Raw genomic sequence first — 121,896 nt, 5'->3', positions numbered from 1 at the left:
AGCCGGGAGAAGAAGTGGCAGAAGAAACTCCAGCAACGCTTCTGTCTAGCATGATCGGGGATTGTATTGTAGATTGTAGCAACTTCGAGTGGCGACAATGATGGTGTTTAATGGAATCAGGCGTTACCTTGCGGAAGTCCATCCTAAGTAAGATAAGGACCAATATTTAGCCACTTCCGCACATGCAGTGGTAGTCGTGCAACAAAGTGCACTGCCCGCCAGCTCGCTGATAAATGCGTATGCGGCCAAACACAGAGTCTTGTATTGTTGGTAAAACCAAACGTTTTGAGCTGCCACCCGATGTAATTTGGTTAATTTGATGTACAAACGCGCCTGTGCAACTAGGCATGCTGATCTTAAATATTTAATCAGGCGTTATTTGGCACTAATCGGTGTAACATGACTCCTGAAGATGCCCCGTGGAGGGGTGAAATACGTGTTGAGTGATTTGACGGTGGCAGTTGTGTAATTCGCATTGTTTGCCGCATGCGCATTTATCAGCGGGCTGGCGGGCGGTGCACTTTGTTGCACGACTACCACTGCATGTACGGAAGTGGCTAAATATTGGTCCTTATCTTACTTACATTGATGGTGTGGAGTGTACTTAGCTTGTATTATAGTCATCGCGTTATCCTGAAACCCGATTACGTCACATCGTCTCAGGATGGTGCGGCGTGTGAATGCACCTGGTGTGATCGTCTTTTGGACAAACTACCTTGTTAAGATCATCAGAAATCGCTGGATGTAGTCCACATTCAACCAGTCCTATTCTTTTTGGATGGTCTCCGTTTTTGGTGACCTCCCGTTCCTTCATCATTTTCTGGGAAAAGAACTTTGATTCACTATATTTTTTAGTATTGAGTATATCTACGAGTAAGCTATAGCTAGAAATGCTAGTCACCGAGATATAACAGAGTCGGGGAGAATTCGATTAATACAACGCACACGAGATATTGCAGAACGTAGTGCTCAAGTACATAAGAAAGTGACTGTAGTATGCGAAGAAGTGGTAGCCATTGCCTAATGTGAGCGGAGAAACGAAGACGGCGCTATTGACAAGACGCACACGATAGTTAAGACCAGACGGTTTTATGATTGTCTACCAACCCCGAACTGATTATACCGTACGAGGAAATACTGGTCACCGTCTGATATGAGCGATGTAAGAGGGGAGGGGGGAGGGGGGGGGGCAAAAGACGCACAAATAGCTTATCACAACCACGTGAGCGATGGCCTTGGGATATTTTTTTGATGGGATATGAGACATCTATTGTCTTATGGTTCCCATTTTTGGGGACTTCTCGTTCTCCTATAATTTCTTGGAATCGAAATTCCTGCCGATTTTGATTTCATTAAGTTTTTCAATATAGTTTTATTTATTTTTATTCTTTCTTCCGTCACAATATCTGGTATTCTATCTTCTACCTTCCTTCACAATTTCTTTTATTCTTATTGCTTTTATTTACATACCTTCTATATATCGGCTTCTATCCTTCGCTACATTTTTTGCAATTATACATTCTTTATACATTTTCTTTCGAAATTCGAATTGGTTTTTTTCGTTCTTATTTTAAATCCATGCTTGTCCCGACTTGAATGATGGTTTAACTCTATACAGCATTTCACTTTTGGTATTAAAAAAGGTAATGTACGAACAGACAATTATTCTACCATAAATTAATTCAAAGCTTGGTTTATTATCTGTGTCAGATAACTGACCGTATATGCAAATTTAGACATTTGTTTTTAGATTATTTTAATCTATTCGAAGTACACCAATACCTCACTCTGCGTCGTGGTTACGTTCTAAAAAAACACGACGCAAATTGAAACACCGCAAAGTGAATTAAGATTTTCTATAGCAGACCATGTAAAGATCATGTAGGTTCCAGGGTTACGAAAATACTTTTTTTTCTAAACAAAATTGAACAAAGTAAAAATTTAAAAAACAAAAATAATATAACTCTGACAATAAATAAATTGGAAAAATATTTACCTTTTTTGTAAACAGAAACAACACGTAAAAATTTATTTAAATTTATTATTCTCTTTTAAAAAAAGCACAAAACACTACGCAATTGAAACTGAACTCTAAAATTACCAAAAAGAAAGTGAAAATAAAACTGTAAACTGTGTTCAAATTGCGTTGTTTTAATTTAGAAAGAAAATCCCCGAGTTTAGATGGCACGGCGCAATTAGAAACAAAAGTGTAGCCATCTTTTCGAAAAAAAGAAGAAAATATAAAAAAAAAATAAAGACTCGAACCCATAACAACGCAACCTCGAAAATCTAACGACGCACAGTGAAAATTAGTATTAATTAAGCAACTACGCAACTTCGAAAAAAATGCAAAATGAAACGACGCAATGCGAGGTTTTATTTATAAGTGTGGTATGAATATTATTGCGCAGTTACAATAAATTTCTGTTTTACCCACATTGACTAAGACAGTGTTGACGCCTGGCGACTGGAGGTTGTAGTTCCAAAGAGTTATCATACTAGATATCATCTTAACTTATCTATTCTTTTATATTTTAGTGGCCCCTGCTATTGGGGACGTCTCGTTCCACCTCCTATTTTATTGGGAACCGGAACCGGAATCATTCTGTTCTTTATTCCATAATTCAACTTATTTTTCTTTTCCGCTCTAATATCCTTTCATCTATCCTCAATTACTGCAGTTTAGTTTATTTATACAATTTATATATATGTATATATATAAATTTACATATTTCATTTATTTCTATTATAATTAGATCTAAAATACATTTTTGTATTGCACTGTTTATCTTATTATTTTAAGTTATCTATTAGAACAATATTTAATAATAAACTACAGTATTTGATTCATTATAATCATATCAGTCAATCTATCTATCTAATATATCACTTGATTAAAAAGAAAATATTTAATACATCTAATCCTTTGAAATATAATTGACACTAAGCCGCCGTGGTTGAATACTATAAATACAAAAAAAAAATTAAATTAAAATATTAAATAAAATTTATAAATTAATGAGAACACGCAAATTTGTGCGTACATTTAAGAAATTTTTACCATTTTCCTCAATATTAAATTGTTTACGTTGTACGAGCGATGTACCTCGCTGACTGCTACTTCAGATGAACAATTCTCTTTATTACTTTAGTGGCCTTGGTTATAATTTCTAATTCGATCTCACAGTGAAGCTTCTGGTATAGCCTTCTTCACTACTCTCTAGCCAATTATTTTGAATTTATACATTTTTGTATAAAGATGAATAAATAAAAAATAAAGAATAAATAGAAGTACATAAGCGTTGACTAAATTCCACAGATTATATTTAAGAATTTGTTTTTCTAAATATATGGAGTAAGTCAAAAAACGGGTGTTATAAATAACAGTTATAATTTATAGCACTGCTATTTATTCTAATATTCTTATCGTAATAAATTTATAACTTGAAATATTTATTTTTAACTTTATTGATTAAAACAGAAAATAATAGAGGGAAACTCAATGCGAAATGAAACTGAGAATATGGCAGTTGAAAAAATCGTGTACATTCTATAAAATAATTTTTATAAATGTAGCATTTAATAATTCGCATAGCTAATATTTATTCCGTATCGGTGTCAGCGAAACGTAGAAACCAGTAGACGATGATTTGTCTAATGGAGTACTGGTTTTATTTAAAGAATCGATTTAATTTAAAAAAAAAAGATTTATTTTTTTACGTCCGAACAATCACCTTGACGGCCAGTGCGCGCGAACATTTGTTTGCGGACAGTCACTCGTCAACGCGTTCATTATAAAATGGCGGACGAATATAAATGGCGGGAAAATGTAAATATTTATTTCAAAATATTTGTGATTTATTTTATTTATTACAACAATAATAATTAACAAATTTAAAGTGAAATATCATGAATGATTTAGTAAATATGATAAAACGATGAAGTGTAATTTAAAGAAATACTTTGAAAGTGTTCATTTTGTTTCATTTCTCTTGTTTATGTGCGTTGAAAGTGTGAAACATGAAAGGAAATTGAATAATCCTAGTGACGAATTAAAAAATGGTAACAATTATGTTGAAAATGTACCCTCTATAGAGAAGAGCAGAAGTTTCTTTTTTGGTACGTTGAAATTTAAATATTTATATTTTTTTCTAAACATTTGTTACACAACAATAATTATTTTATATATATTTAACAAATACTTCATAGATCTAAGTGTTCGCATATATTATATTTACTATAATTTATTGTACACTAGAATACATTTAAATAATTTCATAATCATAAATAAAAGGTCTTATCACACAAGGCAATCACATATAAACAGCCATATATTTAGATTCTCTGATGATCTCAAAGATCTGTCATGTGTATCTTGAAGAAATTGAAACCTTGATTTGAGATAAGAGGGAGTGAGTGGATTGAAAAGAGTATTATTGAGTAGATAAATGATGTGAGCATTCCGGCGAAGCCTTATTTGTAACCAATTGAGCTTATCGCGAAATTCCGAAACATGATCATATTTACGGAGTTCAAATATGAAACGAATACAGAAGTTTTGAAGGCGCTTAAATTAGTTGACATAAATATCTCAGGATGTTTTAGATCTTCCTTTTTTTAGTTTTAAATCTATAATTAAAAGTATATTATTAAATAAATCATATTATAGCATTCAAGAGTTTTTAGTGGATCGAAATGTATGGAATTTAGTTTGTTGACTCATGTACATGATTAATATTATAATACACGCATGAAATATCGTTAAATTTAATTTAAAAATGCAATTGTTGAGTTTCTGGCCTGTATTCTGAGCCAGTGGTGGCGTACTGTTTATGTTAAAATAAACGATTAAAAAGCGTATACAAATGCCTACTTGAATAAAGATGTTTTTAATTTTATATTTAAGGTAGGATTTCCATGTATAAGGTGGAAGACGATATTGTTAAAGACAAGAAGAAGTCTCTGAATATAGGCCGCATCCAACCGGTCAACCTAATAGCTATCTCCAGCTATCTCCATCTCTAGTTGAGTTCAATTACCGTGTTGAATACTATATATATATATATATAAATTTATATATATATATATATATATATATATATATATATATATATATATATATATATATATATATATATATATATAGAAACAATGACGCCGATGAATGTTTTTTCACTGCTTGGCTGTGTCCAAGTGCCAACCACGTCTATATGCTGAATACTATATAATATTAAAATTACCGCTTTGTACTATATGTACACACACACACACACGCACATATATATATATACAAATATATATATACATATATATATATATATATATATATATATATATATATATATATATATATATATATATATATATAAAATAACATTTTTTAAAAATTTTGTGTACCTATCTGTATGTTGCGGCTAATCTCTGAAATGGCTGGATCGATTTTGGCGGAGCTTATACTGGCAGATAGCTGATATAAGTAGTAATTTAATCTACTTTTTATTTTAGATTTTTTTATCATATAATGATATAATGAAGTCACTCAAAAGACGGCGCGAGCCACGTGAAACGGACGAAGTATAGTTAGTTATTAATATATCTGTTATATTAATTAGATATACAATCTCAAAATATTAGCTGAATTATAATCTGTTACAAAGATAAAGATAAAATTCGTTTATCCAACATCAGGAACTTTTAATAGAATTCTCATTGATATGTTAATTTTAAAACAAAACCTTTTATTATAATAAACGATAGGTGAGTCTATTCATTTATTATGCGACAATCTTCTTTATGGCCGCCATTGTATTTAATTATAAGAAAAATATTCCGATTATCGTTTACCGCTATTAAATTTTTTCCATAATTTTAATGAAGTTCATTAAAATAGTCATTTATAATGTTTAGCAGTTTTATATGATTCAAATATTTTTTACTGTCTTTGACGTATTCTCGGTATATACTGGCCTGAGAGAGTCTCCAACGTAGATCTCTGAAAACGCTGCGGTGAGATGCCGATCGGCCAGCAGATCAAACCCAAGTGGAACTGGATAGGCTACACGCTCCAAATTGACCCTGATCACATACCGAGGCAAGCTCTAGAATGGAATCCTCAAGGAAAGCGAAGACGTGGCCGCCCAAAGCAAGCCTAGCGGACGATCACTGCAGAAGTGAAGGCAGTTGGAATGACGTGGAGCGAAGTAAAGCGCGAGGCTCAAGACCGCTCGGGATGGCGACGTACTGTGGACGCTCTCTGCCTTATCTTGGAGACATAGGAATAAATTATATGCTCTCAAGTAGTTTTATCTGCAATTCACTGATTTACGTTTTTTAATCATTTATAGTTATTATGACAAAAGAAGAGAGTCGTAAGGCCAAATTTAAAGTTATCGTACTGCATGCATTGAATTTCGTGTATTTGAAATTTTGCTAGCCGATTTAGACTTTGTACAGCTTCATAGAAGCTGAGTTCGAGGCAACAGGAGGTCCGTGGACTAAAAATGTACGTTGGGTGATCGTACCCCAGTTACAACGAAGACGCACATATGAGGAGGAACTATACCCGTGTAGGTGTATAGTGTAGTGAATGAGGTGTAGTGTAAGTTTTGCGAAGCGAGGACTACTCGGCGGTCGGGAGAGACACGGGCCTCTCCGGGCCGCCCTCGCTTGACCGCGGGTTAGGCGGACGCGGCTGCCGAGTCATGTGTATATGAGTGATAACTGTTCTGTTCAGGGCTCGATGTGAGGCGCATATCGTAACGTCTAAACGGGGAGCCAAATTTTTTCAAAGTTTTTCAAACTTACGAGAATAACGCCTTCTTATCTGAAAAGAGTACAGATGTGCTTTAAATAAAAAGAAATATATGTATTACGTAATCAGCGGTGCGTCGAAAAGGGGAATCCCACAGATATATAATCCTTTATATATGTACATCGAGCGCAAGAGAGCGCACAACAATACATGTCGACTTTTACGAAACTCTATTTGAATGCGAGAAAATAATAACTTGTGGCAGTAAAAGGTTTGCAGCGACGAATAGAAGACTATAATTAATTTTAAAATATAGTTATCCGAAGTTTTAAAACGCTTTTACACTTATAATTAGTCAAGGTATAATAGGTGGCGGAAAAGTAATGTCATAATGTAAACATGTTTTAATTTTTACAAATAGCGCCAAATGTCACTGTGCTTTGACATTTATGATAAATGTATATAGAGAATTAGTTGTCAATAAACGACAGGAAAGTAATGTCGCTTTCTTGAGTTAAATTAACAGGATTACATTTTTAGCAAGTTTTTATTTGTAGTCAACAATATATTCACCTTCGTGATCAACCTGTTGACAACTAGTTTACAAAATGTCGGAACGGTAAAAATCAATTGGTTTTTTTGTAAAATATATCGATAGAAACGTCATTACTTTCCGATCCTCCTATATATATCTAGAGTCAAAAATAAAATAGATTTAAAATTAAATAGATAATAAGTTGATTTTCAATAAGAGTTGTATTAAAAGTTTCAACAAACACACATTGTGACATTAATTTTGCACCACCTGTTATATTATAAATGTAAAAGTTAAAACATTTTTATTTGAAACTGTACAGATGCAATTGCACGCGACTGTACTTAATGAAATCAAGTTTCAACAAGCAGACTCCTTGACGTGCTGCTTACCTCGTTAGAGTCATTCGCGGTTAGATTTTTTTTTCACTGGAACATATCTGTTACATTTAGAACGCGTTTAGATTAAATCCGGTTTTTGTTTGAGGTATTTCGCTAGTTTTTTCCGTATAACATCTAATTAGAAATATATATTCAAATTTATTCATGTTTAAAATCTTTATTTCACATATCTTAAGTATATTGCAACGGTAAATACTGTTTTTATATATGCTTACCTAGTAATTATAACTGTGATATTCAGTGTGATAGGAACGTATGGTGATATTACATCCACGTTTTTATCTTCTTCGGCTTAACGTTCTTTTGAACCTAAAGCCTTTTGATAACCTTCTCAAGTTCATCTGTCTTTATTTAATATCTTTTTGATATTTTTAGATTTATTATAACATAGGAGACATCGTGTAAGTCTGTCTGTGTATAAGAGTAGCTAATGTTATGAAGCTAAAAGAAAGGTATAACAAGCCAATATATATATTTATATGAATGTTATCATCAATATTATCATTTTATTAGCTATATGACGTTCACAGCTGGACATACGCCTTCCCCAGAGACTTCTGATAAGATTTTTACTTAGCAAGATCATACGTTTACCTTGTTAGTGAAAGTTCTTTTTGTTTGCTGGTCTGTGGTGCCCACTTATGGGCTTTAGTCCCAAAATTTACTCTTCAGATATTGCTATTGCTAATCCTGTTTGCTATTTAGTTTACTTACGTTTGTCTTCAGCTATTTAAGATTTATTCTCTTTCTAATGTTATTATAGCATGACCTTTTTTCGTAGTGTTAGATAAAACTACATACAGATCCGTGATGTGGTCAATTAAAGGCTCAATAAGAAAGTTTCAGTCACCCAGAGAGCAATGGAGAGGGCTATGCATGGTTTCGCTTCGAAATAGAATCAGAAATAACATCGGCAGAAGAACAAAGAACAGCGACTTAGCTCTTTTGCTTAGTGTTCGTCTGAAGTGGCAGTGGGCGGAGCTCATTTCTTGTCTGAAGTGGCAGCAGGCGGAGCTCGTTGCTCGTCGGAAGTGGCAGCGAGTGGAGCTCATTCCTTGTCTGAAGTGGCAGTAGGCGGAGATCATTGCTAGTATGAAGTGGCAGTGAGCGGAGCACATTGCTCGTCTTAAGTGGCAGTGAGCAGAGCACATCATTCGTGCAACCTATAGCCATTGCGCCGGAAGGTTTCGAGTGACGACTACGAGCCGGTAGACGGCGTGGGCAGGTCCCCCACTAGGTGGACATAGTTGACCACAGGACCATATGTCTTGCAGTGTACGTTCCTCAGCTGAAAAGAAGAAGATAAACCGTAAAAATAATCATGAGCATTTTAGTGTTAAGTCAATTTCATAAAACAATATGATGTAACAATTAAGAATTGTCTGTGTTTGTTCGGTATAGACGAACAGGGACTTTGATTTTGACAAAATTTTTCAGTATTGTTTTTTTATTTATCTTTACTTCGTCACCATGTCCTCCATTCTATCTTCTTCCTTCACATTTTATTTCATTCTAATTGCTTTTATTTACATACCTTCTATGCATCGCCTTCCATCTTTCGCGACATTTTTTACAAAATTGGATTTTTACGTGAGATATAATACATTATATTATGCAGATTAAATGTGGAGAGGAAGAAATAATATAACTTATGTAAATATATTTTTTTATTTACATAAAACGGCTTATTTCTCCGTTTATGATTAGGAAGCAAGTCTTATATGGGTAGGGTGAATGTAATTTTTTTTCTTTTTGTAATTTCGGATTTGTGATCTACCATAATAAAACAGAATAGTCTTTTTAAAAAGGCTATCACTATAAAACGTTCCTCTTACCACAAAATTTTTCGATCGCTAACCGATTATTTACGAATTTCAACTCTTGTAATTTCCCTGCGCGTAAGTATACGTTGCTGCTATAGTACGCGCGTACGATTCAACAATCGAATAACACGGTCATTGTCACCGCAACATCCGCGAAAGTCGTGAATCTACCGTTAAATTCGTATAACGAATGCGAGGGAAGATGTCGCTTATAAAATAAACACAAGGCACGGAAGAAAAACCACGAGCGTCCCGATCACAGACAACTGCGATAAAAGTACGCGATGAGGTAATGCGCATCTCTGATACATTCATAGGGTTGTCACACGCAAGACAATCGTTAAATATTTATTTAATACTCTTTGTATATATTTGTGGACTCTGTGTTTGGCGCTAATCGGTGTAACATAACTCCCGAAGATGCCCCGTGGAAGGGTGAAACACGTGTTGAGTGGTTTAACGGTGGTAGTTGTGTAATAAGCATTGTTTGCCGCATACGCATTTATCAGCGGACTGGCGGGCGGTGCACTTTGTTGCACGACTACCACTGCATGTGCGGAAGTGGCTAAATATTAGTCCTTTTCTTACTTAGGATGGACTTCCGCAAGGTATTCCAAGGATTCCATTAAATATCTTTGTATATGTTTGAAAAGGTATATATAATTGCATATAAATATCCACAGCGTGACTTCGGTCTCTTCCAGACACTTCCAATCCTCATTGGAGCGTTACTCTTTTGGACCAAAAATCTGAAATGGCTTGTCAGTTGCTTCCCGTATGCTGTGACTTCCTGGCGACCTCGGCTATTTCGTCGATTTACCTAGTCGAGGAATCGTCGCTATGACTAGTGGCAGTAGCGACTATCTGTTGCAATTAAATATATCAAATGGGGTCGTTTAAATGAAATAATACAAACAGAAAAATAAGATAAGTAGTTTTTGGAAGCCCTAAAAATATCCTTTATCGGGGTCACGTGTTATTTATGTAATATATTTTCATATTGTACTCGGCCTGTGCGGCTAAGTTATAAAGTTATAATAACTTTCATTTGGTTGTCTTAAACACATTATTTGTACTGAATAAATCTTCGGGAAAGTAATTTGTTTATTGTTTCTTCATATAGTATTTCTTAATTGAAGATTGACCGTCTGTTTTGCATACTGCAGTTACTTTATGCACTATTTTATATTTAATGGAATCAAACTTTTACGTACGATTTCGTAACGTTACGTAAAATAAGTACAGTACCCGGCGAAAATATTGCACATCGACCTTTGGAAAGAGACAATCGGCTAATTTCAGCTTCGTAGAGCGCTATTTTTGTCGCACGAAATACAAACAGTCCGGTATCTATTAGGAGCTGTTACAACAAGTATCATTTGCTTCTTTTGATAATTATTTTTATTGTTTGTATAAAATACACCAATTTTTTTTATAAGTGTTGCCTTTAGATTGGCGAAATTAGATAAATATAAATAAATAAATACAAATCAATTTATTTAACACATAATACAGTTGAAATACAATACATAATACTGTGATCATAGAGTAAGGTGAATTTGTATATAAAATGAAAATGTTTAATTTATTCATCCAAATTAATTTAATCCCCTTCTAAGTAATCTTCGTTCCGATAAAACGCATTTATGGCAACACCTTTTTAGTCTTCAAAACTGTCAACAGCCTTCGAACTTTCTTCGATTAAGTTTTTATCTCCTCTATCATGTCGCGTCTATGCAATTTGAGTTTGCTGAGTAACTAGAAGTCGCATAGAGTCAAATCAGGCGAATACGATAACTGCGGAATGAAATTAGTCAAGTTTTTGAGCAATTCTGGCATCAATCAAGACTTGGTCGACTAAAACACGTGTAACTCGAAAATTATTAAACGTTTTGACAAACAGGCGCTTGGCATATGTTATGTACAATCCTACCAACATAGAAAAGAAATTTCACCTGCCTTCATAATGCCCGCGAGTTTTAAACAACAATTTCACCTTACTTTCTGATCACAGTTTATATGCCTAGGACAAAACTATCGACGCATAATTGCATATAAATCATTGGTTTTTAAATATGCTTCTATGCGAATGCACGTTGTTTTCTTATAAAAACCCGCAGGAATAACCTAGCTAAAATTGTGCCTTTTTGCTCTATTGTTTAACGGTAACTAAAAAATTTTAATTTAAAATTCGAATTATGTCACCGGACATCTTGTACATACATATATCCAGTACAAAACTATAATCAGAAATAGTGAAACTTGAATCAAACATATCCATTCTCACCGATGCATTTGTGTAATAAAGATCGTATTTTATTTACAAAGAAAATATGGTCGACGTTAGTAATTGCATTACAGTTCGAATGGTCGCATAAAGGGTCGACCATTAAAGGTGTGTATACATTTGGTAGGGCACGCCGGAACCTGTATCCATGGATTGTGGTCAATAGGTCCAGCGGGTTTTCCTCGTTCTTGCTCTCAAGCACCGACGTACTGATTGCCTACTTCGATAAGCTCGGGATGAACTTGATACGGTAGAAGTTTTCCTAGAACTTACATTGTATATAACTATCTCTATCTTACTACTTGACTTAAAATGTAGAGAAAAATATAAAATATTTCCACCCACAGAAGTAGTTAACAATTTACTTGAAAATATTTTAAAACATCCAATTAATATTTAGATAGAAACTAAGACATAAAAAATATTCATTTTTAACTCCATCTGTGGGTAAAATTTCAAAATAGTGACATGCAACCGAAGGTTTTTTAAGATTTTCCGTAGTAATAAAGCCATAACCAAGTAATTGCAACATTTAATGGAATCAGGCGTTACCTTGCGGAAGTCCATCCTAAGTAAAGGATCAATATTAAGTGGTTTAACGGTGACAGTTGTGTAATTCGCATTGTTTGCCGCATACGCATTTATCAGCGGGCTGGCGGGCGGTGCACTTTGTTGCACGACTACCACTGCAAGTGGTAGTGGCTAAATATTGGTCCTTTACTTACTTAAGTCAAAGCAATGTCTGAACACAAAGGTCTTTGACTAATGTGTGTTACCGGTGATGACTTACGGATCCCAGATGTGGTCACTTAAAGGACCTATAAGGATCAAGGTCACCCAGAAAGCAATGGCCCCTCCATTGTTGTGTTCGGTTTCACCCAAAACTCTATACAGCCCACTACAAATTCAAATAGTTTCTTATTATAATCATTCATAAAATCCTTTGTAGTTTGATAAAAATTTTAATGACGTTATGTTCTGAACCACGAGCTGGTGGACACGACGTGGGTGACACACTAAGCTCAAGATCAACCAGAGAGAAATAGAGACGGTTATATTCGGTTTCACTGAGAGATCGAAGCACATTCGCTGAGATCCGCAGAAGAACCAAAATCACCGACGTAGTTTGAAAAGTTGCTTGTCTGAAGGCGGGACACCCACTTGGTCAGACGACATAGTTAACCCTTAAATGCATGACTTTTATTTATATTTTTAAAAAATATTTATCTTGCAGATAAGTACACTAAAATGCAATGTAAAATATAAAAAAATATGTATATTATATTTTTTATTCCTTTAAAAAAAAACCTTATATTGCAAATATACAACACTGTACATTTATTTTTAAGTGTAGTAATCATTTTACGTTTAAATGGCATGTTGAAATTTTACATCATTACACATTTAACCCTTAATAGCCTGATTTACGAAAGTGATTTTTTTTAATATTACTGTGTTTGCTTGAGGGTCTAGATGAAGGGAAAAATAGATTTTTTTTTAATTTCGTTGGAAAGAATATTATACAATAGTAACATTCGTACAGCTAATCCATAAAAAAAACTAATAGTAATGTGAACATTCGGTTTAAAAGATTGGTATCAAAATTGAAACTCTAGGCTATTAAGGGTTAAGATCACAGGAAGTTGTTAGATGCTGGTAGCACAGAACCGGTCATCGCAGCGACCTTAGGGCTTAGTTTTATGCCAGCAGTGGGCGTGTACCAGCTAAAACAAAAGAATCACAATAACGAGAATAAAATAAAGAGTTGTTTTATTGTTTTTTTTAATGGTCCCCGCTGTTGGGGACCTCTCGTTCCCCTGTCTCGTGTGGGACAGGGACTTTTTATTTCTAGTAATTTATTCATTTTTTTTATTATTATCATTCTTCTCTTTCATGTATCATCTTATCTGTCGTACTGTTTCTTTCATTCTACAAATTTCCCAGTCTTTCTCTTTCATTTCATTAGCCATACATCCATCCTCAACCACTACATTCTAGGTTTTCTTACTTTTTTATTTTGCAACATTACATTTATTGCTCAAATATTTAACACATATTTTCTTTATAATTATCATCTTATATTATACAGTTTATTGCACTATTTTTGGTTCTACTGTATTTCTTTTATTTCTATGTTTTAGTGTTTGTTTTATTTTTATCTATTGCATTTATCACCACCTTCCTGCAGTAGCTGAGGAAGCATTCTCTCTCCCCTTCGTCTTGCATGATGGCCGAGATACTCCTTTCCTCTATCTTTTTGCCCATCCGGCATTCGGAATCTGCGCGCAGTCTTCCGAACGCCGGACTGTTTTAGTGTTGTATAAACCAAATATGGAACCCCAAAAGTATGTATCCACCCACGTGTACTACAACGGTCATATGTAACTGTTTCGCGCCTTCTACGTCGTATCCTTATTCGATGCGTTTGACACAAAAGTGTAATTTAAATACACATTCGCATTATGATTTCCCATCGGCAATAAAATGTTTATTTCGCACGCAATGCAGGTGTCTTCCATATATGGTTACAGGACGATCAAGTGAAAATTATTTTACGACATCCACGATACCGGTGAGAAAGTTAATAGGAATTTTCATGAAATATTTACGACGCATTTAAATTATTTATTTATTGACACTATATTACTTATTCAAATATATACAATTGTTTCGGCTTATAAACGCCCACTACAACGCTTAGGCCTCACCCAAAGATATCTAAAGGAGGCTTTATCATAATCTCAGTGTAGTATTATGGTACGCAGAAGATGCTGTTGCCCATCCTGTAAAAACGTGTTTGTAAGCAGTAGAAATCCTATATAATTAGTGAACTATATCCAGCGGTAGACGACATGTAGCTGAAATGATGAAAAAGCACATTTTAGTATTTTTTTATATAGTTGTAATAGAATAGGCGTTTGTCTTCCATCTCACCTGATGGAAAGTGTAGATGAAGACGAAGTTGGTACACGCCCATTCAAAAGAAACCTGTTCGCTCTACTCTTAAAGGCTCCAGAGTTCAACTCATCAGGAAAAATAGACCCAGACAGGTCGTTCCAAATCTTGGCGACTCTCACCAAAAATGAGCTGTCAAATCATTTAGTTCTTTTGGGTATGTCAACAACGTATGGATGAAACTTTTGCCTGCGCCTAGTAGTCCGATAAAGGAATGTGGATGGCTCATCAGTTCGAAAAGAGCCTTCATTGTTGTCTTTCAGCAGAAAATTAACATTACAGTCTTACCTAACATACAGAATATTTTATTCCAGTAATTAAATATATCAGATTGTTCATATAGGAAATAATATATCTCAACTATAACAATCCTTTATCATTACCTTTTTCTTTAGTGTTATAAAAAAAAAAGTTATTGCTGGATTTAAAAATTACAAAGAATATTCTTATGGTATATCCACTCTAAATGAAGTTTTAAAAGATTTTCTTCGATTCCTGTCTATTTCAATGTATATATATTCTCCACTGGGCTTCTTTCGCTTGTTCTTCTCAGATCTGAGACACTTATCATTCGAACAGGTGATAATTAAAGTTGAAGCCAGAAATAGATGCAATTCATTGTTATTTTTGAATTTAAATTCGAATTCTAAATTTGAAAAGACCTTAAAAACTAACTCCGCGAATATAACATAGATAGCATTGCACTTTCGATCATTCGCTTTGTAACTAATACGCACCGGAGTAGACAGTAAAAACACACGCACTTGTATAATCATCGTTCTCGAATCTTTTACTTTTGTTTTACATCCATCGCTACGACCGTCTATTGTAAAGCAATAATTGCCTTCACTTAAGTGTAACAAAAGGCTTTCTTAACGTATTCTATGTGGACTTTAAAAATAATTGTTGGTAGGCGTAAAGGAAGTAAAACTTTTAGATAATACTAGCTGATTCTGCAAACGTTGTTTTGCAAAAAAAATAAAGTTTTTAATTAACAAAAAAAAAGGATTGATCGTAGAAAGGTGAAATTTTAGGGTTGTATGTATTTTTGTATGCTGTATCATAAAAAAATAAAAACAAAAATTTTATCTGAAAATATGTATAACAAAAAAAAAATAAGGGTATAAATATGCAAAAATCTTTAACGTAATGAAAGCTAACTATTTTTTATAAATTCCACGCGGACGAAGTCACGGGCACAGTTAGTATTTAATAAAATTTAAATATTTATTATATGAATGTATTTTTATCATTGATTTATAAAATTATGGCGCTTATATCCTTATAGCTGGTATATAAAGGTGTCCCATAAATCAATGTCAAGCCGTAACCGAGAGAAGCATATAAAAAATCTAATTACATTTTTAACACGCTCTGAATGGTTGCAGTATGAATTCTTCAGTCATTTACATAAGTGTTACGCACTTTAGTATGAAAGTGAAAGTGAAAAAAGATAAAAAGATAGCGGCATGCTAGAAAATCACAGAGTATATTATAATTCATTACCTCAAATATGAATTCATTTACTTTCATAAATAAAAACATATTTTAAAATACGTGACATATCTTCTTTTTTAATTTACTCTTTGTTCCTAGTCACCACCTATCTATCACCAGATTACAGTTTGACGTTGATTTATGGGACAACTTGTCAAATGAAATATATATTTATTCTTTCGCATTGGCTTCATAATGTCCGAAATAAATAAATAAAATCGCAAGAAATCCTTTAAGTTATAAGTATGATAGGTATGATGAATAAATATATACATTAAAAACTGCGAACGCTATTCAATACCGTTATTTGCGATTCCCTGTCTACTTATTCAACTATTAAGCAGTAATTGCACTGGTCGGACAAGTTACATCAAGTTGCAGTAGCACAGTAACAATGATAAGTGACCTGAGAGAGTTACTTAGCGACAGTCAACGTCGACCAGTTCTAACTGGGTTTTACCGACTTTGCGGTTGAAGCGATTAACTTAGTTATTTCTAGATAGCACTTTAACAAGTTTACATTGTAGAATGTGAAAATGTGAACGAAAGAAACCATTTCGAACGGTTGTTTAGAATCATTCTATATTCAAATTTAAATACTGTCTTGTACATGGCAACAAAAAAAATATCTTAAAATTTATTTAGACTTTAAATTTAGTTAGCACTAACATAATATTATTATTATATCAATATAGAATATATATGTATACTAGCTGATCCCGCAAACGTTGTTTTGCAAAGAAATAATGTTTTTAATTTACAAATAAAAAATAAGGGATGATCATAGAGGGGTGAAAATTTAGGGTTGTATGTGTTTTTGTATGCTGTATCATAAAAAAATTAAAACAAAAAATTTCGTCAAGAAATTAAAAAAAAATATTTAGGGGTGGACCACCCTTATCACTAAGGGGTATAGAAAATAGATAGTAGCCGATTCTCAGACCTAATGAATACGCATATGAAATTTGGAAAAATCGGTCAAGCCGTTTCGGAGGAGTTCAAGTTTAAGATTTATAATACAAATTTCTACGTAAAGGGTCATAAAACTATACAATAATATATAGGAAATGTACAATTAACTTTAAATTTTATTTATTTATTTTCAGGTGAGACTATTTCATAATTTTATATATTCACCTCTACGTCTTACGTCTATATCTAATCACCCTGTATATATGTGAAGGCAAGATTGAAACTATACATTTTCAAAATATCTCTTTCGTGTCGATAGTTATATATATATAGTAAGAAAAACCTTTTTTATTATAACTTAATTATTTTATTTATTATCTGTAAAACCATTGATTTTTTTGTACTGTTTGACAGTACCGTGCATTATTCAAACTTACTGTACCCGGCGGTAAATATTGCACATCGACCTTTGGAAAGAGACAATCGGCCAATTACGTAGAGCATTATCTTTGTCCTACACTACCTATGTGACGTTTTTACAGTCGTGTGACAGAGATAACGCTCTAAGAAGCCGAAATTATACGATTGTCTCTTTCGTAAGGTCGATGTGCAATATTTATCGCCTTGTAATGTACGCTCTTAAAGCCTTTACACATAACATATATATATGTATGTATATTACATACGTATGGATGTCTAAATTTATTCTCATAATTTTCCAGATAAGTGTCATTGCATTTCGACTTAATCCCGTCAGATTCTCGTGTATTTGTGTCTAGAATTTCCGTTCTAGATTTCTCCTAAAGACTTTAATTGTGTGAACTTACATTTAGAATAAATATATTAAATTGCTTAACATAAATACGTCCATACATAGATGCAAGTCTTTTAAACGGTCACAATGGAAATCTATGGGAGAGGAAGTCTGTCTACACTTACGACTAAAATATTCGAAATTCAAAATATCTTTATTCAATTAGACATTTACATACGCTTTTGAATGGTCAATAATTTTAACACTAATCGTAATATGATACCACCGGCTTGGAACGTTGATATGTTGATAAGAGACGGCTTAAAACTCAACAGTTTATATATATATATATATATATATATATATATATATATATATATATATATATATATATATATATATATATACACAGATATATATATCATATGTACATTATAATATAAATCATGTAAAAGAAATAATGATAATAGGTTTATACTTCTAATATGAGGATTCCGGCAATCTTTTTGCGACAACTTTGCCAATGCTGTCTTCGGTTCAGTCGCGACCTACATACTCGTATAACTTGAGAGGCACGCTTCTCAATAAATCTTTTAAATCTTTAATAGGTGTTGCTATCGTTAACAGTTTTAGTGACAGTGCTAAAACCTTATTGGGGTCCAAATTACGGATATGAGGATGTACTTCCTCGTACAAATGCGTCCAGTACCATCTTCTGGCTTTACGGCTTCGTCTACTATTTGACCACAATTGGACTACAGACTGCAATCTCGACTAAATAATGTTGGTTACAAAGCACGAGTTACAGAACCCTCTAAACAATAACCACTGAACCCTAGGATCAGGAACACGCGTAACCTTGAAGTTATTTATAATTTGTATACGGTTCTCGATAATTCTAACCGAGTACTATCTCGAACTTACTAGAACCTTATTCGTAGTATAAATAGGTATACTCCCCATGTCGACAGTTCAGTGTTGTTTTTCGAGTTATAATATTAAGATCTACGATCAGTGATACAAATTGACTATTTGGTAAGTTATTTAAACAGTGATTTCTTAAACGACACGATTGACATAACGCACACGAGATATTTAAAAACAAATATTTTGACGCTTATGTTCCCGAGGAAGTAACTCTAGTAGATTTCACCCTGGATTTTAATCAATTACTAATAAATGAAGAACGACACGATTGACATAACGCACACGAGATATTTAAAAACAAATATGTTGATGCTTATGTTCCCGAGGAAGTGACTCTATTAGATTTCACCCTGGTTTTTAATCAATTACTAATAAATGAAGAACGACACGGTTGACATAACGCACACGAGATTTAAAAACAAATATGTTGACGCTTGTTCCCGAGGAAGTAACTCTAGTAGATTTCACCCAGGATTTTGATCAATAAGTCAACATTTCAGCCATTGGACGCCCACAGTTGGATATAGGCTTAACCTATTTCCAATAGTACCGGTTGGTAGCGGTCTACATCCGGCGTCATTAACAAGGGCTTTGACGTCACTCCTCGTTTATATAACACTAGCTAATCCCGCAAACGTTGTTTTGCAAAAAAAAAATTAAAGTTTTTATTTAACAAATAAAAATAAGGGTTGATCGTAAAGGCGTGAAAATTTAGGGTTGTATGTATTTTTGTATGCTGTATCATAATAAAATTAAAACCAAAAAAATTGTCTAAAAAATTAAAAAAAATAATTTAGGGGTGGACCACCCTTAACACTTAGGGGTGTGGAAAATAGATAGTAGCCGATTCTCAGACCTACTGAATAAGCATATAAAATTTAGTATTTGTAATATGAGGATTCCGGCAATCTTTTTGCGACAACTTTGCCAATGCTGCCTTGAGTTTAGTCGCGACCTACATATAACTTGAGAGGCACGCTTCTACTAAATCTTTAATAGGTGTTGCTGTCGTTAACAGTTTTAGTGACAGTGCTAAAACCTTATTGGGGTCCAAATTACGGATATGAGGATGTACTTCCTCGTACAAATGCGTCTAGAACTATCTTCGGGCTTTACGGCTTCGTCTACTATTTGACCATAATTGGACTACAGACTGCAATCTTGACTAAATAATATTGTTACAAAGCACGAGTTACAGAACCCTCTAAACAATAACCACTGAATCAGGAACATGCGTGACCTTGAAGTTATAATTTGTGTACGGTTCTCGAAAATTCTAATCGAGTACTATCTCGAACTTACTAGAACCTTATTCGTAGTATAAATAGGTATACTCCCCATGTCGACAGTTCAGTGTTGTTTTTCGAGTTATAATATTAAGATCTACGATCAGTGATACAAATTGACTATTTGGTAAGTTATTTAAACAGTGATTTCTTAAGCGATTTGAAAGCGCAGTTTGGACTAAGCGAAAGTATACTTTATGTTAAAGTAGGGTGAACATTTGATTTGTGAATAAAGGGCGGCTTGTGAATCAGTGGTGTTTCATTTCGAGTCTGAACCCACAGTACGTAACAATATATATGATGACTTGTTCTCACATTTTGTGATCCAACTTGGATTAAAGAACCATACATTTATTGTACAAATATAAACATACAGACATCCATACGTATAATTACTAAGTCATTTGTTTAGATAAGAATGAATTTTCTTGACAAATAACAAAGCTAATTTAAAATTCGTAACATTTTGCTTAAACACGTCATTTAAAAGCCCTCCAGCTGAGGGCGGGAGGACTCTTACGTCTGCAATTAAATGACGGTAGAAATAAAGTTGGCCGTTAACGCAAATGGTAGCTTTCAAGTTACTTTTACGGTTAAGTAGACGGCGGGTGGCAACCCTAACGGATACGAGTGGCTCCCATTCGCCGACGAACAACGTGATTACAGCCAGGGTTGTCGAAAACTCGTTTGCATACAAATTTTAAAAGCCTCTCCCTAAGCCGGAATTGGCCGGTTAAGGAAATTGAAACACGTTTAAACGTTCCGTTCAACTTCGGTTATTTAACTAATAATAAAAATGAATATTTGTTCTGGCGTAAAAATCAGGGAGGAGTCAATAGCCCCCCTGATAAGCGGAATAGATAAAAACTCATTCATAGCCATCTGCAAAACAATTGCAAAATGTGCCATTGAAAGGAACAAAACGCAAACACAATAAATAAATAGAAAATAGATAAAAAAAAGGATAAAATAGAACCAAAGTGATACATAAAACTGTGATAGAGAATAATTATAGGATAAGTAATAATAATGTAAAATAAAAATGTACAATAAAAAAAAAATGTAAAATGAAAAATGTAATAACAAAAGAGGAAAGAATGAAAGATTGAACAGAGCAAAAGAGAAAGATAGAAGAACTGTAGCATGAAAGATAGATAATAGACCGAAAGAGACAATAAAGTACGAAAGAAGAGAAAGAAAATAAAAAACTATGTGAAAAAATAAATTGCAAATAAAGTCCCTGTCCCACCATAAATAGGGGTATTTAAAATTAAAAAAAAATGAATATTTGTTAACTAAAACGTTTTGCCAACCTAGCTGTCTTAAAACGTAATCTTTATATAGCGTCTATTGGTCCACGTTTATTGAATTAGTCAATTGTTTATCGATACTAATGACTTTAACTTATGGGATGTCGTCTTATGATATCTGCAATGAAACTAGGATAGTTGTTGACTTGTACTCGTATAATCTAGTATATAAAATTCTCGTGTCACGGTGTTCGAACTTGAACTCCTCTGAAACGGCTTGACCGACTTTTACCAAATTTTATATGCGTATTCAGTAGGTCTGAGAATCGGCTACTATCTATTTTCCGTACCCCTAAGTGTTAAGGGTGGTCCACCCCTAAATGATTTTTTTTATTTTTTAGACAATTTTTTGGTTTTAGGGTTGTATGTATTTTTTTATGATACAACATACAAAAATACATACAACCCTAAATTTTCACCCCTCTACGATCAACCCTTATTTTTATTTGTTAAATAAAAACTTTAATTTTTTTTTGCAAAACATCGTTTGCGGGATTAGCTGGTGTTATATAAACAAGGAGTGACGTTAAAGCCCTTGTTAAAGACGCCGGATGCAGACCGCTACCAACCAATACTATTGGAAATAGGTTAAGCCTTGTTCAGCTCAGTTCAGCTGTGGGCGTCCAATGGCTGAAATGTTGACTAATTGATCACAATGCTGGGTGAAATCTACTAGAGTCACTTCCTCGGGAACATAAGCATCAACATATTTGTTTTTAAATATCTCGTGTGCGTTATGTCAATCGAGTCGTTCTTCATTTATTAGTAATTGATCAAAATCCAGGGTGAAATCTAATAGAGTCACTTCCTCGGGAACATAAGCATCAACATATTTGTTTTTAAATATCTCGTGTGAGTTATCTCATCCGTGTCGTTCTTCATTTATTAGTAATTGATCAAAATCCTGGGTGAAATACACTAGAGTCACTTCCTCGGGAACATAAGCGTCAAGATATTTGTTTTTAAATATCTCATGTGCGTTATGTCAATCGTGTCGTTCTTCATTTATTAGTACGCAAAAGACTCTGCTGCCCATACTCTGTAAATTTGTTTGTGAGCAGTGGCAATTCTATATAATTAATGCGCAAAGTGTTAATTATTTAAGATTGTATAATTGGAATCAAATTGACGACCTACTATCTCAAGTCTCAGTATTCTACCGTTGGACTACCACTGCTCGTTTCTTTAGAGTAGAGTCCCCCAAAACTTTTTTGTGTCGTAGACCCCTTGCCATGGTTTTCCGTGTTGGGTAGACCCCCTACTTACCTGGTATTGATTTCCTGTAAATTTCTAACTGTAGTGAAATTTAGTGTTAAAACTTAAAGTAAAAACACATGTTAATTTATACATTTATTAATTGAATTTAAATTAAAACTACTCAAAATAATTTTTAACTTCATAAGTACTTTTATAAATAATGTAAATGTTTTTAAGATAGTATGATGTAAGTAAATAGATACTATAAGTGTATGTGTTGAGATCCACTATCGTGGACTCCCATTTTCATTTCATGAACCCCCAAATTTTTGCAGACGTAGACCCCTTTGCAGGTTGTCATAGACCCCTAGGGGTCGATATAGACCATTTTTGGGAATCACTGATTTAGAGGTTTTTTTTTCTATGGGCCTCGCTGTTGGGGACCTCTCCTTCCACCCCCTATTTAATTGGGAACAGGGTTTTGTATTTCTTAATATTTTTTTCACTTGAATTTTTATTTTCGTTCTCGTCTTTCATATCAATCTACAATTTATTTCTCCATCTCATCGTTCCTTTCTCAATCATTCCATTCCTTTCGTACATACTCAAACACTTCAGTTATCCATTTCTATCACAGTTTTAATTGGTTTAATTATTTTCTCGTGTACATCAATTTTATCACGGATTTATTTAACAATTTTTTTTAATATCAATGAATCTATTTTAATAACTTTACAAGGTTTGTATCCACCTATGTTTTGTTCCTGTCTATTGCGTATTGTGCAACTTTCCTAAAGAATTTGAGGAAGCACTCTCTTTCATCCTTTTCCTTTATTTAGAGGTTACCTCTTCGTAAAATTGTTTATTTTTTTTAGTATACAATAAATAGCTAAATAAATGAAACAATATTTTCTTTACTTTCTTACAGAGTTGTTAGTTGTTTTGCTATAAATTACATTAATATATTACCACTTTCTCCTTTCATACAATTTAAATTTTAAAGATCTATGTATTAGTGTGTTCCAACCCTAATAATAAACGTGTTAGTATCTACTTGTATTTGTCAAATAGTAGCAGCGAATGAGGGTTTAATCAAGTTCAACATTAAAATTTCGTTTGATCAATTAATCTACACTGTGGTTTTGGTGAGATGAGGTAATTACTGATGCAATGAACGCGGTAAGCCAAATTGAAAATGAATATTAACAACGAACGCGCATTAAAAATTGATGCGTTATCCCAATGAAAATGCACGCGTAACATGAGCGAATTTTTTTTAAATATTTATACTATAGTGCTATCGAAAATAGGAAAATATATCGCCTTAGGTACAGAGGTTGTTTCACAATGCATTTAGACTGCGTTTCCTCTCCCTCATTGAAAAAATACCACACGAGCACAGGCAGGTATTAGAAAGAATACCCACTCGGCTGTGACCAGGTTCAATAGGCCGTGGAATGTTAAAAAATTAAAATAGAACAAGAAAGAAATATTCTACTAAAATATATATTTGTGCCAAATGCAATCTATTTTAGGTATAGACAACACGCACACATAGAACTAAAATAATAAAAGATTAAATAAATAGTGTTTTATAAAGATAGATTAAGTAATATAAGGTAAACGAAACATAAGCGGGAAGGTTTTTACAATAATGTGTAAAGCAGGCAATACCAATGTAAAAATAAAAATAGGTTGACAAATGGAGTAGACTAGAATAGACTGAGATAACAATGTAAATGAATGAGAGTAGATCCAAGAATCTGGAATAAGAATTAGTAGTAATGTAAACAAAAATCAAACGGAAAATATTTATTCTATGTTATAAAAAGTCTGATATTTGACGGTAGAGGTGAGAAGATATGAAAAAAAAACAACGAAGCGGGAGTCAAGGTAAACGAGCAAGAGTCACAGAAAGAGAAAGACAACTATACCTTTCGATGAATCATCACTATCATGTCAGCCGATAGACACTCATTGCAAGATAAAGCTATCCCCAAAAATCATCACCATATTAACTGATAGATGGTTATGGCAAGGCATAGGCTTTCCCCAAATATCATCACCATCTTAACTGATAGATGATCACTGCAAGACATAGGCTTCCTCCAAAGATCATCGCACATATTAACTGATAGAAGGTCACTGCAAGGCATAGGCCTCCCCCAAAGATCATCACCATATTAACTGATAGATACTTACTGCAAGACATATTACCTATACCCATACCTATACCTCTCACCAGATCATCATACTAACCGATGGATGCTCACTGAAGGACGAAGGCTTTCCCCTAAAACCGTCACAATCACCGGTCTTGCTTTGCCCACATGCCCAGTGACTTCCTGCGATCTTAATTATGTCAATGCACCTGGAGGGGGACTTACCCACGCCGTGATTATCAGCTCATGGTCGCTACTCCAGAACCTGGCTTCCTTAACGACCGTCGATCTCAAGATCTTCTCCGAATCTCCTAATTTCTAATTCGATCTTGCGGCACTTCTAGCATAACTCTCTCCTTTTATTCTTGATTGACCTTGAGCATTCTTGTATATAGTACAGATATATATATATATATATATATATATATATATATATATATATATATATAAATATATATATATATATATATATATATATAATAGCACAGATAACATAAATAACTTTTTATTATCTGTAATCCGTTTATTATTTTACTTAAATGTTCGCTGTTTTACATAAAATAATAAAAAGAAATTTATAGAAAACGATAATAGAAAACTAGAAAATTTTCCATCGGACATTGTAGTCGTTTTTTACTTACAACTTATGTTAGATAGATGAAGCCACATTTGTTGGAGCGACGTTCGCGGCTGGCCGCAAACCGATGTCGGAATATACAGGCATTTTACGACGGAATGAAAATTTAAAAAATTATATATATTCCGCATAACAATGGTCATATTATGTATCTATATACAGGATGATTGTATTTAAGTGTAAAAGCTTTGAAGGTAAGGTAATAAAGGAGAGTTACAAATATACCTTATCTAAAAATTAATCATTTTAGAAATAATAAACAAAGTATTAATAACAGTAAGAAATTTTTCAAAATTAATACTCAATATTAAAATTAATTATTGTTTAATATCTGTCCCTGTACAATGTACTGCCAGAAGTTATTAGCCAGTGGCATTAGAAAAGAAAAAAATAAAAGATAAAATATATTTATTCAACATTGAAACTTTTAACAGAATTTTTATTGATCGACAAGTGTTATAGTTGTTGAAAAGAAGCAGGAAGAAACTTCACAACAACACATCTTTTAATAATTTTATTACACAAATTTATACATATACACTTTATCAGATATAGCCTAAATGAAATAAAAATAATCAAGCGACATCATCGTCGAGGATTCCTATCATTTTTATATTTATTGGTAAATAAATGTAACTTAATCTAGTGTGATTAGAATTAGGCGTAAAACCTTTAAATGTTTTTGCTGACAAATGAGCATAGACTTACACTCTTCAAATTTTTATATATATTTGTACACATATATGATTGGTTATTAATTTTTTTGGCTTTAATATTTGTTCATGTTTAATTAAAAATGTATTTCGAACTAAAACTTGTAAAAACTATTTTAAATTCTAATACAGGTAGAGATTGAACTACTAAAATTGCTATATTGTATAGTATTGAAACAAAAAACTGTTTGAAGTTCTTTTAAAATTCGAAGCGCGTATATAGCCTTCGTAGTTTTATTTAAAGTTGAAGCATACATAGTAGAGCTCGGCTTAATAAGTTTATACATGATTGTAACTTAAGTCATTCTTCTAATAACGTAAATATGTCACCACTAAGTTAAGCATAGGAGTTACATTAATTACCACATTTTTTTTTCAACAAGACGCACGGATCCATAATACATATACACAGTTGAAATCTTTTTAAACCGCAATAAGCCTTTTGGTCCTCTCATATCCCTTATCATATTGAGGAAATGGACTTCTTTATTTTAAATATTTTTTTAGGTTTCTACTTTCTCATCTTTTCTCTTTCGTTCTTCAGATTTTCTTTCAATTCATTTACACTCCATTCACATCTCACCTCTCTTTCTGCGCCACATCCTTTTGCTATATCACAGTACAGTTTGAATTTTAATTTTTATTTCAGAACACTTTTGTTATATTATTTCTAAGTAAGAAAAGAACCAAAATATAGACACTTCCGCCCATGCAGTGGTAGTCGTGCAACAAAGTGCACCGCCCGCCAGCCCGCTGATAAATGCGTATGCGGCAAACAATGCGAATTACACAACTGCCACCGAGTCTCGACTCTGTGTTTGGCACTAATCGGTGTAACATAACGCCTGAAGATGCCCCGTGAAGGGTTCAAACACGTGTTGAGTGATTTAACGGTTAACCTATTGTTGATTATAAATAAAAACTTGGTAAAAATTTTAACATTTAGATACCATGGGATCGGAACGCAGATCTGTTTAGAAGAATCGAACAAAAACTCAACAGTTGCTTTTTCTAATGGATTCAAGCGTTATTTTGCGGAAGTCCATCCTAAGTAAGAAAAGGACCAATATATAGCTACTTCCGCCAATGCAGTAGTAGTCATGCAATAAAGTGCACCGCCCGCCAGCCCGCTTATAAATGCGTATACGGCAAACAATGCGAATTACACAACTGCCACCGTGCCACTCAACACGTGTTTCACCCCTCCACGGAGCATCTTCAGGAGTAATGTTACACCGATTAGTGCTAAACACAGAGTTATATTATTTCTATTATTACTCTTATTTTTACCTGACCTATGTTGCATGTTTATTTACTACCTCCATTATAATTGTTCGGCAATACCTCAAAATGATGTGGCGACACTATTTGTTTCGCATCAGGGAGATGGTGCCACTCTTCACCCTTCTTATCTAACTCTATCTCACAATCTGCTCTTGCAAATATTCAACCTGCACTAAGAGTTTTTTTAGGTCCACTTTTTTGGTTACCTCTTGTACTCCTCCTATCGTTGGGTATTTTATTTAGTCGCTCACTTTTCTGTTATTTATCACGTTCTATGATTTCTTATCACATTTATTTCCCTTTCTTACATCGCCATTCGTACTTTTCTTTCCTCCAAAATACTACTTTTTAACATTGTAATTTGAACTATTATATTAATTTACATTCCAGGTTTATTTATTTGGTCATATTCTTATTTCGTTTCTATATCGCATAATCTAACAATTTCTATATCATTTTAATCTTAAACAATTAGGACTTTTTCTTCCATGTCTAGCCTACCGGCCCGTGGTTGCAACTCAGTAACAAATTACAATTTAAAATTCAATGATATTTAAACAATAAAAATACTTCAATAACAACTTTCTAATGAATTACGCCTTGTAATGCATTTTAATGAACTCGGACAATCCTCCATAGATCAGATTGGAGAGGATAGCTCGGTGAAAGTAAGTTAACAGTACAACGTCTAAGCACTTTTTGCAGATTTCGAACTAAAAAGAAAAAGAGCAACAATACGAACGCTGTTTTTTCATAAGGGTTCCGTACGTGATAAATAGTTTATTCATCAAATTATTTTTACTAATTTCACTAAGATTAGAATCTAAGACAGATTAAATACTAGCGAAAAACCTTGTTAATGAGTCAACAAACCTAGTTACTGTAGTTGTTTTATTATAGTACTGTAGTTATTTTATTATAGTAGTTACAATATTTAATTGTACGCACTATAATAAAGTACATACTATAAAAGCAAGATCTGACACTCTCCATCCCTTAGCGCTAAGAGTGAAAGAAAATATAAAAAATCGCGAGAGAAAGGGACATGTATAAAAAATAATTCAGGATCAGTTGATTAAGATCGCGGCTCTTAAAGCAAAACGTAATCAAAATACGTCAAGCGACATAACAGTCGAGAGAAGCTCGAAGAATGAAACAAGAGAGTGAGACGGCTTCGGTGATGAATATTTGACGACACAGTTCTGATCCAAAAGCTCAAGGTGCATGGGGGATTCTCAGAGTATCTACACAGGTTTAAGCTCAACGAGTGTCGTGTACCTTTGACCCACTAGTGGACCAGACTGTTCTGCATGTAATAATTTGCTGTCCCATATTTAGTAGACAAAGAGCAGAGTGTGAAATGGAGATGAGTATGAGAAGGAGGATGGAGAGTGGCAGAATTTCATCCCTGACAGGCGATGCCAATAGCCGCCATGTGTAAAAACTGTGGTGAAGAATAGGAAGTAATGAAAGGTAGGTTCGTAAATAAAATATGAAGCATATGTCAGAGAAAATTCATCAAAAAATAATTCATAAAAATAAACAATAAACCCTTAATTAATAAGTTAATAAGGAAAACAAAGTTCCTATTTTAAATATGACAAGGAAAAGGATATAAAAAATATTCAAGCAGGAATATTACATAGAAATTTATTTCAACGGATAAACTCATGCTTTTATTTAAAAATAACATTTCGAAACAGGACGAACGGAACCCTAATCTGTTCGGAAAAAGCTGTTGCTGACAGAAAAAGACTACAACAGTGCAAAGGTTTTTGTGTTGTCTTTTTAATAGTAAAAACTTCTCTAGTACCGTCAGGGCTGTCACTGTGGTATAAATTTAAATAGATAAATATTATTATTTTATTTTTTTGAGGTTACAGAAAAAAACCTCTTCGAAATTTTATGATGCTTTCGACATCGTATTTGATGTCATTGGGCAATGGTGACTAATGGCTACCAGGTTTCATGTTTTCAGCTCACAGACGCTCACTGCAAGGCCTATTTAAATATATCTATGGAGCATATAACTTTCTACATGGGCCCCATTTTTAGATACCGCCCGTTCCACTGTCATTTTCTGGAATACAATTTTTGATGTCACCAAGTTTTTCTGTATAGTTTTATTTATATATTTTCTTTCGTCCGTCAACATATTTAGCATTCTATCTTCTTACTTCCCTCACATTTTGTGTTTTTCTTATTGGTTTAATTAAGATACCTTCTATGTATAGTCTTCCATCCTCCGTCATATTTCATGCAATACTACATTTTTTTATACATCTTATCTCATGTCCTTACTTACATTTTCTTTTACAAATCTCATTTGATTTTTTTAGAGCATTTATTTACAATTATTATTTTTGAATATGTCCTCTTTCTATATTCTTTATCACTGTCATTTTTATGTACTTGTTTATTTCTTTGCCTGTCCTTAACTTGGTGGAGGGGGGGGGGGCAGGAATATCATAATCGCCAAGTTTGGTAGACGGGTAGGCGATTGCAGTGTGGTATTATTATACGTAAAAGACGTTGCTGCCCATCTTATGTTAATTTGTTTGTGAGGTGTGGCAATCCTTAATAATTAATGCACGATGTGTGGATTATGTAAGATTGTATCTCAGGAATTGAATCCAGGACTTTGCGAGTCCCAGTCCTCTACCGCAGGTCTACCACTGCTAAGCTGATGGGTTTATATCTTGTCTAATTGTACACTACCATAAAAAGATAGAGTATTTAGTATATATATATATATATATATATATATATATATATATATATATATATATATATAGTATAAGAGTATATAGTCCTCTCAAAAGCCCGTGGAGTGTTTATTAAATAGTCCAATGCAGCTCAGATGGTGTGATCACGTTTCTATACAGTAAGCCATTATTGATAAAACATATCGATTGTAAATCGTATTTACTTGTATTTAAAAATCAAACATTTTTATCTAAGTAGTGACAACCCTATATTCACTTTCCGTATATTACAACTTGTTAAGTTGACCGTTAACAAGTTAAAAAAAAGCAAACATGTCCGCGCGTGTGAGTGATCGAGTGAACTTAGCTTGATGTGCGGTCCCATTAAGTTTCGGTTTTCTGAGATTCGTTTACTTATCTTTCACTTGATATCTAAGTATTCGTCACTTAACCAACTGAGGAAATATGCATGTTTCACACTCTTTAGTAGTCTTACTAACTTTATATATACAGAATGATTATTTATAGGTGTAAGTTAGTGAATATATTGCTCATTTGCCGTCTATTAATGGTACACACTATTTAAAAAGCAATGATTTAAAAATTAATAATATAGTAAGAAAAGCCTTTTTAAAAATCTTTATAACTATATATTCAAGTTTTATATAGTTTTCCATCCCTGCAGACTTAGAGCAATCGAAATTTATAGGTCATATTCCAATAGAAAAATAATGTAACATATTGCAGTGTTTATTTTATACAGGGTAATAGGGCTCATGTTCGAATTTTCTCATTTGTGTTACTTATTATTATGATTCTAATTTTCAGAATCAGTCAACTCGGTAGATAATGGAATTTTCCGTGATTTTTTCTGTGACATTTTAATAACGGTGTAGCTATCCTTAAAAATCCAATAACGATTTCTTGTTATATTTTTTTAACTTTCTTTATATTAGTTTCAAAATACGCATTTCCAAAGACATGTTTTCGACTGAAGACGCGTTCAATAAGAAAATTAATTGCACCCTAAGAAAAATCAATTCAATGACAATGCAATATAAGGAACGACATCCATTATGCCACTTAACTCCGGCACTGGTGCACATGGGGCGTCCGGTGGATGCCAGCTAACTCCGGCGCTGTTACCGAAAGGGTTAAACCAGAGTTCCCCAAACTTTTTTGTGTCGTAGACCCCTTGCCATGTTTTTCCGTGTTGGGTAGACCCCCTACTTACCTGATATTGATTTCCTGTAAATTTCTAACTGTAGTGAAGTTTAGTGTTAAAAACTTAAAGTAAAAACACATGATAATTTATACATTTATTAATTGAATTTAAATTAAAACTACTCAAAATAAAATTTTGTATCTGTTATGTAAAATATACGTAAGATTAAAAAAAAACATAAAATAACATAAGCAATAAGTCAATATTTTCAGTGAGAAGGATGAACCTGATGCTTTAATAATAAATTATAGACATTTGGCGTCAATTTTGTATGGGTTAATCTTAAATCTCCTAATGATGTTCAGTCCTAAATTTTTACTTCATAGGTACTTTTATAAATAATGTAAATGTTTTGATATTATAAGATAGTATGATGTAAGTAAATAGGTACTATTAGTGTATGTGTTGAGATCCACTATCGTGGACACCCATTTTCATTTCATGGACCCCCAAATTTTTTTTGTTGACGTAGACCCCTTGTAGGTTGTCATAGACCCCTAGGGGTCGATATAGACCACTTTGGGAATCACCGGGTTAAACCGATGAAGGTGCTTTGAGAATCCTCCGTGCCCCGTGAACATCTGGACCAGTGCCTATATATGTAATCATATATAAATATATATCATACATAAATGATATTTTAGCAACAAAATAAGGTTGTTTCCAACGTCATAATTATATAAGAAGCCAGTCGGTATCGAAACACGTCCGTGCGCTTCTATCGACAATTTAGCAAAGTGCCCCACTTCCTACCCATAACGGGCATAACGTCGGTTATCTTCACGGAATGTAACGTCGAACGTCGCTTCAGAATTCTCGCTTCGCGGCAGAGTGGCACCTCCTCTGGAGGAAGCGTGTTCTCTATTTTCCGCCATATTTTTCTGCTTAGCACCATAGAGTAAACGATTTCAGAGAGTACAAAATTTTAATACTATTTTAAAGTTAAAGTTTTTTCAAATTTACATTGATAAGTCAGAAACGATAAAGTAAGTGGTATACTTACCTGGCAGAAGAATTATTATGATATACAGAGTGGCTGGTTTAAAACTTTTAAACTTCTTATCGTACACATTTCTCATCAAAAAGATTTAAAGGTTTTACTTCTATTTCCAATTACCAAATATGTTACTATCATATCTTCTAGCAGTACAAAGTATAGAAGGACAAATAGTAAACAATAATTAGTATTTCGAATTTTGAAAATCCTCTTTTACTATACTATCATTAAGTTATTTACCAAAAATTAATCCACTGAAAACTCTGACTTTTGGATAGGGTATATCATACAGTAATTGACAGCAAATGAACTACAAATATATACTCTTTTAATATTTTACACCTATAACCAAACATCCTCTATATTAATCTACAAATTTATTTTAAACACTCTGTTCGAAACTAACCTGTGTGCCTGAAGGAGACAGTCTCACTGTACCTACATTGTTACCCATTTACGGCAAAGTCGTGAGTTCCTTTAAAAGGTTTATCTTCAATACTGTAGGTATTGCAGAACAGCGTTGGTTTTCAAGTACATTCAGTACATCTGTACTGAACGCACTCGAATTTCTGCAAATATTTCTGACACCTTTTCAAGATATTTATATATACAAAAAATTACATAATTATGGCTATATTATTGATGTTACATTTATCTATATACAGGATGATTGGTTATAGATTTTAAGATTTTATTGTACATCTCATTTTCAATTAATGTGTAGTACAACTTATCTGAAATAAATTGTTTCAAAAATATTAAATAACGTAATTACACAGTAAGAAAAATCATTTTTGACTCTGAAAATTGACAGTTTATTCGAGGTTTGTAGACACGTAAATAATGTATGTATATCACTGTGGGTGCATGTTGACATAAATGGACACTAAAAACTAAGTGCTTGCCCCTCGACGAGCCGCGTCCTTTTCTGTTTTTCTTTAGTTTTCTATATGCATAGTATAATCTTATTTTGGATTCTTGGTGACCATTGAACAATTCCAACTAAGCGACACTTGGCAGTTCTATCAACAAGCAGCTTTACCGTATCATGTACAAGCAAGTTTTGTTAACAGTGAAAAAAAGGCATTACGAAACACGATACAATAATTGTAACAGCTAATTATTGTTACAGGTGGAATACTCTCATTGGGCAAGGTGCTGAACTTCTTTCCGGTGGGAGGTGAGAGAGAGTGCCAGCCGGAGGGTCACACTCTCGCGCGTGCTGGCATCTGCCTGAACCCTTACGATTGTCGCCAACGCGACGGCAAATCAGCAGGAGACTGCGCTCACGGTCTCGGCGTTTGCTGCGTATGTAAGTATCTTCTTTTAATTTCTAGAAGTTCCGAGAAACATCTACAACTTTCTTATTACTCATGGACTCGGAATCTTCGACGGTCTATATTCATCAGCTGCCATTGCATCTTCTAAACTGTATTCGGAGCCTTCCACGGTTTCTACGGTCATGAACAGCTGGTCGCTTGGTTAATAATATTTTTAACGGTATCTGTGGTCTGTATTTGCGGAGCGGTTGTGCAAATTACGCAGTATGAAATAATATGTAGTGTCTGTTTGCAACAGAAAAAAGAGAATAGTAAGATAGGAATCTAAGGACCGAGGAATTATATATGAGTATTAATTCTGGTCCTCAATCTTAAGACCGGCGCCGATCTTGATCCTCCTTGTAACATCGCCTCGCGGAAGTCCAACCTAAGCAAGAAAAGGACCAATATTTAGCCACTTACGCACATGCAGTGGTAGTCGTGCAATGAAATGCACCGCCCGCCAGCCCGCTGATAATTGCGTATGCGGCAAACAATGCGAATCACACAACTAACACCGCCAAATTACTCAACACGTGTTTCACCCCTCCACGGGGCATCTTCAGGAGTTATGTTACACCGATTAGTGCCAAACACAGAGTCTGTGATTGTCTGTTGCACAGTAAAATCACACGCGGCGCGGATGCGGTTAGTAACAAAGTCGAAACAATAATGGTAGGCGGAAGAAAGTTTGGTCAGTTTTTAATTTAAGCGTCAATCTTGCTACTTCACAGCACAGCTTGTTCACTGGGCGTTTTTACATGTGAGTAGGAAAAGGATAGGAATATATGGTAAGGATAAACTGACAGCTACATAGTTATTTAATAAACTTCGAGTGCGAAACATGAATGCGATAAAGTAAATGTGTTGATACTTAGAAAAATTATAAATATAATACATATCACTGCGTAAACAGAAGCCAATGCTTAATAGGTTACCCAGAATCACTCATGGTTTCCTGTACTCATGATCTCAATCTTTTTCTAAGTAGTGTACTTTATCTCCGACGGTTTGGTTTTATATTAGCTTCTTCTAATTTATATATACCCAAAGTGTATTCCGAATCTATCTATATCTTTGACTATAATAAGCAAATATAATCACATCATTAATAAACTTTAACAGTACATGAAATAGATAACTATTTTTTTAAAAGTAATCGTTGCTACTTGAAAGATAAATCCATAAATGAATTGATCACACAGTTACGTGTTTTATTAATTTGTTCATTTTTTAAAATAAATACATTTAAAAAACTTTTAAGTTAAACGATTTTTTGATACCCATATTGTGGTGGTTGTGGAAAAATATGTACCTAGTCCGCCATATTGGAACGGCGTCCATCTTGAATTTTAAATTTTGACATAATCATCGTGTTTTACTAGTGTAGCCCTTTCATTTGATACCCATATTGAGGGGGTTAAGGAAAAATATGTAATCCGTCATTTTGTATCGGCGGCCATCTTAGATTTATAATGTTATTGATTTTATTATATTGTATTGTCATCTAAATTAAATGTGTGTACCAAATTTCAGATCAATCTGACAACGGGAAGGTGCTTAAATTTCAATTTCTAATTTTGACCCAAATAAATAAACAAATAAATTCCGTACGAGTCGAACTAAATAAAACCGTTTAATAAATTAATACTATTATTAACTACAGTTAATTAACATTGTAAACACAATAATAATCTAGAATAATTGTAAAAGAAACAAAAACAGTTGAACGACCCGATAAACTGGTACAAGATCGTGAAAGTTCATACATATAGTCTATTCTTCCATTGTCACTTCAGATATTAGACAATGAAACATTTCAGACGACCATACATCTGTAGCTTCCAACTTTCTTATACTTTCAAATACCACCACTGTACTTTCAAACGGATTTATTTGACTTTTTATATTCCATTCATCATAATCTTGGCGGTTTTAGCTTTCTATAGCTGGAGGCGTGCAAATAAATGCCTGTATTTGTTGCTTTGCAATAATACTAATCGGCAGAATTCTGTTGTCTTTTCTTATGCTGGTGTTCTATCTCTGTTTTACTTTTTGTGCTCTGTCTTCTTGCAGCTGTACAACTTTCTTTTCATCGTTCCATCTTTTCGTCTTTTCTTCCCTTTGTCTTTCCTTTCTTTCTTATCTCCTCCTACGTTTTATTTCCTTTATGCCCATTATTTCTTTCTTAATAAATATCCAAATTTTTTACCAGCCGATATTTTTTCCTTTGTCGTTAATAAATAAATTTTCAATTGTTGCCTATTTTACATCTCACTAATTTAAGAACACTTTAAATTAAGTAATGATTTTTAAAAATTCTTCCGTTTAAGTTATTCTTCAGTTATAAGCTAATTTAAAATCTGCCTTTTTTTGGATTCAGCTAGTCTTTTTGGATAAATACAGAATATCCTGCTTCTGATATGTCCCCATAAAATCACATAGAGCGGCAAATCCATACTCGATGTGCCACAAGCACTGACGCGGGTTCTTTAATAATTTATAACTTAGATTAATTAGCGGATATATCGATATGACGGTTTTGAAAACTATCTCCATTCTTTTATCGGACTACTAGGCGCAGGCAAAAGTTTCATCCATACGTTGTTGACATACCCTAAAGTTGAACTAAATTGTTTGACAGCTCGTTCTGGTGAGAGCCGCTAAGATTTGGAACGACCTGCTCGGGTCTATTTTTCCTGATGAGTTAAACTCTGGAGCCTTTAAGAGTAGAGTTAACAGGTTTCTTTTGGATGGGCGTGTAACACCTTCGTCTTCATCTACACTTCCATCAGGTGAGATGGAAGACAAACGCCCATTCCATTATAACTACAAAAAAAAGATGGCGGTTGACACATGTCTCGACTCCGTGTGCGGCGATATCGTGGCACATACTGTCTTGACCAATCACGGGCCGTTTTTTTCTTAGTAAATGTTTAAAAAGAAGATTGTTTTTACGATTTGGAGAGATTAAAACCTAACAGATAAATCGTATTCTGATTGTCAAAAATATAAACCTGTGATACCTCAGTAATGATGTTGAGGGTGAATGGAGATGTTTGAAAGATATGTCAAAAATGTAAAAAGTATTTAAATTTGTGAAGGAAGAAAGATGGAGAATAGAAGAAGAAATTGTGAAGCATGGATGGAGAAAATAAAATAAAAGAGAAAAAAAATAATTTCAGTAAGAAAAGGACCTATATTTAGTCACTTCCGCACATGCAGTGGTAGTCGTGCAACAAAGTGCACCGCCCGCCAGACCGCTGATAAATGCGTATGCGGCAAACAATGCGAATCACACAACCGCCACCGCCAAATTACTCAACGCGTGTTTCACCCCTCCACGGGGCATCTACAGGAGTTATGTTACACCGATTAGTGCCAAACACAGAGAAAAGCCTCAGTAAACCTAGTCCCTATTATATATGTAGTAGTAGACGAGAATTCCTCAAAAATGGGTGTCGTCAAAAAAAAACAAAACACGAAAAATCATGTCTCACCATAAAACAAGGAAAAAAAGTAATTTAGTTATTGACATTATAATTCATGAATTTAATTTATTTCAGCTAGTATGGTTACCATCCCATCTCAGAGGTTCAATTTAAATTCTAACCAACGCAATTCTACCATAACGGTATTGTAACCACACGTTTAATGCCTTTCGGGACTTCACGGACGTCCCTCCGCGGTTTTCTACAGACGTATAATCTGTAAGAGAGATTTATTTTTAGACACGGGTTGGATCGCGTGGGTATGCGTTCAATGAGGCAATACTTGGCGGGTTCAGATTGTAAATTCGCTGTTAATTAGTGAAGCGAAGCAATGTACTGTGATCTGAAACGTGTTTAAAAATAAACATAGTATATAACCCATTGCTGGTATTTTTTTACAAATCCGTTTTTAGTGTGCGGCCGCCTGCTCACTTACCACGAACAGCGTGGGCGAGCCGAGGTTGGATCCGGATTCTTCCTCGGCTCGCTTGTAGTCCACGCTACCTTCCCAAGCCACAAGGACACATAACACATCCTTTGCAACTAGTAGGCTTCGTACCAACTTTATTTTTCTAGTCTGTAAGTTTCTAAGTTCACTGACCCTTCCGCTCCGTGAACTCAGTTTAGATAAAGCTGTAAAAGCCTTAGGGCTAACAGCACTTACTTCTCTAATGGATTCAGGCGTTACTTTGCGGAAGTCCAACCTAAGTAAGAAAATGACTTATATATAGCTACTTCCGCTATGTATCAGTAGTAGTGCAATAAAGTGCTCCAACACCAATTACTGCCACCGATTAGTGCCAAACACTAGTGTCACTTGGTGTTTGGCACTAACCGGTGTAACATTACTCCTGAGAATGCTCCGTGGAGGGGTGAAACACGTGTTGAGTGATTTAACGGTGGTAGTTGTGTAATTCGAATTGTTTGCTGAACGCGCATTTATCAGCGGGCTGGCGGGCGGTGCACTTTATTGCACGACTACTGCTATATAGCGGATATAGCTATATATTAGTCCTTTTCTTATTTAGCATTTACTTCAACAAAGAAAATGCTAATGAATGGTATTTTTAAACTGTTTACGTATTAATGATATATAAAACTTTCTCTATACGTTTCTTTATGCCTTAAGAGCAGAACCTGAATAGGAAGCCTACCACGGTACCTTCAATTAAGCGTTGATTGATTATAAATTTCGCAATTATAATTATTAGATCCTATGTTGTAGATTACTGGCTTAGATTGCAAATTACATCGCCATAACACGAGCAGTTAATTGCACTTTGACATCGCTTCAATTAATGCAAGCCGCTGCTGTATAGCTTTAGATATACCTGTGGTTTTGTCCGAAATTCTACCCGTGTAATATTTTGTACAGAGTAACAATATAGATAGAAGAGTGGTAGATGTGTCATGATAATTTTAAACTTAGGAGATATATTTCTAGACACAGGTTTCCCTTAAAGATTTCATGTCGGTTTTGGAAGCGACTTGCAAAATTTTAAGGTAATTAGTGGGAAAGACTTGTGACATTTGTGTGTGTGCGTGTGCTTTTGCGATTGTGTCTGTATGTGCGAGTGCGTCTGTACGTGCCTGTGCGTGTGTGTTGGCAATAGTACCAACCAAAAATGTTTTAGTTAAGATCTTATCTATGGTTTGGCGAATGTGTAAAATATGTTTTTATCTGTGCTCTCTCTCTCTCTCTCTACTCCCTACCGTTACCGAGCACATGTGTTTTCGCTTCCTTGTAAAATTAATTCTTAATAAATTAATTCATTCTCTGGACCAAGACCTTTTAATTAAATACAGTTCACTAAAGTCAAACCCAATCTTATACAGTGTGTGTGTTTGTGATTGTGTGCGTTTGCGAGTGCGTGTGCATATGCGAGGGCGTGTAAAGTTGATACACGAGAAAACTTTTTCAAAAAGTTACTGGAGTCCTTCACACCATGTAGAAGACAAACATTTAGAGGGTTTTATTGAGTCCAAAGTGAATTAAGGATATCTAGAATATTAAGAAAAACTACCAATTAAACCAAAAAAAAAATAAGCAATATCTATAAAACAAAACAAATAGATGCTGTAATAAAAACCAAATATTACTAGTGATGTAGATGATAGAAAAAAGGAAGATAGGAATATATGAATGAAAGAAAATGCGAAGGGTGTAAGAGAAAGTGAAAAAGAAAGTGAAGAAAGAAAAAAGAAAGATTAATATACACAAAACTAAAAAAATCAATTCGAAATTGTAATGCCTCCGCTCCATACAAAGTAGGAACAACGTGTGGCGCCCAAAAACGGAGGTCCCAAAACAATTTAACCAAAAAGGACTTGTGATTGTTACTGGTTTTTTTTATGGCTCCCGTTATTGGGAGCCTCTCGTACCCCCTATCTGGGGTGGGACAGGGACTTTTTGTTTACATTTATTTTATTTTTTCACATACATTTTTTTTTACTTTCTTTCTCTTCTTTCATACTTCATATTATCTTTCGTTCATTTCTTCCTTTCCACAATTCCACTATCTTTCTCTTTAGCTCTGTATCGCCTTTCATTCATTCCTCTGATTGTTACTGGTTACACGATCGTATCAATTTTCACAAAGAAGGCAGTGCGGGTGAAAAGTGTTTACGTCTATAAATTACAAAATGCCGTGCACGTAATATTGATAACTGACCTTAATCACGTCAGAAGGCTATCGACTGTTCACAGATGCGACGGCGGGTATTTATTCATAATTTGTTCATACAAACACTAGTTATCTCTCCGGGGTGTACACGGGAAATGATATAATTTTTAATATATATGTATTTTGACTCGAGATAGGCCTTAAATTGGAATAATTTGAAATATTTCTAGAGTAATGTTATTCAAAATAGTTACAGATGAATGTCTTTGACCAACGTGTGTTGTCGGTGATGATATAAAGGTGGTCACTTACGACGGACCTCCTAAAGGCTCCTGGCTCAAGGTCACCAAGATGTCCGATGTTGCTCGAAGAATTGCTCGTCTGAAATGGCAGTGAGCGGGGACATATCACCCGCCGTTGGGACCCAAAAGTTCTTGAATATGTCTTGCAGTTTAAAAATGGAACTATAGTCTACCTGGTTCAAATTTAACAATTAATTTCATAAAACAGTTCACGATATTTCGTGTAGTTGTGATGTTGTTTTAAGAATAAACAGTAGATCGGAAGATGGAAAGCGGTTTGGCTTTTGTGTTACGCGGGTCGAGCCGGATTAACGATAGGTCGAGTACAGGGTGATGCTTTCGGACGACTATTAGAGAAGATTCGATGGTATACGCATATATAGAATACCTTTGACCATACAATTTTTTTGCCTTTCGACGAAACATGAAGACTGTTGGAATGGGGCGACTAGCAACAAAAGTAATAAGTATCGTCCAGCTGATTGGCAAGTTGAAATAGCAGTGGAAAATATTAAATATATATATATGGCGGCGCAAAAGTAATGTCATAATATGAAAGTGCCTTAATTTTTACAAATGGCGCCAAACTTCACTGTGCTTTGACGTATATATATATATATATATATATATATATATATATATATTTCATCAGTGTCATGGGAGAGACAGGGTATTCTGCAATCTTTAATAACATTATTCACTTCCTTATTTTTATTTCTGCACTATTTTTTTAATCTTCACAAGATACGAGGGCCAAACTGAAAGTTTTTAGAACTGGCAACTTAAAAGCATTATATTAAAAAAATAAGTTTAAATTTTGAAAATAGAAATCTTTACCAATAATATTGAGTATACATTTCATTCATTTGTCATTTGTTTTACGATTTGGCGGCAAATTGAAAATTGTCTGTGCACGTCAGAATGAATTTAAGCCGAGAAATTTTCGTGCAATGATTTTTTATGACTTTCGATGTCATATAAGTCAACAAGAAAGTTATGATAGACTTCGATTGGCTTTTCGCGATGAAGCCCCATCTCGTGCCACAGTTTACAACTGGTTTAATGAATTCAAACGTGGTCGAACTAATCTCACCGATGATTTGCGTGAGGGACGGCCTTCTACAGCGACGACTGAAGACAATATCAGTGTTGTGCGGCGTATGATAGAGACTGACAAAAGAGTGACCTATCAGCAGATTCGGACAAGTCTAGGCATAGGTATGAGTCAAGTGCACAAAATCCTCCATGAACATTTAGCGGTCAGGAAGCTTTGTGCCCGCTGGATACCGCATAATTTGACCGAGGCTCAAAAACTCCGCCGTGTTGATTGGTGCCGAGAAATGATCCAAAAATTTAACGGAGGTGACTCAAATGCTGTGTTCGACATACTAACGGGTGACGAAAGCTGGATTTACTGTTATGATCCGGAAACCAAAAGACAGTCTGCTCAGTGGGTGTTTCCTTCCGAAGAGTTGCCAACTAAAGTGAAGAGAGGTCGAAGTGTTGGAAAAAAGATGGTGGCCTCGTTCTTCGGAAAGACAGGTCATTACGCGACTGTTGTCTTAGAGGATCAGAAAACGGTTAATGCAGAGTGGTACACTAACAACTGTTTGCCACTTGTCTTGGAAAAAGTTCGAGAGAAACGACCTCGCAGCAGGATCCTCCTTCATCACGACAATGCCTCGTCGCACACCGCCAGGCAAACGATCGACTATTTGGCGACCTCAGACGTGGAATTACTGGGTCACCCGCCGTATAGCCCCGACCTCGCACCCTGCGATTTTTATTTATTCCCGAAAATAAAAGAAAAACTTCGAGGAAAACATTTTATGGACGCCGAAGAAGCAGTGGCTGCGTTTCAAAACGCCGTCGAAGAGACCCCTAAGGCCGAGTGGGCAAGGTGCTTTTCTCAATGGTTCCATCGAATGCAGCGATGTATTGATGTAAATGGACGCTATTTTGAAAAGTTATAATAAAACTAATAACTTGCTAGAATGCTTAGTTTTTGATTTTCTAAGAACTTTCAGTTTGACCCTCGTATCTCTACTTTTCTTCAGACACACTTGATTCATGATTGACTTCATTACATGATCATTTTTTCTCATATTCATTTTCCGTCTTTACATCATCTGTCTTCCTTCCGTTCGCTGAAATATCACAGGTGGTGTGAACTAATATCAGTTTTATTGGTTTATTTATCTACTACAGTTTTTCGTATCACATTATTTATTTTTACTTCTTACAAGGTTTATATTTTACTGTCTATCTTTTTATTCGTTTTGCTTACTCCTACTGGATACAATACTGATACATTATGTTTTCTTTTAATGCTCTCCTCAAATACCGCTAAACAAAATCTAAGGAAGATTGGTCTGTTTTTCCTTATTTATACTAAAAGTAAAGCTATACAATAATTTCTTTATGTAACTAAATTTCAAGTATAAAAAGATAGACAGACAGGCGAACCAAAGTTGTATATATATATCGCGAATCGCGGAAACCGGTCGGGAGTCGTGTGACAGCATCTTCTTCATTATAACGGTGCGGGGAATAACCTGTGAGTTGGATTGCGTGTCATTAAAATTGAATGTTGCGTGCGGCCCTGCCGGTAGCTCAGGGTCGCCACATTATTAATATACGCATAAGCTCAAATATATTAGACTTTAAAATTATTTTACTTTTTGTTGTTGTAGCAACTCTATTATTATATGGTTGGCATAATTTAAAAAAAAAACTTTGATGTTTCAAATTGAATATTATTCCTATGCGAATACTACCAGTCAGAGATAGTCTAGTTCTTTGATAGTCTAAACCATAGTTAAAAAATTATAAATTCTCACATGCCGAAATGGAATACGTATCTATACAAATAACAGGTTGTCAAATATCTCCCTTCCGCTTTTTTGCTCTTTATTCAATGCTTTATAAAAAGTGTTACAGTGATCGGATTTAGTTCAAATATGCGCCGTTTTGTTCGATAATCTGTTTCCATCTAGACGGCAACTTCATAATACCTCCCTCGTAGAAGCCCCCCTCCTTATTTGCGAAGAACTCGGCCAGCCACTTTTCACAAACCTCTTTTGAGTTCAACTTTACACCACCAAGGGCGTTCGCCATGGACAGGAACAGGTGGTAATCACTTGGCGCTATGTCCGGGCTATATGGTGGATGTGATAAAACCTCCCATCCGAGCTCCCGTAGCTTCTGACGAGTCATCAACGAAGTGTGTGGTCTGGCGTTGTCCTGGTGGAACACTACACCCTTCCTATTGGCCAATTCTGGACGCTTCTGGTCGATCGCCTGCTTCAAGCGGTCCAGTTGTTCGCAGTAGATGGTAGAATTAAGCGTCTGGCCATATGGGAGCAGCTCATAGTGGATGATTCCCTTCCAATCCCACCAAACACACAGCAAAACCTTCCTGGCCGTCAATCCCGGCTTGGCCACTGTTTGGGACGATTCACCCATTCCCATTCCATTTTTCGTCGCCAGTCACCATCCGCTTCAAGAATGGGTCGAGTTCGTTCCGTTTCAGCAGCATATCGCAGGCGTTGATTCGGTCCAGAAGGTTTTTTGCGTCAAATCATGCGGCACCCAAACATCAAGCTTTTTTTTGTATCCAGCCTTCTGCAGATGGTTTAAAATGGTTTGGTGACTAACTCCCATCTCCTGGGCAATGTCACGAGATGCCACATGCCGGTCTAACTCGATGTAGTCCATGATTTGATCGGTATTTGTCGACACAGGTCTTCCGCCGGCTGGCTTATCCATTGTGTCGTTTTCGCCGGCTCTGAATCGTCGAAACCATTCCTCCGCGGTTCGAAGTGATTGAGTACCATCCCCCAAAACACCATTAATCTCACGGAACGTTTCTCTAGCGGATTTGCCTTTAACGAAGGAAAAATTTAAAATAGCGCGAATTTCGGCGTTAGTGAACTCCATGTTTACACGTCTATAACTGTTGAACGCAATATCCAAACTAATCATGCATAGCGTCGTTTTGTAGGTTATGTCAAGACCTTTCAAATTATGTATAGTATTGCCAGAAGCGAGCTCTGTAGCACTTTGTACATAGCCGCGAAATTCAAAAGACAAAAAGGCGGAAGGGAGATATTTGACAACCTTTTAAATAAAATCGGTCTATGTGTAATATCAAAATAACCGTTTTTAATACTCATATGAATTTAAACATGGTACATATACAAAAAATATTTTTTTTTGTTTTTGTTCGTACGTCTGTTTGTGACAGCTATTTTTATTTTAGATATATTCAAGGAAAAAAAAACTAAATAAACTGTATATTTTCTTGTCAAATTCCATGCGGACGAAGTCGCAGACACAGCTAGTTTAAAATGAATGCAATAAGTAATTATGTCTTTTAATAAAATTTTAAGATTAAAAATTTAAAATATTTCTTTTCTTTTTGTACAAAATTTGGATATTTCTCAGTAGTTCGTAAATATGTTTATTTAAAATACATCGGAGTTTAGATTTAACTACACATGCGCACGCACAGGCGTAAGCACACGAATGCAAACACACACACACATCCGCAAAAAAAACAAACTAGTGCTTACGCACTTAAAGAACTGTTAGGTTACACCAAGTTTTTCTCCAACTCCCGTGACCTAACTTTGTCGGAGGCAGCTAAACAAAGTGTATAAGACTAGTCAAGAAGAATACCTAAATCAGTGATAAATTTAAAGAAAATAGTATGGCAAACAAAGATATAAAAATAAAGCAAAACAGAACAAAATGTAAACCTGTGGTAGTCTGATGGGAAGACGACGAAAGTGATGTGACGAATGAGAGGATTAAAAAAATATGAAAAGAACAAAATAAATTATGAAGAATGAAAGGCGAATGAATGAATGACATTGAGAATGAAAAAATGATGTGATCGCAAACAATATGATTAAAAAAATATATTTCTTAAAAATAGTCCTTGTGTACTCTGGACAGTGTAAGTACTAGAGGCCCCAAAAACAGAAACCATTAAAAATTAACCTTCTAGAAAGATTCTAGGTTCCTCAACGCCCTGTAGTAGATCCTAAATTAATTTCATAATCTTTTAATGTATTTATACAGTAAAAGGTTTTTATAGATAAAATGTTACGCAGTAACTTAAAATTTTTCAGGAAACATGGCGCAAAAAAATGATTGGATTCTAATTTTCTGTTACAAAATAAGTATTTTTTTTATACGAGATATTAATACTCTTTATTGACACTGTACATAGATATGTCGAGAGTCTGACTCTGTTTGGCACTAATCAGTGTAACATAACTCCTGATGCCCCGTGGAGGGGTGAAACACGTGTTGAGTGATTTGACGGTGGCAGTTGTGTGATTCGCATTATTTGCCACATACGCATTTATCAGCGGGCTGGCGGGCGGTGCAATTTGTTGCACGACTACCACTGCATATGCGAAAGTGGCTAAATATTAGTCCTTTTCTTACATAGATATATCCATTTTATGGAAATTTGTTTGCGATCAGCAGCGATGCTATGTAATTCATCTTCAGTGTACATTATATTTCAGGAATTGAACCAGCGACCTACAATCTCAAGTCTCAATATTCTACCGCTGGGATACTACTCCTTATGTACATTTAAAAAAATTGTATTGAATTATGTATTATTTTTAAGTTTCTAAGCACGAGTAACAAACCAGTGGTAGAAGACTGAAACTTGCGATAGTAGTTCGCGGGTTCAATTCTGGGGATAGTTTTATATAATTCAAATTTTGTGCATTAATTATATAGGATTGACCTTCTCATATATAATCCAGAAGATAGGCAGCAGAGTCCTTTGCGTACCATAATACGCTGCGATCAGCAACCTGCCAACCAAGTGTGTTGATTATGGTGTATCCCATAGATATCTTAGGGAGTACCCTATGCCTTGCAGTGGACGTCTAAGAGCTGATACATTGATAAAATGACCGACCTGACAAATCGCCTCTTAACCCTTTTCTTGATAATGTATCTGTAGAGATACATCAGAATTAAAAATAAATAGTGGCATCAATTTTGAAAGCAAAGTAATCATTTGTATGTGAATGTTTAAGTAATTTCTTAATTTTCGAACGCTTATTCAGTTTTTTCTGTTGGGTCTTAAAAGTCAAGTGGTATGAATATTAATGTAATATTAAAAAAAATCTACCAAGTTAAGGTTTAAACATGATATTAGTCAGTAAACCTTCAAGTTATAGGAAATTTAATTTCAAATATCAACCTGAAAAGTCTACGCGGCGAAAATTAAAAAGCTTTATTTAATTAAAAACATGGCGTCCAAATGTCGTTCTTCCGACTTGGTACGTTCACGAAAAATAAGACTTGAATTACTTGAATTATTTAAAGAAAAAATTATGAGAAATGAGAAAAGATGTGACTCGGAAGACACAGGCTTCGTTATTGATTTCTTTTAAAGGTACCAATTACTGCTGATTGATTATTGAAATTAATCTTATTTAAAGGCAGAGCGATTTATGAACTCGTTTCCTATAAACACAGGCTTTGTCTAATTTAGGAACCTCTAGGAACTTTTATATTAGAGGGATCAGAAAGTGATATCGCTTTCTTAAGTTAAATTTACACGACTACATTTAACACCATTATACCTATTTTTATTTTTTTTACAATGTCTCATTTTAGCAGTAAGTATAATGATGTTTATTATGTACAGTTGTAATTTTCCTGAATAATTAAATACGTGAACATAATGTGAACGTGTTTATTTATTTTAATTTACCCCAACTTAAAGCCACCACTGATAGAAAAATTGGTGAATTTTATACAAATAATAAAAATATTTATTAATCGAAGCAAATGATACTTGTTGTAACAGCTCTTATTAGATACCGGACTAATTGTATTTCGTGCGACACAGATAACGCTATACGAAGCCGAAATTAGCCGATTGTCTCTTTCCAAAGGTCGATGTGCAATATTTGTCGCCGAGCACTGTACTGGGGGTATCGTTCGGTCGTATTTAAATAAATTAACAGATAAGAATCAAGGAGGACGAAATATGTTCAATTACTATATAATATATATACATAAATAATATTTTATTAATTTTCTTACATTAATTTATATAAATTTGTTTTGTTGGCTCTGAGAAGTTATTAATTTTATTGTTAATTAAGAGCATTGCGTCCTTAAACCTTTATTCATTCATTCTTGATACAACTGAGCGGTGATATGACAGTAAATATCAAACTATAGTGCGAGGCACGCCTATTAGTGCCATCTAGCGGCCTCGCATGAAGTTGAAGCTTTTTTTTAATGAGACCTCCGCTATTTGGACCTCTCCTTCTACCCCTATTTTGTTGGGAACAGGGTTTTTTATTTCGTAATAATTTTTCACATGAATATTTTATTTTCGTCCTCATCTTCCATAGTTAACAATATCTCTTTTTGTTCCTTCTATCATTCCATAATTCCATCTTTCTTTCTCAATCATTTCATTCCTTTCATCCATCCTCAAACACTTCAGTTGTATTTTCTATTGCAGTATCACAGCTTTATTTAATTTATATATTTGTCTCATGTACATCAATTTGTTTCACAGATTTTTACATTTTCATTTTAATTTCAATAAATCTATCTTAATAAGATTAAATATATAATAAGTCTTACAATATTTAATGTTTAACTATGTTTTATTCCTATTAATTACGTATTGTGCAACTTTTCTAAAGAATTTGAGGACGGACTCTCGAAGTTGAAGCTTCCCAATTATTCCAATTTATTGTATTATTATTTTGTTTTTGCTTATGTATAAACGATTGCTGCCTAGTAACCTATACAGGTTGATAAGTATTAGTACTAAGTGCTTTCAAGATGTTATAACGATACGAAAATCAATTGTTTTGGAAATAATAAATTACTTGATACTTGAGAATTATATGACAATATAGTAACTTAATAATTATATTACAGTAAGAAAGAGTCATTCCAATAGAAAAATAATGTAATATAATTAACAGTGATAAATTTTATCAGCTCTAAAACTTTTACACCTATTACTAATCACCCTGTGTAATAAATAATAATACAAATTGTTCAATCATTTCAATTGGCTGCAGTCGAAGTGACCTGTGGTGGCGTGGTTCAGAACAACCTGACATACTTCATGTCGCCGGGATTCCCCGAGCTTTGGCACGGCGAGGGTGACTGCGATATCACTGTGGAGAAGACCCACGCCGGCATCATGCAGCTGAGGATTGACTTCGTGCATTTCACCATAGTGAGTATCTTATACTTACAATATCTCTTGTTATACAAGGTGTTTTAAACTTGCATCCACCGTCTATCGACGACTTGAACAAGGTCCTCTGTTCATCTTATGGACATCCTTGCTCCGCTTTGTGTCTTGTTATCATTACTCCAGTGATATTGTAGGATATAATTGTGACATTTGAATCCAGATCTTGTGTTCGAATTTTAAAGTATCTATATTATACAACAGTTAGTTATAAGAGGTGGCGCAAAAGTAATGTCATAATGGAAACGCGTCTTAATTTTTACAAATGGCATTAAATATCACTGTGCCTTGGCATATATGTATATTTATATATATATATATATATATATAAGTGTGTGTGTGCGCGTGTGTGTGTGCGTGTGCGTGTGTGTGTGTATACCTATTTTATTCTAACTCACTAATTCTCTATCTACTTTCCATGATGACATGACTTTTGCACCACCTTTTAGCTATAAAAGCCATAAAAAGGTGTTTTCTGTGATTTAGTGAATAGTATTCCCTATCCTAAATGTTTAAAAATAGTAAACAACGTAATAGTAATATGATATTGTAATCGGTTATTGTGTAATTACATTATTATTGGCCTGTTACATTCAAATATAAATAAATAAACAATAATAAATAAATTAGTAAGTCTTATACTAAATATAGACTCGATGTAATTAATGTCCAATCTCCATGTAGTGCCAATTCAATTATTTGTCGTAGTTGCTACGCTCGAAGTTTTAGACAATAATGTGTATACTTGGGACAAACCATCTAGTTTATTTAAATAATATGTATACTTGGGACAAACCATCTAGTTTATATAAATAATATGTATACTTGGGACAAACCATCTAGTTTATTTAAATAATATGTATACTTGGGACAAACCATCTAGTTTATATAAATAATATGTATACTGGGGACAAACCATCTAGTTTATTTAAATAATATGTATACTTGGGACAAACGATCCAGCTTGGTAAGTCCAATTTAAAAAAGAGATCACCCGCCAATCCAAATCGTATAGGCAGCGTTCGGGAAGCTCCGAAACATGACTTCCAAAATACCGTAATATCTGAAGACCTTTGCCCAACTTGGTTTGCCAATGATGACATATGGATCTAAGACCTGGCCGCTTACTATGGAATGTGCAAAGTTGTCTAACCAGATAGAGAGAGAACTCTGAAGAATTTTCCTTGACTGACCCGACACCTTTTACTACCTAACCAAACATGAAATGATTCTATTAGTACTAGGGATATTTATTTAAGTTAAATTACAATTTTTTGATATAATATAATACCACCTATCTCTTATAACATACGCATCTGAGATGTGGTTACTTATAATGAACGTTGTAAGAAGACTTAAGATCACCAAAATAGCAACGGAGAGTGGTATGCTCACTGTGAATCGCTCGACACATTGCAGAAAGATTCTCTAGTGCTGATCACGGGCCGGTAGTTGCGGCGGAGGTACCCCTCCACTAGGTTTTTTTTAATAATTCTAATTTGTATCGCCAGTGTTTATTTTTACAATTTTTTTTCTTTACTTTTTTTTTGTTGGCAGAAATTAGTTTGTTAACAAGTAGCTAAATTACATCAAACTATTTAAATATCTCGGCGGTTGGGATTCGTCCCGGATCCACCGTCATATTCATCCATCTTGTACAGTTAGTCTGGGCATGGTTAAACTTTAACTCCGAAATAAAACCTTAGATTTCACATTAAGAAGGCTTTAATTAAATTCCGATTGTGAATTACACAAAACAATGTAAATTAACGCGGATTAAATCAGATTTAGGTAGAACGTAAGCAATCCGTCATGCGCCATATTGAATCATAAACATGGGCAGGACACATTGCAGAAAGATTCTCTAGTGCTGATCACGGGCCGATAGATGTGGCCTAGCTATCCCCTGCACTAGCTTTTTTTATTAATTCTAATTTGTATCGCCAGTGTTTTTTTAAAATTTTTTTTTCGCTTTTACTAAACGCAAAAAGTTGGGAGTGAGTTGCTGCTATTTGATTCGGATCTTTCTTCTCCCAGCTGCGAGGCACGAAACCGTTTTATAATTATTTACAATTTTTTTTACACAATTTTCTCTTATGGGTAAATACAGGTGAAATTTATACATACTAACAATAAAATTTGAAAGTTTTACTCAATTATACATTACTTGGTATATTATTTTATTTCAAGTCGCTGCCCAAGCGCTACATACCGTTAAATGACTTGAGGTTTAGGACAATGCGCGTTCAGAGGGTAGGCTTATACCTTGTAGTGAGCGACTATCTGAAAAGAGGAACAATAAATTAACGTATTTCATACAAAGGCTTCTTTACTGTTTTTTATAAATGCGTCTTACGATCAAGGATAATCGCAAAAAGTAAAGTAATGCAAGACTTGTAATGTAATTATTTAATAATGATTACGTCGAAGAAAGAAATCATGTTAATTAAATAAAGTTCGCCGTGCTCGGAATTAGCTAAATGCAATAAAGAACGTAGCGGAGTGGATTTTAAGAGGACTTGGCGGAATCCAATCCGGAGTATCGCGGATTTGAAACGTAAGCGCTCGGGTTGCTGAATTAATTGAATATTTTTTTATTTTAGTCGCCACTCGCCGAATTGCTGTTTATAATATCTTTTAAAGGCATATAGCTTAGCGGTAGACAAGTGAAATTTGCGATAGTAGGTTCTGAGTTTGTTTTCCTGTAAACAATCTTAACACGTTCACTGCGGGCCCAATTTTGAAGAATTTTCAGCTGGTGCGGCTGAGGTCGAATCAGCCTCAAGCTGAACTTCCTAGTAGTGCGGTTGAGGCCTTTTCTGCATCATGTTCATCAATATTTTTTTACAATATTGAGTCAATGCTTCGCAGACATAAAGAAAGCTATATTTGTCTTTGTCATATCTCATACGGTTGATTGTAAACAGCCGCCGCACTAGAGAGAAAACACGAGTTTTACGCGCCGCACCAGTGCAAAGTTTACCATGAGGCTGAATCGACCTCAAGCCGCAGTGTACGTGTTAAATAATTCACACTTGAATTAATTATATAAGAATGCCACTGTTTATGAACAAGTGTCCAGAGAATGGGCAGCAGCTTCCTCTGTGTATCATAATATCACACTTCGATCACCAACCCAATCGATATCTTTGAGAGAGACCAATACCTTGCAGTTGGCGTCTATGGGTTGAAAATACGATATATATTTTAAAAGCTTTCATTTTGTCTCATTTCTATATAAATTCTGAAACTCTGTAGTTTCGGCCGACGTCGATAGATGGCGCTAGTTGTTCGTAAAAGGCACCGTGCGGTTGAATCAACATAAATAAAGAAGCTTTTATATTTGATACTTCTATAATGAATATTACTATATACATTTTTATTATTTGCCGCTAAAACAGTTTTTTTAGTATATTACACAATATTAATTAATTAGTTTTGTTGGTAGAAAGTAGTTTGTTAATAAGTAGCTAAATTATATCAAACTATTTAAATATGTCGGCGGTTGGGATTCGAATCGGATCCACCGTCAGATTCATCCATCTTGTACAGTTAGTCTGGGCATGGTTAAACTTTAACTCCGAAATAAAACCTTAAATTTCATATTAAGAAGGCTTTCATTAAATTTCGATAATAAATTATACAAAACAATGTAAATTAACGCGGATTAAATCAGATTTAGGTAGAACGTAAGCGATCCGTCATCACCGACCGTCATGCGCCATGTTGAATCATGAACTGTCTAAAATCAACATGGCTGCGCGGTGATTTTGACATTTCACTTCGTTGTCAGTTTCACTCTCGTCCATTTCCGGAAGGAACATTCCATCCTCTTGTACTACTACTGTATATTTTAAGCGATATTTGATTTTTCAAAATTGAAATTGAACTATTTTTACAATTGTCTAATTTTGAAAGTGGTGTAAGTACATTTACAGCACATTAATATGTGTTATCGTAGTCTAATTAGCCAAAAACAAATCTATATAAACAAATTAAATGTTAATAAAACAATAGAAACAATGCCAGGCCTCATATAATGTGCCTGTATTTTTAAATCAACAAATATAGTAAGTAACCTTTAATTTTCTCGAAACAAAATAAAATGGACTTACACCACTTTCAAAATAAACGGTCCAAATAGCGCCACCGACTAGAAATCAAATAAATAAAATTTAATTGTCTGTTTGTAATATTAAAATAATCATTTTTTACTTCATTAATATGAATATATATAACATAAAATTTGTATCTGTTTATTTTTGCTTTTTGCATTTATTTGCCTTTGTTTAACTTTTATATAACTTTTCAAATTGTTTAATTCTATGCCCAAAGTTTTATGGGTAGGAAAATATCAAAAATCTCCACTAATTTACTTCTAAAACCATCGTTTTGGATTAGTCGGCAGTTGATGACTTTAACAAGGCCTATCTATTTTGTGGGCGGGTTTTCTACACTTCATTTATTGCTCCCTGGTCTCCACTATAGAACCTTAAATCTCCATATGTTGCTCATTGCCACTTAAAATTGCCAATTCATCTAGCTATCTCATAGTACGTATTATGGAATGATAAATTATTTTTTTAATTTTGTCAAGGGTCAGCCGAACAGAACGACTGGCGAGTGTGACGAAGATGCTATGATCATCGGTGAAGGCGCTACCAACTTCACCATCTGCGGACAGAATCATGGACAGCATAGTGAGTAACTTAAATGCACGATTTTAGTATTAAAGAGCCTGGGATCTTCTTTCCACTGATATGGTCTCTTAGATCACTACGAATTTTTAACCCACATACCTTTGCTTATATTGAAGGATGAAATTACTGTATTAGAACTTAATTTGGTTTTCGTTTCTATCGAATGGACCTCTTAGGGTGTTCAACTTTTGACATATATGCTGATATTTATTGCATGGGAGTATTTTGTGAGAAGTCTTGAATAAAGCTAGTATTCTTACGATTGCGTTGTAATAATAATGTTATGTTTGACATTGGATGTTGATCGCCTCCAACCATGCCCTATTGGAAATCAATATACATCTATGTTCAGCATTGGACGCTCTTTTGCTGAATGATGAACTTCCAGTATTTAGATGTATATTTCTCACAATTGACATATATGAAAAGTAATTTCCTAGTAAATATGTATAGGTGTGATGACAATAATTAAATTGTGTTTGGCACTAATCGGTGTAACATAACTCCTGAAGATTCCCCGTGGAGGGGTGAATGATTTGACACGTGTTGAGTGATTTGACGGTGGCAGTTGTGATTCGCATTGTTTGCCGCATACGCATTTATCAGCGAGCTGGCGGCCGGTGCACTTTATTGCACGACTACCACTGCATGTGCGGAAGTGGCTAAATATTGGTCCTTTTCTTATTTAGGATGGACTTCCGCAAGGTAACGCCTAATTCTATTAAATAATAATTAAATTGACAGTTACTAAATAGCGCCTTTAAATTTAGAAACAAATATAGATAACCTTATTAGCTAAAAAACGACGTATTGCGGATAATATTCTTAAATGTACATTTAGCAATTGTTGTCTAATTATCTGTTTTCATTATTAACTTTCTATTGACCAATACCAACCAACCAGATAGGTGTTACTTGACTGTAAAGAAAAAAAATTTAAGCCTTTTAATATATTTATATACCTTGTAGTTTTTTCTAAATCATCCTTGGCCCCTGTTTTTAGGGACATCTGGTTCCCCCCATACTATGGTAAAGCACTATTTTATATATAAGCACTTTTATACAATTAATAATTTTTACTTAATATTATTATTGTCATGCTCCTGTCTTCCTTCTTAACATCTTCTATTATTTTCTCTGTTTTATTTCAAAATATGTTAATTCTTTTTCTTATCTCTCCTAAGGTTTATACCTTGTAGTTTTTTTTTATCATCACATTTTAGGTCCGCTCGTTCTCCCTTATCATGGTAAAACACTATTTATATAATTAGTAACTTTCACTTAATATTATTATTGTCATACTCCTGTCTAATCCTTCTTAGCATCTTCTATTATTTTATCTTTAGCGATCAATTGAAGGTATATTCGCGACAATAATATATATTTCTTATGGCTCCATCCTTTTGGAACCTCCTGTACTCCTCTACCATGTGTAACAACGTAATCTTCTATTTTCATTCCAATTACTTACATTTTACTTAACGTCTTCCGGTCGTTCTCTTTTCTATACTTAGAATTCTCTTTCATTCCTTCCCATTGTTTTTTATATATACATCGCCTCACTATGATCGCCGATTCTTTGTTTCTATTTATTCATTTGATTACTTTAGTTTTACATATATTAATATTTAAAATTTTTATTCTATTTATTACTTCTTGACAACTAAAATAGGATATTGTATAGCATCTCTTAATTATTCTTGTTTATGTAGTACCTTTTCGTACCACGTAAATAAATAAATAAATTGTATGTACATATCTATATGTAAGTATACTTGTTGTATGTTTGTGTATATATGTATGTATGTACACCCTAAACTGCCCTCTCCTTCATGTCTCTAATCTCCATCCAAAGGTTGTTTGGTAGAGATCATCTCGAGCGATAAGACCGCCTCTTATACCATATGAACTGCTTTTTATTCTCTATTAATTGTCTACAGTGAATAAAAGTTTTAATAAATAAATAAATTACTGGCTATATCAGATTGAATTTCCTCTTGTTATAGTGTATATTAGTTTTTTTTACTCTGTTTCACTCATCATTTACAATGCCTCTCTTTCTTCCTTCTTTTACCCTTCATATTCAAGCATCCCCTCCTATATCTCGTCAAATTTCTTGTTACATTACTTTGTAACGCTTCAAAATGGTTTATATTTGTTGCAGTATATTACAACCTTCCGTCGGGAAGTGTAAGTCGGGAGGCAGATGAACTACCCACGACGATGTCGACGCGCGTGAGGTTCCGAACACGTGGTACAGACACACCTCGGTTATGGATGTTAAGGCTTGCGCAGCAGCCACTAGCTCACGCCGCCCCGCATGACTGCCTTCAACACTACACTGATACCAATGGTACGTTACCTAAGACATATACACATATACATACATATATATCTAATATATAAAATTCTCGTGTCACGGTGTGCGTGATTGAACTCCTCCGAAACGACTCGACCGATTTTCGTGAATATCAGCGCGCATATCGGCCAAGATGGAGAATCGGACAACATCTATTTTTCATCCCCCTAAATGTTAAGGGTGATCCAACCCATCTTTTTCTAATTTTTAGACAAAAAAAATTGTTTTTATTTTTTTATGATACAGCATACAAAAATACGTACAATCATAAATTTTCATCCCTCTACGATCAACCCTTACTTTTTATTTTTTAATGTATATATCCTATATATATATGTATATATATATATATATATATATATATATATATATATATATTTATGTAGGACCGTAAGAGCATGTGTGAATAGGAACGTCAGATGGTGCGAGCGAGAGGTGTAAGAGAGGAAGGGAGAGAGACGAGAGTTGAACGACGAACGAGTGTGCGCAGTTTGGATTAGGATTTCTTTTTAAAAATAAATGTTTGTGCCCCACGAAACACTTTAAAATTAAATTCCCGCATCCCAATTACCACATATATGGTATAAGAGATCCTTGATCAACTGACGAAAGACTGTTGTTTAGTAGTGTTGTGTAGAAGTGATAGAAAGGTTAAAAGAAATGTTATATTTTTCAATGTAACACATGTGAGATAAAGACTTTATTGTTAAAGGAACAGATGTATATCACGGTGTGTTAACAAAGACCGCTCTGTACCGGGCTGCATTCAATTGCCAGGTTGATCTGGCCTCGTGTACCGCGAGCATTTAATACCTTTAACGGCCACACATCACAGCAGTCTGTGTTATTCGTAAAATTATATCTAAATTTAACCACGAAAGACTACAATTTGCTGATAAAAGACGAAAGCTTGGAGAAGAAAATGTTTTAAAAAAAATGCGCTTGCGCATTGAGCGGTGCACTTCATCGCACGACTACTGCTACATAACAGAAGTAGCTATATATTACTCCTTATATTATTTATATTCGTGTATTTAGAAAGTTGTACTTCCAGGTACAATAAAAACCTTCAATTACGCTGTCAACGGTCGACATCTGGCTTCACATGACTACCGAGCCTGTATAAGGAGGAATGCAGGTTACTGTTCCATCAGGTACTGGCCATGCGACCCTCGCTCCTTCAGGATTGGACCCTCGTCAGATGCTCCTGCGGTCATTGACCAGACTGGTGAGTTGAATATCTGTATCAGATCAAATTTTTACTAATAATAACAAAGAGCTTCCGGAACTACTGTTCCGTGGTGTAGGTATAAAACGTGAAGGGAGTATTGACTACTCCGTTTTTTTTGGACACCTCCTCACCGCGATTTCCCAAAGTGCTGCAAAATTTTAGCAGTGGTATAATTGGATACAGCCTTTAGTCTTTTTTATGTCGATTTTGTATTTTAAAACCATTGGTACACGTGTGGTACATATTGTTATAGACATTATTTTGTTTTACAAATATACCATTGGAATTATAATGAATTTGAAAGTGAAATTAAAAAAGGAAAATTCTATGCTGGAATGTATTTTAAATCTTTGGGTGCACAAGAGGTACACTTTGTTACTTCCAAGTTACTTTGTTGAATTCCAAGTTATTTTATTACACAAACATGTAATACTATTTGACGCATCTTTGGTTTTATAGCGAAATACACAGAGTCCCGCTAAATTTTATATTTTAAAACTTTAAGTCTAGAAGTGTGAAGATTAAGTTTAAACATAAAAACTTTCTGAAAATTATTAGTATACATAAATTTGTAGTCATTGTTTGAGCCCATAGACGCTCATTGCAAAGCGAAGGCTTTCCCAAAAGATATCTTTGGAGATATACTATAATCGCCACGCTTGGAAAGCGGGTTGGCGATTGTAAGGACGCTGCGGCTCATCCTCTGGAAACTTGTTTGTGCGGTGATGATTATGTATTAATGCACAAAGTGTGATATAATAAGATTTTTTTTTCGAAAATCGAACTGGCAACCTACTATCGTAAGTCTTAGTCTTCTACCGCTGGACTGCCACAGCTCGAAATACATTTATTATATATCTATGTATCTAGAGATTTTAATTCTGTAGTTTATGTGAAAAAACATAAGTATTGTTTTTTTTTATTTTTGTTTCTATACAACCTTTTTCATTTGCAAAAAAAAAACTTAAAAATTCCAGATTTGGTTAATCTTTTCATAACATAGCTTATTTAATTTAACTTTAAATATACGGGACCATATCAATTATCCGATGAACAGATATTCCTCAGATGGGAGACATGCCAGTCGAACCTGCCTTGGACGACACCATCGAAGGATCTGGTGCGGAACCCCAAGTTACATCCTCCACACCCGCGCCTAGTCTTGTGTCCAGGGTAAGAATTTATTCATTGAAACCTATATATAGCGACAACAGTGTAGCAAATAACAAAGCTAGCGCTGTCTTTTTCAAGTTCCTTTGTTTATAAAATTGAATTTAAAATTCGAATTCTGTCACCGGACATCCTGTACAATAATATTTTTTAATAATTCTACCAACTAATAAGCTTCTAGCAGTTTGCATACAGGCCGTTTCCAAATGTACCTATTGAAAATATATCTACAATGCTTTTGTCCAGCACTGGACAACTGAAATGATGATAAAGTGTGTACAAATGTAAATATGTATAGGTGCGATGACAATAATTAAATTGACAGTTACTAAATATAACCTTTAAGTTTAGAAACAAATATAGACAACCTTATTAGCGAAAGAACGATGTATTGTGGAAAATATTCTTAAATGTACATTTAGCAATCGTTGTCTAATTCTCTGTTACCACTATTAACCTTCTATTGACCAATAAATACATGTTACTTGACTGTAATGAAAAAAATTTTAACCTTTTAATATATTTATATACCTTGTAGTTTTTTTCTAAATCATCGTTGGCACCTGTTTTTAGAGACCTCTGATTCTTCCCATACTATGGTAAAACATTATTTATACAATTAATAACATTCACTTAATATTATTAATGTGAGGATTCTGTTACATCCTTTTTAATATCTTCTATTATTTTCTCTTTTTTTATTTCAAAATATGTTAATCCCTTTTCTTATCTCTCCTTTCGTATATCGCCTCATTTCCATCGCCTTCGTTCGTTTATTTTTGCTTTTTACATTTATTTCACTTAGTTTAAGTTTTATATCATTTTTTGTCCTTATTATCTATTTTTAGTTGACTTTTAAAATTATCACAGTAAATATTCAATTTTGTATTTTTTTTACAATTGTTTCAATTATACCATTTATTTGTCGACTTTTATTGTAGGTGCTATGAACTTCCTAGATCTGGCGATTTACATTTTTTGCTCACAAGTGAGGCGATGTACCCTGATCTTTTCTTGCAACCATACCCTGTAGTTAGAGACTAACATGAATAAACCTATAGATCTGGAGATTTATGTGGCCGTCTTGGATATGGGGTCAGAGGCGAGGTCGAACCTGGGCCCGTTGGTCGCCGTACGTCCAGCATCTGGGAGCCATCGGCACGCGGTACTACGGTTACGGGAGCTACGGCATCGGCCTGCAGGGTCACGGGCGTCTACGTTGCACTGACAGGGTCACCATACCCTGCGAGAGTGAATACTTTGTTGCGGTTGGTTCCTATTTGTTTTTACTCATACACTCTTCGTCATTATCATTCCTGAAGTTCACTGCTGGAGATAGACTTCATAGATTTTCAACACGACGCGGAAACGCCCTGCAGACATCATTTTCCAACGATCTTAACAATTTCGTTTGTCCACCTCGATTAAGATCTCCAACGCTTAACGGCGTTCTTCATTCTAGGACCTTAAAAATCAGTAGCTTTTTGACCATCTGGACAGGTGACTTTATTAAGATCGTCGGAAAGCGCTAGATGGAGTCCGCTATCAGCACTTTCAATTGGAAAAGTATTGATATAGCCAATGTTCAGCTGTAATCGTCCTGCGTCTGAAATTATGGTTATCATTTTATATCTTTTTTACATACGTATGTGTGGATATATCTGTGTTAATGAGGTATGTGTTACAGGCCTCATAAGAAGGCAGATCACTTAAAGAGCAATGAATAGGGGTATGCTCGGAGTTTCATTACGAGGTGGTAATCAAAAAATGAGGAGATCCGCAAGAGAACCAAGAACAGCGATATAGCTTGAAGAATTACCCATCTGTAGTGGCAGTGGGTGAGGTACATTGCTCGTCCAATGGCCGTTGGGGACGAAAGGTTCACGAGTGGAGACCATGAGTGGGTAGATGCAGCGTGGCAAGGACCCTCACTAGGTAGACCGACGACATAGTTAAGGTCGCGGGAAGTTGCTGACCGGTCCTTATGGAGTTCTTTGAGGTAGACCTCTTTGATGGGGGTATCTAATTTTAGTAGTTCTTTGTAACAACAATAAACTTTTTTCAAATATTTTTTTATCTAATAGATTCAGGCGTTACTTTGCTGAAGTCCATCCTAAGTAAGAAAGGGACTGATATATAGCTACTTCCGCTATGTAGCAGTAGTCGTGCAATGGAAACATCGCCCGCCAGCCCGCTGATAAATGCGCGTGCGGCAAACAATGCGAATTACACAACTACCACCGTTAATTCACTCAACACGTGTTTCACCTCTCCACGGGGCGGTGTACTTTATTGTACGACTACTGCTGCATAGCGAAAGTAGCTATATATTAGTCCCTTTCTTACTCATTTTTTTTTTAGTCATCATTCGCTTCGCCTGGTGTCTGCGATCCTCACCACTGCGGCAGCTCTTTCTGCGTGGATCCAGTTGATCAGTCGCAGTGTCGCGTCGAAAGCAGCATTAGTCCTTTCGCGATTTCAGTACATTTTGGTCCGCCTACCCGCAAACGCGACCCGGAAGAGAACATCGGTATGTGCTTGAGGTATTCACAGCTGCCTTGTAATTCGTAGTATAATATATATGCATACGTACAGGATAATAAAACCTGGTAGTCGTCGATTGCCGCATATATATGATGAAGAAGTAAAAACTATGTTTTTGCCTGACCAATTTCATTTGGAAGACCTGAAATTGGAGAACTGATAAACCAACGACGTCAAATGTTCGAAAAATATATTTTTTTAAAATAACCATAGCTAACTGCTTAATATTTGAACACATATAGACAGACAAAGAAAATTTTGGCTGAGAAACCTATAGAAATGTCGATATATCAAATTGCATATATAGAAGTATTTTAAAATAGTTCATATAGTTTTTTTACTATCTTTTATTTAATTTTATAAATGATGCTATATTTAAGATATTATTTATATAAGTATAATATGAGTCTCAATACGGCTTAATATGTGATACCAAATATATAAATGTAAACATTATTTAATAGGAATATTTTATTTTATTGAAATAACTATAAGAATACATATAAAAAGAAATGACAAAAAAATGTAACTAAATGTAGTCACTAAAAATTAAACAATGTATGAAGAGGTGGTACAACATACTTGTGGTAAATTTTACCACACGAAATGGCAAAATACACGAAGAAAAGAATATTTACCGATGTGCAAAATAAAAGAAAATTTTATGCGACTCATTTCAGAGTCTAGTAAACATTGTAATTATTAACCAAATTTGAACGTATTATTAATGTTAATTTTTACTAATTAAATTCATCATATTTTGTAAATTTATTTATTTTTGCAGTAAATATAATAAATGTATAAAAATATAATACCTTTTTCGTACCATTTAAAATTAAACAAAAATATTCGACAGTAACTCAGAAAAAAAATCAAATTGTAAAAAAATATCTGAAGTATATAGGAGTTGGATCACTTCTACTCTATCGCATTTGTGAATTTCTCCCAGGGTCAGTAAGTCTTGGAGGTAATGTCATCAGGAAGTCCAAAGTAGATGTGTGTACAATTAACGTATCAATCGAACTTAGGCCATATTTATACTGATTCTTAAAACTATTGTAACATTATTCAACAAATAAAAACCGATAGCCAATGTAGAGAGCTCTGGCGTGGGATTCCCCCGTTGGATGTGTCGCTGGCGATGACATAATGTTACTTCAGCATTAAATATACAATACCCGGTGATAAATATTGCACATCGAACTTTAGAAAGAGATAATCGGCTAATTTCGGCTTCGTAGAGCGTTATCTCTGTCGTACGAAATGCAACAACTGACTAAACGTCACATAGGTGCAGGACAGAGATATTGCTCCACGAAGACAAAATTAATCGACTGTCACTTTTCAAAGGTCGATGTACAACATTAATCGCCGAGTACTGTAAAATTAATTATCTGTAAATATACTTATAATATGATAAGAATCAATAAATTAATATAATCTGTGACATTTGGTGATATTATTGATATATTAGATTTAAGTTAATTTAAAAAACACTTGACATTACTGAATCAGAGACCGATAGTAAAGAAAAATTTACATTTTAGACATTTTTCATTATTAATTGTTAAATGTATTTGTATTTTATTAATGTAAATAAGTATTAATTACTATCTATAGTGATATTACAATTGATATAATTACTACGTAATAATAAAATTAATTTTTACACAATTGAACACGTATTTTATTTCTTTTCTAATATAGATGTAGCAACACTAACTAACTACATATATTGTGCGCTATAAAACTAGGAGAGTTCGTATTATATATAACTTTCTCTGTCGCACGCATCTTCCGTCGCCTCACACAGACGACACGTGTGATTGGTTGTAAAGAAGGGATTGCGATTGGTTGTGTAATTAATGTCAGTTCTTGTACTTCCTAACCAAGTAATGTGACCATCTGTGGGATTGATCATCGAAGTACCCTCAAAGCTTTGCACTCCATACAGAGATGAGCCAAAAGGTTGTATATGGCGGAGGTATATGGAAGGAACGACGGCTTCAGTGACGAGGATATTTTTCCTGGACGCCATTTCAGCCTACCGCGTGCTCCGCAGTGTCGAGATGGATATGGTCTTGGCCCAGCTCTTCACGGGTCACGGGGGGTTCTCTGAGTACCTTCACAGGTTCAAGCTTAAGGAGGACCCCTCGTGCTTCTCTGAACCGGGCGTGGGCCAGACCGTGGTCCACCTTGTGGCCCACTGTCCGGCTTTCGGAAGACTGCGCGCAGATTCCGAATGCGGATGGACAAAAAGATAGAGGAAAGGAATATCTCGGCCATCATGCAAGACGAAGGGGAGAGAGAATGCTTCCTCAGCTACTGCAGGAAGGTGGTAATAAATGCAATAGGTAAAAATAAAACGAACACTAAAATATAGAAATAAAAGGAATATAGTAGTATCAAAAATAGTGTAATAAATAGTATCATATAAGATGATAATTATAAAGAAAATACGTGTTAAATATTTGAACAATAAATGTAATGTTGTAAAATAAAATAGTAAGGAAACCTAGAATGTAGTGGTTGAGGATGGATGTATGGCTAATGGAATGAAAGAGAAAGACTGGGAAAATTGTAGAATGAAAGAAACAGTATGACAGATAAGATGATATATGAAAGAGAAGAATGATAATAATAAAAAATATGAATAAATTACTAGAATTAAAAAGTCCCTGTCCCACACGAGAGACAGTCTCCAACAGCGGGGACCATAAAAAAAAGAGGTTGATCGGTGATGATTTGGTGAGCGTTAAGCTTCAGCGCTTGGATCATCGGCGAAATGTTGCCAGCTTATCAGTATTCTACAGACTGTATTTTGGACAGTGCATCGGTATTGCGACAAATATTTGCCCATCTCCTTTCTTCCATCAGACAACAAGGCGCAAAGATTGACGACATCCGTACGGTTGAAATTCCTTCCACCCGCACTAAGCGTTTTGCTAATACTTTTATAGTGAGAACAGCCAAGGAGTGGATCAACCTGCTGGCGTCATTGTTTCCAGACAACTATTATTTAAGAGTCTTCAAGATTACAGTGAATAAGTTTCTTCTAGGCAAGCACGTACTATCATTGCTCTCATTATCGCATAAGATCTGTCGAGAGTTCAAATGCTTCATACATACAGGATAAAAAAGAACACAATCTTATGGTGTTGTATAAATAAAGTGTTTTTTAATAAAACTAATTTCATTCTCTGCATACGTGTTTTACTTTCAACTACAAAAGACAGTCTCCTAAATAGCTCTATCACATTTCTGGGTTTCGATTTACAGTGGTTCCTGAATACAAAGAAGAAAAAAACATGCGATAGAAGAAAATGAAAAATCGAAGCTTCTATTCTAATTGAAATGAAACACTGTTGTTTTAAGTAAACCGTATTGCCTTTCCAGATGAAATGCCTTTACGTTGCATGATTTTTTTAACCTGATCTTCTCAGCTTCCCAAATGACATTAGCGGATTCCTTGGGTTCCAGGGATTTGGGCGCCTAGACTCATACTTCTTATAAGGTAGCAAAGTTCGATGGCTCCCTAGGAAGCCTTGGTATGGGCCGCTACATATTACAATTTCACCGGATTGTCGGAGTAAAAATTATATGGATAAATAGACACATTCTCATGAATAATGAGCGATATTTATCGATGTCAGATAACACATCGCAATTACTAAAAATATATACATATAATAAAACTAAATATAGCATCTAAAGTACACCTATCCCCCGATTTACACGGTACTTGTTTTCGCTTTTACAAGGTTTTCTCAAAAAAAAATCGAAGCAATTGTTAATAATCGATTTTATTACCATCTCTCATAATTATGTAAGTTAAGTTATGTGAGTTAAGTAAGTTGATATGTAAGTTAAGTATTACACAAAGCCCCACATTTTCGGAGTTGATATCTCAAAATAACATATAGGCAACAGTAAGGGAAGCCCGCGAGATTAATAATAATCAAAATCAAAATATTCTTTATCAAATAATATGTTACAAGCACTTTCGAATTGTCAGGAAGCTACCACAAGCTCGGAAGGCAGTTCTGCTGAGAGCCGGCGAGAAACTTAGCAGTTGCTCTTTACAAATATAGTTTTATAAAGTATACGAATAATAATAAGCTTCCTGTGTGTGCATCAACATTTAATTCCACACATTAACACCGGTATAGTATTCTTGGATAGAATTATACTTTTTTAGATAAGGAGAAAGATTCCAGAACAATCATAAGTAACATTTCTATAAATAAACCTAATTAATAAAGTAATTTTGTTTTTGTCCCCCGCTATTGGAGGCCTCTCGTACCCTTAATTTGTTGGGATTAGGGTTTTTGTTTACAAATAAGTTTTTCAAAATTTTATCTTTATTCTTCACTCACTTTCATTCTTCTCAATTTCTTTTATTCTTACCTTTTTTCCTTCACAATATCTTTCATTTTGTTCTTTTTATTCCTTCTTGCTTTCATCGCCTTCCTTCCATCATTTTATTACTCTTAGGTGGCTAGGTACATTTCTTTTATTCTTTATTTTATTACTTATCCTTTTTTATATCACAGTTTTCTTATTTTTGGGTTTGACTTTTTTAATACAATACTTCTTTGTTCTTATTCTATTTTTAGTTTATTTTGCCTATTATTAGTTGACTAATTATTTGTGCTGTTTATTTTGTACCTACTTATCTATACCGTTTTATTTCTTTTGACAGTATCACTCACCACCCTTCGAGCAACGATAGGAATGATTAATAAAGTAATTAGAAAAGTAATATACGTATGTATGTATGTTTACGTAAGAATGTCTATGTATGTTTATGTATATTTATGTTGATTTGTTTGTGAATATGTATTTTTTTTGTACACGTGAACTACCCTTTATAAGTACTATTATCTTTTCCTTACTTTGGTTGTCTGTAAGAGATTGCCTTGAGTGATAAAACCGCCCATTGTATTTTTCTGTGTATTATAGTATCTGTATATTATGTATCTTATCGTGTACAATAAAGAATACTACTACTACTCCGCTAGCTCAGTGACCCAAAGTGGGTCTTGGCCTCCGAAGCGAGAGACTTCCACTTTCCTCTATCTCGCGCCATCGTCTGCCATTGGCTGACATTCAATTCGCGCAAGTCTGCCTCAACGCGATCGATCCAGCAATACCTGGGTCTACCCACTGGTCTTCGACCTCTCGGTTTTTCCAGGTACGCTACCTTCACGCTCCGATCCGATCCCATTCGCTCCAAGTGACCAAGTCAGATTCGTTGAGCTTTATATTCGCCAATGATATTTGGCTGTGCTACTAAAGTGTCAATTTCGGCATTCTTTCGGAGCCTCCAAGATCCGTCTTGACAATAAAGAATATTAAATAAAATAAATAAATTCAAAATTTAAGTTCGAGATATCACAACGTGTTATATTGAGTCTATATTGGATTGTGAATGGTGGATTAATTTGACGGTTCGTACGGGTTCAGACTACGAAATGTAGCGCAAAGTTTTAACTGAAGTTGAAGTGAAAGACGCAAACAAAGTTCCCAGGAGCGGTAGATTACCTGACTGGTGCGCTGCGAGGCGGTAGAGCATAAGTTAATTATGAAGTTTGTGCCGCTTCGAGCGTTGCTATAATTGATATGATGAAATTCTGTTAGCTTCGTCATCCCGTTTCACTGTGAACTAATTTTTTCAACATTAAATGTGATAAATATATCTTTACAGCATCTTGGCAGTACTGTAAAATTAACAATGCATTCTTTATGATGTAGATCTAGTTTTTATTTATATACTAGTTTTTTTTTTTAAATTTAATTTAATATTCTTTATTGTACACAATAAGATACATAATATACAGATACAATAATATACAGAAAAGTACAATGGGCGGTCTTATCACACAAGGCAATCTCTTACAGACGGGTAGTTCACGTGTACAAAAAAAATACATATTCACAAACAAATGAACATAAATATACATAAACATACATAGACATACATACATACGTATATAACATATATACTTATAATAAATAAGGTTTAATACATATTATAAATATAATACAATAATAAATAAAAACATCTAACTGACTTCGATCAGTATTGGTTCGATCGCACATGCCTCAGAAAGAAGCAGGAAGAAAAAGAAATGAACTAGAGAACTAGCTGCGTTCGCGACTTTGTCCGTGTTTCGTATGTGTTTCTACTGATTGCCAATGTGGCAGCGGGTATGCTGGAACAAGCTGTGACATAACGTCTTTGATTTTAGCTGTATATACCGATAAGAAAAATTGTAAATAACGAAAAACGCTGTCGTGCCTCGCAGCTGGGAGAAGAAAGATCCGTATCAAATAGCGGCAACCTTCTCCCAACTGTCTGCGTTTAGTAAAAGCGAAAAAAAATTGTAAACAAAACACTAGCAATACAAATTAGAATTAATAAACAAAACCTCTTTGATTATCTCTTTTCGATTTCGAAATCTTTTCTGAATCTTTCGAATGCAGGACAGCTGGTGACCAGGTCCACCATGGTCTAATCCATCCTAGAGTTATAGAAGTACAAAGGTAGAAACCTTGAGGTTAAACCGATGAAGATAAGTAAGTGCGATCGAACCAATACTGATTGAAGGCAGTTAGATGTTTTAATTTACTATTGTATTATATTCATAATATGTATTAAACCTTATTTATTATAAATATATATGTTATATACATATGTATGTATGTTTAAGTATGTATGTCTATGTATTTTTATGTTCGTTTCTTTGTTAATATGTTTTTTTTGTACACGTAAACTAACCATTATTAGTACTTTTACCTTTTCCAACTAGGGTTGTCTGTAAGAGATTGCCTTGTGTGATAAGACCGCCCATTGTACCTTTTTGTATATTATTGTGAAACTTATTAAATGTATCTTAACGTGTACAATAAAGAATATTAAATAAATAAAAATAATTACTCTGAGAATCCTCCATGGCGCCTAAACATCTGTCCAGCTGCGATTGGTCTGCGTGAAGTTCTGGATAAATATACGCATTGTCGAAGCCTTTAAACCTATAACGGTTCAGCACGTATACATTAAATACTACAATACATAAGAAATCATGTTACAGATAGAGAAAAAGAAAAATGGAATATATAGTGATATTAGCATTGCACAATTTTCAATGTGCATTCATTTAAAAGCGCAGAAAGAATAGCATAGCTTAAAACGCTGTTAATTATCGTACAGCATTGTATGTGGCTTTCAATAAATTATGTACCGATCCTGAATTTCAATTATCTTAATTCATGTACAGCGATATCTGAAATTTAACTTACACAATCGTACAATGCTACTAACATATATCATATATTAATGTATATTGTATCTCAAATACAATGGCATATATTTGTACAAGTGAACATGAATATATAGTAATGACATTGTGAATACTATTTGGTCGCTACAAATAGATCTTATTGTAATTCTATGTAGAGGTATCTTCAGGAGTTATGTTACACCAAACACAGAGCGTCTCTGTGTTTGACACTAATCGGTGTGGAAGTGGCTAAATATTGGTTCTTTTCTTATATACATCACCATCCAAAATAACCATTCAACACAAGATGTTTGTTATTTATTTTCTATCTTTAGTTAAACATCTAAAAGCCACCGAGGAAATGTCTAGCGTTAAATATTTGAACGTTGATTTTAAATTTTAACAAATTATGGCGCGGTCACGCTTTCCGAATGGCGAATGTATTCCCTTTGATCTCCAGCGAAATCCAAGCGAAAGGACGGTCATTTGTATGTCAGTGGAAAGCTGGTCCAGTGGGAGTATTCTGGAAATACTGAAGCGTGCTTTTCTTATTTATATGGAACAATAACATAAAATTACTATCTTTTAATTCTTCATATATATTATAATATGAATAAATGAATTCATCAGTAACATATCTATATTTAAAGTTTTTTTTTAATTATTTCGTTATCTTGTCTTAAATCTATGACAGAACTTTTGTTTCAAATAATTTTCACAAAGTTTTTATTGCATTCTATTGTCATCCCTCACAAGTTCTCTTACTCTGTCTTCTTTCATCTTTTACACTTTCTTGTATACACTTTTCTTTCATTCACAATCCTTCGTCGCTTTTCCATAGCCGCATTCTTCTACTATCACAATTTATTTCACAATGTTTAATCTATTTCCTATTTTACTATTCATTTGTTATTCAACTTTATATAAAATTTTTGGTAATATCTTCCTATTTACTTTTATTCTTATCAATAACTATACTATTTTGTAACAATATTTTTATATCTAAAGGTTAAACAAAAAGTAAGTGATATAAAATGTGTTAAAATAGTTTTAGATATAATAAAAAAAATAAATATAATCTGTAAAAAAGATAGTGAAACTTTTGAATGTTAAAAAATATATAATTTTTTTGTTTTTAGATTTTACTTTAATAATTATTGTCAAAACTCATACTATGGTTTCTATTAGATGTTGATACTATTGGCTTTGTGGTTCTGTTCTAGCTTTGTCGGCCACGAGATTCGTTGATATGAAATTCAATATAAAATTTAAATATCTCCCATTAATAATTATACTTATTCTTTTGCGCCATTTGGATGTTGTGCTTGTTTATGCGACTAGGGTACACTGTTACTTTGTTCCTCCAGAAGTTATATGACAGTACTCCGTACTCCGTAGCAATTGCCTTCGCTTTACACTGCATCAATGGATCTTGTTTGAAGTTTTCTTTTTTCTTGACTTTATTCTTTCTTGCAGCACTCTTTCATGAGACATCTAGTTCGTGTGGTGACATATTTTTGCATAAAAACGTTACAAGCTTTATTTCCTCTAGATATAAGTTAACAGCTACACGATTTAGTTTTGATCAGAATAAGGCTGTTGAAATAAAATGCGATGAGGACGGTCAAGCAAAATTTGCATTCGGCTTGCCTAGTCACAAACGGTTTCGACTCTCATAATATGAGGTATCTATATCAAATAGCAGCATAGCGCTACTTTTGAAATCTATATAAATCTTTATATATAGCCCGACAGATAATATAGCATTTCAACAGCACTTTCGTAAACGTGTGTAAGAGATAGATGATTGCGATGGAAGACAATAAATGTTAAGGATATATCTTAATCGCCTCGTTTGGTAGACGGCTTGGCGATCGTAGTTTGCTATTATGTTACGCAGAGAACGCTGCTATCCATCTTCTAGAAATTTGTTAGTGAGCAGTGGCAATTCTATGTGGTTAACGCACAAAGTGTGAATTAAATAATAATGAATCCCAGGAATCGAACAAGCAACCTATGATCATAAGTCTGAGTTAATCACTGATCTACCAATGCTTAATATTATGTACAGTGCAACTATCGATATCAAAAGTAAGAAAAGAACCAATATTAAACTACTTCCGCATATGCAGTGGTAGTCGTGCAACAAAGTGCACCGCCCGCCAGCCGCAGAGTGAGACTCTGTGTTTGGCACTAATCGGTGTAACATAACTCCTGAAGATGCCCCGTGGAGGGGTGAAACACGTGTTGAGTGGTTTAACGGTGGCAGTTGTGTAATTCGAATTGTTTGCCGCATACACATTTATCAGCGGGCTGGCGGGCGGTGCACTTTGTTGCACGATTACCACTGCATGTGCGGAAGTGGCTAAATATTGATCCTTTTCTAACTTAGGATGGACTTCTGCAAGGTAACGCCTGATTCCATTAAATATCGATATCGAAGCATGTTTCACTTATGATATTGCAAGATCAACAAAAGAAAAATTAGAAACTAGAACTGATATTCGTATCAAAATATCTAAATAAGATGAAGTTGTTAAATATAGTAACAACAATAATTTTTAAACGAAGTATAACTTTGTTATATGTAGCTATTTCACGATTGATGAAAAATACTAACTAAACCTCAGGCAGTTACTCGATTTTCACAAACAATAGTAGTCACAGGTTAAGAAAAGTTCAATCAAAAATGCAAGATATTTTACAGTGATATATTGTCTTGGGTCATCTGAATGCTAGGATGAAAACCGATGCCTTTGTGCTGGTGGTGGGTTGTTATTTTAACCCAACAACAAGACTTATAAATATTTAAAATCTAACTTATCAAAAGGAAAGAAAAAAAAACAGAATTATAGCTTTTAACAGTACAAAAGATGTCGTGACAATCTGTACATATAAACCCGAATATGAATGTGACCACACCTTTCATTAGAGTTAACTAATTTGTTAATTTATAACGTCCAGAATAGAAAGTAGCTTAGTTGGCGCAACTGTTGGGTTGTGGGGGGTGCTATTTGAGAGGGGATGCGGGGGTACGGGGGTTGGGGGGGTAAAGTTTAAAAAGCTAACGTGACCTGAAACAGTTTCGCGCAATGCAGACATTAATGTTGCAGTTGAATTAAAATTCTAAAATTATGAAATGCCGGTTTATAGCAGTCCCATTATAGCTTACTCTTTAATTAAGTTTAAGAGATAATTACCTTTTTAATTATTGAAATTGTTTTGAAATATAAGTCTGCTTTCCTAGAGAGAACACAAAGAAACACCATTTGTAAGATTTCAATTTCATTATAATCAATAACATTTCAGTCGTAGCACATTTACAGTTTTACATAGCCTTCCTCCATAGATTTTAAAAAAACAATCATCTGGAATTCTTCTAGTGGGGGCCCTTTTGCGTAGTCACTCACGTGGAACTTGCGAACAGCAACAGACTGGAACAACATACAAGTGTCGTTGTTTCCACATAACTATAACTTGAGGTTCTTCAAGTTAAGAATGAAGGTTGTTTTTTTAGCAAGCATGTAGCATTGTAGACTTAGTTATCACTTAATATCACGTGAGACAGAGGTTGAATGATTCACCTGTATTTTAGCAATAGCGACAGTCTGGTTCAAAAAAGAATACAGTTGTAAGTGGCCAGTATAAAGCGTCTTCTGATCACCTTAACGAGATCCTTTTGATCATCTTCTGTTATCAAAGAGGCTTTGTGATCAGAGATCAGATTTATCAGAGATCTATAGTGATTAGAGATAAATGTTAGTAAAAAATTCTGGACTTCAAAAACTATTTGTTATACTTTCCAATAAATAAATAATTCTATCAGACCATCTATGATTGAAATATTAAAAAGTGGTATCTTTTAGCGGTTAATTTAGGTAATAAATTTTAAATTCTTTATTTATTGTACTAAATCCATTTCATCCCCTACAAAGAAATCTCCGTTCTATAAAACGCTCATTTACCAGCGCTTTTTCCAGTCCTTGAAATATGCAGAATATATTTGTTCTGGCATAGCCTTCAAAACCATCTTAGATTTAACTTTTATCTTCTTAATCGTGTCAGCGTCCCAGCGTTGGTCTTTTGAGTTTCTTGAATAGCCAGAAGTCGTACGGTGCCAAGTCAGATGAACACGTTGGTTCCGGAACTATATGAGTCAAGTCTTTGATGTATTTTAAAATAATTGACCGATCTTGACACCAATCATGACTTGTCGCGTTTAAGACATAAAATATTCTTTCAAAATGATTTGGACTGAGCTATGATATTCCAATTTTTGATAAATTGACGCTTGGCAAATGTTACAGATAATCTTACTAACCTAGCAAAAAACGTACTTACTTACGTACCTTATTAATGCCAGGAAGTCGTAAATAGCAACTCCAGCTATGATATCAACAAGCGAAAATGTTCAAAGTAAATATCTAAATTTATAGAAAAATTTGTATAAATATATCACGAGCTTTTAGAAATTAAATTTGGATAAGAACCAATAATACTGCCTTTTGACAAACAGACCCTTGGCAAATGTTATCATTCCTCCCTATCAGGGAGTTTAAATTACAAATTTCACTTTACTTTTTGATACACAATATATATCACAGTAAATACATAATAGTACAACAGCGGTGTTTAGCCAAGTGTAAAGTGTGACCTAAAAATATTTTATATCTGTAGCAGCTGCGAAAGCAAGATTCAATAAGGTATATCGACTTAGTTGTATTGAAACCTTTATGATCAAACTATGTAATAATATTTTTAGTACACAGAGTGTTTTTTTATATGTATATAATAATGTATATCAATATATTCATTAAAGTATGGGGCATCCTGTTCAAAAATCAATTGTTTTATAAATAATAATTAAGTTATATAAAGGGTTTTCAAAATTTTGATTTTACAGACTTTCTACAGCTAGAAGTTGATCACTTTATATAGAATGATTAATTACAGGTATTAAAGCCTTTAAACATACTTTTAATCGTCCTGTATATTAGTTTTTATTGCTGTCTGGTGATGTAAAGTGTATAGTTATGAATATAAAGGTTTTTTTTATATGACCCCCGCTATTGGGGGCCTCTCGTACGCCTATTTGTGATGGGACAGGGACTTTTTTTGTTATTTATTTTTTCACGTCATTTTTTATTTTCTTACTCTTCTTTCGTACTTTACATTCTCTTTCAGTCTATTATATCTTTTTCATGCTACAGTTCTTCTATCTTTCTCTTTTGCTCTGTTCAACTTTCATTCTTTCCTCTTTTCTTATTACAATTTCCATTTTTTATTTTTATTTTACATATTTATTTTTACGTTATTATTACTTATTCTATAATTATTTTCTATCGCAGTTTTGTATATTGTTTCTATTTTATCATTTTATTATCTATTTATCTATTTGTTTACTATGTTTACTCATTGTTTATTTCTATTGCGCTTTATGCAATTTCTTTGCAGAGGGATAAGAATGAATGCTTATGTTCTCCGCCTATCAGGGAGGGTATTGTCTCCTCCCTGATTTCAACACCAGACCGGCACTCGAGAATATAAAGGATTAATATTATTAAACGGAACGTTTTGTGATGTGGTCATACCAAGAGTTTGCTTGAGGTGAGTACGTGGCAGGCATTTAATGTTCACCTTATCAAGTATTCAGGCGGAAACAGCTTTGACTGCCGACCCGTGATTACTCAGCGAAGTACGCAATACAGTAATTACTGCTCACTGAACCGGATATAATGCACGCTATGTACACGACCCTATAAATTTGAGTGGGTGTGTATATTTGTGTGCGTTGTAAGTTTTCACTTCATAGTATTGGAGTAAAACATAGGTTTTCATTTAGAATATTTTTCTAGAGCAAGAGAAGGTAAATCAGTTACTCGGATTTCACACTAACTCAACTCTCTCTTCAGTTCTTCTTTCTTCTTTCCTGATATAGATAGCTCTTGCTCGAACTATTATAGTTCGTTAGACCTTTTCGTTCGGCCAGGCCGTCTAGGGTTGCTTGGTGATGTACCCGTTGTTCAGGACCTATGCACCCATCAGCCATTCACATCTCCACTTCGACTATGGTGTAACCTTCGATTATCCAATCTAGAACAGAATTACCAATGTGCAATTGATCAATAAACATTTTCCTTTAAATATGATTGCATATATGTTATTTATATTGTCAAGTGCAATATCATTATTAAAAATCCGCATAAATAATAAAGTTAAAACTGCCTTTTTATGCTTTATTATTTAACAATTATGATTAAAAAATTTCATTTTATATTAATATTTTGCTACAGGACAGAATATTTTCCATAATACACTGAACTTTTCTGTTATATTATTCATATTAATATGTTCTATAAATAGACCGCTAGAACTGTGATTTATTTATATTTCATAGAATTCGTTATGATTGTAAAAAATAAGTTTTCAGATTATTTTCAGCGAATTCAGAGAGGGCTCATCAACAGAAATTTAAGTGATCAAATAAAATATAAATAATAGCTTCCGCCTGGAAGCTCAGCTCTGGTTAATCCGTCCCCGAAATTTAAATTATGAAAGCTTTTAGTTTATTTGATGAAATGTTTAAAGTTACCTACATAGTTTCCAGTGGATTTAAATTGATTTAATTTTATTTAACCATTTGTTTATACTAAAAGTGTAGATATGACAGTGTAGATATTCAATGACAGCTTTGCCTGCTTAAATACGTGATGGTAAACAAGTTGCGGTAACATATATAGATTTCCGGAATGCCGTAACAGCCTACCATTTTTACCGGAAAATTCCGTGTCTGATCCAGATGTTCACTGGCATGAGGGAATCTTCGAGTACCTGCATAGACTCAAAGAGAGTCCCTAGTGCATCTGTGACCTAGTGGACCAGACGGTGGTGCATAATCTCCCTCTGTAGGGTTCCGCTTTGATCTTGAGATTGCAATGGGTAGGAGAGGAAGAAAATGTTGCCTCCATCGCCGTCTTCTTAGAATTCTGTAGAAAGGTGGTAACAATGCACGATAGACAAAAATAAGATACGGGGATACAACAAAATGTTCAGATAATATACACTGTAAGTTATTCCTGCAAGCAGAAACAGATATATTAATAAGGTTAATAAGATTAGATTTAATATGTAAATTGTTATTAGAAATAAAATGTAAATAAAATTTACATACAAGTCTAATAATCTGTGATATAGGATTCAGAACGAGGAAGGAAGGTTTGTAAAACAAGATATTAAAGAGAAGAGAAAAAAGAGATCGTTAAGAACAGAAGGATATAAAAATTCAGAAGGATGAAAGTAGAATTAAGAATACAATTAAAATTTTGAAAAATAAATGTTTACCTGATAATGTAACGTCTCCGTCCAAACACGGTATGGGGGAACATAAAAAAACATATATAGATGTCACTGCGCAACTTATTTGGTCGTGGTGTTTTTTATCTTAAGGTCGGTGCGTACCTAGATGCCATGGTTCATTCCACAATATAGATTTTATTCACCTCCCATTTAGACGTATAGGTACTATCTATCTAGATGAAAGTCATCAGGCATGTTGATGGCCAACAATATCTTACGGTGCTATCTATTTAGACATAGGAGTGCTTTCCATTTAGTCACGATATTATCTACATAGAGTTTTCGATGATAGCCATACAGATGTCGCCTACCTTATAATATCACTCAGTACCCATCTAGACGTCACCAATTTACACACCCAAGTATAGTTGATCTAGGCCAGTGTCTCCTGGAGGTGGCCACGCGCCTCGCGACGGCTTTTCGGTGAATGGTGTTCCACTACCATAAACGGGGCCTTCGGAGTCGCGGTAGTTTAGGGTGGGGGCCCTAAACTCCCACTAGCTTCGGCGACTCTGAGGCGGACGATGGTTCGACGTGCTCTCGAACCATCGTGATAGCACCACGAGGGTTTTGGGGGTAGCGTATACACGCATAACCCGGGACGGGGTATCTAAAATAGCACAGCGCGAGGGAAGACCGTGTCGCGATCCCTGACCGGGAGATACCGCAGTCCCCCGTATAGCGCAGAGGGCGATCACTGGGGGCGTATTAGTGGGTAGGAATCCCACATGCCCCTGTGCTCCCCCCAGAGGCGGGGCATATTGAACGTCTGGAAGTTTTCCTCCCCGAAACCAAAAAAATGTCAGTGTCTCCCAATGCGTGGTCCACGATTTGACACAAATTTAACCATTTCGCTGTGATATAAAAAATATATGTTGCATAGGTGCGTAAAAATTTAAGAATGGGTAAGTTGGGGCATTGCAGATAATAGATTGAAAAATACTGTTTTAGATATTTTTAAAAGATCACTAGAGTTTTATTGTCGAAGAAAATGTTACAAATTTTATTTAATAATTATATTAAATGTTACATATAGTGTAGTAGTTATTAACAAAAGTTATGTTATATGTATATGTATGTAATTATATATTGATTGAAAAGTTTAAGTAATATCCTAAGTAACCCGAAACTTTCGCTAAGTGGCAACCCGAGAGGTTACGCTTTGTAAATTCAATTTGATTCGTTAGATGAATTGACGTAAATAACTTTAATATAAACACTGTAATGATGTAAGGTTATATCAAAAAGTATTTCGATTTTTTTTTGATATTTAAAATTCGTATATTCGAACTCTGCTAGCTCTGTTCGTTGATTGATCCGTGATAGCATTTTCTTCGGAGGTTTAGGTGGTAATAATTTTATTTAGTTTACCAAAAAAACACTTATCATAAATATTTGTATATAGCTGTGTACATGTGTAGTACATATGTATATGTATGTTTTTTTGAAGAGGTTTAAAAGTATGTTTATGATACATACAGCCTAATGGTGGTGCCCCGTATGTCGATCTCGACTCGATCTAGGCGTCAATACCGACTAAAAACAATCCTCTTTCTTCGGTATCCTTGGTCCCTACGGCATGGCCGCTAGGCATTACTTCGCGGGGGGGATTTAGCCCCCGCTTTCTCTGATAAACTGGCTGTTCAGTCCAGCTTCCTCCGCTCCTGCTCTATTTTTCACAAGTCCTTCAGCACCGTGTAATTTTTAAAAAATAAATTTTAATATATGATAATTACGGTAAATAAATCATAAACAAAATAGCATTTGTACTTTTATTTCTACACATGCTTCAAAAGTGCAAAAATTTATGGCCTATCCTATGTATGGTATTTTTGGACATGCTAAAAGGATTTACACAAAGTATATGTTATCATTTAAAGTATGTACTGTGCGTACGAAGCATTGTAGCTGTCAAAGTTTCAGGATAGATTTTGCATCTTACACCTTCTTTCCAAGACCTCTTGACCTCCTCCAGAAAAAGACGTGCTCTGCATCTTCAATCATTCCGACACAATTAGCACAGTCAGGGATTTTCATATTTGAACGTATGGAGTAACGCTCGGTATGTATATGTATGTTAGCAAAAAAATTTATGGATCTAAACAAAGTATATGTTATCATTCGAAGTATGTACTGTGAGATTTCAACATACAATTCAACTGGTTAACATATTTATACGCTTGTAACAGCTAGACAGTTTTCCCTGAACTGAAACGTAGAAAAGACTGGCTTTAATAAAATGGAAGAAAGGAAAACGTCCGCAACATAGCAGATTATGTAAAGATATTTCACATTTACATTTATCCCGTCTGTTTAGCGTGAATAATCTATAACATCGAGTAGTTTTGCGTATTTTTTTTGCTATTTTTGTTAAAATTTCAACACAATTTCAAATTTTAGTTTCAAACCGATAGAGCTGTTCAAACATCACATTTTTATTTACAATTGTTACGTATTGCAGGTTTATAAAATATAATTTTTTAGTTTGAATATATATATTTGTGTCGGAACTCTGTAGTTTCGATCATCGTCAACAGATGGCGCTAGTTCTCCGTAAGCGTATAAAATGTACACCGCGCGGTTGATTTGACAATAATAAAGAAAACAGGATATATACACGACATATATAGTATGTGGATTGAAGATAAAATTTTATTGATGTTTTTATTAATAATGAACGTATCCTATTTGTTACTTGTTTATCTTGACAATATGACCGTCAAGTCGATGTAATGTCATGAGATAGTGATACGACGGATAAAGAGAGACGGGTGTTATGCTGCTTATATACACATATACATATATACATACATACAGCTACATATATATTATATATATATATATATAAACAGAAAAAAAAATATGTGTGTGTAGGTAAAAAATATTTGCAAACATTTTAGACCTAAAACTTAACATATGTGAGTAAACAAGCTTATAGAACCTCCTTTTATAATGTGAAAGATTTTAATAATAATAATAAAGCTAAAAAATGAATTTCTCAACAATTGTATAAAGAATATCGTAAAAGTGACTAGAAAAAAACTGTATGTTTCTTGTGATCTTTTTTTAGATCTAGATTAAATAACGCATTGGGTGAAGACCAAGGTTTATCACCAGTGTATGTTGATGACAACTTTCGGATCCGATACGTGGTCGCTTACGGTGGGCCTTATAAGAAGACACATGGTCACCCAGAGAGCAATAGAAAGGACTTTGCTTAGGTGTCGCTGCGATATCGAATCAGAAATGAGGAGTTCTACAGAAGAACATAGATCACAGACGAAGCTCCAAGAACTGCTCGTTGGAGGTAAGAAGACCACGAACTGGTATACAGCGCAGATAGTCCCCCACCACCAGGTGGACAGACGAAATAGGTGATGGTGACGATCTTTGGATAAGGCCTATGCCTTGCAGTGGGCCTCTATCAGTTAAAAAGAAGAAGTAAAAGGGTACAGAGAGAGAAGCAGATAAAGAAGTTGCATCCGATTCTTGTATCGTATTGGATTCTTTTGTTATTTTCTTATGAGTCACATTCGCGATAATTTGACACTGAATTGTTCTTATGTAGATAACATTATAAATAAATGATATACTTTGTTTTGATAAGTTATAAATTATCATTTTATCAAAGAATTCATATTGCTGCGGTGCATTGACTGCGGTCTTTAGTTCGATTCTCGTCGTGGTTGTTTACGTCTGTTTATGACTTTTCAATTTCTCATATTTTTTTTCTGAAAAAAAAAAGTTTTCTTTTGTAAAATCTAACTTGAATAGATTTCGAAGGTTTTTTATTTCTATGAGTGCTTAAACTCACATACAGTAGACATCATGTTAAGGTATGTCCAGTTGTTTTTATTCTTAATACTGTTCATAGGAGAGAAAACAATTGAGTTTTCCCTCGTCTATTAGAGCGTCGGTTTTATATGGTCTCTGTCGGGAATCGAACGATTTGATCCGATTATGGAGCCTTAAAGCAATACAACCTTCAATATGTAGCTTTTAACTTATTTACAAGACTGTTTCATACTAGAATATGATAGAATGAACATTGTTAAAAACTACTAAGGGTTTAAAACCCTTAGTAGTTTTGAATTTCATATTTAATTTAATTTAAATTCAGTTAGGTAGAGAAAGGATTATATACATTATTGACGTAAAGTTGACTCTATCACCTACCTTTAAAAACTAGATATCTCTATTTAAAAGATTATAAAGATACGTTCATAACTAATTTTTTAATGGAATCAGGCGTTACCTTGCGGAAGTCCATTCTAAGTAAGAAAAGAGCTGTGTTTGGCACTGGTCGGTGTAGCATGGCTCCTGAGGGTGCCCCGTGGAGGGGTGAAACACGTGTTGGCTGGTTGGGCATGTGCGGAAGTGGCTAAATATTGGTCCTTTTCTTACTTAGGATGGACTTCCGCAAGGTAACGCCTGATTCCATTAAAAATATAAGATCAGCATGCCGAGTAGTTTGGCGGTGACGGTTGTGTGATTCGCATTGTTTGCATGATGAATTTCCAGTATTTAGATGTATATTTCTCACAATTGATATATATGAAAGGTAATTTCCTAGTAAATATGTATAGGTGTGATGACAATAATTAAATTGTGATTGGCACTAATCGGTGTAACGTAACTCCTGAAGATTCCCCGTGGAGGGGTGAAACACTTGTTGAGTAATTTGACGGTGGCAGTTGTGTAAATCGCATTGTTTGCCGCATACGCATTTATCAGCGGGCTGGCGGGCGGTGCACTTTGTTGCACGACTACCACTGCAAGTGGCTGAATATTGGTCCCTTTCTTACTTATGTTTATAATTAACTTTAAAATAGCATGGAAGTGAACGCATTATTTTCAATGTATCTCTTATGAACTCTTTTTGTTTCAGTTCTTACACGCCCATTGGCATCGGCATCTCTCAAAGATATCTACGGGGGATATATCGTAATTGCAACGCGGCGCCAGGCAGGTTAGCGATTGACATTTGGTTCTTTTTAACTGACTCATGCAACTAGTCCTAACTATAAAGTTAATGATATAAATATTACTCTATTATTTCGCTTTTCAGCAGATAGATGCCCACTGTAAGGCATAGATCTTCCTGAAAGGTATCTGTGGGGGATATACCACGATATTGATAGGCACTCGTTTGCCGGGGGAACGATGGCAGTGTGGTAATAACGCAGACGATGTTGCTGCATATCCTCTGGAAAATTCTTTTTGTTTGTGATATACATCCTGCCATACATATCTTTGGAGGTAGGGCTCACAATACTGGGATTCCGAGATCCCGAATATATTGATAGGCACTCGCTTGCCGGGGGAACGATGGCAGTGTGGTAATAACGCAGATGATGTTGCTGCATATCCTCTGGAAAATTCTTTTTGTTTGTGATATACATTCTGCCATACATATCTTTGGGGGTAGAGCTCACAATATCGGGATTCCGAGATCCTGAATACCGGAATCTCGGATGATTTTTTTCAGGTATTAAAAACCGGTATTTTGGTATTACATTATAGAAATAAAACGTAAGTTATTAATATAATTTCATATATACTTTAAATTTAACTATATTTTTTGTTTCTTTTATTCCACACGGTCTCGTATTATATGTACAATGTAACATAGTATTTAACATGTACTTTTTTATACCTGCACGTTTGTTTAGAAACTATCTACTCTTACTCTATTAAAATAAATACTATCTACTCATTATTTTGGCGGTGACGGTTGTGTGATTCGCATCGTTTGCCGCATACGCATTTATCAGCGGGCTGGCGGGCGGTGCACTTTGTTGCACGACTACCACTGCATGTGCGGAAATGGCTAAATATTGGTCCTTTTCTTACTTACCTACTCATTTTAGAACAATATTTATTGGATTTCATATGTATATATTATTTGTTAACAAGTCAATATAACAATTGAGATACGTAAAAATATAACTACTAAATTTTTAACAATAGTACTGGTTTTAATACCGGTATATTTGAAATTTCAAATATCAAATACCGTTATTAAGATTTTAGTTCGATATTTGAGCCCTATGTCATGCAGTAGGCGTCTATGGGTTCAAATGGTGTAATAAGCATATCGATTCATAATATATTTTCAATGCTCATTCATAATTCTAGTGTAGTTAAAAGTTTTATAAATAAAAATAACAGAATTTACATTACGCGAGCATTTATTGCCTGCGCCAGCGCATCGTTCAGCTTCGGCTATTTCCGGTCGTCGCTCGCCATTGCTAGCTATGCTCGCGCGCTGGATGCACGCTTCTTGCTACCACGATTTTCGCAAACACATTTGCAACGTAATAAGCCTTGTATTATACTCTTTAGCTTTGCCATAAAGTCGTATGTATAATATTTAATGTTTTTCGCTTTGGCTAAATTTTGTTTCTATCTATACCTACCTGTACTGTGCTATATTCTAATGTTAATCCTTTTTTCGTGTTATATTTCAACTGTATGATATACTGATGATATACTAATCCATTATTAATATAGCCTCGAAGTAAAATTTGTTACTAACTTACTTATATTCTATGGACTCACTAGATTCTAAAATAACAACAAAAACAATAACAATAATTTATTATTATTATTATTGTTTTTGTTGTTGTTCTTCTTATTATTATTATTGTTATGGTTGTTGTTATTATTATTATCACTATTATTATTATTAATAGCAGCAGCAGCAGTAGCAGCAGTAGCAGCAGCAGTAGCAGCAGCAGTAGCAGCAGCAGCAGCAGCAGCAGCAGCAGCAGCAACAGCAGCAACAGCAATAGCAACAGCAACAGCAGCAGCAGCAGCAGCAACGGCAGCTACAACACCAGCCACAGCAGCAGCAGCAGCAGCAGTAACAGCAGCAGCAGCGGCAACAGCAGCAGCAGCAACAGCAGCAGTAGCAGCAGCAGCAGCAGCAGCAGCAGCAACAGCAGCGGCAACAGCTTCAGCAGCAGTAGCAGCAGCAGCACCAGCAGCAGCAGAAGCAGTAATAATAGTAGCAGCAGTAGAGAGAACTTCATTCTTTGTTCTTTCCCATCTAATTATCGAACTTATTAGTTTGTGAACAAACAGACATTAAATATTCTATAATGAAATTTATAACATAAAATATAGATACATAAATTATTAATATATTTACGATCACTATGTCTAGACCAATAATAAGCGCTTTTATTTTACTCTCAGAAATGGCTAACGATGTGATATTTCTTTAATTAAATCATAAAGTTAGATACTTTCAATTCTACGTTATGTATATTATATATGTATAGTTTATTTTTCAACAAAACGTTTTAAAGTTTGTACGGCTGTTTCCAATCATTCTGTATACAGTGATCACTTTGAAATAAGATATGTAACGTTATATATATCTAATGCAACAGACTAATAGTGTATGGCACCATAAAGTCTATAGGGATAGATAGAACAATTATTAATTTTAATATGTAGTAATTAGAATTTTGAATACGTTATTTAACTATATTATCAGTAGGAAAAGGACCAATATTTAGCCACTTCCGCACATGCAGTGGTAGTCGTGCAACAAATGCACCGCTCGCCAGCCCGCTGATAAATGCGTATGTGGCAAACAATGCGAATCACACAACCGCCACCGCCAAATCACTCAACACGTGTTTCACCCCTCCACGGGGCATCTTCAGGAGTTATGTTACACAGATTAGTGCCAAACACAGTGTCTCACTAGCGGGCGCCTACCACTGCATGTGCGGAAGTGGCTAAATATTGGTCCTTTTCTTACTTAGGATGGACTTCCGCAAGGTAACGCCTGATTCCATTAAATAACTATATTATCATTGTGTTGTTTATTATTTCCTAAACTATTGAATTGTGAATAGTAGGGTGTACCGTACATCCTTCAGGCTTTTAATTATATGACTAATCATGATGCATTTTGGGGTTTTTATACTTTCCAACTCAAATAGAAATTAGTGTTATTTTTATTTCATGTTTTCTTATACAATGTCTACACACTTATAAACTTTGGTAGTTTTTTGTGCATTCTACTACTAAATATATTTTTTAAAAATTTACTTTTTAATTTAAATTTTCTATTAAGAATAGAACAGAATTTTTAAAATCGAGTTTAGTTCAGTCTATTTCATTTCATGTTCCGTGAAAGCGTAATGCGTTTAGCTATCGATTAAAAGTCTATAAACACCGAGAGAACTCAATTAGTTGCAGCTTATTGAGTTCTGCAACGACAAACTGAATACCGCAAATCTGCGATATTCCACCAGCGAGGCGAACAAATAATTTCAATTACTGCTAAATACACATTCGCTGAGCTCTCCGCTGTGTAAACTGTGGAACGTGCTTTAATTATATTTGAGACACCTATCTTTTATTTCACAGTTCCTGAACGAATGTAACATCTGTTTGCGAATGTTAGAACGATTTCCTGTAAAATATCTAACGACATATTTTTAAATATAATGGAATAGGCGTTTGTCTTCCATCTCACCTGATGAAAAGTGTAGATGAAGACGAAGGTACACGCCCATCCAAAAGAAACCTGTTCGCTCTACTCTTAAAGGCTCCAGAGTTCAACTCATCAGGAAAAATAGACCCGGGGAGGTCGTTCTAATCTTGGAGATTCCTAAAACGAGCTGTAATATTAAAGCAAATATTTTCTCTTTGCTAATTAGTGTTTTTTCCCGTTTATTACGCTTCGTGGAAAGTCGCGGCAGTACAGGAGCATTGTGGCGATCTTCGGAGGGAGGCCTATGGCCAGGGGCGGTTTAACCTATAGTTCAGGGTGTGCAATGTACACGGGCGCCGCCGTCTCAGGGGGTGTTACGGCGCCAGAAGAAAGGCCGTACCTAATACCATACTGTAACTATACCTACTTATAAAATTGCTTGTTGGAATATGAAAAAACTTTCTTGATACGACGGGCTAGGTTAATAAGGGGAGTCAGGCCTAGGGGGCGCCAGGGTTTCATTGTACACGGGCGCTACACGAGCTAGAGCCGCCCCAGCCTATACCTTGAAGTAGTCGTCAGTCCGCTAAAGAATAGCTATTTCTAGTGACAGTGCCTTGAAATAAAAATAATAGAAACACACGACTGTGACATACGGTTCCGAGACGTGGTCATTTACGACGGATCTCATGAAGGCTTAAGGTCACAGATATTTAATGGAATCAGGCGTTACCTTGCGGAAGTCCATCCTAAGTAACAAAAGGACCAATATTTAGCCACTTCCGCACATGCAGTGGTAGTCGTGCAACAAAGTGCACCACCCGGTTGCGACTACCACTGCATATGCGGAAGTGACTAAATATTGGTCCTTTACTTACTTAAGGTCACAGAACAATGGAGAAAGCTAGTCTTATAGTTTTGCTGCAAGATCATTGACGTAGCTTGAAACATTACTCGTCTGAAGTTGCAGTGCGCCCATCGCTCGTGCAACCGATGGCTCTTAGGGTCGAAAGATTTTAGACTGACCATGGCGTGGTAGACGCAGTATTGGTAGGAGTCCTACTAGGTAGACCGACAATATAGTTAACAGGAAGACGTTGGATGAGGCAGCGCGGGATAGGTCCTCGCAGCGATCTTTGAGGGAGGCATTGTAGTAGACATATAATTGCAACAGTGGAGAAATAGGTGGTTAATAATACTGTTCTCTTTATGATGCTTTCATGGTCTACTTTATGAGAGGCCTATGTTTTGCGTTGGTAGTTTCCCCTTTAGGTAGACAGTCGACATAGTTATATATTTAATTGTAAACCGAAGAGCCACGAGCAAGTAGACGCGGCGTTGGTAGTTCCCCCTTTAGGTAGACAGTCGACATAGTTATATATTTAATTGTAAACCGAAGAGCCACGAGCAAGTAGACGCGGCGTTGGTAGTTCCCCTTTAGGTAGACAGTCGACATAGTTATATATTTAATTGTAAACCGAATAGCCACGAGCAAGTAGACGCGGCGTTGGTAGTTCCCCCTTTAGGTAGACAGTCGACATAGTTATATATTTAATTGTAAACCGAAGAGCCACGAGCAAGTAGACGCGGCGTTGGTAGTTCCCCCTTTAGGTAGACAGTCGACATAGTTATATATTTAATTGTAAACCGAAGAGCCACGAGCAAGTAGACGCGGCGTTGGTAGTTCCCCCTTTAGGTAGACAGTCGACGTAGTTATATATTTAATTGTAAACCGAAGAGCCACGAGCAAGTAGACGCGGCGTTGGTAGTTCCCCCTTTAGGTAGACAGTCGACGTAGTTATATATTTAATTGTAAACCGAAGAGCCACGAGCAAGTAGACGCGGCGTTGGTAGTTCCCCCTTTAGGTAGACAGTCGACATAGTTATATATTTAATTGTAAACCGAAGAGCCACGAGCAAGTAGACGCGGCGTTGGTAGTTCCCCTTTAGGTAGACAGTCGACATAGTTATATATTTAATTGTAAACCGAATAGCCACGAGCAAGTAGACGCGGCGTTGGTAGTTCCCCCTTTAGGTAGACAGTCGACATAGTTATATATTTAATTGTAAACCGAAGAGCCACGAGCAAGTAGACGCGGCGTTGGTAGTTCCCCCTTTAGGTAGACAGTCGACATAGTTATATATTTAATTGTAAACCGAAGAGCCACGAGCAAGTAGACGCGGCGTTGGTAGTTCCCCCTTTAGGTAGACAGTCGACGTAGTTATATATTTAATTGTAAACCGAAGAGCCACGAGCAAGTAGACGCGGCGTTGGTAGTTCCCCCTTTAGGTAGACAGTCGACATAGTTATATATTTAATTGTAAACCGAAGAGCCACGAGCAAGTAGACGCGGCGTTGGTAGTTCCCCTTTAGGTAGACAGTCGACATAGTTATATATTTAATTGTAAACCGAAGAGCCACGAGCAAGTAGACGCGGCGTTGGTAGTTCCCCTTTAGGTAGACAGTCGACATAGTTATATATTTAATTGTAAACCGAATAGCCACGAGCAAGTAGACGCGGCGTTGGTAGTTCCCCCTTTAGGTAGACAGTCGACATAGTTATATATTTAATTGTAAACCGAAGAGCCACGAGCAAGTAGACGCGGCGTTGGTAGTTCCCCCTTTAGGTAGACAGTCGACATAGTTATATATTTAATTGTAAACCGAAGAGCCACGAGCAAGTAGACGCGGCGTTGGTAGTTCCCCCTTTAGGTAGACAGTCGACATAGTTATATATTTAATTGTAAACCGAAGAGCCACGAGCAAGTAGACGCGGCGTTGGTAGTTCCTCCTTTAGGTAGACAGTCGACATAGTTATATATTTAATTGTAAACCGAAGAGCCACGAGCAAGTAGACGCGGCGTTGGTAGTTCCCCCTTTAGGTAGACAGTCGACATAGTTAAATAGTTAATTCTAGAAGAGCCCGTAGGGTAATTAACAACGAAAAGCTCTCTGACTACACACCCTTGAACATCGTCGAGTTGCCAGCTTATCTGTTTTTTATAGGATACACTTTGGAGAGTGTTATAAGGCTCTTTTTGAACTGAGCCATCTCCATTTCCTCATCGGACTACTAGGCGCATGCAAAAGTTTCATTCACACGTTGCTGACATACCCATAAGTCGAACTAAATGGTTTGACAGCTCGAGCTGAGAGTTCCCAAGTTTTGGAAGTACCTGCTTGGGTCTATTTTTCCTGATGAGTTGAAATCATGAGCCTTTAAGAGTAAGGTGAACAGGTTTCTTCTGGATATGCGTGTACCACCTTCGTCTACATCTACACTTTCCATCAGGTGAGATGGAAGACAAACGCCTATTCCATTATAATTATAAAAAAAATTAATTATTTGTGGTTGAAGGAACGTGATCCGTGGTAACAACCATCACCAATGAGGGTGATGAGGACACGAGGAATATATGCAATAAATATTAAGTATAGTAACAAGAATATTAAGTTAAGCTATCGTCGTTAGTGGTTGACGTAAGTTAATTGCGACCTAGCCTTTAATTCAATAGAGCTTCGAACTTTAGTTTCAATTACATAGTTTTAGTGAAAATGAATTTGTGTAGTAAATTCTATCGATCAATTTGCGGGTTCAAAGGTTAATCTTTAGTTTCACGTGCGGTGTCATTGCGAAGTTGGGCGGTGAATCAATTATATCTAACTTTAGTATTATAGTCAATAACTACGGGCCTCATAAAAAGCCTTAAGTTCATATAGAGAGCAATGGAAAAGGCTTTGCTTTGGTTTTCTTTTGTTCTGCGAGATCGAATTGGAAATTTAGACCGTTTTGAGGAGATCTAATTGCTCGTTTCAAGTGGCAGTTGGGGCCGAAAGGTTCTCAAGTGGCAGCCACGAGCCGGCACAGCGTGGCTAGCCCGTTAGGTTGACCGACGACATAATTAAGGTTGGGGGAAGTGGAAGCTGACAGCGCAGAACTGGATACATCAAACTCACAGATTTAAAAAAGGAAGCGATCTGCATACAGCGTTCTTAGACAAAACAAGTTACTGCTTGATTTTGGGAGCATTAAAGAAATTACATTTAAAAATAAAAATATGCTTTTAAATGTTTTCCCGTTTTTTTACTGACTTATGTTTATAAGTTTTAACGCACATGTACATATATATATATATATATATATTTATATGTATGTACACCAATACCTCACTATGCGTCGTGGTTACGTTCCAAAAAAACACGACGCAAATTAAAACGCCGCAAAGTGAATTAAGATTTTCTATAGCAGACCATGTAAAGATCGAAGATAGGTTCTAGGGTCACGAAAATACTACTTTTTAAAAAGAAAATTGAACAAAGTAAACATTTACAAAAATAATATAACTCTACCAATAAATAAATTGGAATAGTATTTACCTTTTTTGTAACTAGAAACAACACGTAAAAATTTATAAATTTAAATAAAAAATTTTTCTCTTTATAACACACTACGTAATTGAAACTGAACTCTTAATATTAGCAAAACAAAGTGAAAATAAAACAGTATTAATATTGCGTTGATTTTTAGCTAGAAAGGGATTACCCGAGTTTTATTATTTATTTACCCGAGTCATGGCGCAATTAAAAACAAAAGTGTTGCCATCTTTTAGTAAAAAAATAAAATTAAAAAAAAATTAAAGACTCGAACCCTAAACAACGCAACCTCGAAAATTTAAAGACGCACAATGAAAATTAGTACTATTTAAGCAGCGACGCAACTTCGAAAAAAATGCAAAATAACATGACGCAAAGCGAGGTATTGGTGTATATATAAATAGATATTATAAAAAGGGAAACTAAGCTTTTAGTCATATTTTAGTCATATAATAGTTGCAAATAGTAATACGAGATGGAGCCTCATCACCAAAAGCTAATCGAACTCCATCATGGCTTTGTTCCTGACCGAAACTGCAACAACAACCTAAAAAAACTTGTTGCGTTTCCGCTCCGTATTACTGGTTGTACTGGCCACAATAATTTTGTGTTAATAATTCTCCCGCGTTCAAATTTGAATTCGAACGCCGATTTTAGTTCGGCCACCATCAGTGATGTGGTCGCTGCTGTTGTGTTAGAGTCGTGTAAATTATAAATACTCTTTGTATATGTGAATATACACTTCGATCACTACTGGTTCTCATCTTCCTTTGTTGTGGTGGTGAATCACTTCCACCCGCTAAACGCGTATATATTTATATACCGTAAATTTTTTGTGACGCTGAAATGTGTGAGGGAGACCAAGATGTAATTTCGTTTCTGTCGACATATTTTACAGAAAAATCGATTGATTTTTACCGCTCCGGCATTAACTTTGTATATTAGATGGCAAAAGGTTGTTGATAACGAAGGTGAATATATTGTAAATTAGTAATAAAAACTTGTTAAAAATGTAATCGTGTGTATTTAACTTAAGAATGCGACATTACTTTCCAGTCACCTAATAATTTTCAAGTTGCAGCCATTTTGTAAAAAAATAATGACAATCATAAAATATTACTCAAGACTTCTGTTTCGAAATTTAAAATATTTGTTTTATAATCTCACTTTTTAAACTGGCCAGTTTAAAACTTTTAATGTCATGTTCATCATTGAAGTTACAAATAAAATCAATTAATAAAAGTTTTTAAAAGGAATTCAGCTGGTGACAGCAAAAAAAAAATTAAATCATTTATGACATGATTCGGGTAATTAAATAATTTTAGTAGCTAGTAAATTTGTTTTAGTACATTAGGTTTGCGTAAATAATTTTCTAAAGCCATTTATTCGTGATTGATAGGTGTTCATTGGAAATGCAGTCACAATATACTCTGATTATAAACATGTTTCTCATGTGCTCGGCTATAACAATGGTCAATTCCAAAATACCTTTGTTTAGTCTATTTGTTTATCATTTCTTTAATCACAAGCAATAGCTGATGGAGATTCTTTCAGTTTTTTACTATCTCGTCTGGTAGACAGATTTATTTTCAAGACATGCCAAGAAACTATTAACTCATATTTCGACAAAATTTAGAAACATCTGTGAAATTTTTTGGATAGTCAAAAGATGTTACTATTCTTAAATATTGAAGAGTAAAAGTGGAATTTAATATTATTGAGGATGGATAAAAATATGATATTGTCGATGATAGTATTTACAACAGCTGAGTGTTCGAAAAATTTGGGTAAAGTGTGTGATATGGTTACAGATGATTTGTTGAAGCAGTGTTATATAAGGGAGACATTGGTGTCTATAAGTCATAGTCCGAACCAACTGGCCGTGAACAAAGCAACAAATACAGTGTATTTCAGTTTCGATTCAGGTCAAGGGGAGTACATACCTGCTGCTGTTAATATAGATTCAAAGAAAGTGACTGTACTGAAAGGTGTTAAAGACGCCTTCGCTGTGTCCAACGATCCGTCAACTAACGAAATGTATTTCGGAGGCAGTAATGGTATATACAAGTACAATCCGGGTTTGCAAAATCTAAAGCGCTTAGCGGTGAAAAATTTAGACATTTGGTGGTTGTTTTTCAAGAAAATAATATATTTCATTCGCTTCCCCAGCCTCAACGTATACTTCTATCACGACAGATTAGTAAAACCTGTCAATCCGCTTATAAATATAACTGTCAATCAATTCGTATTTGATAACGACGATAATATATTTTTCATAAATGGAACGGGACTATTCGGAATAAAGAATGGACAGAGCGATATAATATTACTGAGAGATAGTCCCAGATTTTTGGGAATGGCTGCGAATAATAAAGGTCACGTGTATTTGTGCAGTGAAAATGAGATATTCGTCATAAGTAAAATGATACAGAAAGTTAAAAAGATTGTTAACATACCCGGAGTTCTCGGAATGACTTTTGATAAAGACAATAATTTAATATATTCGGACTCACGTGAAATAGTTCGACTTATACCGATATCAAACAGTTATCTTAAGTTGTAAGTTTGATTTACCTTTTGTTTAAATACACATTCAACTTTCATCTGAGACATTCAAAACAGGAGTTAAAATTTTTGAATTCAATTAGAAATATATGAAGTTAAATAAAAGATAAATTAAATGTAAGCAGTTTTGTATTTTTACAGCATGGTCGATATAACAAGTGAGACAACTTGATCCCTACCTGTTCGACATCCAAATGACATTGCGAAATAGATCCCCATCGTGTTGTTTAGTTTAGTTTAATGTTAAGAACAACGCTATTTGTTATATTTAAACTTTGTTAGAAGCTATAATTAAGTTTTAATTGTTAATTATTGTTATCTACTAGTGATAAATTTCAACTGTCTATAAAATTATATTTTTACTTTGAACACATTCGCTTGTTGATATCCTAGCTGGAGTGTTTCATTATAGGATCCACTATTGTGATCAAAAAGTAAGGTGAAATTGGTATCTAGTTTCCTAGCTTTAAGAAGGCAAGTAATTTTTTTCCTAAGTACGTCTATAACATTTGCTAAGCATGTGTTTGTTAAGAGTTGGAATATCATTTGCCTCACCTCAATCTATTTTGAAGGATATTGTGATCGCTCAACTTTTTGGAAAAGCATCTAAAACTTGAATCATATTGTTCCACAACCACCATACTCGCCTGATTTGTCTCCGTGCGATTTCTGGATATATACCAAACTTAAAAGACCAATACGGAGGCGCCGTTTTTACACGATTGAGGAGGTAAAAACCTAATCGAGGAGGGTGTTGAAGGCTATCCCGGTAAAAGACTATTCCGACAGTTTTGAGGATTGAAAAAGAGTTGGCAAAAGTGTATTTTATCCAACGGGATTTATTGAAAGAGATAAAATTGATTTGGAAGAATAAATAAATAATTTAAATTTTATAAATCATTCCATCTTCATTTCTTGATTCTTCATCTTATTTTTTGATCACAGTATTATACTTTTTACGACATATACACTTATGTGACCGATAACACGGAGAGTTTGTTTAATAATAAGCATAAAAGGTGATGTTTTATTATAAATACGATTTTGGTTATTATATTCATATTACTGTTTGTTATTTCGTCGGTAATTTTATTTATTTATTAATAATTTTCTTAGTTTTATTTTTAGTAATATAAGATGATTATTTCATGATGAAATAGCATAATATAGCTGGTAATTCTTCTAAGTGTATATATATACTGACATGAATAAATGAATGAATGAAACTACTCCAAGTCTTTTGAACAATGTAATAACATAATAGTGAAAATAAATAATTAGAAATATCTCTAATGTATGCTTTTATATGTAACTCTAATTGTGTTATGAATAAAATGATTTTAAGTAAAATAGAATTATTGGATGTTTACAATACTTATGTGTGTTAAAGTGAAAACATCTTATAATTAAAACATCGTTTTCAGTTATTGAAGGACTAAATTGCAAGCCGTGTTTGATCCTTTTTTATCATACAGCCTTTGGAAGCATGTAAAGACGATTTTGACAATGAAAGTTATATTCAATTTTTCTATTAGGTGTTTGAATTGCAAACATTTTTTAAATGTCAAAATGGTCAAAAGGCCTCCCTCATATCTATGAAGGGATATACCATAATCGAAGGCAGTATTATGGTACACAGAGGACGTTGCTGTCGTTCCTCTGGAAACTTGTTTGTGAGCAATGGCAGTACTATATTATTAATGGACAAAGTGTGAATTATATAATATTGTATCCGGGAATCAAACCTGCGACTTAGGATCGCAAGCCTCAGTCCTCTACCGCTAAGATACCACTTGGATATATTATCAGCGGGGCGTCATTTATTATGAGCTGCTTAAACCTAATGAAACTAACACGGGAGCTCGCTATCGACTTCAGTTGATGCGTTTGAGTCGCGCTCCGAAAGAAAAGCGGCCACTATACGAGCAGAGACACGACAAAGTGATTTTATTACATGATAATGCTCGGCCACATGTGGCAAAACCAGTCAAAACTTACCTGGAAACACTTCAATGGGAAGTTCTACCCCACCCGCCGTATTCACCGGACATCGCCCCCTCCGATTACCAATTGTTTCGGTCGATGGCGCACGGTTTAAGCGAGCAGCGCTTCCATTTTGTTGAAGAAGCCGAAAAATGGCTTGATTCATGGATTGCCTCGAAAGATGAGTCATTTTTCCGACGGCGGATTCAATCGCTACCAGAGAGATGGAGAAAGTGGTCTCTAATGATGGACAATACTTTGAGTAATGTCATTGTAAGCATTGTATTTTAAATATTTTTTTTTGAAAAAAAAAAAACAGCGAGAACTTATTCAAGGTCCTAATGCCATAAACATCACACTTGGTAGATGTGTTGGCGAACGCAGTGTGGTAAAGCGGACAGTCCCACTACGTCGGACTGTCCTGTCCGCGGCGGCAACATGCGCGCCCTAGCGCATTGACGTAGTGGGACTGTCCGCCATAGTGGTATTATGGTATACAGAGGATGCTACTGCCCATCATCTGGAAACTTTTTAATGAACTTATTGCTCTCCTATACAATATACACAAAATTTGAATTATATCTCTACAGAAGAATTACTGGTCAGAAGTGGCAGTGAATAAGGCACATCGCTCGGGAATCGAACCTGCGACTTAGGATTGCAAGCCTCAGTCCTCTACCGCTAAGATACCACTGGGATATACCATAACCATCACACTTGGTAGATGTGTTGGCAATGGTATTATGGGACGCAGGGGACACTGCTGCCCATCATCTGGAAACTTTTTAATGAGCATATAGCTCTCCTATACAATATACACAAAATTTGAATTATATTTCTCCAGAAGAATTGCTAGTCTGTAGTGACAGTGAATAAGGCACATCGCTCGGGAATCGAACCTGCGACTTATGATCGCAAGCCTCAGTCTTCTACCGCTAAGATACCACTGGGATATACCATAACCATCACACTTGGTAGATGTGTTGGCGAACACAGTGTGGTATTATGGTACGCAGAAGACACTGCTACCCATCCTCGGGAGACTTTTTAATGAGCATTTTGCTCTCCTATACAATATATAAAAAATTTGAATTACATCTCTTTTCTCTCTCGTCTCTCATCTCGATTTATATATCTACAGAAGAATTGCTAGTCCGATATGACAGTGAACACACATAGCTTGTGCAATTAATGGCAGTTGGAGCCGAAAGATGGCGACCACAATATAGTATAAAGAAGAATTAGAAAATGTTTGTTATATAAGATTGTATCCCGGGAATCTTATCTAAGTTACAATCGAAGGTATTGTCCCCTATCTTAACTAATCCGACAAGAAGTTATATAGTTATACTTTTAAGGAAATTATTTTCGATGTACAAATTTCATTTCTATTTAATCTTTGACATGTCTGATATAATCTTTTGGAATTTGAAACGTTTTAATCGATAAAAAGAGAAAATCGATTGAGCGCTAAATTAATTTCTGAACGCAGCACACAGGAGGCGCATCTAGCATACGATTAGTTCTATTGTAAACGGATGAAGCCGGTCGGTCGCTAGTGGTCCCTTCCAGTTAATTGAACTTTATATCGTTACTCATATCCACATTTCATTTTGGGCCTTATGCTTCCAACACAAGGTCGCATTTAGAATGGATTAGTATTCCGCAATCCAATAATAACGGGATGTAAATATAGAAGCGCTTATGGTAGGAGATTGTATTGTGGGCGAAGCAATCGGATTTTTAAAAATATGATTTATATCAGAGTTCCCCAATCTTTTTTGTATCGTAGACCCCTTGCCAAGTTTTTCCGTGTTAGTAGACCCCCTACTTACTTGATATTGATTTCCTGTAAATTTCTAACTGTAATGAAGTTTAGCGTTAAAAACTTAAATTAAACACATGTTAATTTATACATTAATTAATTGAATTTAAATTAAAACTACTCAAAATAAAACTTTGTATCTGTTATGTAAAATATACGTAACATTAAATAAACTATAAATAAAATAACATAAGCAATAAGTTAATGTTTTTAGTGAGAAGGATGAACCTGATGCTTTAATAATAAATTATCAACATTTGGCGTCAATTTTGAAAGGGTTAATCTTAAATCTCCTCGGCTAATGATGTCCAGTTTGTGGAATCATCAAAACATAAAATGGAAAAATCAAATTGAACAAACTGAACATAAAAAAAAACAAAAATAATATAACTCTGCCAATAAATAAATTGGAATAATATTTACTTTTTTTGTAACCAGACACAACACGTAAAAACTTATATAAATTTGTTATTCTCTTTTAAAAAAAGCACAACGCACTACATTACAACTCTTAAAATTAGCAAAACAAAGTGAAAATAAAAATGTATTAAAATTGCGTTGATTTTTTGTGCGCGACGCAACTTCGAAAAAAACGCAAAACGAAACGACGCAAAGCGAGGTACTGGTGTATATATATATTGTATTTCTTAAACCTTAATATTTAATATCTTTTTTTACACAAATCAAAAATAAAAGTATAATTGACGAACTTGCTGCATAGGATTTACTTATGGCAAGCTAAATATATGATAATTATAAGTATAAACAATTTTACAAGCCACTAATGTATACTATGGCAGCTAAGTTAGTTACTTTACGTAATAACTAATTTTAAAACTATAAAAATCGTAAATAAAAGTTAAATGTAAACATGAATTGCTAGTTCATACGTGTCGGGCTGACAAGGAATCGACAGCCAAGCGATGTTCAACACCTCACGTGTCATAGCGTGTGTCGTTTTTCAGAACAAGCAGAAATGCGCATTCGGGTCATACGTCAATGAATTGAATAAAGAAATTTGCATTTTTTTATTTATATTCCCTTTAAATACTTAAATATAAGAACAGATAATTATCATCGTTATTATTTGTTGGACATAAGACAAAATTCTAGCAAAGAATCCCTAACTTCCATGCAATAAATGGCACACACTGCTCTTTTTAAACGGTTTTATTTAGTTCGACCCGTACGGAGTTTATTTGGATCAAAATTAGAAATTGAAATTTAAGCACCTTCCCGTTGTCAAATTGATCTGAAATTTGGTACACACATTTAATTTACATGACAATACAATATAATAAAATCAATAACATTATAAATCTAAGATGGCCGGCGATACAAAATGGCGGATTACATATTTTTCCTTAACCCCCTCAATATGGGTATCAAATGAAAGGGCTACACTAGTAAAACACGATGATTATGTCAAAATTTAAAATTCAAGATGGACGCCGTTCCAATATGGCGGACTCGGTACATATTTTTCCACAACCACCACAATATGGGTATCAAAAAACCCTTAACTTTAAAGTTTTTTAAATGTATTTATTTGTAATACAGATATTGACTCAATATATGTTGCGGTGCCCAGAGTAATATGACATAGGACAAACGCTAATTTAAATTACTTCTTCTTTTCAGCCTACAGACGGACGCCCACAAGTGGACATTCATCCAGCGACTTCCCAGTAGTGGGAGGCCTTGAGAAGGTTATGAAGCTAATAATGAGCTTAGTATATTATAATTTAATTACAAATTAAAATATTTTAATATCTGTAGTTTAACAGGTTAGGTAGGCAATGTTAGAGACAACACCTAAAGAGCTGAGGCACAAAAATTAAAACGCTTGGATATAAGATAGACAGTTTATTTTAAATGTCATCCGCCTACAACTTCAGATACACCAACGCCGTCATAAATTATATGTCATACGATTGAAATAATTTTTATATAAAACTTTCACCACTCATTTGTTAACATTATTCATTGATTCAAAATTGATATAAGATAGTATTTAATTCCATATTCCATCACAGCTCTAAAGATTTAATACAAATTCACAAACAACCTATGTCACTTGACGCCGTTCGCCATTTTTATATTTCATAATATTTTTCGGCGTGAGACGCGGTTTTTGACGACCACAACAAAATCATACGCCGCGTCTCTTTACATTTTGCGCATGCGTAGACCGATGGATTGACAGACAAGCGAAAGTATTTTGACAACTGTGATTATTTCGCTACATATCTAAGCATTTTGAAACTAAGTGGTCGCGGTTCAATTACTATACATGCATGTACAATTTTTTTAAAAGAGAAAGATCAAAGGCATACAAAAAGAAAATTAAATGTGATATTTACATTAATAAAAACACGCAAATCTGTGTGTACATTTAAGAAAATATCTCAATTTTCCTCATAGCTAAATTGTTTACTCGTTACACGAAATTGAATTACCAGAAAGAAGAAGAAAACTCAGTTTCATTTCAATGCTTATATTTTTATGTGAATAACAATTATATAAATCGTCAAGACATATATGTATTAATTTGACCGGAAAGTAATATCGTTTCTGTCGACACATTTTACAGAAAATCCGATGGATTTTTATCGCGCAGCAAAAGGTTGTTGGTAAAGGTGAACATATTGTTGATTAGAAATATAGTTGTGTGAATTTAACTTAAATCAACATTACTTTCCGGTCTCTCTAATAGTTTTAATTTTAACAATATAAGCAAATATTTAATGGAATCAGGCGTCACCTTGCGGAAGTCTATCCTAAGTAAGAAAAGGATTAATATTTAGCCACTTCCGCACATGCAGTGGTAGTCGTGCAACAAAGTGCACTGCCCGCCAGCCCGCTGATAAATGCGTATGCGGCAAACAATGCGAATTACACAACTGCCACCGTTAAACCACTCAACACGTGTTTCAACCCTCCACGGGGCATCTTCAGGAGTTATGTTACACCGAACGCTGAGCGTCTCTATGTTTGGCACTAATCGGCGTGGAAGTGGCTAAATATTGGTCCTTTTCTTATGTAGATCACCATCCAAAATAACCATTCAATACAAGGTGTTTATTATTCATTTTCTATCTTTAGTTAAACATCCAAAAGCCGTCGATGCGTACAATGCGAATCACACAACCGCCACCGCCAAATTACTCAACACGTGTTTCACCCCTCCACGAGGCATCTTCAGGAGTTATGTTGCACCGATTAGTGCCAAACACAGAGTTTTTCACTCTGTATAAGCAAAATTATGTCTTTGTGTGCCTGCCCACTGTAACATACTTTTGAGTGTTGCGTATCGTCCACAAGAAGGGTCCACAAGATTTTGGTTTTCAATTAAACTGCATTATGCTTGATAATGTGAAATGAATTAAAAAACATTGTGCGTAGCTTCACCCTGATATGCAAACAAGGGGTTGGAGGCGTGCGATCGCAGTTACAGTTCGGATTATCGTTCCCGCAAACTGTTACGCGTTCCACAATTTTACTCATTATGCGGTTGTGGTTAAATAAAAGGAGAATGTTTTATTTTATTTAAACAGCATTTTTATTTTTTTTTAAATTCTACTATGACTTTCTTATGTCACAAGTGTTTATAAGTGGCAACATTATATTAGCCGATAGACTACCACTGCAATGCCCACAGCGTCTACCGGCACGTGGTCGCCACTTGAAACTTTTTCATCCCAACAGCCTTCGGTTACCTGAGAAATGTGATCCCCGCACTGCCACTTTAGATGATCAATTCTTTCAGACACTTAGAAATTTCTAATTAGCAGCAAAACTCCGAGGATAACATCACCATTATTCTTCTTCCAGTGTAATAATAATTATTTAAGTAATGTCAGCTGATGGAAGCCCACTGCAAGGCACAGGTCTCATATAAAGATCGTGAAGATGACCAGTTCTGGACTTCCCACATCCAGAGATCGATCGTCGATCCCCCTAATGGGGGGCATACCCACGTCGAGTTTAGACTCGTGGACTTTCTATCGTCACAGATAATAAACAATAATTATTTTTAATATGCTACAATTCGAATTTTAAAAACGCTTTTTCTTACTATATCATTATTATTATATTTATTTACAAAGCCATTGATTTATGAATAGGCTGTATCATACATTAATTGACAACAAATCATCCATTTAAACCAGTGACACCAGTGGGTCTACGTCAGCGAAAAAAAATTTGGGTGTCCATGAAATGAAAATGGGGGTCCACGATAGTGGATCTCAACACATACACTGATAGTACCTATTTACTTACATCATACTGTCTTATAATATCAAAACATTTACATTATTTATAAAAGTAACTATGAAGTAAAAAAATAATTATATATGTTTATAAAATTGTGTAAGTTGTAGAATGTTGGTATAAAAGATTGGTTTAGTTGGTATAGTAGATACAAAATTTTATTTTGAGTAGTTTTAATTTAAATTCAATTAATAAATGTATAAATTAACATGTGTTTTTTTACTTTATGTTTTTAACACTAAACTTCATTACAGTTAGAAATTTACAGGAAATCAATATCAGGTAAGTAGGGGGTCTACCCAACACGGAAAAACATGGCAAGGGGTCTACGACACAAAAAAGTTTGGGGAACTCTGCTTTAGAGAGTCAATTAATCCGCTTGATGTTTCTTATAGCATTCATTGAACAGATAAAATAATTTTACTACATTATTAAATGGAGGTTCTATTCACGAAAAATTATGGATAAGGTACACCTTTTATAGAGAAAATATATTTCAGAACCCCATTATCGATTTGTTTTAACAAATCCTTCTAGAGTAAAGTTTCATGCAATAAAAGGAGTGTTTACCTCAATGCAGTTATTATATATATTTTTTTGATGACCCCCGCTATTGGGGGCCATCATCATCAAACATGGCAAGGGGTCTACGACACAAAAAAGTTTGGGGAACTCTCATTTAAATCAATAACAAATCATCCTGTATAAGTTCTTGTTTATTTGATTTCAAGGACCTCTTTGTGAATTCTAGATACATGTAATCTTTTATAATAAAGACTAACGAAGTTAGTATATTACATAATTAATATGTGAAAATCACCTTTACTTTTATACACGTTCGAACTGCAAGCGGCAAGTGTGCACTGTCTACAATCACTTTGCGTTTATAGATCCTTCGTGGTTAGACATAATCAAAATCCATTTCGCTCTGTCGATCGTTAGCGTTCACTTATTTGACACAAATTGAACGCCGCCTGTCGGTGTCCTTAGTGCAATTGTGATTCTGTATTAATGAGTATTGTTCGACTATGAAATCCGTAGAGTAGTGTTTGTCTTATAAATTTTAGTTTGATTTTTAAATTCTTTCTCTAATACTTTGTAGTATTTATCTTGAATAATGTTATACATCTAATAGATTTAAGCGTTACCTCGTGGAAGTCCATCCTAACTATGAAAGGGACTAATATATAGCTACTTCCGTTATGCAGCAGTAGTCGTGCAATAAAGTGCGCCGCCCGCCAGCGCGCTGATATATCACAGGCCTTTATCACTGGGCTTCTCTTTCATGTTGATCCATATAAAATACTAAAGGTTTGAAAATATATTTAAGATAAAGAAAAAAAGTTTATTTATAAAATGTGTTTTTGAGGTTCAATTAGTTGTTGATACAGCAGGACGGGATAACGGCGCTAATGTTTATTTTTCCTCTACCTTTATCGTGGTACAGCGGTTCCGGTAACACTAACGTACATAGTGGTGACAAGGTAGACTCACAAGACGAAAATGTCAATCATAGTATTTAAAAAATAATTATATTACAAATAATGTTGTAGCGATACCACACGGCGTGGTTTGCATGTTTTCGACTTGAAGTACTGTATGAAGTGGATAAATGAAGCCGCCCAATAAGCGATTGGGGATCAGTTCTGCTTAAAACTGTTATAGTATCCTTTAAATAAGGAAAGATCAGCGATACGCGGGGCCTATTCGACCTCGCAATAGAGTACAGGGCTGCCTTTAACTCATACAGCGACACCGACAGCTAGCTTCTAAACAGTAGAATTTCACATCTGTTATACTTAAAAATAGCACGCTTTCTAGAAAGCTTTTTTTAAGCTATACGTAGCATATTGAGCTTAAAAAGCAAAGTGAAACTGTCATTTAAAACCTTCGAGTAAAGTCCAGTTTGGTGATTATATCGGTATGCGCAGCGTGAGGCGTCCCACGAGGTGAACAGATGTTCTTTTCAAGGTTATCGCTTGGCCCTGGATGCGGGCCGCTTTCACCTGGTACTGAAATATCTTGAAGAAGCCCACAACTGTGATCAAAAAGTAAGGTAAAATTGTCATTTAAAACTCTCGGGCATTAGGTAGGTAATTTTTTTCCCTAGGGACTGTCTTTATTTTTTTTATAATGGTCCCCGCTGTTGGAGTCCTCTCGTTCCCCTATCTCGTGTGGGACAGCGACTTTTTACTTTAGTAATTTATTCATATTTTTTATTATTATCGTTCTTCTCTTTCATGTATCATTTCATCTGTCGTACTGTTTTTGACTTTCATTCTACAATTAGGGACTGTCTCTAACCTATGTTTGACAAAAGGTTTAATTATTTCCGAGTAACATGCTTTTGTCATATTTTCAATTTTATCAAGCCTAGGTTGGGGCCAAAATCGTTCAGCTTTTAGAAAAAAACCTGCTGATATCGTTCCGCAATATATATCCGCTTGATTTGGCTCCATGCGACTACTATTCATCAAACTCAAAAGGCCAATGCAGTGACGCTGATATGATTGAGAAGATCAAAACCTGATCGAAGAAGCTCCTAAAGGCTGTACCAAAAAACACTATTCCAATTGTTTCGATCACTAGAAATAGCTTTATCAAGAGTGCATTGTATCGGACGTAGATAACTTTGAAAGAATTGAAATTGATTTGGAAGAATAAATGTGTGGTGACCACGGGTTGGTAGACGTGGGATGGGTAGGCCCCCCACTAACTGGACCGATGACGTCATCGTGGCTGTCAGTGGCCGTCCGTTGGCCGAAAAGAAGTAGAAAGAGAAAAAAAATCACGTTATTTTTGGATCACAGTATTATATTTATGCAAAATTTACAAGATGAAATAAATTAAATATAGCGCGTTGTTATAATGCTGTGGTTTAATTCCCCCACTCTACTAAAACGCTTCGAGGGTTCATATAAAAACAATAAAGGTCAAAAGTTTTAGGGGCGGGTGGGTGTTGTACTGAATCCGGTGACCCTTGTGCGCGATCACAACGGAGCGCTGTCCGGTTTTTAATTACTTTACGAACTTTTCATATTTCATAACCCCGATAGCAGAGTTATTCGTACAGTAGATTACAGAGTACATATTTATGGAGTATTCTAAACAGAAAAAGTTTCTGTATTAACTTTAATTTCACGATTTTATAATTTTAAAATCTCTATTATTTATTAATGTATTTTTTTTTAATATACACATCATAATTTTAGCTGTAATACATAGTTTTTCAATAAGATGATCTCTTTTTTTTGGTATTGGGGGGAACAATTTCAGTATGAAAAAGACCAATATTTAGCCACTTTCGCACGTGCAGTGGTAGTCGTGCAACAAATGCACCGTCCGCCAGCCCGCTGATAAATGCGTATGCAGCAAACAATGCGAAACACACAACCGCCACCGATAAATTACTCAACACGTGTTTCACCCCTCCACGGGGCATCTTCGGGAGTTATGTTACACCGATTAGTGCCAAACACAGAGTCATCAGCGGGCTGGCGGGCGGTGCATTTGTTACACGACTACCACTGCATGTGCGGAAGTGGCTAAATATTGGTCATTTTCTTACTTAGGATGGACTTCCGCAAGGTAACGCCTGATTCCATTAAATACAAAAAAAAATTCAGTATGGGTACAAGATACACTTCTCTCTGGGAGAAGGACAGGGTTATGTGTTATTCTTACCCACTAAAACCCCCTTGGTGGTCGTAAGACACATCCAGGGAGGAAGTTCTACCTTCTACAGTATCCTTGTTGAACGGCAGCAACACGAGACCACTTCGTGTTGCTGCTGATTCGCGCTCGATTGTTTAAGGATCTGTGTCAGGTAAGCACCAGAGTCAGGCTGTATCGTGACTTTCGCATCTTTCCTGACCAAAGCCAATTCCTGAAGGTAGACAAGAGTGGTAGACTATGCGCTAGCGTGATCATGGGTCACACAGGCAATCACACCAGGCGTCAATCGCACATATATACTCCTGTCTATATATCTCTCCTGCCATTGACGATCTAGGCTATACTTAATCTTACCGATTATCTACCGTACCATACCATATATCTACCGTACCATATATCTACCGTATAGCCTAGATCGTCAATGGCAGGTGATTCTTTTTATTTTTTAAATAGTAATTTTACAAAATTTTCTCTAACATAATCACAGCGTTAATATCTATTTACAATTTCTAGACGGAGGGGGGAAATCCTCAATAGGACGCCTGGGAACGGAGGGCCCAGGCAGTGTCAGACTCTTACTGACTAAACCCCCTCCCCCGTCGGCTCTGTTACAATTAAGTTCTTACCGTTAACTGTTTTTTTTTTACTCTCGTACCCCTATTTATTGTGGGATAGGGACTTTTTTAGCATTTATTTATTCACATTGTCTTTTATTTTCTCTCTCTTCTTTCGTTCTTCACATTATCTTTCAGTCTATTATCTCTCTTTCATGCTACAGTTCTTCTATCTTTCTCTTTTGTTCCGTTCAACTTTCATTCTTTCCTCTTTTCTTATTACAATTTCCAATTTTTATTTTTATTTTACATTTTCATTTTTACATTATTATTACTTATTCTATAATTATTTTCTATCACAGTTTTGTATATTGTTTCTATTTTATCGTTTTATTATCTATTTATTTACTATGTTTTTTTTTGTTTATTTCTATTGCGCTTTTTGCAATTTCTTTGCAGAGGGATAAGAATGACCGTTAACTGTTTTAAAACTAATGACTACAGCGACCATTTGTTTTACACGCTGTATGGTCTACCTACTGCCACTTGAACTCTCCAATTCGCTGGACTATATACCTTCGATCGGCTACGAATCTCCTTGTATCGTTCATCTAAAAACACGTCGTATTCCTGGCCACTACGACCACAATACTTTATTTAAAATAATTTTGTGAATTCGAATTATAATTCGAAAGAGGATTTGAATTCGGATGCCGCTAGTAATGGTACCGCCGTCTTTGTATTTCGGCTTCTTTTTGAAGAGCAAAAACTTGCCGCATATATCCTCATTCCTGATTTATTCACTCTTCATGGGTTGTTGAGTATGAGGGGGAGAATGGGGCCAAAAGGATCACATTTTTTTAAAATTATAAATATAAAAGCATTTTCGATATTGCAGGGCGGGTCGTCGTTTGATCATAACAATGTAGCAGGTGGTTCAATGCTCCTAGAATTTCATAGTCAATCGACTATGAAATCCGTAGAGTAGTGTTAGTTTAAATTTAAGAATAGTTTCACAATGAAATTATTAGGAAATATTAATTTCTACAATTTTCTAAATATAAATGAATACCGTAAACCGTACCGTTGTCTTTGTTGTATAAATCTCTATAATTATAAACAAATCCTTGGTTAAATGGTTTCTTAATTTGTTCGAAATGTATTTAGTTCAGCTATGCAATAACAGATGGCGTCGCTAGTCTTTTAAATCACGGTAGGGTTTCTTTCGCTACGACTTACATAAACAAATAGTTTTTTTGCAATTCATTGATTTGAAAATGAAAACTTGTGTTATTACCACATCCGAAGGATCAACCTTACTTTGAACGGAGGTATGTATTTATGCTTTAATTCACAATATAAGGAAGTATATAAAAGAAAATTTGAGTGTGGAAGGACTATTGGAATCAATTCCGTGTTAGTCTGAAGCATCACCTTTTCTAAATTTAAAATCAAGGAGGTTGTATTTTATTTTAATTAATTTATTTTATTTTATTAACAGTTACTTGAAGAAGGCAGTGCTGCAAGAAGACACCTTTGAACCTGCTAGTAAATCCATAGAACGCTAAGTAACAACTTAAAATACTTTAGTTCTGTTCATAGAACCTGATACGAAGATTAGCAGTGATATATCTAATGCTAGGCTTCTAGGATTTCTATTTTTAAGCGTCTTAAAGCTGGCAGAATTCCTCGTAAAAATCCTGACGATGGTTTCCTGGTATAAAATTGCCTTTTCCAATTTTCTTCAAATTTCTTATGTAATTTTCCTCACCGGGTGCAGATACGTATAGGTAATATTGCGAACGTGGTATGAATGAACTAAGCAAGCTTCTTACGGGATACCGATGCCGCCATTCACACCGTGCTGTAACAAACCGTATGTGTGCTTTTGGGCAATTTCATTATTATTACAGCTATAGGAGGTTCACTGCCAGATATAGGACTTCCACAAATGTTTCTAATAAGACCGACTGAAATTAGTCAGCATCTAGCTGCTTTCGAAGACCTCAATAATGGTTGGAAATAATTTCTAATAAGATAGTATCGATATACGATATCGTGCTAGGTATATATATATATATATATATATATATATATATACGGTATGTATATATGTGGTGAAATAAATTATTGTCACTTTATTAAGTTAAAATGAAGAAACGGCTACATTTTCAGCAAGTTTTTATTTCTTATCAACAATATACATCACACATACATACATCTAGTATACAAATTTTCAATGCCCGAACGGGAAAAATCAATCAGTTTTTCTGTAAAATATGTCAAGAGGAATGACTTTACTTTCCGGTCCCCCTAATATATATGTATGTATATATAAACAAATATATATATGCATAAAAGTCATATCAAGTGAGGGCTCTTACGGTATTGCTCCACAAACTGTGTTTCCAACAGTGAGATATGGCGGAAGACAGTCAAGGGTCAAGCAACAAGGCAGAGAGTACAGACAAATTAATTAATGCAGAGGAAATAAGTAAATATCATAGAAGAAAGAGAGAAGATTAAAAACCTCATACTATTTATATACGTCTGATAAATTTTGATAAATCCGAGTGTTCTTCCAATGAGAATATCACAAAATTATGGGGTCTCGTCCAGGTTGCTTAGAACTAAGAACTAAAAATAAAATACGATTAATGAAGATTTTAAGCAAGCTAGAATCAAAAGAATCGTCTGCATTTCAGATTTTTCTACAATTTGTAACCGCGCTATTTTTTTTTTAAATATTGTTCATTGAATAATAGTGTCGACAGTATAATTAATAAAATATCTACTGTTATTATTAAGGTAATTTATTTACATAATTATTAATTATACCAAATAAAAAATAATATAATTAAAGAATAAAATTACAAAGTATTCTACTGGAACGTAAATTAAATCTATGAAAGTGAGAAATTATTCGAACAAACCACGCGACGGTGTGAAGGCGGCCGAGTGGCAGTAATGTAGAGGAACATGCACGGAATACAGTTTCAGAATTAAATTGGATTCAGCGTAGCGATGTTGTTTGAAAGGTAATTTTTAGGTTGCCTTAGTAACGGCGAAGAAGCAGGCTGTAAGGCAAATACAGACATACTCTGATTTACTGTACTAGTGTGGTTTATCGCTTTTCCACTGGTAGGATTACAATCTCTTATCAGAGGGAGAAATCTTACATGTTAGTAGAGTATTAGAGATTGAAAGAAGATTACAGATGTTAAGAAAGAGAAGAAAAGACAGGCTAAAAGATAAAAAAGAAGAGAGCTTGCCAACGCTTGTCTACGGGAGAGACTGCTATAGTTAAAATTGAGATAGAGTGGGAGAAAAAGAAAAAGAGGTTAAGGGGTTGGTTTTTAAAAAAGTGACCAGAGTTTTAAAGAGGAGATCGGTTAAGAGGAACAAGTTAGGGATGTGAGGGGCTAGGAGAAAGACAGAGAAAGATTGTGAGAACTGGGACAGGTCGAATGAATGGGAGAGGTTGAAAGAGAATGGGGTCGAAAGAGAGAGAAATAGAGTGAAAAGAATATAGAGAGTAGAATGTTGGAATTCTTAGGCAAAACTATAAATGTCAATAAAAAATTGTATTTATATATAAAATCAGTTTATTATGCACAATATAAATCAAGATAAATATTTTCTTGAATTTATTTAAAAATTTTGTTTTTTAATTTTATTTTTCCTGTCTTATTCATTTAACATTACCACTGTTGGGACATGAACCTCCTTTAAGAGAGAGAGAGTATGGTTAAAAAATTAAAACTTACTTTAATTCCTATTTAACTTGTATTGTAAAGTCTATGTTTAATAGAAATTGTTGTGAAATTTCCACCAACAATTTGTAAGTAAAAGGGAGGCAAAAGCTTAACACTTGTACAAGACTGTTACACGTGTTAACTTCGTAGCTTTGTACCTTGCTACGCCGTAGTTCATCGCCTTCAGATCCGTGCTACGTATATTACGTACTACGTAAGTTACAGATTTATGGGATGCTTTAATTCTATTTGAATTTAATAATACATTCTTAAGATAGAATATTTTTTTTAATAAATAGAGATTGAGCCGCATTTGCCTTTTTAATTATTAATTATTTTTTGTAATTAATTTAATTTTTTATATATTTAAGATCGTGGAAAGTAGCTGGTGGTGGGCAGTGTAAGACTGGTCAACGTGTCAATCTTATGGAGAGGTCCATGCCTTACAGTGGACATGTATAGGATGAAAAGAAGACGAGGAAGAAATTTTAATATGTAGTTCTCGAGTGGTCTACCACGAGCTGGTCTAGGCCCCCCCCCCCACTAGGTAGACCGACGACATAGTTAAGGTCGCCGGAAGTCTACCAAAATTTACTAACCTGTTACATTCCAATAAAAAAATAATGTCACGTATTGTAGAGTGATCACTCTATACAGATCGATTGTAAATATATATGAATGTGAACTCTGAAAACTCTGTGTTTGGCACTTATCGGTGTAACATAACTCCTGAAGATGCCCCGTGGTGGGTTAAAACACGTGTTGAGTGATTTGACGGTGGCAGTTGTGTAATTCGCATTGTTTGCCGCATACGCATTTATCAGCGGGCTGGCGGGCGGTGTGCTTTGTTGCACGACTACCACTGCATGTGCGGAAGTGGCTAAATATTGGTCCTTTTCATACTTAGGATGGACTTTCGCAAGGTAACGCCTGATTCCATTAAATATATATAAATGCGTCAAAGTTTTTTTCTGACAAGTAACTACATTCATACCTTTAACATCTATAAACAGCTTTTACATTTATAAAAATGAAACCCTGTTTCTTTCATGTTTAAATTTCCAACCAATTATAGCTTGGGAGTCTCAAAGACAGGAGTGAATTGGTCTCTTCTAGGTAAGCATGTAGCGTCGTAGACCTCGTCATTTCTTAAATTCAGGCGAGACAAAAGTCAAAACCTTCGCCTATAAAGAATTACAAAAAGTTGTCCCACTGTGCTACTAAAATTATTGTAAAAGTTTAGTGTAAAGCCTTCTGCCCCAGGAGTCCACGGGGGCTTCAGCAGGGCTTGCTTCGTAAAAGCGATTTCACAATATTTTTTTTTATTTGGCAGAGTTTTTATTAGGATTTATATTCTACAGACACGGGGCAGAGGTATATTGATTCGCATATAAATGATAAAAGAAATTAATTTTTCATATCTAAGACTGCATAACGTCTTTCGGTTGAACTTATAAAAAATAATAGAGTATAATAATTTCCATATATAAATAAAACAAAAATTACTTTTTTGTTTTACTCATTATATTTTTTATTTGAGTCAAACAAGTTTCTCTTAGCGGTATGACCTCAGCGAGCTTCGAGTCGCATTTGAATTTAAAACATTGGAAAAATAAACAGGCGGTGTTCGTTGGAGAGCGCTACGAGAGCCGTAGAGTCGGTTTATCGCTGGAATAAATTTTCATATTTCGTAATTAACTAGAATAATTTTAGTACGCCTGTCAACTCTTCTGTAAAAATATGAAGAACAGAAAAAAAAACATACGCAATAAACAACATTTCAAAGCTGTTATATATTCTAACTGAAGTAAAACATACAGGATGATTGGTGTGATGATGATCATCAAAAAGCTTCGAAGCCTTTACACCTCTTTTTAATCACCCTATATCAATAAGTATAAATTAATGTCATTTAAATTCGGCTCTAGGTCAGAGTTCCCCGAACTTTTTTGTGTTGTTGACCCCTTGCCATGTTTTCCCGTGTTGGATAGACCCCCTACTTACCTGATATTGATTTTCTGTAAATTTCTAACTGTAGTGAAGTTTAGTGTTAAAAACTTAAAGTAAAAACACATGTTAATTTATACATTTATTAATTTTAATTTTAAAACTACTCAAAACAAAATTTTGTATCTGTTATGTAAAATATACGTAACATTAAATAAACATAAAATAAACTATAAATAAAATAACATAAGCAATAAGTCAATATTTTTAGTGAGTAGGATGAACCTGATGCTTTAATAATAAATAATCAACATTTGGCATCAATTTGTAAGTGTTAATCTTAAATCTCCTCGGCTAATGATGTGATGGTTTTACTTCATAGGTACTTTTATAAATCTTATAATGTAAATGTTTTGATATTATAAGATAGTTTGATGTTAGTAAATAGGTACTATCAGTGTGTGTGTTGAGATCTACTATCGTGGACCCCCATTTTCATGGACCCCCAAATTTTTTTTCGCTGTCGTAGACCCCTTGCAGGTTGTTATAGACCCCTAGGGGTCGATATAGACCACTTTGGGAATCACTGCACTAGGTAACAGAGAGTAATGGAGAGAGTTATGCATGGAGTTTCGCTGCGAGATCTAAACAGAAATGAAAAGGTCCGCAGATGAACCATGATCAATTACGTAGCTCGGAAAATTGTTTATCTGAAGGGGACATCTTTCATGAAACTAAAGGCTGTTGGGGTCGAAAGGTTCTTGACTAGCAACGAGCTGGTAAACGCAGCGTGGGTATACCGCCCACTATGTGGAACGACGTCATAGTTGAGGTCTCGGCAAAACCGCAGGATTAGTCATCGTGTCCACCTTTGGGAGAGGCTCAGGCCTTGTAGTGGGCGTCCATTCAAAAGAAGAGAATAGAAGAAGAGAAAAATGCCGTTGTTCTTACAATTGGAGTTCGTATGTATGGTCGCTATTAATTGTAATATTATATCTCAGGGTAAGCTAGCTTTTCCATTATTAACACATTATATACAATTATATTAATTTGTCGCAAAAATCATATTATAATTTAACTTTACTGATGATTTGTTAATTTTAAATTATTAAACGAAATGTGATTTCAGTAATAGAACGAGGGTTGTAGTCTGAGAAATATTTTATTTAATGCTTGAATAGACTCGAAGAAAGGGCGCGCCCACACATTCCGGGAAAATTTATAGGTGTCCTGGGATCGTGTCGTTATTCCGAAAACTTAACTAGAAAGAACCTTACTATAAAAGGATATGTAATAAAATGTCTGTTTGAGAATATAGTAAAACACAGTGAAATAATAACTTTAACACGTTCACTGCGGCTTGAGGTCGATTCAGCCTCATGGTAGACTTTGCACTGGTGCGGCGCGTAAAATCGTGTTTTCTCTCTAGTGCGGCGGCTGTTTACACTCAACCGTATGAGGTATGACAAAAACAAATATAGCTTTCTTTATGTCTGCGAAGCATTGACTCAATATTGTAAAAAAATATTGATGAACATGAGGCAGAAAAGGCCTCAACCGCACTACTAGGAAGTTCAGCTTGAGGCTGATTCGACCTCAGCCGCACCAGCTGAAAGTTCTTCAAAATTGGGCCCGCAGTGAACGTGTTAAAAGAAAATGAATTGTCAAATTTTTTGCTAAGTTATATTACGATAGTCAAGAAAATTATGATCAATTCGGCCTATTTTTTTTTCATAATTTCGCACATGTGATGAGTATAAATTTAAAAGCTGGCATTGGTATATACACATACATGAATAGATACGATAGATTGCTGTTAACTGAAGTAGTTATAATGCCTATTTCAAGGTTATAAAAGCCTACTTCTATAGTGAAGTAGTTTAAAAATTATAAAGATAACATAATAGATGTTTTAAGAGCAAAAGAATAAATCCAAATGGAATAAAAATTGTCATTTCTACAAGTCACTGCAACGCTTTCGCCTCTCTCAAAGACATCTATGGATATACCATAATCGTCAACCTTTTTTTTTGCTCTTTTTTTTAGTGGTCCCCGCTATTGGGGACCTCTCGTTCCCCTATCTCGTGTGGGACAGGGACTTTATATTTCTAATAATTTATTCATATAATTTTTTATTATTATCATTCTCTTCTTTCATATATCATATTATCTGTCGTACTTTTTTCTTTCTTCCTACAATTTTCCCAGTCTTTCTCTTTCATTTATATTTTCTTTATAGGGAAATCCCGAATATATCTCTCACCATGGCTTATCGAATAACTTTGAGTTTCTGTGCAGTAAGTTATTACTGTTAACATATCGTTCGTAGGCATTCGTTTTAAAGCACTGAGGAATATTAGACGAAAAGATGTTTCGTCGTTTCCCGAACGCTTATTATCTATGAACTTCAAAATACTTATACAAAAAACGAAGGATATTACCAAAGAAGTTTGAACCATATATACAAAGACATACTACTGTGATCAAAAAGGAAGATGAAATTGTCATTTAACTGACGAATGTCACGTCCAAAATATCAAAGGTTTTCTGCTACAAAATTATAGATTGACAATAAGGAATCCCTTTGATAACGTTGGAATGTTATTTGGTTCATTCAAAACAATTTTGAATGATGTTTTGTGTCAAACGCGTCAAGTCTTGATTGGTCGATGTCATACTGCCTTGGTTGTTCGTGACATTTTTGCGAAAAACTCTGCTGATATCGTTCTGCAAACACCGTATTCGCATGTTTTAACTCCGTGCGAATTCTGGTTGTTCAGCAGTTTAAAAGAGCCAATGTAGGGACACCGTTTTGACACTACTGAGATGATAAAAACCAAATCGAAGAAGGCCTTGAAGGCTATACCGGAGAAAGATTATTCTGAATGTTTCGAAGACCGGAAAAGCCTTTCAACCAGACGGGGATTTCTTTGAAAGGGATGTAATTGATTTGGAAGAATAAAGAATTTACATTTTATAAACAAATTCTCATGTAAAGTCATGTAAAGACGGTAAATTTGAACCATTCCTATTGGAAATCCACAGAAGTCTCTGTCCAACGATGGACGTCGCATGTTCGATTTTTGTCAACTTCTTATACGTTGATGATACTACAGATTGTTTATACTACGTTTTATTTGGAGTAAATAAAGAATTTATATTTTATAAACAAATTTACATCACTTTTTGCTTACAGTATTATATTGTACGCGTCCAAAAGGTTCAAAATTTAAACGTTTCAATCTTTACATTCGTTTGGAACGAAAAGTTTCGAGAAACTTTCAATAGGGGGTCACTAAGTACGCGCTTTTAGTATTTTCGCCAGCAACTTTCTATTGAAGTATAAAACTGCCGAAAGCTTCCCGCCAAAGCAACTCGGTATATTATCTCCCATCACCGTTTTATTACTTCTGGCACCATTCCAAACTTTGAATGCATTTCTGAATGAACGAACTTGAGACTTGGAAAAAATTATGACTTAATATAACATAAGAGATTGTAGATAAAATTATTTTTGGTGTAACAACATTTTATTATCTTTTTAAACTATGTGATAGCTATAGATCGCCCACTGCTGAACTTTAGTGGACATCCTACAACTGAAATAAGCTTTCCATTATGCATTATGTATTCTTCTTCTTTCCTTTCTTTCAGAAGACAGACGCGCACTGCTAGTCATATGTCTCCTCCTAAAATCTTCACGATGACCTGACTTTACTTATTTGGTCGGTCCATATAGTGGGGGGAGGCTTACCCATACCGTATGTACCGGCTTCTAGTCGGCCACAACTAACTTCGGATGCACCAGCATTTCTTTGAGATACTTAGGTCACCATGGTTCGTCTTCGGATCTCCAAAATACTCCGAGCATATCCCTTTCAAATGCTCTCTGGGTAACTTACTACCACGTCTGGGATCCGTATGCAATCACTGTAATATATATTTAATGGAATCAGGCGTTACCTTGTGGAAGTCCATCCTAAGTAGGAAAAAGAGAAAGAAACTTTGTTGTACGACTACCAACGCATGTACGGAAGTGGCTAAATATTGGTCTTTTTCTTACTGTAATATATTGCAAGACTTGAACTTGACCAGGTATATCATTATCTAAAGTAGGGAGTTCTAGCTCTATTCAAAGTTCTATCTTTATTCGTCTATTAAACTGTACCTCTCACTAAATCATTTTCATCACCTAACTTTCATCATCAGCTTTTCAGTCGTAAGAATTGCGCTGTTGAACATGGGCCTCGTCTATATATTTTTAAAAGTGAATATTATTTTCAAACGTTTTTATTTCCAGACAAATTATGTCTAGTCGATAAATAGTACGATTAAATCAAGCAAAAGGTACGACAACAGATTGTTTTAAAAATATAATGTGAACGGAAATTAAATTGTTTGAAATAAAACGATTTATTCACGGATGGAAACGCGGACATTGGAATGATTGGAATTTTCAATAACTTTAGATTGAGATCGTCTTGATGAACAGCACACATATCGATTGTTTGAAAATAATAAGTATAGGTCTTATCTTTAGTAATAGATAGGTAAGTTGTAAAAATCCTGGTCTATATATCGACCGAAGATCTTATTACAATAGTCATAATTTAAATTAATGTAAACTCTATCTATAAATCAAAGATTTTTATAAAATAATAAATATCTTAATGCTAGTACATTAAAAAAAATCGTTTTTAAAATTTGAATAATTGAATATTCAAATTAATTATTTTGTTTAATTAAAAAAATAACTCCTAACTTATAGAGTTAGATAAACATGTTGTTGTATAAACAATATTATTGTTACTAAGCACGATTTACATAACCCTCTAAACAATAACCACGGAACCCAAGTAAAACGCCAAACACACAAAAGTGCCGTAAATACGCGTGACCTTGAAGTTATTTATAGATTTATGTGTACGGTTCTCGGAAATTCTAACTGAGTACTATCTCGCACTTACTAGAACCTTCTCCTTAGTATAAATAGGTGTACTCCTCAAGTCTACAGTTCAGTGTTGTCTTTCGAGTTATAAGATTATGATCTATGATTGGTGAAACAAAAGTGACTATTTGGTAAGTTAAGTTATTTGGACAGTGATTTCTAGAGCAATTTGGAAGCTAAGTTTAAGGATTAAGCGAAATTATACTTAGTGTTAAAGTAGGGTGACCATCTGATCGGTGAACAAAGGACTTTTTGTGAACTAGTGGTGTTTCATTCCGAGTCAGAACCCACAGTACGAACAATAATTGATCCTATTTGAATAAGACGTGATTGTAAAAGGACACGACATGCTTTGTTGAATACATTTAAGTGAAACTAAGTTAATTAATTTCGTGAAATAGTTAAAATTAGTAGACAGTAAATTTATGAACTGTTAGACAATAGATTTTGATTTTGCATTAACAATACAGACAGTAGGTTTTGTTTTTTAGTTTGTTTTACACGAACAGTGGTAACCTAACTGTAGAGTATGGAGGCTCGGTCGTAGATCGCAGGATCTGTTCAGATCAGTCTCATTCATAATTCAAACTTTGTACATTAATTATATAGATATGATCACCGATGTTGCTAGAAAAATCTTTCTTTGGGCGGGGAACATAGCATGCAAGCGATGGCCGTTGGAGCCTACCTAGAATAGGTGGAATAACGAGGTGAAGGTCCTCAACCTTGAAAAGGTGATATAAAAGATAGTAATATACACAATTTATTTGGCCTAGCCATGTAGTCCATACTACAATAACTAAAGATATAAAATCAAAGGGTCTCTGATCACTATGTGTCAATGTATTTCCAGAAGATTCGAGAAATTTCTGCTTGCGGCGGGTTTCACAAGAAGGTCAAGGTCACTCAGAGAGTACTGAAGAAGACAAGAGAGAGAGAGAGAGAGAGAGAGAGAGAGAGAGAGAGAGAGAGAGCTGCAATATTTAATCACCGACGTAGCTCGAAGAATATTTTTTCCAAAGTTGGCGAAGCACATCGCTCGTGAAACCGATGGCCGTTGGAGTCGAAAGATTCAGGAGTTGCGATCACGAACGTGAACCGTCCACATCAGTGTTTCCTAACCTCTTTTGTGCACGCTCCACTAAACCCTTTTTAAAATCCCCCCCCCCCCCCCTTCTGTGTGACATAATTTTTATATTAAAGCGAAAATAATAAAATCCATTTTCGAATTGCCCTACTTAACAATCAAATTGCGCCCCTGTGGGGCATGGGCCCCACGTTGGGAAACACTGGTCAACATGAGTAAGAAAAGGACTAATATAGAGCTACTTCCGCTATGTAGCAGTAGTCGGGCAATAAAGTACACCGCTCGCCAGCCCGCTGATAAATGCGCAACTACCATCCTCAGGAGCACTGCTACACCGATTAGTGCCAAACACCGAGTCGAGATGAGGATGCCCCGTGGAGGGGTGAAGCACGTGTTGAGTGATTTAACGGTGTTAGTTGTGTAATTCGCATTGTTTGCCGCATGCGCATTTATCAGTCATATTAGTCATTTTCTTACTTACGATGGACTTCCGCAAAGTAACACCTGAATCTATTAGATACTGGTCTACATAGCTAAAATCGAAGGAAGTAGCTGAACACGGGCAGCCCCCAACCGGTCATCTTTCGTAGAGGCCTGTTCCTTGAAGTGGACTTCTATCAGCTGAAAAGAAGAAGTGGTGTAACGGAATCAAATTAAAAACCGATCACCTACTCGAAATACAATAAAATACTTCAAACTGGCGCCAATAAACCGACTCCTTCGATACATAACATAATTAGATTTTCTTTGTAAAAATAAGACAGAAAGGGTTAACGATAATTGAATTGTAAGCGTTACGAGGAAAGCTGAGATCTTATTTGGGATCACGATCTCTTACTTATTGGAAATTCCGTTCGTCGCACGAGAACGGCCTGCGAATAACTTAACACTTTAGCAGAACGATGTTGTTACAAAAAAAAATTTCACTCACTATATATTTAACTTTAATGCTACGTGTTTTATGTTATTTATATATTGATATTTATTCTTTTTTTGGAAAATTTACCTACGAAGTGACTCTGTGTTTGGCACTAATCGGTGTAACATAACTCATGAAGATGCCCCGCGGAGGGGTGAAACACGTGTTGAGTGATTAGCATTGTTTGCCGCATACGCATTTGTCAGCGGGCTGGCGGGCGGTGCATTTGTTGCACGACTACCACTGCATGTGCGGAAGTGGCTAAATATTGGTCCTTTTCTTACTTAGGATGGACTTCCGCAAGGTAACGCCTGATTCCATTAAATATTCCATTAAATTATTTACCTATGTCGCTTGTATATTAAGAGAAGAATGCCGGAAGTGTTAAAACAATTGAAATTACAAGGCGGACAGCACCCATGTCTATTCTACTCCTAATTCATTGATTATACCAATGTTTTTTTTATTAATTCTAATTTGTATCGCTAGGGTCTCTTTTGTACAATATTTTTTTTCGCTTTTACTAATCACAGACAGTTGGGAGGGGGTTGCCGCTATTTGATATGGATCTTTCTTCTCCCAGCTACAAGTCGCGACAGCGTTTCATTATTTACAAATTATGGGTAAATACAGCTAAAATTTATACATATAAAAAAATACAATTTGTAAGTTTTACTCAATTATATATTAGTTGGTTTATTATTTTATTTCAAGTAGCTGCCCAAGCGCTACAGACCGTTAAATGCCTTGGTTTAGGATAATGCGCCGGGTCAACTCATCAAAAGATTTTGCCGTAGATTATTTCTTGAGGAGGTTCAGTAAGTTAAACGGAGGTGTGTTAAGGTTTTTATATAAATTATACAAATGGGTATATATTTGCCCGAGGGCAGGAACCTTTTTGCGGAAGGTCTTGACTCCAGATTCTCCGACAGCAGTATTTATTAAGGTTAGTGCCACGTTGGCGTAGAAATGCCTGACTCATCTTGAACGTCTGAAAGATTTCCGTCCCCCCCCCCCCGAAATAAAAAAAGAACCACCCGACTCTCCAGGCAGCTGATAGAGTCGTAAAGCACTCGCTTCTCTTACGTAACCAAGAACGAAATAAAATTTCAATTTTCGTTCCGGACGTCAAGCCGGCTCCCATATTATCCGGATATAGTACCAGAGCTGTAAGCAAATCAACTTCTGGATTCCTGTCACGGGATCTAGCCTAAACTACACCCGTTAATAAAACTTAGGTTAAAACGGTCAGCTAATAATAAATAATAATGTAAATGCGTATAAATATTAATATGAGAAAATAAAACAAATGTAAATGAAACACAAAATAAACTGAAGATAGGAATGATAGAAATGTGTATTATAAATAAGTGATGAATAATGTATAGAGCAAAAGAGATAGAAACTGTACAAAAATAAAAAGAGAACTGTAAAAGATTATTGCTCCAACAAAACCGTGTTCTTAACAAAATAGGGGGTGGATCGGGAGTTCCTCAATGGCGAAGGACAAAAAGAAAATCACACACAATAACTCGTTTATATATATATAATATTAATCAAACTTAACTATATAGTCTTAGATAACTACATTACAAAATAAAAATAATATTACATTCAATTGTACAAATATCTTGTCTTTTCGTCCGCAGATGTTCCGCGCTCTTTCTATATTCCGAGACATTCTGAGCATTCCAGCTGTGGTGTAACATGTAAAAGGCTCTTTATATTTGTTTCATATTAGTTTTACTGGACACAATCATTACGCACATGTGTGAACGAGGTTTTATATATTCTTGTAAGATAATGAAAGAATTTTTTTTATTATTGGCCTATCTTAAAATAAACACAGTCAAGATATATATATATATATATATACACACACACATATGTATATATATATATATTTATATTTATATTTTATTCTTAATATTTTTAAGAGGACTTTTAGTTTTATTTATCCATGTATCTAGAATTGTTTCCAACGAAATATTTAATATTAATTTTTTTTGACTTGAAATTTAATTGAGTTTAAAACACTTACCGGTACTGTAACAACAGCGTCGACTTTAAACATGACTAGTATAAAAGGACCAATATTAAGCCACTTCCGCACATGCAGTAGTAGTTGTGCAACAAAGTGTACCGCCCGCCAGTCCGCTGATAAATGCGTATGCGGCAAACAATGCGAATCACACAACTGCCACCGCCAAATCACTCGACACGTGTTTCACCCCTCCACGGGGCATGTTCAGAAGTTATGTTACACCGATTAGTGCCAAACAAAGAGTTGACTCTTGCCGCATACGCATTTATCAGCGGGCTGGCGGGCGGTGCACTGTGTTGCACAACTACTACTGCATGTGCGGAAGTGGCTTAATATTGGTCCTTTTATACTAGTCATGTTTAAAGTCGACGCTGTTGTTACAGTACCGGTAAGTGTTTTAAACTCAATTAAATTTCAAGTCCATCCTAAGACTTCCGCAAGGTAATGCCTGATTCCATTAAATATTAAACATGACAAGCCGATCCGTCACAAACAGAACTTCACCAAATACATGACCTCCGGACCATAATTAGACCAGAAACCTAACTTCGTTTCACGGTTCAAAGACAGAAGGTCAAAAAATATATTACGCTGAACATCAATCAAATACAAGAATCCCTCGAATCATGACACTTATGTGGTAAATTTAAAAAAAAATAATATTTCAGTTCTCTGCCAATAGATGGCGCTAAAACTGTTACTAACATAAGTCAAGTCGCGGTGTTAAGATTATTTTTACGCTAATGACCACCTCGGTGAAACACATCGTTCCTTGTCCTACCCTGAGCCCGATGAAGCTGTAAAAGCCAAAACGGCTAAAAGCGCGCATCAACATTCGAATATAGCCATTTTCTTTCAGCTTAGCGTCTAAAAGTGCCCGCATTTCAGGACTAGTATAATAAACTGGTTTTTATAAAACTACAGGATGTTCGGGGTTTTCTCCACTACCATCACGGGTCTGCCCTTCATTGCAGTGACGCTGGGATTCTGTTCACATTAATCATATATTAACCATTTATCGTGAATGCGAAATTTGAGACGTGGAAATGCACTGAAGATATCACACGTCGGCTCCAAGTCTTTGTTAACAACTGTCTTCGACATATTCTCAGTGTATACTGGCCTGAGAAAGTCTCTAACGTAGACCTCTGGAAACGCTGCGGCGAGATATGCCGATCGACCAGCGGATTAAATGCCGCAAATGGAACTGGCCATACGCTCTGAAGGGACCCTGATCACATACCGAGGCAAGCACTAGAATGGAATCTTCAAGGTAAGCTAAGACGTGGCCGCCCAAAACAAACCAAGCGGACGATCACTGCAGAAGTGAAGGCAGTTGGAATGACGTGGAGAGAAGTAAAGCGCGAGGCTCAAGACCGCTCGGGATGGCGACGTACTGTGGACGCCCTCTGCCCCATTATAGGGACATAGGAATAAATGATGGTTTAACGTGAATATTATCAAAATGGTCCATCCAGTTCAGTTAAATACGTTTTTTAACTCTATCGAAATAATTGGAAGGATTCTGTCTATTCAATTGAACTGTTATTCTAAATAAAAGTCCGCAGGTACAGTGCAGAATATTACATTTAAAAAGAACACACACTCCAAGCAAGATACGTTAGATCATCGCTTCGTTGGAATCCAAAAAAATCCATAGGGGTCCCGACTGGTTCCAATGTTATTCTCTATGTTCGATAAACGTTACTGCAAAAATATATGTTTGTCTATCCGTATTGTAAAATCGCTTGATTATTATAAATAATTTTCGGATAAACACATATATGTGAGATAGATCTGTCGCGATCCGGTATAAAAATTAAATTAACATATTATATTCTGTAATAGAAATTAATAAAATTAAACAATAATTGTAAATATGCATTCCTGATATAGTTGATAAAAAAATAAATTATTACAACATATTACGGAGTGATCATTGTATATAAGTTGCTTGCAAATATTGTATATAAGCCGAAATTACCCGATTGTCTCTTTCCAAAGGTCGATGTGAAATATTGATCGCCGTGTACTATATTTAAAGTTGCGAAGTTATTTGTACATTCGCTGAAATAATAATTGCTGTGTTATATCCGCGGAATAACAGCCGTGCGATAGCTAAAATAGCTTTTAACGTAGCAGTTATAATTCAATTACTTTACTAGCTATGTTATTGTAATCTATTCTAAGAGATGTCTTTTTAGCTGATAGCTGTTTACTGCAAAACATAGGCCTTCCTAGGGGTCTATGGGGAGATATGAAGTGTAATATTTTGGTATGCAGAGGGCGCTGCTTCCCATTCTCTAGAACAGTGATACCCAAAGTGGTCTATATCGACCCCTAGGGGTCTATGACAACCTGCAAGGGTTCTACGTCAGCGAAAAAAAATTTGGGGGTCCATGAAATGAAAATGGGGGTCCACGATAGTGGATCTCAACACATACACTGATAGTACCTATTTACTTACATCATACTATCTTATAATATCAAAACATTTACATTATTTATAAGGTAAGTATATTTTACATAACAGATACAAAATATTATTTTGATTAGTTTCAATTTAAATTCAATTAATTAATGTATAAATTAACATGTGTTTTTACTTTAAGTTTTTAACACTAAACTTCACTACAGTTATAAATTTACAGGAAATCAATATCAGGTAAGTAGGGGGTCTACCTAACATGGAAAAACATGGTAAGGGGTCTAGAACACAAAAAAGTTTGGGGCACTCTGCTCTAGAAACTTGTTTGTGTGGTAATCCTATATAATTAATGCAGAGTGAATTATATAAGATTGTATCCAATTCTCCATATCTAAGTCTCAGTCCACTACTGCCTTGGGCTATAAATTGTATTATAAAATATTTTTCTCCGTCCCATTGGGTTGTATTGTAAAATCATAATAGAATCGAACCCGCGATCGTAAATGTTAGTCATTTACTACTGGACGAACACGTTTCGCGAAAAGGATTTGAGATTTGGTAGAAATATTAATTTTGAAAAGTAGAACTTTCAAATTCCAGCGTGTACGTATATGTGTGAATATTTAACTGTACAACTTGAATAATTATTTAAAATAGCTACATAGGTTTGGCTCAAGTTTTTTATATTCTATAGCTTAAGTAAGGCATTTATATATCTTTTTGTAAATGTCGATAAATTTAGTTTATTTATTACAAATAAAATTAATTATTTTATATTGTTCTTGTTGTTATTTATAACATCAAATTTGAGCAATAGAGTAACAAGTCAGGTTGGCCGAGTGGTCTAAGGCGCCAGATTTAAGCTCTGGTTCCCGAGAGGGAGCGTGGGTTCGAACCCCACACCTGACAAACTTGTTTTTTCGTACAATTTACACTTTTTGTTAATTTTAAAATTAACTATTATTTTGATCTAATATTTTACTCATTTTTAAAAATTATTAATAAATTCTTATTTTAAGTTTAATTTTTTCTAAAGATATTTTTATTAGTAATTTTTTTAAAAAAAAGTATTAATTAAATATAAAACTATGGGTATACGATCATGCCTTATAAGGTGCAATAAAGATCCAGCTATAGTTAATTAGGTCTTCAAGTCTTCAGCTCTAGAAAATGCTTGCCTAATTCATATTTTTCAAGTTATAATTAGAAATTATTTTCATTTATATATTTCTCTTCTTAGAAATATAATAAAAGCGTGTTTGACATTAAATAAAACATTGCATATTAAATTAACAAATAAGTAGGTCATAAATAGCCAAGACGCGACATTTCGACTCCGATAATTTTAGACTGACAGTTAATATACACACACACACACACATATATATATATATATATATATATATATATATATATATATATATATATATATATATAAACACACACACACACACATAAATATATGTATGTATGCATGTATAAACTAAGATATATCTAAGTAGTTTTTCGTCTTCGTTCCAGGCTATAGACGCGCACTACAAGATCCCCTCTCTATATATGAAAAGATATATCATAATCGCCACATTTGAGATTCGGTTTGGCGATCGCAGTGTGGTATTATGGTACGCAGAGGAGGATGCTGTACATCGTCTAGACACTTGTTTGTGAGCAATGAAATTTTAAATAATGAATAAAGTGTGAATTATAAAAAAAAATGTGTTCCTGTAATCGAACCAAAGACATGATCGCATATCTAATATATAAAATTCTCATGTCACGGTATTCGAACTTGAACTCCTCCAAAACGGCTTGACCGATTTTTACCAAATTTTACATGCGTATTCAGTAGGTGTGACAATCGGCTACTATCTATTTTTCATACCCCTAAGTGATAAGGGTGGTCCACCGCTAAATTTTATTTTTAATTTTTTTGACAATTTTTTTGGTTTTTATTTTATTATGATACAGCATACAAAAATACATACAAACCTAAATTTTCACCCCTCTACGATCAACCCTTATCTTACATTTGTTAATTAAAAATTTAAATTTTTT

General features: G+C 34.8%; 1 protein-coding gene and 1 non-coding gene across 2 annotated transcripts; both read left to right on the top strand.

Annotated features, from left to right (window-relative positions):
* Nucleotides 1-6,011: 6,011 nt before the first annotated feature.
* Nucleotides 6,012-60,394, top strand: LOC137919032 (uncharacterized). Its single transcript, XM_068761994.1, has 10 exons — nucleotides 6,012-6,091; nucleotides 6,454-6,566; nucleotides 33,491-33,670; nucleotides 48,185-48,345; nucleotides 52,961-53,063; nucleotides 55,228-55,416; nucleotides 56,477-56,650; nucleotides 57,711-57,826; nucleotides 58,885-59,091; nucleotides 60,185-60,394. Exons 1-10 carry the CDS (start codon nucleotides 6,012-6,014, stop codon nucleotides 60,392-60,394), a joined length of 1,533 nt encoding a protein of 510 aa, XP_068618095.1.
* A 60,272-nt stretch (nucleotides 60,395-120,666) lies between these two features.
* TRNAL-UAA (transfer RNA leucine (anticodon UAA)) lies at nucleotides 120,667-120,750 on the top strand. Its single transcript has one exon. It is a non-coding gene; the product is annotated as a tRNA-Leu (tRNA).
* The last annotated feature ends 1,146 nt before the right edge of the window (nucleotides 120,751-121,896 follow it).

Source organism: Battus philenor, unplaced genomic scaffold, assembly GCF_028537555.1.
Source record: "Battus philenor isolate CCGP_79_NKW_IND1 unplaced genomic scaffold, ilBatPhil1.0.hap1 SCAF_15, whole genome shotgun sequence".
Taxonomy (NCBI): Eukaryota; Metazoa; Arthropoda; class Insecta; order Lepidoptera; family Papilionidae; genus Battus; species Battus philenor.
This window is presented reverse-complemented; position numbering and strand designations above follow the sequence as displayed.

Excerpts from the sequence above, each read along its gene's own strand:
- LOC137919032 (XM_068761994.1), top strand. The coding sequence starts at position 6,012 with ATGCCGATCGGCCAGCAGATCAAACCCAAGTGGAACTGGATAGGCTAC. Across the intron at positions 6,567-33,490 it reads TGAGGAGGAACTATACCCGT|GTGGAATACTCTCATTGGGC; the intron begins GTAGGTGTATAG and ends TTATTGTTACAG. Across the intron at positions 33,671-48,184 it reads TCTCGGCGTTTGCTGCGTAT|TCGAAGTGACCTGTGGTGGC; the intron begins GTAAGTATCTTC and ends AATTGGCTGCAG.